The sequence below is a fragment of the Crinia signifera genome, chromosome 2 (assembly GCF_055691185.1).
Source record: "Crinia signifera chromosome 2, ASM5569118v1, whole genome shotgun sequence".
In the NCBI taxonomy this organism is placed as follows: Eukaryota; Metazoa; Chordata; class Amphibia; order Anura; family Myobatrachidae; genus Crinia; species Crinia signifera.
The window spans coordinates 236843626-236987804 of record NC_139218.1 but is presented as its reverse complement, the minus strand read 5'-3'; the positions used below and the strand labels follow the sequence as shown (position 1 = coordinate 236987804).

Sequence of the window (144179 nt, the reverse complement as noted above, 5' to 3'; positions counted from 1 at the left end):
TTTGAGCCACTTACAAAGAGGAGGGGAGTTTCAAGGCAACTAGACCCCCCTCCCCCTGCATTTGCCTATGGTGAGAATAAACTCAGCGCAGCAAATCCCGGAATCTCACGATTGGAAGGTCCAATCCGGGGATTCAAATCCCTGCGTTTCTAGGGTCAAATCCCAGGATCCCGCCAATCCCGATTCTGGGATTGGCCACCCTAGTGCCATCATAAGTAAATGCTAATTTTGCATGTTTTACCATTTATTCCCATTGCTGCTTTAAGTACATCAGTCAAAGCTGCTGATTGTTATCGGGGAAATTGACTAAGATGATTTCGTAGGTGTATTCGTATTTTTGGAATTTACTATGCCAAAATACGAATTTTCGTATTCATATAGACAGGACATTCATATTGTATTTACAAATATGAATGAATACATCATCAATAGAATACGACAGGAATTACCATTCACAAGAATGGTGATTCCTGATTTACTAAGCGGCCGTATTCAAAATACGGCTGCTAATTGGTGCAAAACGGCCGCGAATAGCCGGGCAAATACGGCAGGAAAAAACACTTCATTTTCCTGTCGTATTTGGCTTTAGCCTGCACGGATTAGTCAGATCCGTGCAGGCTTCATTGTAAAAAAAAAATAGAAAAAATAAATTTAAAAAAGAAATTCTGCTCCTGATTGGCCGCTAGGCGGCCAATAGAATCATTTGGAGGAGAGGCGCTAAAGATGAACCATCAGCGTCTCTTCTATTAGTGACAGGATACCAGGACACTCGTGTTTTGTTGTTTTCCGAAGACCTGGACTACTTCAGGAGAGAAGAGGACAGATCTTCGCCAGAGGAGATTCGTAAGTATAATTTGCTTGCACAGTTCCCCTATGGATTACTCCCTACCCCGGACCCTGACACGGACCCGGATGCCGACACTGACCCGGACCAGCAGGGCCCGCCCTAGCCTAAATTACGCCCTAGACAAGATTTTGTCTGGTGCCCCCTAGCACCACCACTAGTTTCGCCTCTGACCCTGCTCCCCTTTCCCAGCACCATCAACCCTCATCATAGCAGTTATCATTTTGGTGCTCCTTCCCGCAATATTTTAAATAGAAACAGTGCACACTTTCGGTGCGCAGCCCAAACAGGGGTGTGTTATTGCTGGGAAGGGGCATGGCCACACAATAGTACCCCCAATTCAAATTATGCCACACAGTAGTACAACTTTATTCACATTATATCATGCGACGGTGTCCCGTAATAATGTTACATCACACTGTAGTACCACTTTACCTTATATACATTACTCCTCACATTATTCACATTATGGGCGGGATGTACTAAAGGGAAAATGTGGTAAAACAGGGGTTTTACCGCATTTTCCTATGTACCAATACCCGTCCGCTCCGTCTTCTCCTGGCAGGGTATCGCCACCCTCTGGGGGTCCGCGCGCCCCCCTCCCGTCCTCCTTTGATCTCCTCCTCCCCCAGCAGATGTCACAGCCGGGAGGACATCCGGCTGCAGGGGGGAGGAGGAGACGCAGGGGGACACTGGCAGCCACCGGGATGTGACGGAGACCCCCGCAGACCCCATCACAGGTATCGTGGGGGTCTCTGTCACCGCAACCCGATGCTAGCCGCATATGTTAGTAAATATGCGGCAGCATCGCGGCGGCTGTCAGGCGAAGGGCGGCGATGTATATTAATACATCCCGCCCTATACCCTTAGAAAAAAATCCTGAGAAAATATTGTATTTTAAGCACCTCCATTGCCACCCTGCAACCCAGCACAAAGCAGTGTGTGCTGTGCAGAGGAGAACAGCTGTAGCTGCTGCTGTCACTGGGCCCTTCCATCAGACTTTGGCCTGGGTAATTTGTACCCCCTACCCTTTTTTCTCGGCACCCCTGATAATACCACACAGTAATGCCCCTTACACATGACACACATTATTAATGTCCTTATAAACATAATGCCCCTTACACATATGCCAACCTTTATTAATGTCCTTCATGCACATAATAACACACATAATGCCCCTTACACATATGTTGCACATTATTAATACCCTTATACACATGACACACATAATGCCTGTTACACATATGTCGCACATTATTAATGCATTTATACATGACACACATAATGCCCCTTACACATATGCCAAACACTATTGCACAACCAACCCACAAGCAGACAGCACTCACACAGCCGCTAACACTGTGACCTCTGCCTCTGCTTGGATACAGATGTTTCCTCATACATCTTGCCTCAATAGGCCATGCAGCTCCTGGCCAGTTCTGCTAACGTTGGGTGCCTGTTGTTGCTGAAAAGTTGTCTTTATTTCATTGTTATGTGACCAGGACACATAAGGAGCTTCCGATGATTCAAATGATATGCAGCATGCCTATATTCTGTTCTGTGTGCGACTGTGGCTGTACCTGCATACGGAATGCTATGTTACAGTGATTTCCATGAATACACTATTTCATATGCAGATACAGCCTCACTCACACACAGAATATAGGCATGCTGCATATCATTTTAATGCCCCTAGGCATTCCAAACACCCTAGGCATTTGCATAGTTTGCCTATGCCTAGGGCCGGCTCTGCGGACCAGAACACCGGACCAGGACAGAGGGCTACCTAAGGGCTTAAGATAGGTAAGTATCAGTATGTATGGGCTATGTATGTATTAAAGTTTTATTTTTCTTATGTCAGTGTGTTTTTATTTAACTATTGGTTTCGCTGTGGAACTTAAAGTCACAGCAAGCCCTTTAATGGGCCGCATGCTGGGACTTGTGGTTCTCCAAGTCCCAGTATGCGTTCCAGGCTTGCTGGGACTCATAGTTCCACGGCAAAACCCAATGTTTTTTTCTTTCTTTTTACACTTAGGGGGTTATTCTGATCGGTGCGGCCAAACGTGCGTACGTTCCATATTAGCATACGCTCTCCGTACGCGGCCGTTGAGCTTAAGTCCACCCACAAATCAGCCGCATACGTACGGCCAGAAACAACGTCGAAGGGGAGTGGCGTACAATTGAGCGTACGCCAACGTACACGGACGGATCAGCCCTTAGACTCCGACAACTGGCGTACAACAGAGCGTACGCCACCGTTTACGGACGTCTCTCGTCCGTCTTCCCACCGACTTCTTGCGGCTATCTGAGCGTACGCCAGCTTGCACGGATGGGTCTCTATTGTTTTCAATGGAAAACTCAGCGTATGTCACCGCTCATGAGAGTGAGCGTACGTCCGTGCACGCTGGCATACCCTTCACATATATGGACCTGCAAATCTTGCCTTTCAACTATAATTAAGACAATTAATTAATTATTCTAATTGTTATTCAATTATTGTTTTCTATTAACTCAATTGTCTACCTTAATAAAGACCCTAATAACACAACATTTTAACCCTCATTACATGTATATTTGTTATGTTCTAATGTGGCATTTTAATCACTATCTATGTGTTCCCACATTGCTTTTACTTTTAAATAAATTTATGTTGGTGTTTGTGTGTATGTACTAAATTATGTCCATAATTAGTTTGTCCAAAATGTGTAACATGTATACCTACCCTGATGTTATGTGTGATGTTTTAATCTAACAACATTAAACATTCATGCATTTTCACTATGTGTTATTTAACTCAAAAACACACACATTCACACATCAATCGTTACCCCTCACCTCAAATTACAAATATAAGTGACATTACACATCTGTATGTACCTGCCTTTACAAACCCTCAAATATATTTATGAATAACAACACAGGAAACTTCTAACTGTAAAAAAAACTTGTATTTTTTTAAACAACAATTTAAAACTAAAAAAATTATTAAATGAGGGCCTCCAGTTGTCCAAAAAGAATGGAGAGATATAGGAGGGTCAGGAAGATTTCCCTCATTATCCGGTCCACCTCCTCCTGGTGCTGTTCAGTGTCTGTAGTGAAGGGAAAAAAACATTATATTTAATATATAATATACACAAATGTTTGTTGTATTTGTACATAATAAGAAGTTGTGAGTTAAGTGTGAAGGCCACATACATTTTTAAACTACATTGAAGATGGGTATGCTGTAAACACGGTCCTAAATACTATTCTGTTGACACACACATACTGTACATATTACATAACATTAAATAAATTACTCCTTCTTGGATGAATGTATGCTGTATCCCAATTGGTAGTTTTGTTTTGGGGGACTCACCTCTAACCTCACAATTAGGCTGTGCTATTTAAGGGTTATGACATTGTTGCGGCTTAAGCACTCCTTACTATTTTACATTTAGGACATTGCTGTACAAATTATAGGCCTAAAGCTATGTTTGTAAAGCATGCATCCGCATGGCCTCACACACTATTAACAAAACAATCTATAAATTTATGTTGCACATCATGCTGTGAAGTGGAGTTACACAACACCTGGACCCACATAACTACAACACCACTAATGTCGGATATGTCATTGGATGTACTGTTATGTCAATTAATCAAAGGGTTAAGGCATGGCCACACTAAAAAAAAACACCAAGGGGACCCTTGTTCCTGGAGAAGGACAGGCCACACCTCATGGTCGCCAAGCAGTGATATGTTGCAACTAATGTTGATGTTGGATACACATATGTGGTTGTTGTGATTGTTTATGTGTAGAAATGTGTAGGTAAACATTAGACACATTATTTACTTACGGCTAGTTGAGCCATCCTGCTCGCCGCTGGTTGGGTGTCCAGTGGTTGGGGGGGTCAGGAGCAAGGGGGATGGGATTGGACTTGGGAAACAGGTAGTGGGTTGGAGTGGGGATTGGAGAGGTTTGGGGGTGGGTGGTGGGGAGGTGTAGGGGGGTTGGAAATGGGGTGGGGAGGGGGTGTTGGTGGGTGTAGGGGTGTGGGTGGGGGTAGGGGTGTGGGTGGGGGTAGGGGTGTGGGTGGGGGTAGGGGAGTGGCTGGTGGAAGGGGATGTCGAAATGGGGTGGTCACCAGCAGGTGCCAATGTCTCCTCCTCTTCCTCCTCCTCTTCCTCCTCCACTTCCTCCTCCTCTTCCTCCTCCCGGGCTTCCTCCTCCCGGGCTGCCTCCTCCCGGGCTTCCATGCGTGCCCTTGCGCGTGCTGAAATGTTCATGTTGATGGCATAGAAATCGAAGGTTGGGTTTCATAAAAATGGGGGAATGAAAAATTCTCATTAGTCATGCTCATAACCTTACAAATTATCATTTCTGTTATATTTCATACATTTATCATGCTAACTAATTGATATGCTACACCCAAAAACAGAGCGACTACATATACCCCCCATATACACCCCTTATACACCCCTTATACACCCCTATACACCCCTTATACACCCCTATACACCCCTTATACACCCCCTATACACCCCTATACACCCCTTATACACCCCCTATACACCCCTATACACCCCTTATACACCCCTTATACACCCCTTATACACCCCCTATACACCCCTTATACACCCCTATACACCCCTTATACACCCCTTATACACCCCCTATACACCCCTATACACCCACATACCCATGAACATATTTATAAAAAGTACAGAAATCATTGCTAAAAAACGCAGACATACTAGTAAAAAAAAAACTTACATCGGGCAATATGGCGGCGAATTGAGCATAGCATCACTGGCTGCTGCCGGCGCAGGTCAGACCAGCGCCGCTCCACTTGGGCCAGGCTTCTGCGGACGCCGGTCCGGGCGTATATTAGCCGGCGGGCAGCATTATATGCCCGTCGCTTGTCCATGTTGGACACATATGGGCCCCTGGACCCCAGGCGCCTGTCCATCACCTCAACCAGGGCCACCAGCTCCTGGTTCGAAAAGGCGTTAGCCCTGGTTGAAGACATATTGGCAATGGCGCAGTTATTAATTGCAGGTACATATATAACTTTTGGTGCTTGCTGATTGGTCTAAAAACTTGTTTGTTTAGTATTAACTTTATTAATCCTTCTTACATTAACAAACTGGATGCGAATAGAACCTTACGCGGACCGTTCTGATATACACACACCATAACCAACAGTATGCTTTCAATTTATAGAGAGCCGTACTGTATATACAGTGTGCTGAAAATAATACACGCAACCGTCTACTAATAAATACGCTGATAAAAGGGCACAATACAACGATTTTCATGGAGAGACGTACTGTATATACAGTGTGCTGAAAATAATACACGCAACCGTCTACTAATAAATACGCTGCTAAAAAAGGCACAATGCAACATGTTAGTGTATGACAATTTCATACTCATTACATATGTAAGGAAAGCATTATAACGCGATGTTTTGAAATGTGATTCAGAAAGCATACACAAACTCCAACAGATACCACCTGACAACACTCATCATTGGAATGACAGGTGCACCCATTTCACCATGTAGCACACAATGGTCCACAACCTGTGTATGTGCATGTACAGGTGAATGTTCAGGTGCGTTGAGACCTGCGTAATTTAAGTGGGAATTATCGCCGGGAAATATCGGCGTAAATTAGCTACTACATTGCGGGAAAAATATACGCCCCCTTGTTCATGGCGGGAGATTACCATATAAATATTCAGGCAGATGCAGGCCAGAATTGCTGCAAACATGTCTAGCTCAGATGATTCCGCAGCTGAGGACGCTCTACAGAGAGCAAGAGCAGAATCCTTGCTTGAAAGGTTGAGGCACAGGGAGCAGGAGAGGACAAGGAGGACCCAAGATCAAGGGGGCCCCTCACTAACAGCCACTACTGCAATGCCACCAGCTACACAAGGGCCAAGCAACCAGCCAGAACAAGAGGTTGCATCTCTCCAAACAGGTGTGACCTAGCAGGTGCATGGTGAGAGAACTGGGGCCACCAGAAAACGAGCTGCAACATCTAGGGTGAGGACTGAGCAGGATACCACCACCAAAAAGAGAAACCCTGCATTTGTAGAGGCAGAATTGAGAATTTTAGTGCCCAGGGCACGCGAATGGATCGAATTGCCAACCAGGAAGCCGGGTGCCAGTGCAAAGAGAAACCTTTGGGACAAGATCACAGAGGAAGTGAACCAGGTGTCACCAGTGGTCAGAGATTGGCTAGCAGTGAAGAAAAGGCAAGTGTGTTTCTCCCCCTGATAATGTCATATGTGTGTACATATGTTACATGTATGTTTTGAGAATAATAGAAAGGTGTGTTTGTAGATAGTGCTACACTTCAATGTCACATGTGAACACAACCATGTCTAATAACCCACATTTATATATGAAACATGCACCATTGGTGTGATGTGAGGTTATGGGCACAGTTCTGCTCATGTGAAGTATGTGATGGGACAACAGAAAGTGTGTTGTTGAAAAAGAGTTGTTGTAACATGTTCCATATGATGCTACTGAAACAAGAATGACCAAACTGTGCACATGTAGCTGGTGAGAAACTACACATCCCAGTATGCCTTCCCATAGTTAAATTACTCCATAATAACCACACTGTCAAGCTATGGTGGAATGTGTAGTTTCACAACAGGTGGAGGTGCATAATTTGGCCATGGATGATGTCATTTCTGCATAGTGATCTATGTATGTGCATTTAGTGGCCTAATGAATGAGATGAGACACTGAAATGCCTCATAATGGAGACATTAATGTGTGTGTGGGAAACATATGGCTAAAAAACATAAGATCACCCACACTAGGAAATGTAACGTAGTCATGATGTTCACTAGCACAGTGGTGCACATATCTCATGGTGATATTTGTATTTTTTAACATGTAGGTGGTCAGACTTCAAAAGTACACTGAAGAGGAAGATGACTGACCGGTACAACCACAGCATGTCCACCGGGAGGGGGCCTATGCCAGATCATTTGGAATATACCCCCCTGGAGCAGGACGCCTTGGATGTTATTGATGTGGCCGAGGTCAGGGGGATATCCAATGTGGATAGTGAGCTCCCGGTGGAGGTCTTTGCTGCTGATTTTGATGGTAAGTCACAGTAATGCATTGTATTTGGAAAGATATTTTTTAGTGCGTTTAGATGGTGACATTGTTTTCAATTATTATCCTAGAAGAAGCAGAAACACAGGATGAACCGGCAGCATCTTCCTCTGCAGAGCCACAGGTGGAGCAAGTGGTCCAGCCTCCACCAACACGACACCCCCAGCCACAGGACACATGGGATGCCAGGTGGAAGGTGATACTGGAGAGGATGGAGCAGCGAGGGGAGGAGTCTGCGGTCTGTCAGCAGAAGGTTATGGAATTTCTGGCAGATTGGAAGACCACAAAGACGCAGCAGTGTGAGGCCTTAAACCGCATCAATGACACTCTGGCGGCTGGCATGCAAAGCATTGTCCAGCATTTCAGCCGCCAGAATGACATTCTGGTGGAGCTGCTCACCACCGCCAGGTCCCTAAGGGACAATCCCCCATCTGCTGGCCCACCCCAAGCTGCTCCCCAACCTTCCACCTCTGCTGACCCTCCTGTGTCCAGTAGGGGAAGGCCGCGCAAGCCATCAGAGCCAAAGGCCCCTGTCCCCAAGGTCCCATCTAAAAAGGGGAAAAAAAGGCCCAAATAATGACACCTGGTTCACTTCCTCTGTGGTTGGACCCCAAATGTTTAAATTGCACTGGACATCCACTTCCTGAGTTGGCCATCGATCCATTTTCGTGCCATGGGCATTAAAGTTCTTATTTTGACCTCTAGAAATGCAGGATAAATTTTTGGTGGTGTGTATCATGCTTAGTATTCACCCTGGTTGTTGCAGTACGTATTCTAGTGTCCACATTTCTTTCACCATTGCATTTGCAGGGTAACACATGTTTGGAGATATGCAACCTCTTGTTCTGGCTGATTTTTATTTTTGTGTATATTTTATATTTTATTTTTATTTATGACATTAAAGTGGCAAATAAGCTGTGATGCTGAACAGCAAATAAATTTATTTTCCCAATTACAACACAATTGTTGTATGTGTAATTTCTTGTGTAAAACAAATAATACATTTATGTGTACTTACTGACCAGGGTATTTTTGAGCATTTCTTGAAGTGTGGTAGAAGTTTCCCATGTGTAACCCTCTCCATGGCCATTCACATGTTCATATCCAACTTTTCCCTGCTAATTAGTTTGTGTCAGCACATGTGCAGAGCAACTTAATAGGTGAGAAAGCAGTTTGTGTGCAGGTGAGGTAGCTCCTACATTAGTAGGTAAAAGCAGGTCCAGAACAATGATTTCCTCATGGAGTGGGTGAGGTAGACAAACAAGGGTCAAAAGGGACATTTGTGTAGGAATGCATATGTGTCCTCCCTAAAAAAAGATGTGTGAATCGGCCAAACATGATAAAATTGCTTGTGAACAAACATGTTTAACTATTTAAATATATATGAGTTTACAGTGTCATAAGCAGATGTAGGAATCCTTTGTTAGAGAGATGTGAGTGCAATAATGTGATTGGTGGCATCTTACATCCAGAGTGTAGTAAAATCCAATTCATAGCAGATCAGAAAGTGGTACAGTTCGGTATTTTGGGTACTATACAAAGATTGTGCGCAAAATAGTGGGCATGGGCTTAAAACATTGCTGAAACATCCTTTGTAGGTGTTAGATGTGGTTTATGTTATTGTATCATAAATACGAAACCTATGTTTGTATTAGAGTGAACACGTTGACACATGTCGACTTGTGTAGATTGAGTGTGCTACTGTGTAAAGTCTATGAAAGCACGTAGTGAATGTGTATAACTGTTTAACTGTTTTGTGTCCGAAATGAACGGTGCTTTCGCCGATCGAGCGGTAGTAGCACCGTTCATTTTTGGTGCACATGTTAACACCCATTTTCCCTCATTATTTCGGCCTCTCCCCTCAACACGCCCCTATGCCGCCCCCAATGACCGTACTCTCGCGTACAGGTTTTTTCGCACGGAGAGACCCGTCCGTAAGCGTTGTGGAGTGTTCGCGCCTGCGCATTGGAGATGGTACGCATGCGCAGATCGTTAAAAACCCCGGAACGTACGCGTACGGCCCGCCCGCACCAACCAGAATAAGGCCCTTAATCAGTCCAGTGACCACAGCCCAGGGTCACCGGGGACAGCACCAGGATCAGCCTGGTCAGGTAAGTCCTGGAGGGAGGGACCCCTTTATTGGGGGGTTCCCCACTCCCCCAGAACCCCTGGCCAGGCTGACTGGTTGGTAGGGATGAATGCTTTGCCCGGGGGGGACTTGTATAAAAAGTCTCCCCCCTGGCTGTGGCATTACCCTGCTGGCTGGTTGGTCCTGGTTCTTAAAATACGGGGGACCCCTAGTCACTTTGTCCCCCGTATTTTGGGAACCAGCCCCAGCCCCTATTATTTATTTATTTTTCTATATTTTTTACACAATGCAGCCTGGCTATACGAATTCGTATTAGCGGCCGTATATATGGCTGCTAATACGAATGTTTACGCCATCGGAGGGTTACAAAGCAGTCATATTTGACTGCTTTGTAAATGACCCTCCGCAACACGAATTTGCATACAGCTAAAACAGCCGTACAAAGTCGTATTCATTCGTATTAAGAATATGACTACGAAATTTCGCATTCGTATTCTTAGTAAATTTCCCCCATCAGCTTTGAAAATACATGCAATAGTATAGCTAGACCATAGTACGTAAAAACTGTAATTTAAATATTTTTTAAAATTCTTTTTATAATTATATTTAAAGAATTGCTGAGGAAGTAATGCCTAGATGCCTTGGTTGCCAATAAAATAAATTGCCCCCCTTATCTACAAAAGTTTAATTAAAGTTCAAAATTGTATAAGTTCATTTATGCTTACTGGGCATTTCATTTTTAAATGAATAAAGCTGGCCATACATCACAACGATTCTAGGCCCAAATGCACAATTTTGACGGCTTGTGCAATCCATTGTTTGCACATCGTGAGGTATTTTGGTAAAATGACGATGCGCAGTCCCGCGGGTGGAGGAGTCACTCCACTGACTGATATTTGCTGCACATATAATCAGTTGGGATGGCTTGTGGTTGTATGTAGATTGTATGCAAATCGTATCTGTTTTAAGCATCATATGCAGGTCGTTCTAATGTATGGCCAGCTTAACTCACTTATACCCCTTTCACACCAGCCTAAATTCCCGTGACTAGCACTCGTGTGAAAGGTTCCCGGGCCAAAATCCTGTGAAAATTTGCCAGGATTTAAATACTACAAGGGAGCAGGGTTCTTCCCGGTTTCCACCCTGGGTCCTGGCCGGTGTTAAAGGGGTAGGGGTACTCACCTGGGTTGCCGGTCCTCGGTGTGGGTGGTCGGGCCAGGGATCCACACAGGTGGTGGGCGTAGATGACAGGACAGGTGGCGGATGAAGATGACACAGCTCTTGGGTGCCCTCACAGCAGCCGGAGCACCTGTAGTCTGACCTTCTGTTATCTGCGCCCGCCGCCTGTGTGTATCCCCAACCTGCAGCGAGGACCAGCAACCCGGGATGAGTACTGTCCACCACCTCCACCGCCATCCCACCTCCTGCCCGCCTCCTGAGCCATGCCCACCTCCTTCCCAAACCAGAAAATGCAGGGACTTTTATGGTATGAAAGGGGCCAACCCGGGCATGCCTGGCATGATCCCTATGCCGTATTCCCGGGTGGGTGCCTGCATTTTCTGGTTTGAAAGTGGTATAAGTGACCAGGTGCTGATAATAATATAGAATAATTAAATAAACTTTCACAAAAGTCATGCACCTAAATTGAACAGTGAAATTACTATACTGTAGCTGCAAACTCCAAATATGAGTGTGTGTGCACTCACAAAACCATTACCAACAATTACCAACTGTCACGATCCGAGCTGTCAGACAGACTTTCTTACCGGCTAAGTGCCTCCGCAGGTTCAGCTTGCGGTCCAGACGTCATCTCTGCCGGCCTCCTGTCTCCCAGTGACAGTCCCCAGTGCACGGCAATCCACCTGTCCGCCGCCATTGCTCCCAGTATCCAGCATGGTGTGCACAAACACACTTTCCCGCCATAGCAGACATGGGGGCTGCCATGTTCTTCCCAGTCACATGTCTGTGCTGTCCAATCCTGTTGGTTCTGATCTCCCTGTCATACTTCCTCGGCCAATCCTGGCCACCCAGTGGGGATAAGTATGCTGGGAGCTCTCAGAACCATTGCTAGTGCTTCAGTTGTCTCCAGTGTATGGTCAGCTGTCCTTGTCTCCGTGCAAGTGTATTTCTCTGCTGGTGTTGTCTTCCATGCTGCAGTGTATTCCAGGTTATTCCATCTCCTGTGAAGTCCAGGTTATTCCATCACCTGTGAGCCTGCCCTTCAGCCCAGCGACCAAGCCTAGCTCCGGGACTCTGGTCCTCCGATGCTCCAGCATCATCCGCCACCGATGTTTCATCGATAGTCCGATATTCCGGATTTCCAAGTCAAGCTTCCGTCCGTCATTCCGGACCCACAGTCAAGCTCCAACCTTCTGTCCGTCATTCCGGACCCACAGTCTCCATATCCGATATCCGGATCCGATGTTCCACCATCGATACCATATTTATCACATCTGTAAAGTATTGCAATCTGCATGAACAGTCATTATTCCTGCATACTTTACTGCCTGTACCGTTACAACCTTCTGCATAATAAATCTGGTTGTACTTTTACCTCTGACTGCTTATTGGCTCTGGGTGCACTGTCGCGCAGTCCATGCGCAAGGGTCCTCTCCAACCTCCCCGGTTCAGGTACCGGTCCAGGTCCCCACCAGAGGTCTCAGTCTTGTCGACTAAGCCCCCTGGTGTGACAGTAAGCACTAGCCAAATGGATCCAGCCGCAAGCCAAGCATCACCATCCAGCCCTGTACAGCAACTGGCTGTTCACTTGGATCAGCAAGAGGCTGCGCAGAGCCAAGTGATTCATTGTCTGCAAGATCTGTCTTCTCGGCTGGATAAGCTACAGACCACTCTCAGTGGCCCTGAGCCTGTCAGAGAACTTCCAAGTCCAGTTCATCCTCCTGTAATGGCTGCTGCACCTCGCCTTCATCTGTCTGTCCCCACCAAGTATGATGGGAACCCCAAGACCTGTCGAGGTTTTCTCAATCAGTGTGAGATTCACTTCGAGCTGCAACCCAGCAACTTCCCCACTGAAAGGGTCAAGATCGCCTACATCATCTCCCTCCTGTGTGGAGCAGCGTTAGAATGGGCGTCTCCCTTATGGGAAAGATCTGATGCCATCCTGTCCAATTACAAGGACTTCGTGTCAACATTCCGGCGTATCTTCGATGAGCCTGGGCGATCAGCATCTGCCTCCACTGAACTCCTCCATCTCAGACAGGGATCCCGCTCCGTCGGGCAATATCTGGTCCAGTTCCAGATTCTGGCGTCTGAACTCTCCTGGTGTGATGGGGCCTTATACGCAGCTTTCTGGCATGGCCTATCCGATCGTATTAAGGATGAACTCGCTACCAGAAACTTACCCTCAGGTCTAAGTGACCTTATATCATTGTGTATCAAAGTAGACCTACGCTTTCGAGAAAGGGCTGTAGAACGTCACAAGAGCGCTCCAGTTAAAGTGCCAACTCCTCCGCCTTCTTTACCCACTGCTCCAGCGGTCCATTCCAAAGAAGAACCAATGGAGATAAACCGCTTCCGTTTGTCTCCTGGAGAACGACGACGTCGTCGGTTGGCACAGCTCTGCCTGTATTGTGCCGATCCTGCACATCAAATTTCTGCATGCCCAAAGCGTCAGGAAAACTCCTCCTCCTAGCCCGTCAAGGAGAGGGTAGGCTAGGAGTAATTAAGTCCTCTCCATCAGCAACTGATTGTGTCCTTCCAGTTTCCTTACAAGTTGGTCAGCATTTCAAGACTGTCTCCGCACTTCTTGATTCCGGTGCCGCTGGCAACTTCGTTACTGCAGAACTGGTCCACAAGTGGGGGTTGCCCACTGAAAGTCTTTCCAAGACTGTCTTCCTTACTGCTGTGGATGGCAGTAGGATTCCTGATGCGACAGTCTCCCGCAGAACTTTGCCACTTACAGTAAAAGTGGGAGTCCTGCACACTGAACTTTTGTCCTTCCTGGTTTTACCCTGAGCCACTCACGCTCTGGTTCTGGGTTTACCCTGGCTCCGTCTTCACAATCCTCGTCTTGATTGGAAGACATCTGAAATCCTTTCCTGGGATCCTTCCTGCTCCGGTACCTGTCTCCAAAAGGTACTCCCAGCTCGTCATTCTTCAGCCGATGCAGCAGACCTTCCGCCTCTTCCCTACCAAGAGTACTCAGATGTATTCAGCAAGTCTGGCGCTGATGTCCTACCTCCTCACAGACCGTGGGATTGCCCTATCGATCTTATCCCAGGCAAAGAACCACCCAGAGGTAGAACCTATCCTCTCTCTCTTCCAGAGACTCAAGCCATGACCAATTACATCAAAGAAAATCTGGCAAAGGGATTCATCCGTCCTTCGACTTCTCCTGCTGGCGCAGGATTCTTCTTCGTAAAGAAGAAGGATGGAGGCCTACGTCCCTGCATTGATTATCGCGGCCTCAATGACATTACAGTAAAGAACCGATATCCGTTGCCCCTCATCACCGAGCTGTTTGACCGTGTCAGCGGTGCAACCATCTTTACGAAACTCGACCTGAGGGGTGCATATAATCTCATCCGCATACGAGAGGGCGACGAGTGGAAGACGGCGTTTAATACCAGAGATGGCCACTATGAGTACCTCGTCATGCCCTTTGGGCTCAGCAATGCCCCAGCCGTGTTCCAGCACTATGTCAATGAGATTTTTCGGGACATTCTGTATCGTCATGTAGTTGTATATCTCGATGACATTTTAATCTACGCCAATAACATCACAGAACATCGTTATTGGGTCAAAGAGGTTCTGTCCCGGCTGCGAGCTAATCATCTCTACTGTAAACTGGAGAAGTGTGTCTTCGAGGTGAAGTCTATACCCTTCCTAGGGTACATTGTCTCCGGTTCCGGTCTTCAAATGGATCCAGGAAAACTGCAGGCCATCCAAGATTGACCAATTCCCTCTTCGCTGAAAGGTATTCAACGTTTCCTGGGTTTTGCCAATTATTACAGAAAATTCATTCGTAACTTCTCTTCTATTGTGGCTCCCATTACTGCCTTAACGAAAAAGGGGTCTAATCCAGCGAAGTGGCCGGCGGAAGCCATCGAAGCCTTCCATCTGTTGAAACAGAGGTTCACTTCAGCTCCTGTTTTAAGACAACCTGATACCACCTTGCCCTTTATTCTCGAGGTTGATGCCTCCTCCGTGGGTGTTGGGGCAGTCCTCTCGCAGAAAGCGCCCGATGGACGTCTTCATCCCTGTGGGTTCTACTCCCGTAAGTTCCTGCCTGCAGAGCGTAACTATGCCATCGGTGACCAAGAGCTTCTCGCCATCAAGTTGGCATTAGAAGAATGGAGATATCTTCTAGAGGGCGCTGTTCATGAGATCACAATTATCACAGACCACAAGAATCTTCTGTATCTCAAGTCTGCTCAATGTTTAAATCCCCGTCAAGCCAGATGGACACTTTTCTTTTCCAGGTTCCGTTTCAAGCTGACGTTCTGTCCAGGGACACAAAACCGAAAAGCTGATGCCCTTTCCCGCTCATGGGAGCAAGAAAGTGAGTCTAAGTCCACACATCAACATTTCATTATTGATCCAGTGGCCTTCTCCGCAACGGGAGTTTCAAATCTCACGCCCCCTACAGGGAAAAGATATGTAAAGCCAGCTCTAAGAAAGAAGTTGCTTTGTTGGGCGCATTCTTCAAAATTCGCTGGCCATGCAGGCATTCAGAAAACTTACGAGTTTATCACCAGGTCCTACTGGTGGCTGTCCCTCAAACAGGATGTACAGGACTTTGTCTCCTCTTGTGCTAAATGTGCTCAGCACAAGACCAGTCGTCAGTCTCCTCCTGGGCAATTGATGCCACTGTCAGTGCCACATCGTCCTTGGACGCATATCTCTATGGACTTTGTAACTGATCTTCCAGAGTCTGACAAGTTCACCACCATCTGGGTGATTGTTGACCGGTTCACCAAGATGGCTCACTTCGTTCCCCTCACCGGTCTTCCGTCAGCTTCCAAGCTGTCCCAGCTCTTCATCAAAGAGATATTCAAGCTTCATGGGCTGCCTCTTGAAATCATCTCCGATAGAGGCGTCCAAATCGTAGCCAAGTTCTGGCGAAGCCTGTGCTCCCTGCTTCAAATCAAGTTAAAGTTTTCCACAGCCTACCACCCTCAAACCAATGGCCAAACGGAGAGGGTGAATCAGGACCTTGAAGCATTTCTCTGCACACATGTCTCTTCTTCCCAAGATGACTGGGCTCAACTCCTTCCATGGGCAGAGTTCTGCCATAATAACCAATATCATTCTTCATCAAATGTCACTCCATTTCTTGCCAACTATGGGTTTCATCCTCGAGTTCCTGACTTCACTCTGCAACCTGTGTCCTCTGTTCCAGCGGTCGACACGACCATCCGGCAATTCGTCAAATCCTGGAAGCTCATTCGTTCTTCACTTCTGAAGGCTTCAAGCAGGTACAAAAAATTTGCCGACAGGAAACGCAGAGCTGTGCCAGCCCTCCGTCCAGGAGATCGTGTCTGGTTGTCAACCAAGAATCTTCGATTGAGAGTGCCATCGATGAAGTTCGCTCCCCGATATATTGGTCCTTTCCCAGTTGAGCGAGTCGTCAATCCAGTAGCTTACAAGCTCAAGTTGCCGCCCTATTTGAAAGTGCCAGCTACATTCCACATTTCGCTGCTCAAGCCGCTGGTTCTGAATCGCTTTCATTCCAAGCTCCCCAAGGCTCCTAAGGTTTGCACCCAGCGTGGAACAGAATATGAGGTCAGTAAAATCTTGGACTCTCGCATCCGATATGGTCGTCTGCAGTATTTGATCGATTGGAAGGGCTACGGCCCCGAAGAACGATCATGGACCAATGCCATCGATGTCCATGCTCCCAGACTCATCCGGGCGTTCCACTCCAAGTTTCCCCGCAAGCCGAAAAGGTGTCCTGGGGCCACCCTTAAAGGGGGGGGGGGGTGCTGTCACGATCCGAGCTGTCAGACAGACTTTCTTACCGGCTAAGTGCCTCCGCAGGTTCAGCTTGCGGTCCAGACGTCATCTCTGCCGGCCTCCTGTTTCCCAGTGACAGTCCCCAGTGCACGGCAATCCACCTGTCCGCCGCCATTGCTCCCAGTATCCAGCATGGTGTGCACAAACACACTTTCCCGCCATAGCAGACATGGGGGCTGCCATGTTCTTCCCAGTCACATGTCTGTGCTGTCCAATCCTGTTGGTTCTGATCTCCCTGTCATACTTCCTCGGCCAATCCTGGCCACCCAGTGGGGATAAGTATGCTGGGAGCTCTCAGAACCATTGCTAGTGCTTCAGTTGTCTCCAGTGTTTGGTCAGCTGTCCTTGTCTCCGTGCAAGTGTATTTCTCTGCTGGTGTTGTCTTCCATGCTGCAGTGTATTCCAGGTTATTCCATCTCCTGTGAAGTCCAGGTTATTCCATCACCTGTGAGCCTGCCCTTCAGCCCAGCGACCAAGCCTAGCTCCGGGACTCTGGTCCTCCGATGCTCCAGCATCATCCGCCACCGATGTTTCATCGATAGTCCGATATTCCGGATTTCCAAGTCAAGCTTCCGTCCGTCATTCCGGACCCACAGTCAAGCTCCAACCTTCTGTCCGTCATTCCGGACCCACAGTCTCCATATCCGATATCCGGATCCGATGTTCCACCATCGATACCATATTCATCACATCTGTAAAGTATTGCAATCTGCATGAACTGTCATTATTCCTGCATACTTTACTGCCTGTACCGTTACAACCTTCTGCATAATAAATCTGGTTGTACTTTTACCTCTGACTGCTTATTGGCTCTGGGTGCACTGTCGCGCAGTCCATGCGCAAGGGTCCTCTCCAACCTCCCCGGTTCAGGTACCGGTCCAGGTCCCCACCAGAGGTCTCAGTCTTGTCGACTAAGCCCCCTGGTGTGACACCAACTAGTTGAAATGTACTTCTGTAAAGTAAAATGTAATGATATGGCAGAACAAACCCAAGTAGATATGTATGTCTGTGCTAGTACATTAGACCGATTTGTCATATTCACAATTGAATTGCTATTCATATATGTGTTCAACTATTGTGTTTTTATATAAAGATATCTATTCTATATCTAATTATTTTGATGTGTTTTGAATTTGCTCTGCCATATGGTTATAGTATTATTTATATAATGCATTTCTTCTAATGGTTACAGTTTATAAATGGGCAATAAAGTTACAAACCTTATCTCCAGCCATTATCAGCACATTACAACGGAACAAACAACAATGATTTTTCTAATCTTAGGAGGCAGGACAGTAAATTCCAAAGCTATAATGGGTTTGGACTTTGCCTGGATTGTGCTAATTATGCTGTCTAGCTCAGATATATTGTTCTTACATACATTTGTCCTTCCTTATATTTCCCCTCCAAGCCAATCTCCCCTCCAAATCGTCACTAAGGGCCTGATTCAGGTTGGCTCACTAGGCAGCATACATTTGCTGCCTAACAAGCTCATAAACGCCTCCCGCCACCCATGCTGACATCATGTGACGTCAGTTGCCCACCCTAAGCAGTCATTGCGATGCCTGCTTCCAAATTGGAATGCCCAGTGTTTTTAAGGCGACGCCCATAAACACTGGGTGTTCCCCTGCTGTCGCCAGCCCTCCCCGTAGCGAATGGCCCAGCAAGTTGTTGTTGTGTAACTTGCTGAAGCCATTCGCCGGAGAGGTTAGGACTGAATTCAGATTGCAATGAGTGAACCTGAATGGCCCTTAAATTCACAACAAAATATTTAGATATGGTGTATTTCAAAATGACACTTGTAACAGGTTATTGAGCATGGAGCTCAAAAGCAAAATCTTTCTATAATGGGCAAAACCATGTTGCACTGTAGGTGGGGCAAATATAACATGTGCAGAAAGAGTTACATGGTACTTACATAGTAGGTGAGGCTGAATAAAGACTTGCGTCCATCTAGTTCAACCTATGTTTATAATAGTTTATCCCTTGTTGTATAGTATGTTTCGATATTTTAAAGACAGATTATGGGGGAGATTCTCTAAAAATCTCCGCCCCCCTTTGCCGCCCATCGCAATTATAATTATCGCATATGTTCTAACATATGCGATAATTATAGCAAAGGACAGCTCTTGCGTTAAGCGATGTCCTTTGCGGTGAGAGTCGCCGGGTCCCAGCCAGTCCTGGCAGCTCCCCCCTCCCTCACACACCCGGCGCTGCTGCGCCGGGCTCTCCTCCTCCCTGCACCCGGAAGAGGATCAGTGCAGGGAGGAGGTCACAGGTCCAGGCAGCACAGCTCTGTGCTGCGCGGACACAGGTGAGGGGGCGATGCGGGGAGGCGGGTGTCCGTGTGGGGTGGCGGAGGGTCATTGCGGGGCGGTGGTGGGATGCGGTAGAAGCCCATTGGCTTCTATGGGGCATCGCCAGATTTTTCTGGCGATGCCCCCCGCCGCGGAAACCCGGCGGGGATGCTTATAGCATCCCAAAATGCGGTAAAAACCCGGATAACGGGGTTTTTACCGCATTTTTAGCTTAGAGAATCTCCCCCTATGTTACTTATTTGTACCCGTGGATGTTTTTAACCAATAAATGTTTATCCAACCTTATTTTAAACGTATTTATAGTGTCTGCCGACACCACTTCTTCAGGAAGAGAGCTCCAAAGTTTGACTGTTCTTACTGTAAAGAAATTTTTTCTTCTAGAATCTAGATGAACAAAATCTTTTGTTTTCTAATCGAAACTCGTACCCTCACATCCTCGATTCCTGTCTAGCAGAAAAAAGGGTGTTTGACAGTTCCTTATATCGGCCCCTAATATATTTATACATATTGAGCATGTCTTCCCTTAAACGTATCTTCTCTAGTGTAAATAGTCCCAGATTGCTTTCCTTGTAGCTTAAATTCTCCATTCCCCTAATAAGCTTTGTTGCTCTTCTTTAGATTTTTTCTAATTCTATGATGTCCTTTTTATAGTGTAGGGCCCTGAATTGTACTCCGTATTTGAGGTGCGGTCTAACCAATGATTTGTACAGAGGGATAATTACTTTTGGGTCCCTAGTTTCCATGCCCCTTTTAATACATGCTAGAGTTTTGTTGGCCTTTTTTGTTGCTATATTACATTGAGCACTATACCCTAGTTTGTTGTCTATTTGGACTCCTAGATCCTTTTCGAGTACTGAATTACCCAATTCATCCCGCTTAGGTTATAACTAGCACACTGGTTATGTCTCCCAATGTGCATGACCTTGCATTTGTCCACATTGAACCTCATCTTCCACTTTTTGCCCACTCATCTAGATTTTCAAGATCATTTTGAAGCGTGGTGACATCTTCTGATGATTTAATAACTCTGCTCAGTTTTGTATTGTCCACAAAGAGGGGTACATTGCTGAGTAACCCCATCCCAATATCGTTAATAAAAATGTTAAATAAAATGGGCCCTAGAACCAATCCCTGTGGCACTCCACTTAGTACTGGTATCATATTTGAAATGGCACTGTTCACGACCACTCTTTGTTCTCTATTACTCAGCCAGTTCCCTACCCATCTACAGATATTTGCCCCTAATCCCAGGTCCTCCATTTTATTTTTTAACCTTTGTGTGGTACGGTGTCGAAGGCTTTAGTAAAATCTAGGAAAATGACATCTACAGTGTTTCCATTATCAAGGTTTTTGCTAACATCTTCATAGAAACCAAGTAGATTTGGCATGAACGATTTTTCACGAACCCATGCTGGTTATTACTGAGTAAAGTAGGAAGGTCTAAATATTCCTGGATACCATCTCTTAAAAATCCTTCAAATAGTTTACCCACTATTGATGTTAAACTAACAGGTCTGTAATTAGCGGGATCCTCCTTTTTTCCTTTTTTGAATAATAGCACTACCTCTGCTATTTTCCAGTCTTTTGGTACCTTTCCTGATGATAGTGAATCATCAAAGATAAAATGTAGAGGGGAAGCTAATTCCTCCCTCATTAGTACCCTAGGATGAATCCCATCTGGCCCAGGTGATTTATTTGGGTACATGTTTCCTAGCACGGCGCCCACGATATTAAGTTGTATGACATCTCATCCAGGGCTGTGGAGTCTGTAGATAAATGTTCCGACTCCGACCCCGACTCCTCGTACGTCTGACCACGACTCCTCGACTCCGACTCCTCTGTATTAATATGCGAATGTATTTGATACATTCCTTGCACCACACTTAAAAACCTAGGATAGACAGTTTCTTCCAGAAACATGTACACATGTCTACCCTCATACAGACAAGCAGGCATGCAGGTTTTAAAATAAATATAAACACTAACAGTTGAATCCAAGAAGCTGTTCCATCAAGTCCTTCTAAGCTCTTCTAACTATAGAGAAGAATCTTCACTCAATAGGAAAGGTTCAGAAGTGTGGAATATGAGTTCCGCATGCTTTGTGACAACAACAAAATTCAACGAGTCACAATCTCCGCTGGTTTGCTTGCTCGTCACTGTTCAATTCATGGACACAAGGAACGATTTCTTTACCGAATCTTTACTGGCGCCGAAAAATGGTGCCTGTACATCAATATGAACCAGCGTAAGGAATGGCTTAGCCAAGGTAAACAAACGACCCCGCGCATGAAACAAGATCTTCATCCGCGTAAAAAGATGTTGTGCGTATGGTGGGAGAGCTTGGTTGAATTAATTTTTCGAGTCTACACCAGGTGATTTCTACCAACGAGGTATTGAAAACCTTATTGAACGTTGGAAATAAGTTGTAAACTACAAGGGAGAATACATTTATAAGTATTGGTGCTCCGAATTGTGCGTTGCGTGCCATATAGTGAAGCACATGAAAAGCATGCTTTTTCACGGTCACTTAACGTGTTCGTTTTGCGGTTACGTGAGGCACTGCATGCATTGGTCTTTATTCTTACAGTAGAGAAGTCATTAATTATAATTGTCGGAGTCGGTGCATTGTTTGCCGACTCCGACCCCAGGTACTCGAAATTGCCTCCGACTCCGACTCCTGGACTCCGACCCCAACTCCACAGCCCTGATCTCATCGCACTGCATGCGGGCATATGGCATGCGATTTTAAATTGTATAAGCCCCTATACGATTTTTAATTGTATACGCACCCTAATGGGTGCTTACAATGTTAAATACACCCCCACGCCACCCCCACTCACAACGCCAACCCGAAGCGTGGCGAGCGCAGCGAGGCCGCGAGGGGTGGCGGTACGCGTCCTCCGACCTTTTCATACCCCCACTATCCACATCAGCGTGGAGTTGATTTTATATAGTGTGGCGAGCGCAGTGAGCAACCGAGCCCAAAGCGTGGCGAGCGCACCGAGCCCTGCGAGGTGACGCGGAATACATGTAAAGTACATGTACATGAATACATGTAAAGCGCTCGCCACGCTTTGGGGTCGGTGGCTCGCTGCGCTCGCCGCACTATATAAAGTCAACTCCACGCCGACGTGGATAGTGGGGGTATAATAAGGTCGGAGGACGCGTACCGCCGCCCCTCGCGGACTCGCTGCGCTCGCCACGCTTCGGGTTGACGTTGATAGTGGGGGTGGCGTTGGGGGTGCTTTTAACATAGTAAGCACCCATTACGGTGCTTATACAATTAATTATCTTATAGGGGGCACATTTAACATTGAAAACACCCATTAGGGTGCTTATACAATTTTAAATCGTAATCCCATGTATATGGCATACAATGTGATGGTATACAATTTAAAATTGTATAACATCGGCTGCCATCGCGTAACATGCCTTATGCTCTGCGATGCGATGGGCGCCGTGCTAGGAAACAAGAACCTTTATTTGTTTTGATTTTGCTGAGCCTCAATATTATTTCCTCGGTAGAGAAATCAATATTGAGGTCCGGCTTGTTCATCCCATTTGTGGTATGTGTGCGTTCCACAGTCTGCTCTCCCTTAGTAAACACTGATATGAAGAACTCATTTAACAGTTCTGCTTTTCCCTTATTCTCCGTAAAACTTTTTTCCAGTGATATCGGTTAGTGGGCCTATGTTGTCAAATATACGTTTACTATTTATGTATTTGAAAAACTTCTTGGGGTTAGTTTTGCTTTCAGTGGCTATGCGCTCTTCATAATCCCTTTTAGCTACTTTGATTGCCCCTTTGCAAATTTTTTTGGATTCTTTGGACAGTATTCAATGCTCCCAATTCACCGGGTTTTTTTCGGCAAATCGGGCTGTCTTCTCTCCTTGCGGTGAATTTTTTTCACTGAAAATATGATTCACCCTATTCAATGTTCACTGTTCGATTATGTATTTCAATGGGGTTTTCACTGGGATTCGCTGAGAGTGTATTCAATGCTAGGATGGCGAATTGCTTTTTTTCCTGATTTTTGTCATGATTCACCATTTTGCATACATCTTTTTAAGGTGAACTGGAAAGTGATCTTTTAAAATAAAGTTTTTTTTTTTATTTTGGTGTCAAAAAAATTGACTGATTTTTTTTCTGTGAAGGAGTATGCTATTTTTATTCATGTGCTTGAAGAACATTAATATATATTTCATTTTAATTTTTTTAACAATTTTTAATTTTTTTACACTTTCACCAGGAGCCGGGAGCCACGCATTAGATATTCATATATTCACTTCACTCTGGTCCCGGCTTGTTACGTGTGGGACCAGAGGAGCGGCTCCCTACCCCTGCCCCCGCCGGGGTGCAGCCTCTGCTGCCTGTGCACCGGGAGCCCTCCCACACAAATTCTGGGGTAGGCAGGGAGGCTTAGTAGTAGTACGTTTATTTATAAGGCGCCGCAAAGTGTCCGCAGCACCGTACATAGCAAACAAAAAACAAATGACAAGGTAAGGTACAGGGTGTGTTGAAAAATACAGTATAAATAGGGGTATAGCTGGTAGAAATAAAATCAGCATCAGTTCAGAAGTAGGTGTCAAAATTGTCGAGGAGACTGAAGATGAAGTAGAGGAAGGGAAGAACAGGACAGGAGGACAGGTGAGGTAAAGAGGTAGGGTGAGTACGTGAGGCAGGAGGACCCTACTCATAAGAGTTAACATACTAAAAATAGGTGGGTGGACGAACGAAAAACAACAGGATAAGTAGGCTTACAGATATTGCCCTATCTGTTCTCCTAATGATAGAATCCCCTACCACCACTATCTGACTTTGCACCTCCCTGTCTGTCATCCCATTTGAGCTATAAGGACCGCTCCTCTGGTTGCTAGTTTCCTCCAGCTCCATCATTTTGTCGCTATCCTCTAGATTTGTGTGATTTATTTTGTTTCTGTGCAGTGTAAATACTAGCTACTTTATTTTTTTATTTTTTTTCTGCAGTTTAGATTTCTGTTTAAACACACCCTAACAAAATCTAAAGGCCACCATACACTGAGAAGATTTGGTCTGATTTTGATGAGCCGGGCCATGAACTCAAACCAAATCGGCCGCGTGTGACATGCCTTTGGCTGTGTGTGTGACATGTGCAGTCTCGTGCGCATCAGACCCAGACCCTGTGGTCACACAGGTGGAACATCAACTGTCTCACAATCAGACCCATCAGTGGCACATCGCGGGTGCTTTTTAGCACCTACCGTGTGTTTCCTCCGATCTTAGGTGTGCCAGCCGTGGGGTCGATGCGGCTGGCAGAGTGGTCCGGGTGGTGGGACGCTCCTAGTGGCGGGGGGCAGGCAGCTCCTAGTGGTGGGGTCCAGCCCGCTGGTGGTAGCAGGGGGCGGCCAGCTCGTAGTGGCGGGCAGCGGGTCCATCCCAGCTGTGGCTGGGTACTACAGTAGTGACATTTTGCTGGGCACCTGGGGTGGTATGTGACTGCTGAAAATTTTGAAATGACTGGCCGAACGTTGATTGGCTGAGAGAATCCCGCCCCACTACCTGGCAAAATACCACTAATGTAGCTCCCAGCTCCTGCTTGGACGGACCCCACTGCCGGACACTTCGAACTGCCTGCCCCCTCGCCCGCCAACACCAACTGGCCAGTCCCCGCTGCCTGCCCCCTGCCACAGCTCCCAGTTATAACATGTAATAAATCGCACGGTTGTTTTTAGGCCAAAATGTTGCATCGAAGTAGGTGGATGACTATGTTAAGTGACACAAGTGGGAAGCACAAACACGTGGCCCATCTAGGAGTGGCACTGCAGCGGCAGACAGGATGTCAGTTTGAAAAACTAGGCCTCAAAGAGCACATAATACCAAAAAAAGAGGTGCAAGATGGAATTGTCCTTAGGCCATTCCACCCTTATGTTGCGTAAATAGAACATGCACACTGTCTTTAACAAACCAATCAATTCAGCGACAGGGTCTGCCACACGACTGGCTGAAATTATTGTTTTGTTTGGGCCACCACAAAAAGAAGCAAATCATCTCTCCCTGTACAAAACGACCCTACAAAGGCAATATGTCGTCCTCATCCTATTGCTCTCCCCCTTCAGTAAGCACATCCTCACAGATTATGAATCCTGCTGTAATTATAAATTATGCTGTAATCCACCATAACAGGTCTCTCTGTAGTCTCTGGAGGCAAAGCTGGTCTCCATTGAATAATTAATAATTCATTTTGATGAACATCATGTTCTCCACATTTTATGGAAGCTACCTCCTATACCATTCGCTGACCAGGTTCTCGGCTGCACTAAAAACTCTTTCGGAGTACACACTGGAGGGCTGACAACTCAGGTAAAATAGAGCCAGTTTGTATAGGGGCCTCCAAACTGACTTTTTTTCTCTGCCAGTACAGTACAGTATGGACTGTCTGACATGTCTACTTGGATGCTGTCTGCAAAGTTATCCTCCACCATTTTTTCAATGGTGACAGCATCATATGCAGTGACAGTAGACATGTCAGCAATCGTTGACAGGTCCTTCAGTCGAGACCAGATGTCTAAACTCCCTCCTGCCTGCCCTGAATCATCACCTGTGGGTTGGGTGGGAGAAAATGAAGGCGCTGTTGCCATGTCATGGTCTGCTTCAGATGACAATCTCCTGACCAGCAGTTCTTTGGACCGCTGTAGACTTGTGTCCGCCGGAAACCGACACAACATGCGCTTTAAACCCAGAATTGCGCATGGTGGCCAGAATGTATTCCTCTGACTTTAATATACTGACCACCCTCGTATCCTGGCAAAGCATATAAAGAGCTTCATCCACAAGAGCTATATGCTTTCACTTTCTCCAGCTTCTGCAACAGCCTTATCTGGGGAATGACCTGAGTCTAGCTGGCAGTGTCAGAACCTTGCACAACATGGAAATGATTGGATCCCCTGCCGTGACATCATGATTAGGGCAGAGGGATAGACTAAAAGACACCAACAAAATGGCTGCCCCCATGCAGGAGACACAATGTGGCCAGCAGAGGGAGATACAGCACGGTGACGTCAGCGCCGGGACTCCCCGCCTGAGCTTGGAGGAGATGTGGGCGCCATCATGGAGGACCCTGCCGCACGCCGCCCGGAGACAGGAGACTGCAAGCCGGGATCAGCGCCGGGAGCAGAGGTAAGCGCTACGGCGGCTGTGACAAGGGCTACCTGAGGCAGAGTCCCACCCCTACTGATAAATGGGCCCCATGACCAACTCCTACTTTAATTTAAGTTGTGACATATCCTCATTATGAAATGCACTAAGTAGTGTTGAGTAGATTATGGAAGGACAATAATTTCTTAAGAGGGGAGTCTTGTATGCGAGGGGGGCATTCCTAAACTGAGTTGTGCAGGCATGCCTGAGTTGGAGATATCTAAAAAAATAGACATTAGGTATAGGAAAGTCTACTTGTAACTGTTGGAGTGTCTTGAATATACCCTCTTGGTACAATTGTCCAATTGTAAATATACCCTATCTACCCCACACCTCACGCAATTGTAGCCCAGACAATTCTCCAAACTCTTTGTTGCCATCTAACAGCGAATCTGGATCCCAACCCGCCCCAGGAAGAATGGTGGTAGCACGCCTCCACACAAGTACAGCCTGTTTCACTATAGGTAGCTTTATCAAAGTTACATTGCCACTTAATAGTAAATACAGAGGGAAAGAGCCTCAGACACCAGCAGGGCTGGCAAAGTAGCGTCCGACCCATCAGTAACCCATTGAACTAAGTGAGCCAATTGAGCCGCTAGGTAGTACAGCCTAAACATGGAAAGAGCAAAGCCACCAGAAAAGCGCGTCTGTGTCAGTGTATTCAATTTAATCCGCACTCTCCGACTAGACCAAATGATGGAAGTCAGCAAACTATATATGCATTTAAAAATCATGTGCGGCACATAGGGCCTTATTTTGGTTCATTCTTTCTGACAAAATCCTTCTTAGATGGGCAAAACCATGTGCACTGCGGGTGGGGCAGATGTAACTTGTGCAGAGAGAATTAGATTTGGGTGGGGTTTTTCTTCAAAGTGAGATCTATATTGAAGTGTAAAATCATGCAGTCAGTATTTTCCCTGCACAGAAACAAAATTACTCACCCAAATCTAATTCTCTCTGCACATGTTACATCTGCCCCCCCCTGCAGTGCACATGGTTTTGTCCATCTAAGAAGGATTTTGTCAGAAAGAATGAACCAAAATAAGGCCCATAAAGTCGGAGAGTGAAGCAGAGCCTAGAGCATCTTAGGCTGAGCAGTCATTTTGATGAGATTGACCCTGCCAGTAATCGTGAGAGGGGGTTTCCCCCACACAGTTGTACGAGTGCAAGTATTCCAGCTGAGGCATGATATTGAGGTCCACATACTGAGATGGGATATTGGAAACCCAGACACCCAGGTATTTAAACCAATCAACCCACCGCAATGGCAGAGAAACAAGGGGGTTGGGCGGACATGAACCACTAAAAGGGAGGATACATGATTTGTCCTAATTGATTAAGAGGCCGGAGTATACTCCAAATTTAGTAATAGTATCCATTACATGAGGCATGGATTTGTCATACTGTGATATAAATAGCAATATATCATCGGCATATAAGGCGATTTTGTCAGTTTTGGAACCCAGTGTAAATCCCAGTATTTCAGGGTCAGCCCTTATAAGGAGCCCAGTGGCTCCATCGCCAGGGCAAACAGGGTGGGGGACAAGGGACAACCCTGCCTGGTGCCCCTGGCTAGTGGGAAGGAAGAAGAGACATATCAGTTCATCAACACCCTCGCAGAGGGGGACAAATATACTAATTGTACCCAACTGATAAAAGTAGGTCCAATTCCAAACATCTCATGGTTTCCAACAAGAACACCCACTCCACCGAGTAAAACGCTTTAGCAGCATCTAAGGAGACTATAATGGAAGAGTGGGCATCCCAGCGGGGAACCTAATATCACTGGTTTTTAAAGGCAGTATTACCGGACTTATGCAGCAGTACCAATGGACTTTTATGTCAGTGCCACTGAACTGGACTTATGCAGCAATATCACTGGACTGGACTTTAACAGCAGTATCACTGGACTTTAAGGGTGGTATTGCTGGACTTATGCAGCAGTACCAACTACCAATGGACTTTAACATCAGCGCCACTGGACTGGACTTTTGCAGCAATATCACTGGACTTTAACGGCAGACTTACTGGACTTATGCAACAGTATACAGAACTATCACTGGTATACAGAACTATCACTGTACTGGACTATGCAGCAATATCACTGGACTGGCCTATACAGCACAGCACTATCACTGGACTGGCCTATATACACTGCAGCAGGACGGCGATCAGGCAGCTAGGACACACGCTGCCTCTTCACTCTCGTAGACTGGAGTGAAGATGGTGCCCAGCCGCCCACCCCTTTGAAGGGTCCGGATCTCTTAAGATCCGATGGCGGGATCTTGTGAAGTCCGAAGACCCACGCTCTGAGTCTGGCCGGGAATTCCCAAACAAGCAAGTTCGAATTGGGGGTGGCTGGATTCCTGAACCCCCACATCCCTAGTCTAAACTTATGCCCACGTGTCCTAGATTCTTTCCTCAAAGTGAAAAGTTTCCCTGACAGTTCCTTATATTGGCTCCTGATATATTTGTACATGTTTAGCATGTCTTCCCCTAAATATCTCTTTTCTAGCGTAAATAATCACAATTTGTTCAATCGCTCTTCATAGCTTAAATTTTCCAACCCCTTTATTAGCTTTGTTGCTCTTCTTTGGACTTTTTCCAGTTCTATGATGTCTTTTTTATGGTGCGGGGCCCTGAATTGTACTCCATATTCTAGATGTAGTCTAACCAATGTTTTTTTAGAGTGGATTAATTCCATTTGAGTCCATAGTCTCCATACCCTTTCCTATACAGGCTAGTATCCTGTTTGCCTTATATAAGTATATATGGCTACAGCCAGGGATGCTATAAGAAATCAAGGGGCACAGCCTTAATTATAAGGGCAGAGCTCCACACCTACTTCTGTCCACCCCCTCCCCTTCCACCAACAAAGACACGGTGAACATAGAGGGGTTGCACTGACCTCTGGAATATAGAAAGCATGAATAAAGCTGTTTGATGTGCCCCATGTCCTTAGATTTTTCCAATCGCTTCTCAGTGGCTGCTGTTGGGTGACAAACATCGTCATTGAATGAAGATCTATGCAATTTTGGGAGGTGGCTATCCCAACGGGCGTGTTGGTGAAGTGTTGGTGTCAGGGACCACGTTACTCTGGCAGTCATTGGCTACGGTATTACTATACAAAGTAGCGGCTACAACAAAAGTTTATGATTCTTGGGATCAGAAGCAGATCATGAACATGTCTATGGTCTATGTGCACATGAAAATAAAATCAGGCTTTACTCATGTCACTTGGTGCCACCTTGCCACTGCCTTATTTTACTAATTGATACAAAGCCATTGCACCATCCCTAGCAGAAAGACTTATTACTTGATACTCTACACCAGGGGTGGCCAACCGGTCAGAGGTAAAGAGCCGAAAAATATCGGTAGTCAAGCTAAAGAGCCGACATCATGCACGCGCCGAAGGCGCATGCGCCAAAAAAAGGGGCGTAGTCTATTTTGACCCCTTGGGTGGGTGTGATACAAATATGCCTCCAATAGTGCAGTGCCATATATACATATGCCCCCAATAGTGCCAGATACACATATGCCCCCCACGGTGCCAGGTATGCACCACACGGTGCCGGGTATGCCCCCACAGTGCCAAAAAGCTGGTATGCCCCCACAGTGCCACTAATTGCTATGCCCCCACAGTGCCACAAACTGCTATGCCCCCACAGTGCCACAAACTGCTATGCCCCCACAGTGCAAATTTCCCAGCAGCAGCACTCACCGTTGTTGCTGCTGCTGCCAGGTGGGGAGAGGACAGTCTGGTGTCCCCTTGCAGTCCTCCTGTCATGTCACCGATGGGAGGAGAGCACAGCACACCGCGCGTCTCCTTCCCCCTCATTTCCCTGTGACTGGGCCGTCCACCAATCAAAGCTCACTGGCCGGCTCCTGATTGGCTGCTGGCCCACGAGCTCTGCTTGGCGGACGGCCCAGTCACAAGGATGCACAGTAAGGGGTAGGAGAGATGCGCGATGCGCGCTCTCCTCCCCTCAGAAGGAGAACGGATTCAGAGAACCGGCAGCAGGGGGGACTGGGACAGACGGTGGGCGGCGGGCAGCAGTGGGAGCAGGAGACGCACTTTACAAGGGGGAGAGCCGCATGAGGCTCAAGAGCCACAGGTTGGCCACCACTGCTCTACACCATGGGTCCTCAAACTGCGGCCCTCCAGATGTGGTGAAACTACAAATCCCAGCATGCCTTGCCACAGTTTTTCTATAAGGGAGTGTTAAAACTGTGGCAAGGCATGCTGGGAATTGTAGTTTCACCACATCTGGAGGGCCGCAGTTTGAGGACCCATGCGAGTCTACACCCTGAGGAAGAACTTGTTTAGTTCGAAACTTGGTGTTAAAGGACTCTTTTTTATTCTGGACCTAAGCCCTGTCTGTCTGGGAGTTGTCATCTGGTGACGGCCTGGATTCTACTTTTCTCATTCCGGGTGGGAGAGAAACATCCAGTGTGTTGGAAGGGTGGAGGTCCTGGTTTTAAAGAATAAATTGACTTTGTTGGATTAACTACACATGGTCGTTTTTTGGAAGATGGAACAATAAAAATAAACCTTTTGATGAAAATAGGGTCTTGTCCCCTGGTGAGTTTTTCGTGTATATGTTTTACAATTGGTAACCTGTAAAGAAACTGCTACGGGAACATCTCCTAGCTGACTAGGTGAGTCAATCTGGGATTTGCATTGTGATATCACAGCAGGATTTCCAGCTTGTGTTAATTCAGAATATTGTGTCATCTTATTTCTCTCTACACAGTTGGAAAATACCTCCCCCTCCCTTACTTGGAGATTTGAAATAAGGGAATTTGAGAAAATCCGGTGATAGCGCTGCGGAGATCCATATTTCTTTGGTTCATTATTACAATGCAAGTTATTGCCACTAGAGAGTAAGACATATACATGCTCTGAGCAGGTAGATACATGTCTCATTCACTTTACTTTGCCCTCGGCCAAACAATTCAGTATGGCCAAGAATGTATAGTATTTCTCTAATGTTTGCATGCACAGAGCACATACTGTTGGAAGATGCGTATGTATCAATCTGCTTTCTGTTTTCTCTGTTGAATATCGGTCTGCAGTAACGCAACACTGTAATCTTCTATTAGGGATAGAAATGCTGCATGAAGGGGCTACCATAATTAAAGCAAAACGATAACCAACACAAAGAAAATATTGTGCCAAATGTAATGGCCTGCAAATTGCAGTAACTGTGGAAATTTAGCCATGAGATTTTGGGGCCGATTCAGGATCTCTCATAACGATCCGAATTTGGCCCAAGCTCCGATGATCTGGGTTTGCGCATGCGCATTTCTGTGCATGTGCAACCCCTATAGCAAATGGTTTCAGTTAGTTACACACTCGCCACGCCGTTTGCTGTGGGGATGGAGGGTCCGGGTGTACGGGAGTGAAAATGGGGCATCCCCATGAAAATACTGGGTGTTCCAATGGGTAGGCGTGTGGGTCGATGCTGTCTTCATCAGTTGAGACTGACTTTTATTTGTGAAGGCAGGAGAAATCATTCGATGGTCGGCAACTACTGAATGATTTCTCCTACAGCGGAGGCATGCCAGGGGATGTGTTTCTGTTACACATCTCCTTGATACCATTTGGCAGCGGGGAGGGTATTCAGCCAGGCTGCATCTCAAGCGCTCAGTAAACTGCGATGTCCGCAGCAGCCAATCAGATAATACACCAGCCAATCAGCTGTGTTTGAAAAATTACAGTTAGGAGTTGGTTGGCTGGTGCGTTATCACCTTCCAATTTATCACCGCTTTATCACCATTTTATCACTCTGCCAGGCTTAATACATCTGCCCATCTGTCCCCTCCATTCCACCCTCTATCTCCTGCCTCTTTCCCTGACTCTCTGGATTGCCAAGAGATTGCCACTGTATTGATCACATCTGAATGAACTGGCACACTGACTGAGCGCTGACATCAGTGGGTGACCTCACTAATGCTACTGTAAATGCCTTCTTTTTTTTTTAAACTAGAGTAGGGGGACAAAACATCCTCCGCCCATCGCAACGCCGCTCATTGCATAGGTACTGTCACGACCACCATAGCAGCTACCCTTGCTCCCTGTGCTGTCTCCGACCTGCGTTGCCCTAAATGCTATGCTCTCTGCCCTGGCGCTCACCTCCGCTTCTGATGTCGGCGCCGAACATCCACGTGCTGTCGCTCTGTCGCTGTGTTCTGTGTTGGCGTTCTGGCTCCGGGTAGCGTGAGGTGCGATCCGCCATGATGGTGTCCGCATCTGTCTAGGCCTCAGGCTGGGAAGCACCGGCTGCAGCGCCTCTGCGTAGTATTCCTCGCCAGCTGGTTTGTGTCGCCACAACGGGCGGCGGCCATCTTGTTGGTTTCCAGAGCCTATACTTCACAGCTCCACCCGTGAGGTCATCCCTGCGGTCAATCACAGTACAGCTCAGTACTTAAATACTGACTAGCTGGGCCAGACCGGCAGTCAGTACAATGTTGTCTATCTGATAGCATCTCCCTGCATCTCTGGCAATTCCTGCAGTCTCCGCTGCAGCCTGACTCCCATCCTCTGGGTGAAGTCTTCTCGGTATCCACTCCTGCTGGTCGTCCACTGCTCATCCATATTCTTCCACGGAACCTTCACTGCCGCCTTTAAGGATACAAGGTTAAACACCCCAAAGGTGTCATCTTCCTCCCTCTGATCCTGACGGTCATTGTCCGTGGCCAGTTTCCCTGGTGTCCTAGCAGCCACGACCTCATTCAGCAAGACCCCTTCCATTTGACTTCATCTTTCTCCACTCCTATCATTATTATCTTCAAATCATCATTATCCTCAATTCTTCCAATAATATCTTCAGTCGTCATTATCTTCAAACTCCTTCAGCAAGTTCTTCATTATCATCTTCAACAAGTTATTATTATTATCTTTATTACTACTCATCCAATATCTACAGTTATACCATTGTGCCATTACCAATAACATTGTATCACAGTATCTTTCATTAAAAAAGGTTTAATTTTATCCAATTGCCTCATTCCGCTCTGTCGTCCATGCAACAGCCCTACATCAAAGCACCCAACCTCTGTTACACTCCGGCTGGTGCTTCACCAAGCTCACGAAACGTGACCGGTACTAACACATGTAATGAGCAACATTAAGAGCTGCCCTTTGCTACCTGTGATGCCAGCTACCATGGGGCATTATTGGAGGTATTCAAGTCGGATCCGTCACCCAGCTTTGTAGAGAGTAGACAATGACAGTAGACAATGGGGCCTCCCTGGAGAGGCTTATGTTCATTTGGAAATGCAGTAAAAACCCTGAAAACATTTCTATTTTCCTACATCCTGGCCAGGGAGATTACAGCAGAATGTGCAGAGCAAAATGTGGTTGAGGGGGAGTGTCATACTCTGCCCAAAGGACATGTCTAGCCCCTGATATGGGTGTGTCTATGCTTAATACTTGTTTTTGCAGTAAAACTGTAGTAACAATATATTTTGGGAAGTTTTGCAAATATTGATACTAACATTGCTGCCGGCAATATGGGGTTTGTTGCAACTATATATTTACTGTGATATTTATTTTCAACTAAGTCAGCACAGATGCATGATTTACTTGATGTCTTTGTTGTATGTTTTGGGTGTATTAATATAATGTTATTGTGAACACTGGACTCTCAGTATCCTGTGTCACTTATAATAAGATGTGATGATAAATACAAATATAAAATATAAAGTATTTTATAAACAATAATGTGAATAAAATCAATTGAAATACAGTAGTAATATGGGTTTTGGTAAAGTGTATTCACACATTTATTTCATTCCACGTAGGAATGCTCGAAACTGAAGAATGTGCAATTAGTTCCACACATAAGTGCTTGGAGCTGAAGATTGTGCAATGGAATCCATTTCTATGTGCCCAATGTCTGTCTTGAGCAGATGTATGGTGTTGGTAAGGGACCAGTCCAAGAGTCCGGGACTGGTTTCAGAAATACGGGGGACCCCTACTCTTTTTGTCCCCCATATGTTTGGAACCAGGTCCGGCTCAATGAGCCCAGGGCTGGTTATGCTCAGGAGGTGGGACCCCACACCGTATTTTAGCACGGCACCCATCATATGCCATCGCTTACCACTAATTAGGGTATGTGATGGGATGCGATGGGACCCGATTTTCGGGTCCTAACACCCGCACTGTACAATTTTAATATTGCGTCGCATCGCATGCCATTACAATAGCATGCGATGTGATCAGACCCGATTTTTTATTGTACAGGCACCCTGATGGGTGATTACTATGTTAAATGCACCCCCATTGTTAACGCCACCCCCACTATCAACGCCAACCCGAAGCGTGGCGAGCGCAGCGAGCCCGCAAGAGGCAGCGGTATGCGAGAGGCGGCGGTAGGCGTCCTCCGACCTTTTTATAACCCCACTATCCACGTCATCGTGGAGTTGATTTTATATAGTGTGGAGAGCGCAGCTCGCCACCGAGCCCAAAGCGTGGCGAGGGGACGCGGAATACATGTGAAGTAATCCGTGTCCCCTCGCGGGGCGCACTGCGCTCGCCACGCTTTGGGCTCGGTGGCGCGCTGCGCTCGCCACACTGTATAACACCCATCAGGGTGCCTGTACAATTAAAAATCGGGTCTGATCGCATCGCATGCGATCGGGTCGCATACGATGCGATGCGATCAATACGATGGCATAAGATGAATATCGCGGCTGCCGTGCTAGGAAACAAGTACAAAAAAAATTAATAAAACACACTTTACCTAGTCTGAAAAATCGCACGTCCTGAAATGTGCACATTTTTTGACTAAAATTCGCACATTTTCATGACTAAAAATCGCACCATATTGCTTTTTTTTGCTGCATCTCATTAAATCGAATTCTTCCCCTAAAAATGAAAATTTTGAAAAATGCGATAAGGTGCAACTTCGGAACCTTACTAAAAATCACATCCTATTAAATCTCGCCCTTTGTTTCTAGAAGGTGATTTTTGGTGACGATTCCATTTTCTCCCTTCATACATAACTAAAATCGATAAATGGGGTACCATTTTAAAGATGAAGTTCTCCGATTCTGAGGAATTGTTTATTTACAATTGCATATTGTATTGTTTGTTTAAAAATCAAAGTAAAACATTTACTTTGCCACAGTAAGCTCTGCCCCTCCACTTTTCAGTGTATGAAGGTCCTGATACGTCCTTCCCTGTCTCTGCAGACAGGCTACCCAGAGACCCAGATCCCTTTTCTATAATAATAGGGGAAGGTATCCTCCTGAGATATGTCTAAAATGTAAGGAAAAAGGGTACTTGTGTATTATAGCGGCGCCCCCGATTTCCATCGCGCGATGTTTTAATCGAATCGCATCGCATGCCATGTACCCGATGGCATGCGATACAACGCGATTTTTGGCCCCTATACGATGAAAGATTGTATAAGCACCCTAAAGGGTGCTTTTAAGCACCGTAATGGGTGCTTACAATGTTAAATGCACCCCCACGCCACCCCCCCACTATAAACGTGAACCCGAAGCGTGGCGAGCGCAGCGGTACGCGTCCTCCGACCTCTTCATACCCCCACTATCCACGTCGGCGTGGAGTTGAGAATAGAAAGTGTGGCGAGCGCAGCGAGCCACCGAGCCCGAAGTGTGGCGAGCGCAGCGAGCCCCGCGGATACCTTCACAGGTATCGGAGTCCCCTCACGGGCTTCACAGGTATCCGCGTCCCCTCGCGGGGCGTGCTGCGCTCGCCACGCTTTGGGCTCGGTGGCTCGCTGCGCTTGCCACACTTTATATTCTCAACTCCACGCCGACGTGGATAGTGGGGGTATGAAAAGGTTGGAGGACGCGTACCGACGCCCCGCGCGGGCTCGCTGCGCTCGCCACGCTTCGGGTTCGCGTTTATAGTGGGGGGGTGGCGTGGGGGTGCATTTAACATTGTAAGCACCCATTAGGGTGCTTATACAATGTTTAATCGCATCGCATCGTATGGCATTGTATGCCATATACAATGCCATACAATTTTAAAATTGTATGGCATTGTACAATATCGCGCGATATCGCGTCGCATCGCATACCATCGTATGCCTTATGGTATGCGATGCGATGGGCGCCGCCAAAATACACAAGTACCGGAAAAAGAAATAAAACCTACTAGGTGGCCTGTGTGAATATTACGATCCCTTTTTCTTCCTTCATCATTAACCAAAAGCCATAAATGAGGTGTATGTATTTGTGTGGGGTTGTCAGTCCCGGGCCCCACAATTTCTAATGGCAGCCCTGGTGAATCTATACCTCCCAATATTATCCTGTACAGTAGGGACAGAATGCTCTATTCCTTGACTTTACTCTAAATTTTTGATTGCCGTCCTCTGTTGTGAAACACATTTCTTATCCATTAACCCATGGTTCTCAAACTGTGTGCCTTGGCTCCCTGGGGTGCCTCGGGACACCTGCAGGGGTGCCATGGGTTGGTGGTACTGGACTAATTCAAATTATTTATGGTCAATTAATTATGGACAAAACAAATGCTGGTGGCTTCCAATCATAACATATGTACAAACAGAAGCAAATCCTTCTCTTTACCACATAACTGAACCTTTTTTTTTTTTTTTATAATATTAAATCTTTATTTGGTTTTCTTTACTTTCTCTTCACATTCAAAGTATCAAAAACATATACACATAAAAACAAGAAGCCTTTGCGGCCTGCATACCTTACATTACATACATTACATTCAATACCTCCCATCCGACATAATTTCCTTTGTTGGCACTACATTAAATTTCAGATTTAGACATATACAGTTTCTTTACTAACTTTCTAGCACACTTAGCCTTATTCTTAACCTTTTCCTTATCTATTAATTTCTACACAGACATACACCATAACCAACCCCTATCCCATATCCCTCCCCCACCCATTTGCATTTATTTACTACTATCTCATTTTTTTTTTTTTTTTTTGGCTCCAATTTCCTTACTTATACAGAGGCCGTTCTATTCTTAAACCTCCACTATATCCTACCTATTTCGGCTATTTATTTTTCTTATCCCACCCATTTAAATCTTATAATATTCTGAGTTTATCCACCGTGACCATATCTTTTCAAACTTGCCTCTATTATTCCTTTTTTTAATATATAAGTGCCTTTCGTGCTCTACTATGCCATTAACCAAATTCAGCCATTGATTCACATCTGGTCCTTCGGGTGCCAGCCATTTCCTTGCGATTATACCCTTAGCTGTGGCTACTAGTTTCTCCATTAGGTGGCTGTTAATGCCATCCGCAGTCGTATCTCCCTTAATACCCAGTAGGCAAGTCTTTGGATTCATATTACTTTCTGGAAGCCCCAGGTCTATTAATATTAATCCTATCTGTTCCCAGAATTTTCTCACCACCTCACATTGCCATATCATATGGAAGAATGTTCCCTGGTGTCTTATACATTTCGGGCAGGCATCACTTTTGTTTATATCAAATTTTTTCATTTTTACCGGGGTTACGTACACTCTATGGATGATATATAGTTGGATCTGCTGGACCCGGATGGATTCAGTCGCCCTTGTGGGTGAAGCTAATACACATTTCCACTCTATATCACTTAGCTTTCCCAGATCCACCTCCCACTCTTGCCTAATTTTATCAATTTGAGGGTGCTTGGTTTCCTTTACCAGGGTTTTGTATATATCAGCCACCTTTACCTTTCTTTCTCTATCTAAAATTTTTTTAATTGGGGAATCCCCTATGTTTACATTACTGCTTCCATATTCCCTATTTAGATGGCCCCTCAGTTGGAGATACCTAAAGAAAAATCCTCTCGGTAGATTGTATTCGGCCTGTAGCTGACTATACATTTTTAGATTTCCTGTTTGGTATAGTTGGCCTATATTTTCTATCCCTACTTTCACCCAACTGGACTTAATTTCTTCTTCCCATTCAGTATTAATTTTCCCTTTGTTTCTACCCCTTATCCATATTGGCGTCTCCGGGTCCACCCCTTCATATCCCATTATTTTATTTGCAAGCTCCCATATTGTTTTTGCTTGTTTGATTATAGGGTCTTTAGATTTTTTCTTATTTCCCATTATGATAGCCTGTCTGGGTGTCATATTGCCACTCTTCTGTATAACTAATTTATTTATTAGGTTGTTCTCTTCCCTCCTAATCCATGTTTGAATATGGCTTAATTGTGCTGCTATATAGTACAGCCGAAAGTGCGGTAGACCCAACCCTCCCTGTTTTTTGGATCTTGTCAAAGTATCTCTTTTTATTCTTACTCTTTTTCCTGCCCATACCAGTGATGTTGTAATACTATCTATTCTCTTAAACATACTAGCTGGGATATACACGGGTGCGTTTTGAAATACATACAGGAATTTTGGTAGTATGACCATTTTTATCAAATTTATTCTCCCGGATACGGTCAGGGGTAGTCTAGTCCACGTTCGGGCCTTACCCTGGTACATTCTGATGAGTGGTTCTATATTAAGTTTTATAAATTTTTCTATTTTATTAGATATTATAACCCCTAAATACTTTGTTTCATCCACCCAGGCCAACGACTCTCCGTTACTACATTGGTCTGAGCTATTTCCTTTCAGCGGGATAATACTAGACTTTCCCCAATTAATTCTCAGACCTGAGTATTGTCCGAAGGTCTCTATTATTTTTAATACTGCTGGTAGCTCTGTTCCATGACTGCATAGGTAGACCAGCATGTCATCTGCATACATAGATATAACTTCTTTCTTATTCTCTCCCAGTTTGAATCCCTCTAATTCTTGTGTTGCCCTTAGTACACAGGCCAGGGGTTCAATCGCTAGATTGAACAAGACAGGGGACAGAGGGCACCCCTGTCTCGTTCCCCTAGTCAACCCAATTGTTTCTGTAGTATACCCATTGATTTGAACCCTTGCCATTGGTTTTCTATACATCAGCTTGATCCAATTTATGTATCTTGGACCAAACCCGTATTTTCCCAAGACGGACCATAAATATGTCCACTCTATGCAGTCATAGGCTTTTGCCGCATCCAGCAGCATTATAGCTTTTTCATTTTCCTGTTCTTGTTTTATCTGCATATTTGTAAAGACCCTTCTAATATTATCCCTCGTGCTCATCCCTCGTCGGAATCCCGTTTGGTCTGGGTGAATGACACTATTCACAACTACCTCCATTCTCTGAGCCAATACTCTTGCTAATATTTTGGCATCAACATTTATTAGAGAGATTGGCCTATAGGACTCTGGTTTGAGGGGGTTTTTCCCTTCTTTTGGAATTATTGCTATTAACGCCTCCTCCATTGAGTCTGGTAACCCACCCTCACCCAGACTACTATTAACCAGGTCTGCTAACCATGGAGCTATTTTCTCTTTGTGTTTTAGATAGACTTCTGCAGGTATTCCATCACCTCCTGGCGCTTTGTTACGGGGTAGATGACCAATGGCCTCTTTAATTTCTTCCACTGAGATGGGTTTTTCCAGGGTCTCACACTGTTCTTTACTTATCTGGGGCATCTGGATCTGTTCTAAATATTCTTTAATTTCCTCCTCGCCACATTCTAGTGTGGATGTGTATAGTCCCTTATAATATTTTACAAATGTTTGTGCAATTTCAGAGTTGCCCTCCACAATCTGCCCCTGATCTGACTGTATTTGGACAATATGGTTCTTAGGTGTTGAATTTTTTATTAATTGTGCCATATAACTCCCTGGTCTATCCTCATTATAATATTTATTGTGGCTTATATACCCGAGCTGTCTCATTGATTGCTCCCTAAGTTCTACTCTCCACTTTAAGTTTGCTTGTGTCCAAGCATCCTTAGTAGCTTGATTTTTATTTTGTAAGTAAGCTTTTTCAAGTGTATTATTTTTATTTTCCAGCTCCTGTACCTTCACCCTAGCGTTCTTTTTAATTTGTGCAATTCTCTTGATTAATGATCCTCTAATAGTCGCCTTTCCCGCATCCCACACCACTGCTTGTGACGCAGATCCCTTATTATTGCTGAAATATTCTTCCCATTCCTGTTCTAATTCCGTTCCTGCACCCATTTGCTCTAGCCACATAGGGTGGCATTTCCACATATTACACCCTTTATCCTCCACCACCCTTATTTGTACTAGCATTGGGGAGTGGTCCGAGATTCCGTGGGGCAAATACTCCACTTTTTCTACCTTAGAGACCATTTTATCATTTACAAAGACAATGTCTATACGTGATAGGGCTTCCATTGTTCTTGAGTAGCATGAATACGACTGACTATCCGGGTATTTTTCCCTCCATATATCTCTCCATCCAATATCCACTATAAATCTATCCATTCCCTTGTTTCCTACCTTTCCACATCCTCCCTGCTTCCATCTATCTAACACAGGGTTCATCACATTGTTATAGTCCCCTAGACACATGACTGCAACCTCATTAGTTTTAGATACAAATTCCACCGCCCGTTCCAGTATATCATACTGGAACGGTGGGGGAATATATACCGCTAGTATACACACATTCACCCCATGAACTTGGCACTCCAGAAATATGTACCGACCATTTTTATCAATCTCTTTCCTATTACACCGAAATGGTACATTTTTGTGAATCAAGATTGAGACCCCTCTCGAACAATTTGTGAAAGTTGAGTGAAACATTTCCCCCACCCATGCCTTCTTTAACGTCATCACTTTATCTCCCATTAAATGTGTCTCACTTAAACAAACTATTTGTGCACCATATTTTTTTACTTGGTTCATTACTGTGGTTCTTTTAATTCTATCGTTGAGTCCGCGGACGTTCCAATATATTACCTTTACCATACTATAACATAAACATAAATATCAATTATATCTTCTCTATTCCCTGTGCTCATAATTTTAAAGTGCTCTGCCGTTAGGTGTCTTCTCCTTTCCATTTTTGTAAGCCCACTTATCTTTTACAGCCTCAGTTTGGATAATATAATGCAAACCTCCCTTCCCCATCCCCCCCACCCCCTCCCTGTATACCTTTCCCAAAAAAGGATACCTTTTTACCATTCCCCCCTATCTTACATTCGATTTCCTCATACAAACGTACACCCTGTCTTCCCAATTAATTCTATCACACCCTCCCGAAGCAAAATTGGGAAATACTTCCCTGTGATCACCTTGACAGTGGGCTCTCTGGCGTGTGTATCTCTATATTTCTACTGCATAACCTAATGATATACTTATACCTCCCCACCCCCCCGCCCAACACTTTCCCCCCCCCCCCCGACCTCCATTTTTCCCATCATTTCATCCCCCGGGTACAAAGGAGAAAAAAAAAAAAAAAAAAAAAAAAAAAAAAAAAAAAAAAAAAAAAAAAAAAAAGAAAACCTCCTCTTATTTATATCTCATAGTCTTTAGACTTGTGCTATATTGTCACTTCTCTTTTTTTTTTTTTTCTTTTTTTCTCTCCACTTCTTCCTCCCCTTCTCTCTCTCTAGTTAGCAACTGTAGTTATTTTTTCTTTGTCTTCTTCTGTAAGTCAATCCATGCCGACGCTTCTTCTGCGGATGTAAAAAACTTTGTTTCTCCGTCTATTATTATTCTCATTTTTGCTGGAAACATGATTGAATACTGGACCCCGAGTTCTCTCAACCTCTTCTTAATGTTAATATATTTCAGCCGCTCCCTTTGAACCTCTCTGGAGTAATCAGGGAATATCATAATTTTACCTCCATTGATTTCCAACTGGGTCTTGGTTCGAGCAGTTCTTAAAATAGCGTCACGGTCCCTAAAGTTCATAACTTTTGCAATAAGCATCCTTGCTGGTGCACCTGGTGGTAGGGGCCTTCCTGGGATCCTGTGTGCTCTCTCAATGCAGAACTGGGGGGACAGCACTTCCCTCCCCAGTTGTGTTATTAACCATTTTTCCAGCCAAATCTCAGGGGTGTCACCCTCTGTTTTTTCCGGTACCCCTACCAGTCTAATGTTATTACGGCGTAAGCGCCCCTCCATTTCGGACATTTGGGATTGGATCCCCACCATAGACCCTTTTAGCTGATTTATTTGGGCTGTTGATGAGGCTTGTATATCTTCTAAGTTAGAGATCCTTAATTCAGTCTCATCTACCCTTGATTTGACAGTGTGCAGCTCCTGTCTCAACAAAACAATCTCGGCTTGTGTCTTTTCAATTTTTTCCCCCAACCTGTGCTCACAACCGTTAATTGCCTCTAGTAACTGCTGCAGTGTTGTCTCTGCTGCAGGTTCTGACACTGTGGAGTTTGATAATGCAGCTTCCTGGGGGGATAGGGACTGCCGGGATTCACCAGTAGTTGATTTTTCTTTGGGATTACTTCTAGCAAACCGCTCTAGCTTTGCCGCAGCTGCTGTCTGTCCCGTTTTCCCCATTTTCCAAACACTCAGGGTACAAAAAGAAAAAAGGAAATGTCAGTACTTACAGTCCTGGCTGGATTTACTCAGGGGTCCAGTGCTCTGTCAGAATTCTCACACTGCATACACTTCAGTGCTAGGTTTGTATCCACCAACAGCTATTTCATTTCAGGTGTACACTGTTTAGACAGTAATCAGAATCTTCTCCCCTCTGGCACGCTGGGCTGCTCTCTCACTCACTGTCCCTCCAGCTCAGGTCCAGGAGAGCGACACCTGTGGCTGCAGCTTCTGTCTGCTACGTGCAGGAGGGGATGCCGGCTGAAGCGCTCCCCAGCTCCGTGGGATATAGTCAGGCTGGCTGGGTCTCAGTCCCTCCAGCTCAGGTCCAGGAGAGTGACACCTGTGGCTGCAGCTTCTTGCAGCTTCTATCTGCTACGTGCAGGAGGGGATGCCGGCTGAGGCGCTCCCCAACTCCGTGGGGTATAGTTAGGCTGGCTGGATCTCAGTACCTGGGCGCTCGCTTCCGCTCGTCCCGCTCTGGCATCTTAATTAGACCAGATGGATGCGGCTGTCAGGGGGTCCGCTTTGCGCCGTCACATACGGCGATCAGTATCCACAAGGTCGGGCAGGTTATGCGGGGCAAGGCGGGCGGTCGGGGCTCATCTCTGGGCGACCACGCAACCCTCCTCCTAACTTCTCAGCATGCTGCACGCCAGAGAGCCCGGACTTCCGCCCTACGTCTGCCGCGCCGTGATCCCGCCTCCTCACCACATAACTGAACCTTAATTTGATATTCCTTTCTACGTTTTTTTTTTGGGACTAGGTGTGCTGTTAAAAAAATGTGATACTCTTGGTTGCCATGATCCAAAAAAAGATTGGGAACCCCACAGAGGTGGGATTAAGCCGGTTCTCACCGGTTCTGCAGAACTGATACCTAATATACGATCGTTTCTGCAGTACCGTTTGCTAAGGAGTGCCGCGGACACTCACAAGGTACTGTAAGCAACTGTGACAGCCGGGCAGAGAACTGCCTGCTGCAGAGAACTTGGGATCCGGCAGCCAATAAGGAGTGGCAGTGGTTCTCCAGTGGGAGAATTCAAAATAGCCGTGGACCTGCTTTCAGTATACAGCTGGGCAGCACGCAGCTCTCTGCCTGGCTGTCACAGCTGCTTACAGTACCTTGTGAGCGTCTGCGGCAGTAAGATGCTGCAGCATTTCACTCCCCCTTGACAACAAGTAATTTACTCCCCCCCTTTGCAACCAGCATGAAGCCCCCTTGGCATCCAGCATGAAGCCCCTGGCATCCAGCAAAACCACCCTAGCAATGAGTATGTAGGTAAGTGGCACTTATGTTTCAAATATGTAATGTGCATCATGGTGTGCGGCATAATGTGTAACTGGTATCACGGTGTGTAGGACAATGTGTAATTGTCATTAGTGTGTGCCCTTATGTGTAATTGGCATTATGGTGTGCGGCTTTATGTGCTATGGGCATTAGGACATAAGGACATTTATTTGAATCCCACCACTGGCAGGGGCGTAGAGAGGGTGGAGACAGTGGAGCACATGCTCCGGGCGCCGAAGGGGTGCAGGGCGGCGGTCAGGGCCGGAGCTACCATTTAGGCATTTCAATGGCGGCAAAAAAATGACATGTGCGCTGCGCAGCGAGGGATGTCCCCGTCGCCCACCGCTGCTTTGCTCCCTCAGCCACCCTGAGCGCCAGGGGGAGAGAGGGCTCCTGCTGCTGGGCTGTGCCAAGGTGAGAGGGGAGGCTCACGCAGCCACACTGAACGCTGGAGGGGTGGGGAGAGACAGCTCACGCCGAGACACTGATCGCCAGTGGGAGCGCTCACGCAGCGACACTGTTCGCCGGCATTGGGGGGGGGGGGGCGGTCTCCGGCGGCTGAGCTGTGTTAAGGTGAGCCACGGTGGGTAGAGAGGGCTCCTGCTGCTGACACTGCTGAGTTGAGCGGGGCCTGAGCGACCAGGGGGAAGTGCTACTGCCGTTGGGATGTGCTCAGGTGAGCCGGGGCTGAGAGAGATCTCACCTAGCTGGGGGGGGGGGGGGGGGGGCTGGTCTCCAGCTGCCTCTGAGGAGAGCTGGGGGAGAGGACTCTCGTGGCTAAGTTGTAGGGAGGGAGGGGAGAGAGGGTTCCAGCAGCCTCTAAGGGGGGTGAGCAGAATTGCCTAGGGTGCTGTGAAACCTTGCACCGGCCCTGGCGGCGATGGATCGCCTACCCCACCCCCCTGCAAATTAATCAGTGGCCAGGAGTCGGGAGTCTGCACTCGCTTAATATTCCTCAGCCACCCTCAGCCTGCGTCTATATGCTGCGGCTGCCATGCCCGGCGCCTGTATGTCCGCCCACCCACCCGCTCGGCTGCTACTGCCGCCGGCAACCCAATGACGTCATGTTCCCGATATCTCCCTGAAGCCCCTGGCATCAGGCAAGTTCCTAACAATGAGCATGTAGGTAAGTGGCACTTATGTGTCAAATGTGTTATTTGGCATTACGGTTTGTTATATAATATGTAATGGGCATCATGTGTGGCCTTATGTGTAAGTGGCATTACGGCATGTGGCTTTACTGTATGTGTAATGGGTATTACAAGGTTCACAGTGCGCGGTTAGGCAGTGCCCCCTTTTTGGCGCGCAAGAGCCTTGCCTCCTACAAATGGGGGGGGGGGGGTGTGTGTGTGTAACATGCCCTTGTTCCGGGCACCGTGGCACCTAGCTACACCACTGACCACTGGAACCCCTGCATTAACCTGCTTAAAAAAGGTGATGGCAGTCTTTAATTAAGAGGTCCACAAACAGCATGGTGTCCCTTTTGGAACGGGTCATGTTGGGAGGTATGAGTAATCGGCCCATTCGTTCAGGTGGGGTGTTACGTTACAGATGGATAGTGCAGAGAGCACAACACGGCTGCGGAGCCCGGCGCGTTATTCAGCAGCGGCGCAAAGACATCGGGGACACACACACACACACACCTTGCTGTGACTCACTAGTGTCCACCACTCACTCACTCTCACTGTGCGCAGTCTGTCTGTGACTGAGTTAGTCTGCCAGCCTGTTATTGGCAGAGATGCCAGTAGGCGGCTCCACGTTATCTCCGCCTACTGGCAACTCTGCCAATCACAGGCTGGAACACACCGCAGCCCCCCCCGCTCACACAAGCCAATGAGCGCGCCTCTGACATCCCTCCACTGTGCCCGGCGGCCCCGGCTGTGTGCGCGCTGCGGGTACCCGCTGACAGAGAGAGAGAGGCAGCCGCAACAGTACTAGTAACACCGGAGAACTGGCAGCGGCGGCGGAGAAATATGATGTTGGGGGGAGGGGGGATCGGACCTGACGGGGGCCGCTGCCACCCCGAGACCGGGACACAGGTGAGCTGCGTGATACTTGGCCCCTTTCTGCATGCGTTACGTTGTGTGAGTGCTCGGCGCTGTGCAGCGAGCATAGGTCACTACTATGCGGCTGCTGTGTATCTGGCCGGAGCAGGTAAGTGCTCAGCACCGGTGGGCAGTAGCGGAGCTCGTTAGTGATGGGCACCGGGGGCTGCTGGCTATGCTGGGGCCAGATGTGTATGCGCTGCACGGAGACTCTTTGACCCTCACTCACTATTCGAGACCACGGGGTATGGGGCTGCTATGGGGCAGCGCACGGTGAGCGCAGCTGCAGGTTGGTATATATGTATGTATGTATGTATGTATGTATGTGTGTGTGGCAGCGCGAATTGTGCTTGTACATCGCACGATTATAAGTAGTGTGTCCAGCACTGTACAGTATGTGCAGCTGCCGCCGCTGATGTGTGCTATACTTGCACTAATGTCTTGTAGTTCTAGTGCTGCTGTATTTTTTTGTGTATGGGTTAACATATATGGGAAATTACCCAGTGTAGCAAATGGCAAGGGGGTATTCAATTATGTTGAGTGCTAAAAATGGAAATTCCTGATTTGTTTTGGCAATAAATACAAATTATATAAATATTTGTATGGGGAATCCAATTAGATCTCCTGTAAAAACAAATCTCTCACTTTCTGAATCTCATCCTATTAAATTTCACCCCATTTTTTTAAGTGAAACCCGTGGGGATGTGTTTGCAGGTCTGAATTTTTCTGGGATTTTGTCTTTCCTGCCTGAGACAAAATCCCTGATAAGCTGCAGTTTGAGCCAATGTTTCAGGTTCAATAGGGTAATAGGATGGCCCTACTATAGCCTTGGGGGAGTCAATTAATGGTCACTAATGGCTGCTACAAATCGGTTATAGTGACCTCTCGGGATGGCAGAAAACTGTTTAAAGAGTTTTTTCTTTCTTTTATAGAACAATTTACACGTTGCTTAATTATTTGCTATTATAAAATATAAACATGTAAACATTTGGTGAAATTTAAAAACTAAACCTGGCCTTCCTGTCTATAGCACAAAGCTGGTTTAACGCATGAATCATTGGCTGGCAAAGAAAGCCAAAAACTCCACTGACAGCTAGGATTGCTGGGAACTGCTATGTCTTCATAGGCCACACTGTGTGTTTGTTTGATATCCCTGCTATCTCCCATTACATAATTTTCATTACCTAAAGCCCTGTACACACGGGGCAATATATTGCTCGGTGTCCTGTTTGCATCAGCGACCAGAGATGGTCGCTGATGAAACAGAAACTGCCGGGCGAGCCCGGCAGTGGAAATCAGCTGGTCGCGACCAGTGATCACTACGGGCAAAAAACCAGAGCGGGCACCCGGCGATTTATCGCTGGTGCACACTCCCATAGCTGGCAATATGGTCACTCAGCGACCATATTTCCAGCGATATTTGCTTTAATCGCCCCCGTGTGTACGCACTTTTTATTGGGAAAGCCGTTGTATGTTAAACTTCCATTACTTTTATTTTTAGTGTTTGGAATCAAAACCACAGTATAGCCCTGTATAAAAGATAGATAGCACTTGTCTAGATAAAAAAATGTAAAGGTATATTTGAATGTTTTCCCCAATAAATAATTTTTCACTGTGTATATTGGATTTCTCAGAACTATGAAAAACTGCTTTTATACGCATAACACTGCACTTACTGCCCTTTAAAATATTACAGGTTAGAAAACTACATCAATATGAATGGGGATCTCTGTCTAGTTTTCACATTTCCTATTTTATTCATATTTTCTTTTTATAATCTGCATTGTGTACAGTATATACATATACCATACTGCAGTGCTTGGTAAAATAAAGTTGCTTCAGTACTTCTTGGCATATAGTTTACAAGTGTCTGGAACTCTTGTAGGGGTATGAAGCAATTTTTCCACGAGGAATTCCATCCTCTGATGTTTTGCTAAAATGGAAAATGAGGTGTTTAACTTAATTCACTCTTGTCCTGGCTGATTTGTTTCATTGAGACTTGTATGCCACCCTCAGTGGGTCATGTGCATTGTACCCTATGGTATTGTCCACATTTCTATAAATGTTTTTTCATTTGTGGAACCATTGCTGCAAAAAACGCCTTTTTTCAATTTAATTACTGTGTGTGTGTGTGTGTGTGTGTGTGTGTGTGTGTGTGTGTGTGTATATATATATATATATATATATATATATATGTATATATATGTATATATATATATATATATATATATATATATATATATATATATATATATATATATATATATATATATATATATATATATATATATATATATATATATAAAATTTGAACCTCTTGTTGGATTTCCCTCATTAGCACAATAAAATTGTTCAAGGCTAATTGAGCTGCTGTATATATTATATGATCTTGCAATTATGAGAACACATGAAGCAGCTTCAGTGATCTTAAAATGCTGGTGTGTGTTTGGATTGAGATTGTTTGGTCGACCATAAGATGGTCAACAGTCATTAGGTCGTCACCGTTGGGTCGACATATGCATTAGGTCGACAGCCAAAAGGTTGACATGGGTTTTTTAAATAGTTTTTTGACCCAAATGTCGAAACGGACACAATTTTAAGTGCACTCACTGCGTTTGCGATGCTTCGGGCGCACTATTTTATTCTCCCACCATGCCCTAGTGGATGGTAGGGTAGACCTTTCGGCCGTATCCCGTGTGTATCTATATCTGTTTATCTGCATTCAATTTTTTTTGGGGGGGTCCAATACTGTTGGTTCTCTTACCAATAATATTCAATTGTTCACTTCACTTATTGCAGGAAAATGATTTTTGGGCACCCTACCCACCCAAGAGGGATTATTTAGTAAGGATCTCAAAAGCAAAATCTTTCTCTATTAGGCTAAACCATGTGCACTGCAGGTGGGGCAAATGTAACCTGCAGAGAAAGTTACTGTGTATTTGGGTGAGGTGTGTGTGTGTGTGTGTGTGTGTGTGTTCCACCTGAAATCTAAATTGCAGTGTAAAAATAAAGCAGCCAGTATTTACCCTGCACAGAAACAAAATTACTTACCCAAATCTTTCTCTGCACATGTTACATCTGCCCCACCTTCTCTGCAACATGTTTTGCCCATTTAAAGATTTTTTCTTCTGAGATCTGTAATAAATAACCCCCAAATTTCAGCTTCCATGCACCTTAACTGAAGCTACTTTACCTTGTCATGACCAGAGAATGCAGACCGTGTTTTGCTTGTCTCTAAATATTAAAAGCGCCCATTACTTTAGATCAGAGCTGGGCAATTGCGGCCCTCCAGATGTTGATGAACTACACATCCCAGGATGCTTTGCATTAGTTTTGCTATGTGGCCATGCTGATGCAAGGCATGCTGGGATGTGTAGTTCATCAACATCTGGAGGGCCGCAATTGCCCAGCCCTGCTTTAGATGGTAGCTACAGGTTTCGAATACAATCAGTGTGTAGGTTGTCACATCTGGCAGATATATCTGCAAATGCACACCGGGCAGTTGATTCTGGCAGGCACACACATTTTACGAGTCAGTCTCTTGATGTGTCTGCATCACAACTGGGTGTTCATGTGATTTTGCTGTCCCAGTGGAGATTAGTAAAGGAAGTGGGAGCACTAGGGGGGTTATTCTAGTCCATTCTTTCTGACAAAATCCTTCTTAGATGGGCAAAACCATGTGCACTGCGGGTGGGGCAGATGTAACTTGTGCAGAGAGAATTAGATTTGGGTGGGGTTTTTCTTCAAAATGAGATTGAAACCAGGAGTGAAATGCTGGGTAGTATGTCTGAAAAGGGTATTAGTAATACCTGTGAGACAAACATGGGGCATTTACTAAGCCTTGGAGTTAAAGTGGATGGAGATAGATTTCCGGCTATTCAGCTCCCATGTTACAGGTTGTTTGAAAAATGAAAGGAGCTGGTTGGTTGGTGCTTTTATCTCTCGCTAAGGCTTCGTACATAGACCCCAGAATATTGAGCAATATTAGAGACCAGTTGGCTAAGTTGTTCATTTAAAAGGCAAGTCCGCTGTAAATGTACTTTAGCTGCCATCCTAAAGCTGGCCATACAATAGAATGATTTCTGGGCCAAAGGCACGATTTCATAGTGTGTGTATTTGTGCACAGCGTGAGGTGCTTTGGTAAGATTACAATCTGATGCGTGGGCCTGCGGGTCGTGAGCTGTACACATGGGGCCTTATTCTGATTGACTCGCAAGGCTGCGAGATTCGCAGCCTTGCAAGTCCATCAGATGCCGCCACCTGCGTGTCTGCGAATGGATGATTTACATAATCATCCATTCGCAGGCGGGGAGAATTTGATGGTCGCCGACCATCGAATGATTTCTCCTGTGCAAACAGTTCAGAATGACTAATATAGTCACTCTAAACTGCCCATGGAACGCTGGGCGTTCCCATATGGTAATGGGGCAGCCCAGCGTCCACCGGCTTTCACCGCACACCGTCTAGTGTGCTTGCACCCAGCGAACCAAAAGTTTGCCGTGGGTGCACGTACCCTGTGTCTGCACATGAGCAGAAACGCACATGCGCAGACACTAAGCATCAGTTTTCTGTGCGAACGCATGGAGGACCAAAGGAATCAGAATAGGCTCCCTGATATGAAGATGCTGCTTACAATCAGTATGCTGGGGGATTTAGGTCTTATTGAAAATGACACACAAGATTTATTGTGTGTCTCTGAATATTTCGGGTAGTTCAAGGGAAATTGTGTCTAAGGGCAGTATTCAATGAAAAAGTTCTCCGTGCATGGAGAGTGTTTTATTTCGCTCTCCATGCACTCTCCGTGTTCCGGAGGGCTCTCTGCCACTCCTGCTCCCTCTATTCAATGTGGTTAAGACTCGCCGCCACTCGCGGCGAGTCTTAACCCCTGCAGGGAGCAGGGAGCTTTCAGGGAGCCGGAAGCAGCCAGAGAGATTAAAGTCTCCCTGGCTGCTCCAGAGGACTGTGGAGGGGAGGGGGGCTCTCCAGGACCCAGGCTGCACCCCCCTATAGCCAGCGGGGGACCCAGTATTCACTGCCCCCGTTTGTGCATAGTTACGTTCGGGTGCAGTGAATATATGAATATCTAATGAGCGGCTCGAGCGCTCCGGCCCCCTGCTGGCTGCACTGTGTAAAAAAAAAAAAAAAAAAATTAAAAAAAATATTTTTTTTAAATTAAATATATATTCATGTGCTTCTATAAGCACATGAATAAAAATAACATGCCCCTTCACAGAAAAAAAAACTGATTTTTTGACACCAAAATTTCTTAAAAAAACCTTTTAGTTTAAAAGTTCACATTCCAGCTCTCCATCAAAAGATGGAGAATTGCTACACGGAGAGACACGGAGAAAGTCACTTAGAAAGACGGAGAACATTTCACATTGAATAGGGTTGCTCGCTTTTGGAGAGCAAAATGCTCCGTCCAAGGCGAACAAAGCACAAGTTCTCCACAAAACACGGAGAACTTTTCTCATTGAATACTGCCCTATGGGGCAGATTTATTAAGCTTGGTTGAATGGTAAAGTGGGTGGTACTTTATCACCGGCCAATCCGCACCTACCTGTCTTTTTTTTTTTTTTTTTTTTTTTTACCCAGCCTGTAACTTCAGTTAAAGATTCCAAAACGTCCTGATGTATCATTGGGCCTACACATGGAGAGATTTTGCTGAGCGATGCTCTCTGGTCCATTGCAATGTTTGAGGGCTCAGATCCACACATACAGTAAATGTGGTAGAAGAAGCTCTGCTCTGTCCCTTACATTGCATGATGTGATGGCAGCTCTATTGATTATTTATTTATTAATTAATAGTTTAACAGGGGGGGTGTTCCCGGCAACAAGAAACCCCCCCTGCATTTGCCAAGGGGTATAGAATGCATGGAGAAGCATTCATGGTGAAGTTTTACCGTATATGTCAGAGTGGAGCGCTACTCCGTATGCTGAGATTTCCAGCTACATAAAGGAAGTCTCTAATTGCTCCTGTGTGTCACCAGCTTTAATGTGCTCTCTGTCTGCATTGTAATAGATGGGTTAGTGGGGAGTGTGCTGTTCTGTTTGAATGCATACAGTGTATTTATGAATGTAAAGTGACAGCCAAATGACATAATAGAATCTGAGATTTTTGTCATCACTTTGTGTGATGATTTCTATTGGAAAAGTACCTGGTACTGCATGTCAGGACATGTGGTATGAATCAATTACACTGACTATAGGCAAGTATAGAGACCTAGCCATGACTGGTTTTGAGCAATGCCTCCTTCCTGTAATGTTAAATACTGTTAGCTCAGTCTGTTGAACAGTGACCTCTGGATTATGGAGAGAACTGCTGAGGTTTTCAGCTGGGCTGATCTGTTGCTAGATTACCTTTCTGTGAGACCTCTTACATATTCATTACTGTAATACTGCAGACACCTCTTTCTTTGTAAACCTGTCCCATTCAGATATTTATTTTTTGAATACCACAGATGTAAATTGTGGTTACACTTTGATCCTTTTGACATGTTGCCATTAAAGTGCAGTGTGATACAAATATGATTTCAATTATAGTATATTTAGTTCGGTTAAAAACATAATTTTACTTAAAAAAAAAACAAAAAAAAAAAACATAATTGCAATTCTTATTTTACAGCCCCACAATGTTTTTTTTTTTTTTTTAGCAGATTAGTCTCCCTCTATGTAGAATTTGCAGTTATGTCAATTAAAACATTTGCATTTGCTAGATGTCTCCATATACATGTTAACTTTTTTAATGACTCAGAGTATACAGTGTAGAATTTAATAAATGGGAGCGACTGCAAAATATTGCCAGTCTGTCTTTTTAAATCACAAACATTGCATTGTTTATGAAGATTAACCCATTGAGTGCCAACATCTGAGAGAGATGCGCAAAATACCCGCTAAAAATTCCAGTGTCTCTCATCTGTTGTATAAATTCAAATAAGTTTTGTGTAAAAAAAAAAAAAATGTATGTTCTATATAAGGTAAACATTACAGGTCATTACGATGAATAAAAATGATTGCTTGCCAATTTTCACACCAATTTTGACAGTCGCTTTGCACTCACAGGGTTAAGTTTCCCAATGAGAAAAAAAAATTCTAAATATGATCAGCAGATTTTTATTTTCTCTTTACAGTTATAATCTGTAGTTTCTCTTATCGGAGGATCCCTAGGTGGTGTGCTTGTGGAGCCTACAAAGACTAGTAAAGCCACAACAATCTGAGCGCCATATTCACTACACACTGTTTTGGCGAGAATATACTGTAGCAAGAGAGCTGTGAAATGAAATTTGCTGCTCCCACTGGGTTGTTAAAATGTGCCAGTGGTAACGGCAGCTTTGGCAAATGATCTGCAAAGTCTGGTTTTCTTACCCACTATATATTTTGGGATATGGCTGTAATTGCTTAGTTACACAGACATTAAAGTGACGCAGGATTAATTGTGCATTTCTGGCATGATGCTCCAGATGGTTGTTTTACAAATGTAAGGACGATAAGATATATATTTTTTTCCTTTTTCTTGGAACAGGTTTCACATATTACACAGTGGATTAGAAAATGAAATCTGATATGAAAGATAAGTCACTGTGAAATTTAAGCCAGCAGTATCCAGGACTGTAAAATTGCCAAAGGCTATATAAAAAAGAACATCCTTGCATCGAATAGCCAATTGCGTGTGTGTGGGACTGTCATGCTTCTTTGTGGTCTTATGAAACATTAATTTTTTTTATTGTTGCTGTGCCATGAATGGCACACACTTACAGCCTCCTATCTAGCATTAATATTCCTAGTAGTCGGAGAGAATACAGCTGTACTATTTCATGGTGATCTGTATTTTTTATATCCTTTTGCATTTGTATGCTCTCCACAAATAGTACAGTATGGCTGAAGGCATGTGTTTTTTGAAACAAATGAGATCTACAAGTTGAATTCCCTGTCTACTAGCTGATAGATGGAAATATGAGCGAAGGGAAGGGTGAGAGGAAGAGAGAAGTAGTATATATTTCCGCTTGCTGTGACTACTTAACAAACAGTGGCAGATTTTACATATGGACTCCAGCTCCCACAGAAAAGGCCTCCTCTGCCACATTTTATGTGCCAATAATTGAGTTTTCCTTTATGCAGTGACTCTTCTTACAACAGTGCAGAAAGGCCCTGCTGTATGTGTCCCAAATACAAATGGGGCAGTACAGACGGTGTAAGGGTTAGCATTACTGCCTCACAGCACTGAGGTCATGGGTTCAGTTCCCACCATGGCCCTGACTGTGCGGAGTTTGTATATTCTCTCCGTACTTGCGTGGGTTTCCTCCCTCAATCCAAAAATATACTGGTAGGCTAATTGGCTCCGAGCAAATTAACCCTTGAATGTTTGTATGTATGTATATGTATGTATGTATATGTATGTATATATATATATATATATATATAATGGGGTAGGGAATATAGATTGTAAGCTCCACTGGGGCAGGGACTGATGTGAATGTTCAAATTTTCTCTGTAAAGCGCTGCGGAATATGTGTGCACTATATAAGAAACTGTTAATAAATAAATAAATGTATTAAGCCTGATGAAGTGAAAAAGTGGAAGGTGGTAACACACCACCAATCAACTCTTAATGCTGGCCACATATCAGACCAACTTTCCTCCAACCATCCAACTAGTTGGTTGGACTGAAAATCTGGTACTGTATGGGGGCAACTGCCAATAAGCTATTTGCTCACAAACTCAGGAGAATGGACAAAAACCTTCAGTGAAATTGTTTAAATCAAACAGATACATTGTCTGAGAGACAGTTGTTGTCCATTGTCAGATTTGGGAAACAAATGACGGTACTTATGAGTTATCTGGGCGCCCGATTTTTTGATTGTATGCCTTAAGTTAAGGCATACAATCAGATGCGATATCGCATCGCATGCGACCATCGGATGCGATGACCCGATTTTTCCATAGGAATCAATGTTAAAATGGACGGAGTCCATTTTAACATGGAATTCAATGGGAAAAAGGGGTCCTCTTCATACCCCTACTATCCAAGTGGGCATGGAGTTGGATATAAACCTGTAGCGAGCCACCGAGCCCGAAGCGTGGCGAGCGAACGGTATTCTATGTCCCCTCGCGGGGCTCGCTACGCTCGCCACGCTTCGGGCTCGGTGGCTCCCTACGCTCGCCACAGGTTTATATCCAACTCCATGCCCACTTGGATAGTAGGGGTATGAAAAGGACCCCTTTTTCCCATTGAATTCCATGTTAAAATGGACTCAGTCCATTTTAACATTGATTCCTATGGAAAAATCGGGTCATCGCATCGCATCCGATGGTCGCATGCGATGCGATGTGCCCGATCCGACCCGATTTAGAAATCGGGCGCCCGGATAACTCATAAGTACCCAAATGACAGTTACAAATTCCATTTGCTCCTCTCCAGTACCAGGTTTTTATTCCATCCAACCAACTAGTTGGATGGTTGGAGGAAAGTTGGTCTGATGTGTGGCCAGCATAACAGTCGTTTTTCAAATATAGCTGATTGACTGGTGCATTATTAGGTACTTTATACATGTGCAGTACAGAGCGGCTGCAGAAGTGATTTCCATTCCGGAAGGAAGCAGTGATGGGCTTCGTTTCCCACAACAGAGATGTGGGCCTTCATTTTATAGGAGTGCCAAGGCCAAGAGCTTATTCTTCCGAAGGAGATTTCCTGATATCTCTGCGTCTGGCTTGCGTGACCCCATTGGGAGTTGGACGTGATCGTACGCAGCACTGGATCACAGATGCATGCAGGATGAGCCTACCTTACCATGTCATACCCTGCTATATAACATGGGAGTCCATTTCCTCAGTACATCATAAATACTAGATTGGTTTCTATTGGACCTATATTCTTTTCATTCTAAGCATTTTCTCTTGGGGAAAAAAAAAATCTAAATTTCTTTTAGGTTTTCATTGCCATGTACGTAATGATGGAAATCAGATAGATGGATAATCTCCCATCTTCTCTCTGGATTATGGTTTACAATTAAACAATGGTTATTCTTCGTGTCTTTCTTTGGTGTCATTTTTGTTCTGAAATCTAGGAATATTCTCCCCTTGTCATTTTTCATCTAAACAATCTTCCACTGCTTTTCTATTTTGTACTTGGCACACACTGCACTTCTCCCGGGTTGGGATCATTTGGTCTACTGCATGATGGTCGACATGGGTCTAGGTCGACATGGGTCTAGGTCGACATGGGTCTAGGTCGACATGTTGTTAGTTTGACAATGAATGTCAACATAGTCGACATGGACACAGGTCATAGCGTCGGGCACGGTGCCTTGCTGCGCTCGGCACACTATTTTATTCTCCCACCGCGCCCTAGTGGATGGTAGGGAATGAAATACCGCCTGTCTGCTCAAAAACAGTCAGTGAAAAACCTTTTGACTGTTGACCTAGACACTGTCGAACTAATGACCTGTCGACCTAATGACTGTCTACCATCATGCTGTAGACCAAATGACCAAATCCAGAGCTTTAAGAAAAAGTTTTATCGGCTTTTTTTCATAATCTTTTAAAAATGATGATTGTTAAAATGACTGCTTTTCTGTTATTAACAGATGGTCATCTTTCACTTTATTGACATCAATACCGATTTATCCCAATTTCCGTGTCTTACCGGGTATTTGGAACACTGGAGTAGATGTATTACGCCTGGCAAGTGAGGCAGGTGCCTAGGGGCGATGCATGTTTGGGGGCGGCACTTTGATGTCTGTGATAGTACTGTCAGCCCAAAATGTACCAATAACTGCAAAATATCCGATGTACTGTAATATATTCCATCTTAAATAGAGTGTAAATGGATAGGACATGCAGATACTGCCCCTGTAAACTGTCCTACTTGGTAAATATGTATTCATAATAAAAGAACATGTCAGTTAGTGGCTTTTTTTATAAATCCATTATATTGGCTATTATTGAATGAGGGTTTATAAGTGATCAATAAAAATAATACAATTAGGCGGGGGGGGGGGGGGGGTTGCGAACATTATTGTTGTGCCTAGGGACACCCTCATCTTTAAATCTGCCCCTGTTGTCAAGGTGATAAAGGGGAAGGCAATAACGCACCATCCAGTCAACTCCTAACTGTTGTTTTTCAAACACAGCTGATGCATTATCACCTTCCACTTTTGTCACTTTTTACCAGGCTTAATACATCTACCCTCCAGTGGCGTGTGGTGGGGTGAGTCACAGCCTTTCCTGTCATATTAGCGTATATTCCGGCATTTTGTATTGATAAAGTATGTCAAATACAAATTTATTAAAAAAAAATCGTATTTTTCTTATTCTAATCATTTTTATAGTCAAATCGATACCTTTTCTGCACATCTCTTATCAAAACTCAGCGAATATCCAGCAGTATATACTGCTGCACATGTGTATAATACTGGCATGTACCCCATGGCTCATATATTGTGTGCATATCTGGCACTGGTACTTGCCAGGGACTCTTGAGCCATTTACCTAACCGCATGACCCTGCTATCCACTGTTCCAAGCCCAGGACTTGACCCATTTTCCACTGTGGTGCCAAACCAGTTAGTGTCTTTTGGCTGGTTCTTGTAGATGATGTCATCTCCAAGTGCTGGGAACTAGGCAATGCCTCCTAATGGAAGCTGCCATGTCACACTGGGAGAAAGCCCAGCACTTTGGAAGCTGCTGGGCTGTCCCCAGCCTTTGGCACATATTTTTTACTTTGCTGACACTTTTTTTTTTAACAGGGCAGACCACAGCGCTGAAAGCATGTGCTGTGTCCCTCAACCTCCCGACTACCCGCATGACACTGCAGTTTAGAATATATTAGCAAGTTTTAAGTAGATTAGACTGCCTCCTAACCCAGGTCTTACCAGTGTCCAATCCTGGGGCCTTATTTTGGTTCATTCTTTCTGACAAAATCCTTTTTAGATGGACAAAACCATGTGCACTGCAGGTGGGGCAGATGTAAAATTTGCAGAGAGAATTAGATTTGGGTGAGTAATTTTGTTTCTGTGCAGGGAAAATACTGACTGCTTTATTTTTACACTGCAATATAGATCTCACTTTGAAGTAAAACCCCACCGAAATCTAATTCTCTCTGCACAAGTAACACCTGCCCCACCTGCAGTGCACATGGTTTTGCCCATCTAAGAAGGATTTTGTCAGAAAGAATGAACCAAAATAAGGCCCATGGTCATTACCCTTTTTTTTTTTTTTTTTTCCTCTTCTTTTTTTTTTTTTTTTTCCTCTTCTTTTTTTTTTTTTTTTTTGCAGTTTCCACTGAGCAGAAACCCAGGTTTGCAAAAACCTGTGTTTTTCAAGGCAGTGAAAAGAAGCAATGTGTTTTTTTACGTAATAAATAAATAAAAATATAGTAAAACATACGTTGAATGCAAGAGATTGTTTGACAGTGTCATAAATAAACTGATAAGGACATAGGGTTCACTTAAAATAAGGGGGGGGGGGGGGCGGCGGTGGCGGCAAGTGGATGGATATAGACAAACAAGCACAGACAGTGGGTTAATAAAGTATATTTTGTCATTGTCAAGCTAAAGTGCCATACTATGTGGCCTCTGAAGTTTTAATTAGGTTGCCTTTTATTTATTATGCTATAGACATTCTGTCCAAGTTTGAGCTACTCATTTGTTACACTGGTCAGTCTAGTGACTTCATTGAGGAATGAGGCCACATTTAAATCTGTTTTTTTTTTTTTTTTTTTTTTTTCTATTCTGTCTGAAACCTAATACTTAATAGGTGTCAACAATTCCCTAGTATGAGGGACAAACTATCAAGGTATTTGAGTTCTGCTTAGCTAAGTGGTAATTTAAGAATGTTTTGCTTGCTAGCCAAAGGCAGTACAATTTCCATTCTTTGCAGCATGTTAACTTACTGCTGTGGAAATGATCCATTTGCGATATTAATCATGAAACTGGATTCTCCAAGGGAGGTCATTTGATGTAGGTCATTTGATGTGTGTGCTATTACACTACAGCACAGGTCTTCAACCTGTGGCCCTCCAGATGTTGTGGAACTACATGTCCCAGCATGCCCTGACAGTTTTGACATGCTCTTATAGGAACAAATGTGGCAATGCATGTTGGAACATGTAGTTTCACAACATCTGGAAGGCCACAGGTTGAAGACCCATGCACTACAGTGTCTTGCTACTTGAACTGTCCCATAGTGGGTGTTACCCATGTTTATGGTGGTTGTCCCTTTTTTTTTTTTTTTTTTTTTTTTACTGCTATAATAAAACTTAATTGGGTTTTTACACTTCATTCTGGGAGCATGTCCAATGTCAACTAATGCCTTATTAACCCTTTTTTGCATGATTTATTTATTTTTTTAAATATTTTCATGCTTCTGGTGTCAAGGAAAAATAATGTGAAAAATCACAGGCAAAAAATGAAAAATTAAATTTTCGTTAAGTATTTTTGACTAAATAGTCTTATGTATGCACACTGTGCGGGCTAGGTGAATTTTTAATCACCTGGAGTCCTTTTCCCACTCAATTACCATGACATCACCGGCACTTCAGAGGTTCTGATTGGTGGAATTGAGGGATAAATCATTCTCGGGTAGTCACTGAACCACGCCCTCTGACGAAGTCTCTGACGAAACGCGTTAGGGCGTGGTCAGTGATACCCATACTGACTCTGTCCAGGCGCTGTCTTCTGCCTGCGTGTCCCCGGCTTCCAAGTCCGGCCAGCGCAACCCAGCGTCTGTCTGTTCCTGTGGATCGGATGCCAGTGGAGATGCAGTTGGAGCAGCTTTGCCGTGGTATTATGATTTCTATCATGTGGTAACCAGCCCACAGTGTCTTTTATATTGGTACGAGCACCTGCTTTTATCTGTCTTGAAGGAGTGTCTGTTTCTCCGAATAAATATATAGTTTACATGCACCATGGAGCGCCCCTCTATTCTTTGTATTTTTTAGATATCATACTTCCTAACCCTGGATGTTTGGCTATTGTCCTTCGAGGGAGCCGCAGTCTATATCGTGTGTGTGTGTGTGTGTGTGTGTGTGTAAATGTATCCAGATCAAGTGTTGAAAATAAAAGGGGGGCTCAATGATGAGCTTGTAAAAACATGCACTGTACCCAATAGCAGCAGTCCCAATTGGTGGAGTCCACATGGCAGAAGGTGTCCTGAGGGTCGCTGGAGGGATCGGCTCTGCAGCTGGACAATGAGCCAATCTGATACCTCAACAAGTTCTTGCGACCAGTTTTATTCAGGGTTTAATAAGCCAAAGACATCCATTGGAGAGACCAAGGTCAGATGAATGAGCAGGTAAGTCCAGTGAAAAGAAGTCCAACAATGAAGTCTGTGATCTGGATCACCACCAATGCGTTTCACTGGTCCAAACTCCAGCTTTATCAAGGTGTCCTGTTGTGAGCTTGGGCAATTTTCAGACAGCAGGTGGCTTTTTTAGAAACTAGAAAGTGTCTTCTTATAGTTGTGTGCTGCAGCATATCTCCCAACATGATGTCATCGGATGATGGTGAAGGCACACACATATGTAAAGGTGGTCCAGACCACTCATACATATGAGCAAAGAAATGCAGGGAATTGGCAGCAGCTGATATCCGGCTATGTCAGCTGTCCACTCCCTGCACGTGCGTCACGACTGCATTATTATATGTACGCCCAGCGTTTTAATAGGAACGCAAATGAATATATGCCCCGGCCCAGCACCCCACACCCCTCTCCACCCCTGATTGATGTTGTCAGAGTATCATGTACACTGTACTTCTTTAATAATCAGATTTAACAAAATAAAGTTTACAGTAATTCAGATGATAGAACGGAAAGCTTTAACTTTATTTACTTTTGCTTTTTAGGAAAAAAACTGGATTCTCCATGGGGAATTCAACTGCTTTGGGCATGTCTAGGATTAATTATATTGCATCTTCTCTTCTCCCTCATAATGAAAAAATGTAATGTCCAATCTTATTGATTGCTACTGTAGTGTGTATTTCTGTGGTAATAATATTCTGGTATAAGTTTGGGGGAATATGCTGTTGTTTTTGTACCCTATCACCTGTCACTTTAGATTGGGTGATTTTAGTTTATTGTACTAGCGGATGTCAGTTTAAACCTTTTAAACTATTGAACCTGAGGGGGGAAAAAAGCCATACTTTTCGGACACGTCTGCTTGCCCCAAAATTGTCCCCCACTGTATTTGAATGGAGTAATAATTGCTTTGCACAGTCATCCGGAGGTCACACAAGTCAGTTGCCTGTTAACGTAAACATATTTTTTACTGGATGTGGTAATAGTCCTCTACGACCAGTATATTACCCAGGGTTTCACAGTCATGGGACATATACATGCAGTTATTCAGCCATTTGTGCCTGGTGTTATCTGAATTTTGAAAGATTGGATTCTAAAGGCCCCCATACATTAGTCCGACTTGTCCTAGGGACAAGTCGGACCTGATTTCACCCTGCAGCTCCCCGAGAGGGGACCACACGATTAGGCACTTGATGTGCCAAGGTTTGCATATGATAAATCGCATGGATTTATCATATGTAGTCCCCGAGGAGCTGCAGGAGGAGGGAGCCGTGCGGGGGACTGCAGCGGCGGGGGATGCCGGCTAATTGAGAGCCGAGCAGGGAGAGGCTGCATAGGGACCTGGGCAGGAGGAAGCTGTTGCGGTGGGGTGACAGTGGGAGGCGAGCAGGGAGAACTTGATGACATGACACTGGCTGCCGGGCAGAGCCGCAGCGGCGGGAGCCGGGAGGAACAGATAACTTGGAAAAAAAAAATTGCCCATAGAGATGACTAGCAAGCCATTGATTGGCTGAGACCTCTCTCAGCCAATCGCTGATTGGCTGAGAGAGGTCTCAGCCAATCAATGGCTTGCTAGTCCTCTCTATGGGCATTTTTTTTTTTTTCAAGTTATCTGTTCCTCTCCCGGCTCCCGCCACTGCGGCGCTGCCAGCCCGGCAGCCAGGGTCATGTCATCAAGTTCTCTCTGCTCCCGCTGTCCCCCCACCGCAACAGCTTCCTCCAGCCCGGCGCCATATGCAGCCTCCCCCTGCTTGGCTCTCTATAGCCGGCATCCCACGCCCGCTGCTGTCTCCCGCACGGCTCCGGGGCTGGGCTGCACATAAGATTTGGCAAATCTTATGTGCAGCCCGTCCGACCTCCCGATCCGATGCGCACGGGACCGTGCATTGGATCGGAGGGGATGTCTACAAGTGCGATTTGGGCCGAAGTTTGATTATTTAAATACCTTTAATCGTTATAAGGGTGTGTAGTATTATGCTAGGTAGACACCAGAACAATCATGAACGTGAGCAGATCATGAGACAATAGTACGATCTGTTGGAGCACATGATCTGCATATGATCCGATCACGATCTGTACCCAGTTGAATGGATCTTTTACAGATCCTGACTGCAACAGGTAGACCTCCTAAAACGACCAGCGGGGACGCGCAACGTATAGGAATTGGCACTGCAACATGGCAAAACATCAATTTAAATACAAAGGGACGAGATTGCATTGAAATGGGGGGAATTGAGGCCAAGTCTTTCTGGTCTGTACCCTACATTAGATGTACTTGGGCTTTTGCTTGTGTAGCTGTAATATTCTTTTAGATTCAACACCTTTCTTCAGCAGAATAAGTGATACATTGCCTTGTATATTTCTTTTAGTAAGGGACAGCTGCACTTGATAAGCTATGGTTTGGCTTCAAAAGAATGTCTAAACAAAATATTATTTCTGTGAGGACAGTTCTAGAATAGCTGCCATAGTCTTCATCCATTGTCTGCTCTGCTTCCAGGAGTTTTCTGTGGTGTATGTGCTATGCCGCGTTTAATGACATTCCGGGAAAACATAATTGTGTCTCTGAGATGAGTGCTAATATTGCAGGCAGAGGAGAGGTCGCTGCTAGTTATGGTAACTTGGTCAAAGTTGCTCTACTGAATTGATTTACTGCGTGTAATTGTATCCCTGGGGCATAATTAGCCAGATAAGCTGGTGCAAGCCTCTGCTTATCTGAGATTTTGTTTTACCTGCCTCATGCTGTAGCGACCAGAAACACACAGATTTCACTGAACCTGTGTGTTTTCTGGAGAAAATGTGCTTTTTTTTTTTCTTCAGGTGACCAAATTGTGTAGCCTGAAACCCAACCCCCCCCCCCCCCCTAAAAACATAGTTCCCTTCCCAGTGTTCCAGAGATAATTTGATATGTCTTAAAAGGTTGCTAACCGTGACACATGAAAATAAATGTCGGTGATGTACTTCATTCAATTACATTCTGAAATCTAAACTTGCATACGTGGTAGAATACTTTTATTTTTGGATGCAAGTGCTAATTAACTATTTGCTGGAGAATATTAAAAACCCATAAATAGAGCATGGAGATAGTCATGCATTAACCTAGTGTTAATCTTTTTGACTACTTCTTGAAAGAAAAGAAGTTGCAGCATTCATGACTAATTTTTGTAAAAACCCGGGCAGGTTAACTGCATTTACCATTCTACTCTGTAGACTTTTTTTGGTACCAGCCCCCTAGCCAGATTTTCACCCCTCAAACAGCATGGTAGGAGGTAAACAGCCAGGCCTCCCAGGGTTTCACGATAACCAATGAAGCAGACGCCTATCCTATGCTGCTATATATATATATATACACACCACACTTAAGTGCATACACACTGTACAATTTTTTGACCAATTTGGTTGAAAGACATTTCCATTGAACCCAGTGTCCTGGACGAAAGATGTTGACGCAAGATATTGACAACAGATGAAAGATCTAGCTACAGTTCATGGGCTCTTTTTGAAAGATATCCAAATTGAGCTGCATGCACAGTTGACGAACAACCTTGATTAACAACTGGCGGGTATGCGCATCATCATTCATCGTTCGTCTGTCGTCAATATCTTTCGTCAACATCTTTCGTCCAGGACAATGGGTTCAATGGAAATGTCTTTCAAACAAATTGGTCAAAAAAAAATAATTGTACAGTGTGTATGCACCTTTCCTCAGCTACTAGAACTCCACACAGAATTTTGCCACTTCTCCACTTTATCTCTCCTCAAGATTGAACAGATCTCCACCTAACTGGCAGGTTTCATACATCAGAAGTGTTTTTTGGGTTTGGTGCCCATTACGCAAAAAAAATAAAAAGATTAAAGAAAAAACTATTTTACTTCTTAAACTTTTAATTTTAGTCAATATTTCTACATTTAACATGGAGATAGACCTCAGGTTTATGGTTGCCATGTGTAAGTAGGTAATGGGACAAGGAGCGATACATGCTTGTATAGCAACATAGTGTATTTACTAAGATAAACTCTGAGCTATACAACATCATTAATAAAGAATAGGATTAAGGATTTTTCCTTCAGCTGCCTGGTACTCCTAGACAAACTATACAGTGCATAATCAATGAGATCATTAAAGATATAGTTCAGGGGCCACATCCAGGAGCATGCTGTCGCTGAAGAGGTAGTCAAGATTTGATTGAATGCACAGATGACAGAGGGGGTCATTAATGACTCAAGGGAGCACGCATAATTAATGATATAGTGCGTACATATTAGCCACAGTTTTGTTAACAATAGCGGTCTTGTGCATATAGTTAAAAGATAAAATGGGATCATAACCGGGGTTATGTGTAGCTAAAGAAGAGAACGATAAAAGGGCTCTCTGTCAATAAGTGACTTATCTTAAACCAACTTAGAACTGTTCAATGTGGAAGTCAGCCAAACCAGAGCTGGCACAGCCAACCGTTGCTCTGTTAGCAATTAACAGTGAGGGATTTGAAAGCACTATAATGTGCCAATATATGTTGCCAATAAGTTCTCTGGGGAATACATGTATGGCCAAGTTGCAATCATTCGAGAAGACAGCTTTTTGCAATCATCCCGCAAGGACATGTGTATTTCAAACCCGCTTCAGCCCTAATCAAGTTATTTTTGTAGCAATAAGTACAGATTTCACTTGTGTGCTTTGATAAACCCAGGGAGAAGACAAATGTGAACTCCTGATATGTGGGAATGAAAGAAGTACATAATACAACTTGTTACCAATTCAATGTGATGACAACATGATATTTCTATTTATTAACATGAGAAAGTGCTGCCGTATGACTTTCTCATAGGATAAAGTGAAATAGTTCCACATTCCAATGATAAGAATACCCCTGTGGTTAAATCATGTATAAAAAAAATACAAAATATGCTGCAATACTTGGCTGAACCATGTAGCTCTCGGACATACCCACAGCCTTGTTTGTTTAATTCCGGAAAATGTAACTTACAACACACGTACAACAGATAATTACATGCTAATATAGTATCTATATAAACACAGTGCTAAATTGTGTTGTAGTAAGAAGGAAAAGACAATACTTTGATAAAATTTCACCTATCATTTGGTTTTAAGAGACAAACTCCATAAAGTTTTGGCTGAAAAATCAGGACAAGTTATACCATGTCTGCCAATCCTACATTTTACACAGCCATTTCCAGAGATTACGCCACTTTTCTGATTCCACTCCAATGAAAATTCTAGTCTAGTTGGCAGGTATGCTACAAGCCCCAGCATGACTGGTTGCCATCTGCCTGTTTCCTATCTTTCTATAGAGCAGGGTTCCCAGAATCAGTCCTCAAGGCATCCTAAAGGCTGTACACACTGGGCTATTTTGAGCTGAAAGCCACTCAAAACACCAAGTTTGAGCGGCTTTCAGCTCAAAGCCGCTCAGTGGAGTATGGCCCGACAATGAGCGGTGATGCGCGCTCCCGCATCATTGCTAGGAAAGCCGCTCATCTGCTGGTATTACCAGCAGATGAGCGGCTTTGTGGACGGCTTTGCATAGCCCTACCCTTTGCAAAGCTGTCCGCCCCCCACACTGCAGACCGCGCCGGGCAGGGGTAAAGCCGATCACTGTGTATGTACTGAGCGGCTTCCCCCCCAGCGATGACAGCGGCCATCACTGTCCATACAGGCTAGAGCTGTATGGACAGTGTGTATGGACCTTAAGGTATGTAGCTGTCCTGTCCAGATGTATCTGTCCAGTTTATCTGTGTGTGTATCCAGCGTAACAGTCCAGGTTTAAGGATATTGATGCTTGTGCACAGATGGCATAATCAAACTGATTGAGGTACTATTTATGTCACGTGCTTAAGTATTTAATTAAAACCATGATTGTTAGGGTGCCTTGGGGACTGTGTTTGGAAACAAATGATATAGAAATAACATACTGTATTACACTATATTATTGCAGAGTCTAACATCATACTTACCTACCCTCCCATAATGGTAACTCCCGGGGAGCTGTAGGCTGCAGGAGATTACATAGGATGTCTATCAATATGTAGGTATTTTTTAATTCGCCCATCCTCCGGCTCTAGGCATCCCCCCGGATCAAATGCGATTCCTACTTCTGACGTTCTGTATGATCTGCGGCTGTGAACCGATGTGCAGGGAACCATGCATCAGATGCGATTTGATTTAAATAAAAGTGATACTGCCTGGCATCTATGTAATACTAGCTTTTGTGTTAAAAAGTTTTCTATTTATTGTTGCCTAAGTAACTTTGTAACTATTAAGTGTACTAGGGCCCATCACGTGGCACAAAAAAGTACCTTTTACAGTTGGAAAATGTAATCTGGTATCTTGATAGGTACCTCTTGGTGTATATGTACCATAAATTCAGGACTGGAGTGTGTAGTGTCCAATGATGTTGAAATCCTAGGGAAAATACCAAAAGGGCTACAGAAGTAGTGTAGATCTTTATCCTGATTGAGGGAAGTATTTTTTTTTCAATAACTTGAATACCAAGACCAATACCAACGATACTATTAGATTTAGAGGTAATGTTAGGTAATAATCCTTTTCCTGAAAGTGTATTAGATATTTGGAAGGAACATCCATCAGATGTAGTTGAACAAGCCACTTTAGCATGCTTCCAGTGATCAAGCCACAATCCCGAGGATTAGCCAATAGTTTAAAAATGGTAAATGGTGAACAATATCGCCTAGTGTGTATGAGGCTTTAAATTGGCCATGCTCTACAACTGAAATAATAATCTATTCCAGCCAGGTTACTAATTAACAGCATCCGATTTCACACCATTTGCTGGCTGGTTTCAGCCTGAATTTGCACAAAATTGCCCGGTAATCTTTACCTAGATGGGCGCCCGCGATTGAAATCGCGGGCGTCGGGGGTAAAAATCGCGGGCATCGCGGCCATCGCGGGTACATAAAAATCTGCTACCCGCGATGACCGCGATTTTCCCATAGGGAACAATGTTAAAAACGGTGATTGACCGCGATTTTAATGTTAAATGCCTCAATGCCCGCGATTTGGCCATAGGAATCAATGTTAAATGGGCCACAGAGCCCTAATAGTCACCGTGAACTCTGAAATGGCCCCCACAATTGTTAACGCCACCCCACGATCAACGTGAACCCGAAGCGTGGCGAGCGCAGCGAGCCCGCGAGGGGCGGCGGTACGCGTCCTCCGACCTTTTCATGCCCTACTATCCACTAGGGCGTGGAGTGAGAATAGAATAGTGTGGCGAGCGGACGCGGATACCTTCACAGGCAGACGCGTCCCCTCGCGGGCTTCACAGGTGTCCGCGTCGCCACGGACACCTGTGAAGCCCGCGAGGGGACGCGTAGAACTGTGAAGGTATCCGCGTCCCCTCGCGGGGCTCGCTGCGCTCGCCATGCTTCGGGCTCGGTGGCTCGCTGCGCTCGCCACACTATTCTATTCTCACTCCACGCCCTAGTGGATAGTAGGGCATGAAAAGGTCGGAGGACGCGTACCGCCGCCCCTCGCGGGCTCGCTGCGCTCGCCACGCTTCGGGTTCACGTTGATCGTGGGGTGGCGTTAAAAATTTGGGGGGACATTTAAGGGTTAATTGTGGTTATTTGGGCTCTGTGGCCCATTTAACATTGATTCCTATGGCCAAATCGGGTCCATTGAGGCATTTAACAGTAAAATCGTGTCCATCGGGCCTTTTAACATTGATTCCTATGGCAAATCGGGAGCATCGCGTCGCGGGCATCGTGGGTACATTTATGGCCGGCCGCGACGCGACCGACAAGATTTCCATGTTTAACATGGGTTTCAATGGGAAATCGCGGGGGTCGCGTCGCGGCCACACATAAATGTACCCGCGATGCCCGCGACGGGCGCCCATCTAGGTAAAGAGTACCAATTGCCCTTTGGGCAGCCAGAACTTCAGCGTGAATTTCGACTGCAGTAAAATGCTGCTGCAATGATTCGGACACGCAAATTCATCACGATGAATAGGATCAACCCCATCATATTTTATTAAATGAGATATATTATAATCCTAGGGTATAGGAGCAAACCGAATGCTTCCTAATGCCAAAAAATGGTTGTTCCGCTAGTTGGTCAGCATGTTTCATTTCTGCTAACTAGATGGATGATTAATAATTTGTGTATGGCTACATAGTTGCCACTCCCCCTCCGCTCTGGAACTGAACAATTCAACTGCTACATGTATTTGTAATAATGAAACGAAACAAAATAATGCCAAAAATAAATCCCCATATAAAAGTGTTTGGTCTCCATTAATAACCAGCTCTGGCGCTTTCGTCTGATATAGGATCCCAACTGATAACTAGCACTGGACATTTCTAGGGTGGGCTGGGTAAACTATACAGAGGGTCCCCCACCATGAGTTCAGTAAATCACAGTTTAGTTGACCCAAAGTCAGGGTTTCCTTAAGAATTTTGACCAAAAAAAACAACCCAACCATATTGCTAAAAGATTGTCATTCCACCAACTAGTTGGGTATTAGCAACATTATTATTCAAGTGTATGCCCAGTTTAAGCCATTTAATTAAATGAGACCATTAAATATTGTTTAGCAAAATGTGTTTGAGGCATACTCTTTACATCAAGTATAATGTTGGTTGCAAGTGTGCATGGATGATGATGGCTAGCAGAAAACCCATAGGCATCTGGTTGCCTGAACCCCCCCCCCCTCCTTTTGGCAAGTGCCTTAATTTATGACAATAGCACTTGTATATACTATGATCAATAGAGCTGCCACCACATCAGGCAGTGTAAGGGACAGAATAGGTACGAAGAAAAAAGGACTGTTATTCTGGGGACGCACTAAGACAAATAAATTTCACATAAAATTTAACTTTTAATAGATCATATCTTAAAATTCCCATTTATATGACATAATGGGAAGCCGCAGTGAATTTTAAAGAGGTTAAAAAATCACACATACAAACATATGCACACACAGATGGTGTGCTTAGTGATAAAGAGTTTAAGGAAAGGGTGATCCTAAAAAGATCCTCTAACCGAAAAATGTTAATTTTATTGATTGAGCAGGTCTTTAATGCATGAAAAACAATATATATATGTATATTTCTTGTGTCAAAATCTCCAACAATAAAAATTCTCTGTACTTGATGTTATTCAGAGTGTGTCCAATCTTGCTAGTACTTTTATTTATCCTTGTTGGTACATTGGGTGATTATGGGCACTTTTATGTACAAGGACCCGGATAATAAATTGGTGAAGCACCCCTATGTTGTGCCTGATTCCCGGCAAATACAGTATGGTCACCTGGGTTCAAAGCCCGATGAACTCATAGGTTTATGGTACAGTTCACATAATTCTCCGGTAGGTATTATAATATAGAAGAGATAGTTCTAGCTGTATATCAGTTTGAATACTTGGTCAGCAGAAATACTATCTATTATTTATAAGGTCTAGCATTGGATCTGGTAACACTTTCCTGATCAATATATTGTATATAGGAACAAATATATAAATTAGTAGAATACTGAATGCTATGCTTGGATATTAATACTTGGATGTGGTCACCAATATTAGGGACCGGGTGGTCTTATTAATTCTGGCAATGTTGCCTCTATTGTTGCCACCTCTCAAATAACCAGTAGGTGTTTATAGTATAATAAAGATAATTCCAGCTGTATAGCCGTTTAAATGCTTGCTCAGCAAGGATGTCATTTATTGTTTATAAAGCATAACATTAAATCAGAGCATTTTCCTAGTCAATATATTGTGTACAGGAACAATTTTAAAGAATATTGGTGGAGTGCTGAATCTTAAGTTTAGATATTAACAATTGAGTAAAGTCACCAACATTGGGGACCAGGTGGTCTTATTAATTCTGGCAATGTTGCCTTTATTGTTGCCACCTCTCAATTATCAGTATAAGCAGATCTAGGGAAACCTTGCATAGTACTAATATAGATATTATGTAGGCAAGGCTGCCCTCTGCTGTTTGGATCTGGAACTTTATAGGATAATCCTATGTTCAGCATGACACATATCAGATAAATCTACATAGCTAAATGCATTAAAGATAATCCCTGCTAATTAACATTTCAGTTTGAGGTCTAAACCGACATATGTTTCACCGCACAAGCAGCTTTCTCAAGGCCTGGCCTTGAGAAAGCTGCTTGTGCGGTGAAACATATGTCGGTTTAGACCTCAAACTGAAATGTTAATTAGCAGGGATTATCTTTAATGCATTTAGCTATGTAGATTTATCTGATATGTGTCATGCTGAACATAGGATTATCCTATAAAGTTCCAGATCCAAACAGCAGAGGGCAGCCTTGCCTACATAATATCTATATTAGTACTATGCAAGGTTTCCCTAGATCTGCTTATACTGATAATTGAGAGGTGGCAACAATAAAGGCAACATTGCCAGAATTAATAAGACCACCTGGTCCCCAATGTTGGTGACTTTACTCAATTGTTAATATCTAAACTTAAGATTCAGCACTCCACCAATATTCTTTAAAATTGTTCCTGTACACAATATATTGACTAGGAAAATGCTCTGATTTAATGTTATGCTTTATAAACAATAAATGACATCCTTGCTGAGCAAGCATTTAAACGGCTATACAGCTGGAATTATCTTTATTATACTATAAACACCTACTGGTTATTTGAGAGGTGGCAACAATAGAGGCAACATTGCCAGAATTAATAAGACCACCCGGTCCCTAATATTGGTGACCACATCCAAGTATTAATATCCAAGCATAGCATTCAGTATTCTACTAATTTATATATTTGTTCCTATATACAATATATTGATCAGGAAAGTGTTACCAGATCCAATGCTAGACCTTATAAATAATAGATAGTATTTCTGCTGACCAAGTATTCAAACTGATATACAGCTAGAACTATCTCTTCTATATTATAATACCTACCGGAGAATTATGTGAACTGTACCATAAACCTATGAGTTCATCGGGCTTTGAACCCAGGTGACCATACTGTATTTGCCGGGAATCAGGCACAACATAGGGGTGCTTCACCAATTTATTATCCGGGTCCTTGTACATAAAAGTGCCCATAATCACCCAATGTACCAACAAGGATAAATAAAAGTACTAGCAAGATTGGACACACTCTGAATAACATCAAGTACAGAGAATTTTTATTGTTGGAGATTTTGACACAAGAAATATACATATATATATTGTTTTTCATGCATTAAAGACCTGCTCAATCAATAAAATTAACATTTTTCGGTTAGAGGATCTTTTTAGGATCACCCTTTCCTTAAACTCTTTATCACTAAGCACACCATCTGTGTGTGCATATGTTTGTATGTGTGATTTTTTAACCTCTTTAAAATTCACTGCGGCTTCCCATTATGTCATATAAATGGGAATTTTAAGATATGATCTATTAAAAGTTAAATTTTATGTGAAATTTATTTGTCTTAGTGCGTCCCCAGAATAACAGTCCTTTTTTCTTCGTACCTATTGTGTAAACCATTACTGTTTGGGAACTGCACCCCCACAGAATCGATTAAATTATATGTGGGGTTTTGATCTGTTGATCAGACCTATCTAAGAATTACATATAGAGTGCAGACATACCCCCAGCTCCGGCAAGGAGCAAACCTGTTTCTACAGTGTAAGGGACAGAACAGAGCTGCTGCACATGCCCAGTGTACCAGCTTCTACCACATTTACTGTATTTGTGGGTCTGAGCCTGGACCAGAGAGTAGCTGCCAGGAGGAAGAGACAGGACCCAATTTTCAGGGCTGTTACCACTCCACCAGACTCCCTTACTTACTCCAATGCGCTGCAGAGTGGAAGATTTTGGAATACAATTAGAAACCCCCCTCTAAACATCTTGTGTTTGCCACTGAAACCATATATGCAACAAGAGGTGGATACATTGGGGGTATATTCAGTGCCGTTGGCGAGGGGTATTTGGTCGGCGAGGATGTCTCTTTTTTTGCAAGGAAAAGCCATCCTCGCAGTCCAACTCCCTTGGCTGGCCTCTCGCCGTATACAATGTTCTGGGGAAATCCTTGCCATCACAGGACAGCAAGGATTCCCTTAAAAGTCTAGGTCCGAAGCAAATGCAGCGAGCCTGCTGTGTATAGCGACGAGTCTTGCCGTTTTAATGGCAACACTCGCCCTTTCCACCTTGCTCAAAAGAACCAGTGAGGTGGAAACGAGCGAGTGAATTGGGGGGCAGTTGAGTAATGATGGTGAGCTATCGGCATTGTACGCATCATAGATTGCCTTAAGGGCATTGAGTATACCCCATTGTAAGAGAGCATACAGTTCTGCATACTTGCAAATCTATGCGTTGCTTAACCCAGTTTATATGCAGAATAGATCTTTAGTGTCCAGAAGGAAAAGAGTGGTTGCTGTGGGACAGATGTAGACTTTTATGCTGACTCTTTATTTTATACCAAACACATATTTAGTTTATTTTCATTTCCTTTGCAATTGAAAACCTTCAAAGGAAAATGACAGTGATACCAAATTTAAAGTTCTTTTTATAACGTAACCTCTTCATCAAACACCAAAATTTAGACCCCCACCCTTAAATAAAGCCTGTCATTACAGAACGTGTTGTGACCAGCACTCTAATTACAGCATCCTGAGCCCTTTATTTGTGCATGGTATGGTTTGTTTTGTGCCGTCTATGGTACGGTGTGTTTTACACATAGCTGGTTACAATATACATACTTTACCTTAATCTGTCTTTCTACATTTTCTTATTTCTCCCTGTAATACACTAGAAAAGTTAACTTTGCTATTGGCTCACATTTTTCAGACCACCTTGTTTGTGTACAGGTGTAATGATTACTAACTACCACACTGTAACAGATGTGGTGAATTCATTCCTAAAGCTGGGCGTACAGTATACAGTTAAAATGGGCGATCCACCTGTTACCGGCCGATAACCCAGATCATTGTATGTGCCCGACTGATCTGACAATATTGGTCAGTCGGATATGCTGGATTTGCCAGCATATTAATCCCATGCAGTATTTCAAACATTGTTACTGCCATATTGGGCAGTGTATGCCCTACCGCGGGCGACTGGCCGATGTTCCCACTGTTATATCACAGTGATGGAATGGGGAAAATGTCTCCTCAGGCTGAGGAGAAAAGGTATTGTCCATATACTGTGTCAATGTCAGATAAAATGTCTGTCCGACTAACATTTTATCTGACTGCTCAGCTTAACTGGCACATAGCACAGATCCGAGACCATTAAGAGAGGAAAAAGGACATCTTTGTGGGGCATGTTTTTAGAATTGAAGTTTGTGTGTGTATCTAATATAATTAAGATGTTCGTAACAAATTCCAGCATCCCTGGTGTCAATTCAACTAGATATATGCTTATGAGTATGAAGATGGGATGTGGTCTCCAGAGATAGTAACAATAATAGCTATTAGTGATGAAAAATGGAGTCACTGGTGACATCAAAATGGATATCTGGAATATTTAGAAGGAGCTCTTGGTAGTTATTACAGCTCCAATGGTTTGTTATGAAAGTGTATATAATGGAAAATAATTGTTGTACAATATACAACACTATCTAATGCAGGGGTGTCGAACTCAAATTCATCGGGGGCCGCATCAGCAGTTTGGTCACCCTCAAAGGGCCGGTTGTATCTGTAGGACTATGTGTCCACTCTTTATTATCATAATAGTGTCTTTCATACAATTATGTCCCAAATAACACCACTGTAACTCAGCAGTAGCATTTCCCTCCTGCTATTGCTGTGAACTGCAGTGCATTAAGGTACACGCTGCCTGCACAGGGGGGCAGCACTCAGTCTTAGGGCATATGTCCTGCTTATTATCATGGGACACAGCAATTAATGATGGGCTGCAATGTGCCAGTGCACACACACACACACACACACACACATAGGCAGAGAGTTTGACACTTACCTGCTCTGATGCGTCCACTCCAGTCTGAGCTGCTCCACCACCAAGGACACAGCTGCGCTCTCACACAAGCGCATTTCCCCCTCCCTCCTGTGAGTAGCGCTCCTCGCACTATCTATCCAGGAGTGGGGGGCAGCGTGCTCCCGGTCACTGTGCAGTGCACACTCAGCAGTAAGTGACCTGGAGCGCACAGCAGCAGCAGCACCATTCACCACGACGGACCTGCTCTTTCCTCTCTCAGGCTCCTATACAGCAGGTGGGAGCGGAGGAGGGGTTGACGACCGGCGGCACTGCGCTAGAGGGCAGACGTTCTCTGGCTTGTAGGCTGCCGCGCCTGCGCTGAAGAGGCGGCTTTCTAAAAAAAATAAAATAAATCGAGAATAAAAGGTGAAGGCTGGCGGCGGCTGCTGCGCGGGCCACATGAAGAGGTCTGGCGGGCCGGATTTGGCCCGCGGGCCTTGTGTTTGACACCCCTGATCTAATGCATTAATTTTTCATAATCCATTAAATTCATTAATGTTTTCATAATCCATTAAGTGCAGTTGGACTCTTTAACAAAAATGCACATTAATGTGGTATTCAATTAGTTCCGTTTTGTAGGATGGCTGAGAATAACGGAACTAATTTGAGGTCCAACTATTCAAATGTCTGTTTTTCACTGTCATTTGCCGGTCCAAGTGTTTTTCGCCACTGCGAGATAAAAATCTGATCACAATTTGAATAGGACGAATGCCTAAGCAGTGATTTTTTTTTTTTTTTTTTTTTGACTAGGGGAAAAATAGTCACTAATTGGGTAACTAAGTGGGTAGCGGGTGTCTGCAACCTAATGGGTTAAAGAAAAGTATGCAGATTATCAAAGGTAGTAAATAGACCTATTCAGCCATTCAAATGCATCCTCTCAGTGAAATACATATATCAAAATTCCCCATTAAGGTCTGCATATAAAGTACAATAAAGTGGAAAGTGAGAGCAAATGTTTGCAATTTTAAGCCAGAAAAACAAGTACTGTCCATAATGTGTTGGTAGACATTTGTCATAAAGTATAGTTTGCAGACACTATACAGTAAGTCATGCTTTAAAATATATCATTGAGATAAAATAATTTGCTGTGAGTCCGCAAACAGCTGTCAGTACAATTCCACAAACGTATGAACAAAATTTCTGATAAACACAAATACCAACAGGTTTACACATGTAAAGCCATGCAAGCTATTGGAATATCAGTTTGGGTGCCCAAAAGCCTGAGTTTGGGCAGGTTTCTGCTAACCACCTCAAGAGGGTACAAACAGAAATAATGGGCACGTGTGGAACTTGCTCACATTGGCACAAAGTATTGTCTAGTTCCCATAACTTTAGATGAAAGCAGGAGGCACCCATAATACAATAACTTCCTTCCTTGGTGCAGTATAGCACATTGTTATAGTATTTATGTACTGATGTATGTTTAACCCTTTCCCGACCGGGCGTTTTTTGTTAATTTTTTTTTTTTTTTCCCTCCTCGCGTTCAAATAAGCGTAACTTTTTTAATTTTCCGGCTATATAGACACATGAGGGCTTTTTTTTGCGGGACAAGTTGTACTTTTTAATGGTACCATTTACTATACCGTATAATATTCTGGGGAATCAGGAAATAATTCAATGTGGGGTAAAAAGGAAAAAAAACGCAATTCCACAATTTTGCGCTGGTTACGGTTTTTTTGGAGTTCATAGTTCGTTTAAAATGATGGGTTATCTTTATTCTATGGGTCGTTACGATTCCGGTGATACCAAACTTATATAGTTTTCGTTACGTTTTACCACTAAAAAAAAAATAGAAAATTTTACGTTTTTTCTAATTTGCGTCGCCATGTTCTGCGGCTTATAACTTTTTTATTTTTCCACCTACGGACCTGGGTGAGGGCTCATTTTTTGCGGGCTGAAGTGTACTTTTTAATTAATACCATTATGGGATATGTGCGACTTTCTGATCTCTTTTAGTTACATTTTTTTGGGTAGGCGATGCGACCAAAAAACGTAGTTTTGGCGTTGGGAATGTTTTTTCCGTTTACGCCTTTAACCGTGTGGGATAACTAATGTTATATTTTAATAGATCGGACTTTTAGGAACGCGGCGATACCAAATATGTTTAATTTTTTTATTTTTTATTTATTTTTATTTGTGAAATGGGGAAAGGGGGGTGATTCGAACTTTTAATATTTTTTTATTTTTTTTTTTATTTTTTTTTTATTTTTAAACTTATTTTTTTTTTTTTTTTTTTACTTTTACTACAAGGCCCCCTAGTGTACTTGACCACTAGGGGGCGCGATCGCCTGAACTAGGTTCAGCCATAGAGCTCTATGGCTGAACATAGTGATTTTCAGCACTTCCTATTACATCCTGCCTCAGGCAGGATGTAATAGGTATGCTGACATGGCCAGCACAGGGGTCTACATTAGACCCCTGGCTGCCATGGCAACCGATCGGCACCCTCCGATCTCGCCGCGGGGGGCCCCGATCGGCGCCGGAGGGGGGCGCCCCCCCTCCGATCAGCTATTTAAGCACTGCGGGCGCTTTGCCCGCGGTGCTTAAAGGGTTAAACGGCCACGATCGGCGAACTCGCCGCTCGTGGCCGTGAGAGCAGGTACCTGGCTGTAATATACAGCCATTACCTGCTCTCTTTCAAGACAGCTCACTCCGTGAGCTGGCTTGATTCCCCCGCAACCGACTCATGACGTATATATACGTCATGTGTCGGGAAGGGGTTAAAGGCCCACAGCAGGTTTGAGCGGCTTTCAGCTCAGCCGCCCAGTGTGTATGCCCCGGCGATGAGCGGTGATCGCTGCTGCGCGCTCACGCATCATACCGGGAAAGCCGCTCATCTGCTGGTTATACCAGCAGATTAGAGGCTTTGAGGATGGTTTTGCATAGCACTGCAATATGCAAAGCCGTCCTCCCCCCTCCGTCGGCGCCGGGCAGAGGGAAAGCCGCTCAGTGTGTATGCATTGAGCGGCTTTCCCCCAGCAATTTTTATCATTATAACAGTTGGCTGATCTAAATGAACATTAAATAAAACAATGTAGCCACTTTCTAGTCCCCCATGACCATGGTAAATGGATACTTATGTTAGTTGGGCGCCCACTATAGTTAGTACGCTCATACCCCCACTATCCATGTCGGCATGAAGTTAAATTTATATAGTGTGGTGAGCCACCGAGCCCGAAGCATGCCGAGCGTACGCTTAAAACTAAGCAAATAGCTTAGTGGGCGCCCAACTAACATATAAGTACCGGTAAATGCCTTCAGATTTGCATTTATAGATATTATTTCTCTGCAAATGCCTTACTTTTTAGCATCTCATTATTATCGATTTTCTTTCAGTATTGTGGAGGTGCATATTCACTACTGTTTCATACTGCATATGTTTTCTTCTTCAATACAGCGCATTGCCATAAAGTGCAGACTACTGCATCAAACTGTTAGTATTCATTGCAAAAAACTATGCTCCATAATTTAAGCTTATTAGGAGCTAGCAGAAATGGTAGACAGTGAGGATGCTTTATTTAAAAGATGCCCGTTTCTCTAATCTCAGTCATTGCCTAGAAATGTTATTGGTCAATTTAAAAAGCCTTCTTTTTAAGCAATAATTTGTTTCTGTCATTTCATTCTGACCTTCTCCACGCCATGGAAGAATCTATAAATAAAATGTGCGTCACCACATGATAATAGAATTGTGTTCTGAAGCAATGTTTGCTGTTTTTTGCTTTGTGACATTAATACATCTTTAGTTGATGAGCCAATGCTCTGAGAGCGCTGACTCACTGTTCACTCTGCCTGTCAGATACTGTCAAATCCTCTGCCATGTTCCAATAATCTAGCTGCTTAAAGGAATGGTCAGTCTTCAATGGACTGGCTACAGATTAACAAACAAACTGTGTTTGTCCCAAAAAATAAAAAGTACCAGGAAAAGCCAGCATTTGGTGAGAAACCTTTTTCATAAGATTTTTGTTTCTACATTGCTTGCGTGCGTGCGTGCGTGCGTGCGTGCGTGCGTGTATACGTGTTATATGTATGTGTATATTTTTTTTCTATTTCCGATGCCAGTCTTGCTGTTTTATGGTTTTCTAGTCAAAGTTTGACTGCATCATGCTCTACCAAACTGCTGGTTTTAGTTATTGCGAGATTTATTAGTCTGTAATTCACTTTTTTTTGTATTTTTTTTATTATGCAGATGAGGCAGATGGCCATCAGCTATATGGAGTAAAATATTTTGGGGTATGACGCCATAAGGAAAGTGGCAAAGTTCCCATCAGTCTCATTCAGCGAGGCTTTATTGTCAAAATGATTGGGAAATTAAAGCAAAACTTGCTATTGGCCTGTCTTGTAATAAGCTCAGTGACTGTCTTCTACTTGGGACAACATGCAATGGAGTGCCATCATCGAATAGAAGAACACAGTCAGCCTGTCAAAACGGAAATTCCCAAAGCAACATTAAGAACTGCGCAGAGTGCCAATGCTAGCTACACCTATAACAAGGACATGCCCTTAATATTTATTGGAGGAGTGCCTCGCAGTGGAACTACACTCATGCGTGCTATGCTTGATGCCCACCCAGAAATTCGATGTGGAGAAGAAACCAGGGTTATTCCTCGGATTTTGGCCGTCAAACAAATGTGGGCACGATCGAGCAAGGAAAAAATTCGTTTGGACGAAGCTGGTGTGACTGATGAAGTGCTAGATTCAGCCATGCAGGCTTTTCTACTGGAAATAATAGTTAAGCATGGAGAACCTGCACCTTACCTGTGTAACAAAGATCCATTTGCGTTAAAATCCTTGTCCTACTTAGCCAAAATATTTCCAAATGCCAAATTTGTTCTGATGGTGAGAGATGGACGGGCTTCGGTTCACTCGATGATTTCTAGAAAAGTTACAATTGCTGGCTTTGATCTGAACAGCTACAGAGACTGCTTAACCAAGTGGAATCGTGCCATCGAAACCATGTACAACCAGTGCATAGAAGTGGGCTTTAATAGGTGTATGTTGGTACATTACGAACAGCTGGTTTTACATCCAGAACGTTGGATGAGAACATTGTTGAAATTCCTCCAAATTCCATGGAATGATGCTGTATTGCACCATGAAGAGATGATTGGCAAAGCCGGGGGTGTATCCTTATCAAAGTAAGTCTTACTTCTAGCAAATGTATACATTTTGATTCCTAATTGAGACTGGCTGTAAATTAACATTACTTGGGGGGAAGGGGGGGGGGGGTTGTATTTTTTAACTCCGGCAGAAGGAGTGTGTAATTCCAAAGTACACTCCCCCAGAATGTATTTATATAAAACCCTTACAGGTAAGGTAGGGATTAGAGATTAGATTTGACAAAAAAAACCACAGTGCCTCCCAAACTCCATCCTGAAGGCATATACAAAGAATTTAGTATCGGTATCACTGCGCCAAACCTGACTGCCGCAACTTATACCCCTTTGGGATACCAGCCCCAATATACAGATACAAGCAAACACAAAGCAGGAGTATATTGATGCGCTGTCAGAGAAATAAGGTGTGTTGATCACTCCTTCTTCCTTGGTCCTGTGTTATGTCCAAGGTTTAGATACTCATATGGAAAAAATAAACAGATACACACAATCGGTGAGTCTGGTATTCTAATATGGGAGAATATCCACGTATTGGTCCCAAAAACACTGACCTGTATAACAGGCCCTATGTGCCTGTAAAGGTATCTGTAATGCACCCACGTTTTCCAATTCCCATGTAATGAATGCTCACCTTCTGGCAGTGCCCTATATGCACATAAAGGTTTCTTTTTGTTCCCAGGTTGCCCGGATCTCATGAATAAGTTGTACTTATTCGTGAGATCCGGGCAACCTGGGAACAAAAAGAAACCTTTATGTGCATATAGGGCACTGCCAGAAGGTGAGCATTCATTACATGGGAATTGGAAAACGTGGGTGGATTACAGATACCTTTACAGGCACATAGGGCCTGTTATACAGGTCAGTGTTTTTGGGACCAATACGTGGATATTCTCCCATATTAGAATACCAGACTCACCGATTGTGTGTATCTGTTTATTTTTTCCATATGAGTATCTAAACCTTGGACATAACACAGGACCAAGGAAGAAGGAGTGATCAACACACCTTATTTCTCTGACACCATCCTGAAGGCAGTCAGGTGTTAAGGCTACCCATGCATAAGTGCAGATGGCTAAATTAGCACCTCAGACACTATATGAGTGGAACCATCTGTGCTAAAGTGTGGATATTCTTAAAAACCTGAGCTGCTGGAGTTTGCCGAGGACAGAGGTTGTAATAGACCAGTGGGTCTATTACCAAATCAATATTATGTTTCAAACGGACCATTTCAGATTTAATTAAGTTGGGTATGTTGATTGATGCTTTGGGTAGGAAAATAACTTCAAGATCTTGGGTTGATGTTTACATTTATTTTGCAGTTCTGCTTTTTACATTTTTTAATGAATAATTGGATTTGTCGCTTGCCTAAGTTTGAGAGCATTGGGAAAGGTCTCTTTTTACTGAGGGCATGGGGAACCTTTGGAGTTCAAGCTGTTGTTAAACTACACATCCCAGCATGCCCTGCTACAATAGTTTAGCTATTTGGCCATGCTAAAACTATTGCAGGGCATGCTGGGAAGCATAGCTCAACAACAGCTGGAGGACCAAAGGTTTCACATGCCTGTTAAACCTTTTTTTGGGAGGCTTTCATAGATGGATTTTATTTTTTTATTTATCAGCAGGGTTCAGTAAAAATAAAAAACTATTTGAAGTCCTCAGATAAGACATTCGCAATTTACAAAAAATGCAAAGATTTAATCAGTTGAAACATCTGAAGCAGGGCCGGTGCTAGGTTACTTGGCACCCTAGGCAAAGCCTTTGAAGCACACCCCCCCCCCATCCCCATCCCCATCCCCATAACTTACATACATTCTGGATTTTAAAAAATACTCTTTAAAAAGCATTTATTAGTATAAAATGCAATATATAAGTGTACAGTGCACAATAAAAAAACACAATACCTTGTCTCTGGGGCAGGTACAGCTGCCAGCCAGAGAGCACATGGAGGGTGTCAGAAGTAGGAGACGAGGAGCTGCAGGGCAGGCCTGCAGCTTGTTACTGGAAGCATACTGCATACGTACAGCGGGAGGTGGTGGGTGGTTGCTCCTCCTCCCAACGTCCTGACATGTAGGCGCCGGGCGGTTCGGGCAGCTGCAGCAGTGCTACTCAGCGCCGACTGGTAACTATGGTAACCAGCGGCCACGGCGGTGGGGGGGACGGAGGGCAGTGCGCCAGACGGGTTTTCGACTGCACAATGAATAGAAAAAATTGCACAGCGCCCGCACCTCTACCCCGTCCCCAGCCCCAAATATGCTCTGTACTTGTGGCGGGCATGAGGTCGGACAGGCGGCTGCTGTCGGAGGTGCCCGCTGCACAGAGAGCGCCCTGGGGGGTGGTGCGGACAATACTGCGGTGGAACTCCCCGTGTCCAGAGGGGGGGGGGTTTCAGCGTTGATTCACGGGCATGATGGGGCGGGGGGGGAGCTCACTGTCTCACCTGCTCCCCGCTCTATGGTACCTCTCCTCAGCGGCTCAGTACCGCCCTCCAGTGGCCGGCGCCCTAGGCAAATGCCTAGATCTGCCTAGTGGTGGCGCCGGCCCTGATCTGAAGTAAAAACAACCCTAGAGCTATGTTCCTTTTGAAAGTGAGCAAGTATTTAATTTTTTTTTTTTTTTAAGATTTATGTATGTATAGACATCAAGAGCCATTTATAAGCTTTAAAAAACCAGATCTGTAAAGCTTCTTGGGCTGCGGAATATGGTTATATGTCTGCAAAGCACATTTAAGGGCTCACACCCATTTCACCGGCTTTCAGAAGCCCCCCTGTAACTAGTTTGTGCATGGTTTTCTGGGATGGGGAATGGTTTGGAAAACACACGATGTGGAAGTGGTAAAAGATCTCTGACCATAACCTACAAGCACAATTATGCCAAGTATCCCCCCCCCCCCCCCCCCAAAAAAAAAAAAAATACTTATTTAATGTTTTAAAATAGTATTTACTACAGTGGAGAGATATTAGAAGTCATTTTTATGTGTATTTGAAGTTTTTTGCATTAATCAGTGTGCTTGGCAATGCTTAACCGCAGAAGTCTACCTGCCAAGAGTGCCATGTTACTATAAAACTGACCATACAATGCACGGGTTACAAGAAGATCTCACCAAATGGTAATGAAGGACAGAGCAAAATAGTGGATGAGCATAATGCAGAGTTACTGTATATAATTGGCAGATCGGAGGTCAGGACAATTGAATATATTTATGATCACATCAAATGAACCTGTATGTTTTACTGCTATTTTTAGCATGGTACAATAACGGCAGTGAATGCTAAAGCTACAAGTATCATTACAATTAAATACACTGAATAATCCTTTTTCTCGAAAAGCACCTCTCCCAGTTACAGTATAAATGATGAGCGAAAGCCTTGGGAAATGCACACTGTAGATGTTGTGCCCGGAGCACCTCTAATGCCGTGGGTAGGGTTGCAGTTTATTCATCTGGTTAAAAATGCTAAGCTACATGACTGTTGTGTTGCACCACAGGCCGGCCCGGCAGGGAGCATCAAGCTTGCTTGATTTTCACCTCTGATTGGTCTTTGTGGTCACATGAGTTGAATGTGTCGCACTGCGGGAACTCAGGGAATGCTTCGGGTTCCTGATGATAAACTTAGCATCTGAGACTAATCTGATTTTTTGCTTAATTACCTGCCTGAAAAACATTATTATCTGTATCTAGACGTTATGTTACTGAGCAGTTTGTGTAGCAAAGTCTTTACTGTGATTCATGATGGCTTGTCAAATTTGTATGCCGTTTCTCTTAGCTGTATCTAAATGCAAAGTAAAATATCTTTTGAAAGCTTCCAACATGATTCGTTGAACTATAAAACTCCAGCATGTTTACTGACAAAAGTGAACACTGTGCCAAGCCATGTAGAACTAAAATGAGATTTGTATAATAAGATTATCGCACAGATTAGTAGTAGGAGAAACATTTTACATAAACAACTTTAACACTGTTGGCCATGAAAGCTATGATTGTCATTGCAAGTTTTAAAATTTTGCATCTAATGTTGTATGTCAAAAGTATCCAAAGGTCTTTTGGTACTTGTGTGTTATCACGGCGCCCACTAAGCAAATAGCTTAGTGCCCTATTCAGCGTAGTGAGATCGCATTGCATTGCATGCAATTTGCATGTGATGCGATGGTACTAGTTAATTTTCACTGCACCCCTGGCCACGGATCGCAATTCAAGCAAATACGATGCGATTTAGCACCCCCACTATCCATGTCACCCCGAAGCGCAGTGAGCCCCGCGGAACGCATCCTACCGACCTTTTCATACCCTCACTATCCACGTCGGCATGGAGTTGATTTTATAAAGTGTGGTGAGCGCAGCGAGCCACCGAGTCCGAAGTGTGGCGAGCGGACGCAAAAAAGGAGCCCAAAGAATGGCATGAGATTTGGCTATTTCGACAGTGGAATTTTATTAATGGAAAGGAGAGAATCATGAATGAAAAGTATAGTTTACAGGGGAAAACAGCTGGTAGGATGGAATTCATGTGTTCTCAAACTGTTACTGTAGGTTGTGCACTTTGCCAGCATTTACCACATAGATGGCAAAGCCATATGCCTGTTTATCAAGGTCATGTTATTGGGGCTTTTCATTTGCTTGTGAACTTGCTCATTGCACCATTTAACATGCCAGGTAACTGTTACTACAACTGTAGAAGATGTATGTTTCTGTTGGCTTAGATCCCATGCTATATGTGGTTAAACATCTGTTTCCTTGTATACACATTGCTGTTTTTTTTTTATTATTATTATTATTATTATTATTCTAAACACAACATGAGATTTTGAGAGGGATGTTTGTGTACTATATTTTATTTATTGTTTAAATTAATCATGCAGTATATCTAGCAGTTGATACCAGTTAAGGCCAACAGCTTTATTTCAGATGTTTGGAAAGTGGCCACTAGTCGTCTTTTATATTGGTGTGACAAACTTTTTTCATTTTAAGTACTGTGTATTTTTTTTTTCTTCTTTTAGGATGACAAATGTACTTCTCAGGGTCTGGAGAGCTGTGTGGGACTGCTAATGCATGCCTATAAACCACCTCATTGTTTAAGCTGCTAAGACAATATGGAATACAATAGATTCCACAAGAACATTGGGTGGCAATGTGTAATATAAACATGAGAGCTGTTTTAGAATGTTTGGTGTGGGCATATTCAGCAGCAAAGCCATACGAAACACATTTATGATAAATCCCGGACTTGGAGACAGGACAGGTGCATTTTGTTCCATGAGAACCTCAACCTCAACATAGCCAAGTCCATAATGTATATTTAGGCAATCTGACCTAAAACAGAATCCTTTACATATCCTCCCCACAGCAGTGGCTGAACAAAACCTAACCCTTGAGGGGATATTCAATTCAGTATTTTATAAAAATGTAAAAACATTTTAATGCTAGTTGGAAAAAAAACAACCAGACTTGAATATTCAATTGCAGATGTTTTTGCTAATTTTTTTGTGTTTTTTTTCTATTTCGGTCGGTCAAATTGGCATAAGCGAGAAGCAGTGTTAATTCTAGCTCCCGCTATCTTTGAAAACCCATGCAGTTCCTCTTCCCTGCCTGGGTGTGTCTGTCTGCTGTAGTGCTTGTAGCACAGTGTGGTCTGTATATCAGCACTGATATGCAAACCAGACTGTGCTAGAAACACCACAGCAGCCAGCGACACCCCAGGCAGGGAACAGGAACTGCATGGATTCTTAAAGCTAGCGGGTACTAGAATGAACACTACGAAAAGTGACTGAAAAAGCCTGCAATTCCGAGCGTGCCTTTTTTTTGACTAGTTAAAAAGTTTGACACTTTTTAGGTCACTGACAAAAAAACAATGAAAAGTGCGTTTCTTTTTTTTAACCTTAATAGCTTACTACCCCTTAAGCCCCATACAGTCATACACGCTAGATCAGGCATGTCCAAACTCTGGCCCTCCAGTGTTGTGAAACTATACATCCCAGCATGCCTTGCCATATTTTTAGCATTCCCTAATCACAAAACTGTGGCAAGGCATGATGGGACTTGTAGTTTAACAACAGCTGGAGGGGCATAGTTAGGACATGCCTGCACTAGATGATAAAATTTAAATATATTGCCTAGAAGGAACCTTCTGAGTGATATCTTGTAAAACAACATCTAGTATGTACACTCAATATTGTTAACGACTCCTTCCATCTGCTGAACATGTAGGTAAATCTTGGTTTATATTGTGAATGAGCCACATGTTCAGTGGGTCCCAGTGATGTCCCTGAACGATAATGATTTCTGATATTGTTCACAGTATACACAGTGTCGCTTGCCCGGGGGCTCAGGGGGAAACACTGCCAATATTGCTCATAGAGCATGTCACTAGTGCAGTGGTCGCCAACCTATCACTTGCAAACTACTGGTAGCAATCAGGGTACCTTGAATCCTGACTACACCACCTCGTAGGAGACCAACTGTAGAGGTCCTATTTTGACCTTTAGCCTCTGACTGGAGGCACCATGCTACAGCGTTACCCGAAAGTCCCCGGACACCACAAGGAGCTTTCGGCAAAACTGTCATGGTGTCGGCCATATTGTGTCATTGGCATTGCGTTGTGCGGCCCAATGTGTCGGGTGCTTTGCGGTATGTGGCAAAATGTGTCATTTTTTTCAACATACATACAGTACAGCTGTGTGTGGTTTATGTAAGGCAATGCTTTTTTCTAACAGACAAATGTAAATAGCTTCTGCTTTAAAAAGGCTGTTGGCAAGTTTTGAATTTTTTTGTTCCAGTTCTTTTATCACTCACCCTAACCTAAATGTTTATTCTCTATGGGGAATATACTTTGTAACAACCTTTTGCCTGTCTGACATATCTGAGCATACCTTATGCGTACATACACAATCCTTTCTGGCAAATTAATTTCTAGCACAGACCTCAGACATGACGGCAGAAAGTGTTATTACTTGGTAATAGTCGGTGCCATCTGTTTGGTGATGCATACTTTGGATACTGCTGGTCGGTTGCACGTTTGTTTACTGAGCCACATCGTGCATCACAGGCCTGCAGATATCTCATTAACCTTCTAGCTATTGCTTTATACTTGGAAGCGGTTAGATCATCTGAAAGTAATGAGGCTATCTGAGGCGCATTAGAGCTGTCATTCTGTGCTAAGTGCTAGCATGTACTTCTTACATCATGACCTCTCAGTCACTTCTGGCATTGGTCATGATATTTTAAATGGCTTGTATAATTAAAACTGAGGGAATTCAATTGTTTTTTGTGCAGCTCTAACATCAGTGTGCAACGGAACAATACATTTTTTCATGGTGTCCATTATTGCACTTTATCATGCTCATATATAGACTGGGTGTAGCTGCGTTCTGTGGCTAAACCCATCTTGACTCCTGGTCAGGGAGCCCAAACCAAGGAGTTTTCACACATTTCTGCTCGCCACCTCAGGAGGCTGCCAGCAGAAATTAGTCCGCCAGCAGCATGTGCGAGTAATAATGAAATGCTCGGGCACTCGCTTGTGACAGCTGCTGGGGAAAACTATCTCCTATATCTAAACAGCAACCAGGATTTAGAAAAACTAACTGCAGGTAAACCACTATAACCAATCCAAATACAGGAACAAATTGTGGAGACACTACCCTTACATTTCCATTTTCCATACAGTATGTGTATACATTAGATCAGTGGTTCTCAAACTCTAGCTCTATTAATTCTGAAGGAAGGGTTGATACGGTGATTACCAGATATTAACCAGAAAGATGATCTTCTGAGGTTGATAGTCAGGAGCTGTCACATCGTGAACTTCATAATGACTTGTGCAATGGATGTTTTCTGCTGATCCTTATCATTAGAGAAGAACACCTCCAGAAGTCGCAAATTGCAACATTTATACAATGCTTATGTTGGAAGGGTGTTTCTTTAATGTCTGAGACCACCGTAAGGAGGAGACTTTTTTTTTTTTTTTTAGGGATGTCGTCTTCTCAATTGCAGTCCAGTAATGCATAGCATGAGTCCCACTTGTCATTTTCAGTGAAGGGGTTAATAGTAATGGAAAAAATGTATATATGAATGGAGCTGTACACACAGATTAGATGGGCCACTTGGTTCTTATCTGCCCTCACACTATATGGCTCTGTTTTTATTTAATGAGATGGCTGCTATGGTCACATCTTTTGTGCTGCAGGACCCCTACTATGAATGTGCAGTCATCAGACCACACATTCGTGCGTGGCCCTTATCTAGCGGTCTGTTTCCCGATAAAATCTGTGATATGAAGCCCTAGGCTGCAGTGTCTTAGCTGCCGGGAACTGCATTAGATATCAGGGGATGCTTACATTTTGTGGGTAGCAACATAAAGTTGTTTCAGGGGAGTTCCAAAAATAAATGTGTTTAATAGATAATGCCCCTTTAGTAGCTTTATGCTGTAGGAATGATGACAATAACAGAAGGTTTATAATGACATTCTTTTTGAATGCAAGTTTAACTTAACGCTTAAGTGGTACAGTATTAGTCTTGGGGAGTAGGACGTTACATCTATGGTATAGGCCTGGCCTGGGGTAGCCAACTCCAGTCCTCGAGAGCTACCAACAGTTAATGTTTTCCAGGTCTCCTCACAGAATCACAAGTGAAGTAATTAGCTCCACCTGTGGATCTTTTAAAATGTGTTGGTGAGTAATGAGTGCACCTGTGCAGCAGCTAGGTTGTCTGGAAAATGTGAACTGTTGGTAGCTCTCGAGGACTGGAGTTGGCTACTGCTGGTATAGGCCATGCTGCTTACTGTGCGAACATGCAGTAACTGTAGAACAGAGAGCAGACTAAAAAGTTAAACAATAAAATAATTGTTACTTTTATGTGGAGGGAATAAAGCACACATGCATAATATGTAGCTGGTAAGCTATTTTAGAAAGCTAGATACAAAGTTATGCTAGTGCAAAGTACCACTTTTTGAATCTGCCATTTAGCTCTACTGTGCTGTATTCATCTAGACTCCTTGATGTTTTTTTCCCCCTTGAAGCTGCAGATCTATAAAAAATTTATGTATAGAATATATATGTATGTGCGGTTTCAGCGGAATAATGCCCCTATGCACAGAGAGAAGCTCTTTAAAAAAATAGTTTGCACAGCTTGATGTGGAAGGATTTGAGTGGCCTGCACAGACCCATGGTGTTAGGGGCCACTAGAGCATGGAATAACGGCTAACATCATTGCCGACCCCACTAATGGTCTTCTGGCTAAACGGACCAATGTTCCAGACTGCAGACTATCATAGCAGCCAAAGGAGTACTAATTCCATATTAATGCTTATGGGTTAGGAATGACATGTTTAGTGTTATGTGACAACTGAGCATGGTTTGCAAAACTGAAATACTTTGTAACTTATACCACTTTCACATCGCAGACCCGTTTTAAAAACCGGTATTTTAAACCGGTAATTAAAACGGGTCAGAGCCTTAATAGTGGCCAGATTACAGTTTTAAATGCAGTGTATCCTCAGAGCGAGGACGCCGGGGAAGCAACGAGTGATTGACGGCGGGTGCGCTGCTAGCCCCCTCCGGCGGGGATCGCTCCTGGACGCGGCGTATCCTGTGAGAGAGGACGCCGGGGAGCAGTGAGCGAGCGACAGCCGGGCGGGAGTGCGGCTCCCCGTCACAGGCAAAAACCAGCACCAACTCCCTTGAGAGAGGACGCTGGGGGAGCAGAGAGCAAGAGACGGCCGGGTGGAAGTGCGGCTGCCTCCCCCCAGGCAACGATTAATACCGGCGCCTGTGAGAAAGGACGCAGGGGAGCAGAGAGCAAGTGACACAGTTTACTTCCTGGTTCTGGGCAGTGACACCACGCAGGGGACAGCCTATCAGTGCTCTGTAGCTCTGTTCTAAGCCTGAAATACCGTTTCATTGAAACTGTACACATTCACATAGCAGAAAAAACGGCAAGGAACCGTGTAGGACTCTGCTTTTTACACGGTTCGAAATGCCAGTTAAATTGAAACGGTAAATCGGCTGTGGTGCATTCACAGTGCAGCCTTAAACGTTTTAAAAAGGGAAAAAAACGGCAATATACCGTTTTAAAAGTGCGATGTGAAAGGGGTATTATAGCTTCTATCATTTCTGTGTGTGTCTGCATGTCAATGTATTCCAATGGGCTGTGCTTTGGTAAAATGTAATACAGCGTTTGCTTGTCCTCCACCGCTCTCCTCCTCTAACCTGAAGATTCCCTACTTAAAGTGGAGAAATGCCACATCTGTACATGCAATCCACTTTTAGTATAACGTTTTTTTTCTTTTTCCTTTTAACTTTAGTACACACACATGCCACTCTTACTATTAGATTGAATTAACCTTTTAAATACTGCATTTGTAAGCCCTTGGTCCTTTAATTTCTATGCACGCGGAGTGTGTGCGTGTGTAATTACAACAATATGAATCCCATAATGAAGGGCAGGCCTCAACAGAAAATGACGTTGTCAGTGAATCATGCTTGTGTTGCAATCTTTAGCCCTACCAGCTAAAGTCCAAATGAAAGGTCTCCTCTCTAAACATTTAATGCAATAACGGGGCTTTAACCCTTTGAGTGCCAACATCTCTGAGATGTGCAATATATCTGCAAAAAATGCCAGCATCGCTTACATTTGTTATATAAATTCAAATAAAAATGTTAGGTAAAATAAAATTTATATTTCCTCAATAAGGTAAACATTACAGGTCATTATAATGAATTAAAATGTTTGCTTGGCAATTTTCACATCTATTTTGACAAATTCACTTGGCACTGAAAGGGTAAGAAGATACGTATCGAGTGTCGGATTAGTGTCCTTTAAATTGGCAGTTAATACAAGACCATGTTTAATTGTATGCACACACTATCTCTGCAAGTATTAATATATATAGATATAGATGGTATTTTATTGCTGATATTTGGCAACCAGTTGTTTTGCGAAAACTTACTTTGGCATTAAAGGTCATTTTAAAATGTATAGCCTTACAAAACATTGGCAGATGTTTCAGTTTCCATTATCTTCAGCAAGAGTATTATCTGCTGCTCAGTCTGCTAATGAAAATTCCTGATCTTACACTAGTAAAGTGAAGGTCATACCATGGCAAAGCTTTATCTGCCATGCCAAATACAAAGCCCACCAACTATGCCCATCCACTGTCTCCCCACTAGGATCAACAGGTTTTGACTAATCTATTCAATCTAATCAAGTATCCAACCATATATACAGGTTGAGTATCCCTTATCCAAAATGCTCGGGACCAGAAGAATTTTGGATAATGGTTTATTCCGTATTTTGGAATATTTTTATATTTGAATGAGTTATGTTGCACCGAAAAAGAACAAGGAATGGTCCTAGTATAGTATAAACAGTCAAGGATGGAATCATCTCAGTATCCGTTTTCTCTGGACTGTTATTGTATACTAAAACTGAGATGATTCTATCATTAGATTCTGTTCATCTGGCAAAATCCTTGACTGTTTATACTATACTAGGACCATTCCTTTCCTTGTTCTTTTTCGGTATGTAAAACATCTCTATCTATGAAGTTTGTTTTCCATTAAGTGCATGGGTTAGATAGTGACATTTTGAAAAATATATATAGATTGTTGGAAACATACCGGATTGAATCTGAATCAAGCTCCAGATATCTTGTGTATAGGACACACATAGGTATGTGTACAATTATTAATCACCACATGGTGTTTATGGGTAACTATACCATGTGTATCATGGGTCATCCATCTTGGTTATTGCTTCTCCACCTCCATCTCCTCCTCTTGTTCTTTTTCTTGTTGTTTTTTTCTTTTTGTATAAATATGAATTTATTATTGATGTTATGTATCATTATAACCTACAGTCACTGCCGATTGCAATGTCCGCCCCTGATGTTGTCATGGCATGACGAAACGCGTTGGGCTATCTATTTGTGATCAAGATCTTCTGAATTGAGCAGCAATATTTATGTTTGTTCACCATTTGTATATTTGCGATTACCCTAATAAGGGCTTGTTTTATCTCCGTACATCATATATATATATATGTGTACGTTTTATATTAAATATCAAATTTTAAAATCTGTATTGATTGTATACTAGCGCACTCAGATACTTCCCCTTATATATATATATATATATTTTTTTTTTTCACATTAATATGTTCCTTATAAATGTCATGCCTACCAGTGTATTATTCCCCATATTAAAGTAATGCAAACTGTGAAAATAAATCTCTCTACAGCCTTAAGATCGCCTCCTGTAACCAACATGTTTGTTTCTTTTCAGGGTTGAAAGATCCACAGATCAAGTCATCAAGCCAGTGAATGTAGAAGCCTTGTCAAAATGGGTTGGGAAAATACCAGCAGATGTTTCCAGAGACATGGCTGCCATTGCACCAATGTTGGGCAAACTAGGTTATGATCCCTATGCCAACCCTCCCAATTATGGGAAGCCAGATCAGAAGGTCATTGACAATACAAGACGGGTGAGTATTCGTTCAGATCTACTTTCTGACCATCTGTTGTACTTTTTATTATTTGGTCACATAGGCTGTGATTTATAGTAACAATAAAACATTATGGTAATTTCATTCTTTATTACAATTTTTTTAAAGCATTTACTAGTTTTTATTTTTCGATTTTTGAAGATGCTCACCAAAATAAAGAGCACTCGATTCTATTGGCAGGCTTAGCATAGTTTACACATAAAGGCTGTTTTAGCAAGGTGCTGCACCCTTCCCATTTTTTTTTTTTTAAATTGGCAAAATCCACCCGGCACTGATTGTCGAGCTCCATTAAGGTAGCTTGCCTGGTGACACTGGCTAATGGGTGGGACTGTTGTGATCACCACATGCGAATAGCTGCCGTGCTCATGCACCTATTTATTTTGAGAGGAAAGCTTGGGGTAAGCCCAGCATTTCCGTAAATGCTGTTCACCCCCTAAGAGTGACCCTGTCCATCCGGCCATGCGCCCTTCCCGGCTTCCCAACATCACTTTTTGGAAAAATAAATGACTGAAGAAGGTGGGGATTGAAAGGATATTGCTGAGCTCACCCATCCTACAACATGGAAAATTGGAAGCACCTTCTTTTGAAAGAGGGGAGACCATTCTTTCAAGCTATGCATCATAGAAGTTGCATATGTGCCCTCATTTATTTGGGTGTATGCACACCATATGATGTAAGATGCCAGGTGAATGAGACATTCCAAGAGTTATATTGTAAATAAAAATGTGTTGCTTTTATTCGTCTTGATTCTATGAGTAAGATGCACATTTGAGCTAAACAGATGCTCATGGGTCCTGGCAAAAGAGTGGCTATTTTGGTGTGACTGAAGCAGCAGTAAGATCAGTGTACACTGCATATCTAATTTAGGCATGAGCGAAGAACTCCCTTGCCCTAGGTTCTGATTATTAAAGCACCCACAATATAAATATTTAAGTTTTTATGCAGCACTTTAGTTTTTTGAGGGGAAAACCCCTCTTTCAGGGGTGAATTTATGAAGCTTGGAGAAGTGTTATCTATCCCCATAAAGAACGTTATGAGCAAGGTGATAAGGGTTCAGCCAATCAGCTCTTACCTGTCAATTTACATATTGTAGCTGATTGGCTGAACCATTATCACCTTGCTCATAACGTTCTTTATGGGCATAGATAACACTTCTCCAAGCTTCATAAATTCACCCCTGAGTCTATAGTCCCACTATATATTTTAACCTCTACATATGCCAAACATAAGTTATGTTGCTCTTTATATATGGTGGTTCCCATATATAAGGAGTAACATAAAACAAAGTACTAAAAAAGACTGGAGGTAAGAGGGCATTGCTCGCAGGCATAAGCCTCAGACACACTATGACTTTTATTTTTTTGTGGTAGTAATGTATACTGTTTTGTTAAGCACCTAAATAAAGTTGGTATATGTAATGTTTTTATGGGGTGATTTGATGTGGAATGGCCTAGCAGTAAGGGGCCAGATAAGACATATGGGCCAGATGCACCAAGCTTCAAAAAAGTGATAGTGATAAACTACCAGCCAATCAGCTCCTGTCTATTTTTCAAGCACAGCCTCTAACATGGCAATTAGGAGCTCATTGGCTGGTAGTTTATCACTCCACTTTATCACTTTTTTGAAGCTTGGTACATCTGTGCTTTTACACAGTGGATGATGAATGTCATTTTTATGTGACTAGATGAATTTGATTTAATCTTCTTTCTGGACACAACAATTAAGAGATAATACATTTTAAAAAGCTTTCATTGTGAATGAAGGTTAATTTCGTGCCCCATAATTATGGCTATCACCCATTCCCGACTAGTGGGTTGCCTCTGTTACTGTGGTACATTATCTTTAATAACCTTGGAGCTAAAAATATATTCTGATTAGCTAAAAATGCTTTATATTGTTACAAGCCCTGCAGCTGATAGTCTCCATAGCAACAATATTTTAATCTTCAGCAGGAAGCCATATGACGTCATTCAGCCATTAGTTAAAGATTTGGTTCAGCCTCGTTAAACTGTTTTACACAAGAACTGAATAGCTTCTGCTGATTGTACCGCATTACCTGTGATTTATGTCTTCTTATGGCTCTATTTAGGGTGTAGAAATTACTATCCAATGCCCTTTTTTTAAGTGAAAAATCAGTATTTCGGTGAAATTAATTAAAAAGGACACTGACTTGTGTGTTTTCATAACATTACTTGTTAGTTCAGTTTCGGTTACCAGAGAATAGCAGTAACTTACTGAAATAGCTGTTTATTAGAGCAGGGGTTATATCCCCGATATAAACTAATTACATGGATACAACCCTACTGAACCACACTCACTCCTTTGGTTGCAGATGTGCTATTTCCCCACTAGATTGTAAGATCACTCATAAGTAGGGCTCTCCCTGACCTCTATTTTCTTACCTGCAATTTTCTTCATATTCTCGTACTCTTTGGGGGGTATTCAATGTCGGTCGAGGGCTGTTAAAACAGTGTTTGTTTGTTTATCTCGGTCTGCTCAGCTTTTTTTTTCCCCTCGACTTGGCGAGGTCGCGGCTATTCAATGTGTCAATCACGCCGTGTACCCTCCCGTCGAGGTTAGCCCATTGGTGCGATCTGTGGGTGTACTTTCCCCGTTGTTTCGCGCCTCGCCTGTCTCTATAAAGCCCCATGTGACTTGTGCGGGGACTATAATGACTATATACCACATAACATAGGTGCTGTGCAGTGGACACCAAAATAGAGAAATCACAGCCCGGAACTGAGGAAGGGAAAGAGAGCAGCAACGGGACTCAAGCTGTTGGCACAGGCAGGGGTGTGTTGCGTGGGGCGTGTACCCGGCGAGCCTGTGCTGCACGCAGGACCCGGAAGAAGAAACCCTGGGGATCTGCATCAGGACAAGCTGAAGAAGCCTGACTTCCAGCGCCGCACGGTTAGGAACGGACTGCCCCGATTTTATCAGGTACTCACGGTGGAAGGTGCACTGCGGGCGGGTCAGGATGTTAACCCCACGCAACCACCCCCCCGTGCCAACAACTTGAGTCCCGTTGCTGCTCTTTCCCTTCCTCAGTTCCGGGCTGTGATTTTCTCTATTTTGGTGTCCACTGCACAGCACCTATGTTAACGTGGTACCATTATAGTTCATTGCATTCAACTTATATGTAATAACAATTGTATTTGCATTTGTTTATAATAGAAGTGCCATTACCAAATAAAAGTGAGTATAAAAACATCATTACGTGCAATTCGGTATGTACATGACTTCTATATTATTCAGCACACTGAAAGCACAGCTTCCCCTATATACTCTACATTGTGGCTAAAGAACACAGGCCAGATTTAAATAAAAAACAGCCAAAGGACAACACAGCACGCCAACAGATGAAGTCAAGTATACACAGTGTATCATATGCCCGAGTCCCTGCGAAAAAAAGCATTGAATAGAGTTGCCCTAAAGTCGAGCAAACAAACAGTGCAGTCTGCTCGACTAGGGGAGAAAACTAAATCTCGACTGGCGAGCAAAATAAAAAAAAAAAAAAAAAAAATCACCAGTCGAGAAATACACAACATTGAATATGCGAGCAAATATATAACCAAATTCGGGCAAGCTAGCCATCAAGCTCCACAAACAGCAAACCTTGACTGACATTGAATACCCCCCTTTGTATTTCATCATCCTCGCACCTCATATGGTGTGTACACACGGTGAGATTCCTTTGCTATTCAACTTGCTATACAATCTTTGCTAACTCATGTGCTATTATATACAATTCATGCTATCTGCTATAGACTTGCACTATATAGTCATTGCTGCCCTGACTATCTGGGTTTCGATTTGTGCTGTCTCGGGAGTGCGCATCGGGATCGCAAGGTAAAAAACCTGTACATCTGCTTGCGGTTTTGACTAGTCAAAATCTCATGCTGGATTGTACCATGTGTACACACCATTATTCTTTTAATATCTCCGATGCCTATCTACATTTTTTTTTTTTAACAACTGGTCTTAATTTTACTGCAAAAAAAAATAAATGTTTAACCTTACCACTTTCTCTGGCATTATGCCACCCATACACGGTGCAATGCGTACCATGCGTTTTAAACTAGATTGATATTTAATTTAATTATTTATTATTAAATCACATTAATCACAATAAAGAAGAAAACTTAATAAAAGAGCCACTCTGCCTTAGGAAGCAGCGAAAGTGCGTGAAGAATATGCTGAAATGCATCAGCAGCACCCAGATTCTTCTGCCAGGGGAATTCCTGCAGGTATGACTCTAAATCAGTGGTTCCCAACCCACGTCCTCAAGTACCCCCAACAGTTCATGTTTTCCAGGTCACCTGGCATTATGTCACTTGTGATTGTGTGTGGAGACCTGGAAAACATGCACTGTTGGGGGTACTTGAGGACCAGGGTTGGGAACCACTGCTCTAAATGCTGGCATGCTGTGCCTCTTTGGTGCTTGTTGCACCATTTGCAGGAGCCCCAAATGCACTCAATGTTCTGGGTGTGAACACTTGTGTCTGGGTCCACAAAGTTAAAATGGTGATATCCGGCCTGTTGTTCCAGCTGTTCGGTATTATAGGCCTGCCAGCAATCCGAGTAAATTGTTGTGCCCGGCTCGATAAATTCATGGATGGCGGCCATCAGAGTGCTGGCATCCTGTTTCTGCACCTGAGTTACGAAGCACTCCCCAGTTTTCCTTGAAATGCCCCCAAATATCCACTGCTGAGGCAGCATCCGTCCAAAATAGCTTTTTCTTTAGACGAACAGACACTCGTCCACTTCCACGATCTTACTGGGACCACCAATACGCCGCTGGGGCTGTGCCATAAGGTCCACTGTGCAGGCCTCCCGCATCCAATGGTTGTAGAGGAACGCAGTTTTATTGGACAACTGCAGTTGTCGCTCACAGTAGGCAATAGATGTCAGCTCCTCTGCCCAGGAATAGATGAATCTGATAAGTGTCAGGAAGGATAAACAGCACCCCGCTGCCCAACCGCCGTGATACTAAGAAGCTCGTGCATGTCCCTATCGCTGGCGCTTGCCAGTGAAAGGGATCTGGCGGGCGCCAGGCAAAGTTAAAGCCGGCTCCATCTGTAGGTATATATTCAATTGATGCCAGATCCATTCCAAAATTCATCTGCCGGAATGGAACTGGCATCTATTATTCAATGCAGCAGCCAAATCCGATGTCTGATTTGGCTGCTGATGCTCACCTGGCGGCAGTGCGTACGGGTGGCTGCAGGCGGTGGTGGACGGGAGGAAGGCTCCATGTAAGCTGCTGCTGTTCACCCGGCGCTGTCCTCGCTGCCTCAATTCGGCATCTTTTTATGTCGGATTGAGTGACGAAAACACAGCCAAAACCTTTTGGTTTTCGCTGTTTTTCCATCAAAAGCAGGTGGATTAGCAGCTATTCCGTCAATCCACCTGCTTTTCGACCTGCTGGGGAAAAAAACAGATAGCATTGAATAGATCAGAACCCCTTCCGGTCTATTCATGTCAAAAACTGCTGTCTTTTTGGAAAGACTGCAGTTTCGACATTCCCCCTTATTCTCTGTCCTGATAATGTAGAAATTTGGCAATAAAGGTGCGAGGTGGGGATGAAGCTGAAAACTGATATATTGCAAGCTTCTAGTTGTCCTGGTTTTTAGTTAGGAGCAATTTCAATTAAGGGTTAATAATGTTACCGGACATTACATGCCAATGTAGGATAATACCCAATTTCCAACATAAAATCTAACACTCCATTTTTCTCCATTACTATAAGGTAGGAAACCAATATAAAGTGGCAAGATGCTAAGTAGACATTATATACTACAGTATATGGTTCTAGACCAGTGGTGTCAATCTCATGGCCCTCCAGATGTTGTGGAACTACATGTCCCAGCATGCCCTGCCACAGATTTTATATTATGGATTGCTAAAACTGTTAGGGCATGCTGGGATGTGTAGTTCCACAACAGCTGGAGGCCCGTGAGTTTGCCACCACTGTTCTAGACCATAAGCTCTTTTCTCATTCATAAATCTTGCTAGCTTGTACTGATTGTATGTCTTAAGGCCCATACACACTTGAAGATTTTCATTTCAAAAGACTTTGCCAAAATCTTTGATAGATATATCTGTCACCAAAGTAGTGCGTACACCCTGATCTATTTTCCCAAAAGAGCAAGAGATGTTCAGGAGGTGACTTTGCTGAAAATCTTTCATGTAAAAGGCTATTTACATAATGGGCTGGGTTTGATTTCCAAGGGTGGGAGAAGGGGCCATATTATTCTGTGCATTTCAGTTTTTGGGTCCTGATTCAGAATTGATCGCTGGGCGGAGTATATTCGGAGAAATGCGATTTTGCATGCGATATCAAACGCAATATAATACCTCTTTATTTCCCGACTATCCACTACGGCGTGGAGTCGAAATTATATAGTGTGGCGAGCGCAGCGAGCCACTGAACCCGAAGCGTGGCGAGCGGACACGGATTATGGTACTTGTGTCGGTTGACGGCGACACCTGATATCGCATTCCGTGTCCCCTTGCGGCGCTCGCTACGCTCGCCACACTATATAAAATCAACTCCACGCCACAGCGGATAGTGGGGATATGAACAGGTATTAAATCGCATGTGATTTAGTGGCGCCGTGAAACTACACAAGTACCCGCCGGTCTATTGGATTATGTGTGTACGCAGCACGGGCTGAAAGATTAGCCACTTTCAGCCCGCATGCCGCCCCGCCGCCTCCCCCTGCTCCCTCCCCCCTCCCCCAACATGCACCTGAATTCCGGCTACAGTACCCCTCCGAATGGCCACAATTTCGTCAGGCTGCTGGGCACCCCTCCGCCCGCAGGTCCTTCCGGCCACACGCCCACCTGACATGTCTGCCTGGATGCCCCCGCACCCCCGCAGCAGCTTCCAGGGTCCCCAGCTGCCTCCTCATATGTTAAAAAAAAGCAGTTGTTAAAACGTTTATAAAATGAGACCACTGCCACCAATGTGAGATTGCCCACAAGTGTATTTATATTATAGATATATTTATGTATGTGTATATGTATATGTATATGTATATATATAGATATAGATATAGATATAGATATATAATATAAATACACTTGTGGGCAATCTCACATTGGTGGCAGTGGTCTCATTTTATAAACGTTTTAACAACTGCTTTTTTTTTTAACATATGAGGAGGCAGCGGCTGGGGACCCTGGAAGCTGCTGCGGGGGGCAGCCAGGCAGACATGATCGTGGAAGAACGGGAGGGGTGCCCAGCAGCAAGACGAAATTGCGGGCATTAGGAGGAGTACTGCAGCCACCCGGAATACAGGTGCGTGCTGGGGGAGGGGGGAGGGAGCAGGGGGAGGCGGCGGGGCGGTACGCAGGCTCAAAGTGGCTAATCTTTAGCCCGGCAGCCCAGCGTACACACACAGAGATGATGGCTGAATAAATCAGCCATCATCTCTGGCATGCTGGTAAAACCAGCAGATTAGAGACTTTGACAGCGATGATGCGGGAGCGCGCATCATCGCTAGTCTGCAATCTGGGAGGCATACACACTAGGCGATTTTCAGCGGAAAATCGCTCAAAACTGCTGTTTTGACCGATTTTCAGGTGAAAATCGTCAAGTGTGTATGGGCCTTTATACTCCTTGTTCAACTTTGATACAATCCATCAACAGATGAGTATCCGTCAATCTTTCTTTTAGATTATAGCATCTGCTACAACTCAAGTAGCAATAGTATTATAAGAGCGTTTGGTACCAGAGGAGAGTAACCTCTGTTTTGAGTAGAGTTCATTCAGTTGCACTATTAGCTGAATGACAGCAATCTCATTGTCTGGTTTGGATATAATCTAGAGTCAGGAAATGAGTAATGCTAACATAACTCATTTCCTCCAGATGTATATTCTGTACACACTGCTGTATATGGTATGTGGTGTCCACTGCATCTTGCGCTATAAATATTCTTTCTGGCATAATTACAATTATACAGCACTATCCTCTAATACAGTATCTGAGCTCGGAATGATTAAGAAGACCATGCCAGATGTTGCCATTGTAATCTTCACAGGCTAAATGATCAGACTCCCAGGTAAATGGCTGTATATTTCTAGTGGCCATCTAACTTTCTAAAAAAATTGGGTACTTCCTCATCTTTGCAGCCACTGCTTACGGTACAGAACTTACGTTCTGTACGGCTGCACCACCACCACCACGCCATCCTTCTGTGTACACGCCACCATCTATTAACTTTAGTAAAGTTGTGGTGAGCGAAGCGAGCCACCGAGCCCGAAGCATGGCGAGTGAACAATGGTACTGTAGCAACTAACGTAACTGGCGTAGCGGAGGCTGAAAAGATGAGGAAGTACCAAAAATTTTGTGTAGTAACATGCAGCATTACATAATCACCCTAACTCAGTGGTTCCCAAACTTTTTTGAATCAAGGCACCCTATAGTATCTAAATTTTATTGACATCACCCCTAGGCCAAATGGTTCCTATTGAGAAATTAAGAACAAACTAAAATTTTGTCTATATTTAATCTTTCTGTTTAGTTATGCTGTGAAGGACAGAATTTGCTTTGTTCACATTTTGATATTGGCAGCCACAAGCACTGGATTTTCTAGTTACATTGACCATAATTAATTTGACTTGGTCCTGGACCACCATAATTAATTTGACTTGGTCCTGGACCACCATAATTAATTTGACTTGGACCTGGACCACCAACCCAGGGTCCCCCTGCAAGTGTCCCGAGGCACCCCAGGGTACTACGGTGTATAGTTTGGGAACCACTGCCCTAACTGACATTTTAACAGCATTCTACTGGTTTTATGTGTACCCGCATTACTGTTCTAAAGGTGCCCATCCACTGCTGCGACGTCTCGCAGCAGTGTTTGGACACCCGATACCCTGCAAGCTGCCGGGACCTTCCCGGCGGCAGGGATGCATGCGATCCGTTGTAATGGATCGCATGCGTCCCTGCTTCCCGCCCGCCCCGCCGTCTGGAGTGAGTTCCCAGAATAGGTGGTTGGACGACCAGCCGGTCCGACCACCTGGTCGGGTTCGATGTGCACGGGACCGTGCATCGGACCCGACTGCATGTCAGGGAGAGGCGATTTGGGCCGATTGGTCGATTTAAAATTGGACCAAATTGCCTCAGTGTATGGGCACCTTTATTATTTATTATTTCCATTGCTTATTTCAGCGGTTATCAAACTGTGGGTCCTGACCCCAGAGTGGTTCCCGTCCACCTCAGCTTGGGGTCACAACTCCATGTTGCTGACCATCAGACTAATTTGTTTGGTGGGGTGGGGGGGAGGGAGGGAGGGAGAGAGAGATGGAAGACAATTTATTTATACCCCTTTTACACCAAAATCCCTGGTCGGACCCTGGTCTTTGAACACGGAAGTTTCCAGGGTCGGACCCTGCTTCATACCCCATTTACACAGCACTTCAACCTGGGTCAGACCTGGGTCTGCACCATTTACACTGAACCTGGGTCAGCCCTGCTTTTCCCTATGGATGACATTAAAAATTTCAATTTTAGGACTGATAAACTGCCAGCCAACCTTCCCTCAATGATTTAAATGAAAATTAAAAGACATGAAAAGTTAGCATTGAAAAATGTTGGTTGGTTTATTTAGCAAAATATTTTTTCAAAAAGTTATATTCAGTGATGAAGCGCACATAGCGGTATAAAAGTGCAGCATCACCCATGTGCTCCCCCCAGTCCTCTGCTCCTGCAGCAGCAGTCAGTTGGTCGACCTAAAGATGGTCAACAGTCATTAGGTCGTCATACTGCAAGGTCCACATGGGACAAGGTCAACAGGTCATTAGGTTGACACAAGCATTAGCTCGGCATAGGATTTTTCACTGTTTAATGAGCCGACATATACTGACAGACGGTATTTCATGCCCTAATATCCACTAGGGCAGTGATGGCTAACCTTAACAGGTTGTGGCAGGTCCACCTGTGGAGTGCCAGGAAGCAGCCTGTGTGCACTGTCCGCACGGGTTGCTGTCTTCTGCTGCTGCAATGCACTGTGGAACGCATGGCACTGACTTACGGAAAGGCGTCCCGTGCTTTTGGTATCCTTTCAGCACTAGCCAGATGTCCCGACCTGGGTTGGGACCATTTACACCGCTCACGACCCAGGTCCGACCAGTGTTCAACCCTGGTCAGGACCTGGGTAGGAGACCAGTGTCAATGGACCTGGGTTGGTCCCATTTACACCAACACTGACCTGGGTCCGACCTGGGTTTTTCGTTGGTGTAAAAGGGGTATTAGTAAACACACTCTGCTTTTCTCTTCTATCCCCTTTTCCATCCCCTCATTACCCACTGCCTCAGTCACAAGAGCAGTCACTTCACTTCACTGACCACACATGTGGCGGCCATTCTGTGGTAACTTGCTGGGATTCTGTAATAATTTTTATTGTCTGGCGGGATCCCATACAAAATAGTTTGAGAACGCCTGTCTTAATTTATTCTGGCTTATTAGCATGCTGCAAAAAAACCATAAACCATGGTTGGCTATATCCTTTACAAGATCAGCTCTTCTTACATGTGGTAGATAAACTTTGTGCACCAAGCTGTTTAAGATATTCTGGCTCACTTCCAGTGAAGTGTGATTGCTGCATACCTGGCCGTTCTAATAGATTAAATAGTGTTGTAAGACAATGCAAAGATCTATACAGCCTTTGCTGAAAGAGTTTAATAAGCAGGACGTTGTATAATTGGCAGAAATGTTCATAAGAAATCAGAATTTAAAAAAAAATAGTTTTAAAAAGAAAAGTTAAGTGCATTTGATCACTTTTTTTATAGACATAAGTAAAGTTCGTTACTATTTGTATGCTGTTTAAAATGAATCCTAAATATCACATTGTAAAAGTGAGGTACTGCAACCAGACTGTTGCATGCCACCATGTGACAGTATATTAATGATCTCCCTGCAGTTATCAAACAGTGGTTCTCGTTAATCTAGAATGGCTTGAATCTAAAGCATATGGTACCCATTCCTAACTCTCCCCATAATGCCTGGCCCTAACCATGCCAGTACCGCCTAACCTTTGGCATTCTGAAAAGTGACATTTTACATGTTGACATTATACGGATATCAACATGTTGATCCTGAAGTATCAACACAATGAGGAGTATTCAATGTTTTTTGAGAGTCTGGCTCACCGCTCACTGTTCTGTGTCCCTGTGATCTCGCTGAGGCGCTCGGCACTTTTTCTCATCTCATTTCTGACTTCCTCAGTATTCAACGTGTGGCCAGCTCGCCGGCCCCTTTTGCGAACTTAGCATAATTATGCGAGTTCAAATGGGAGTGCTGTAACTGGAGAGATCTGTTTTCTCCTGCTCTCCACATGAGCTGGTCAGACTGGGATATTCCTGAGCAGGGTGTTCATCTCAGCAGCGTGTTCCTCGCATTTGTGGATTTTTTTACAAAGGTTTAGAAAGGTTAATGTTTTGTTCAGTATTTATTTTACAACAAATGGGTGTGACTATTTTAATTGGGTTTGTGCAGACGGGTGTATTTTGTTCTGTTTGGCCTTTATCCTTATGTTGTGCTTTTGCCATTGTTTCTTTGCCCTGTGTTTTTATTTAATTTATTTTATAATTGTTAGCGTGTTTAAAAGCCTGTTTGGGGGTTAGGTGAGGAAGAAGAGAGGAAGCATGGGAAATTACTAGGAGCATTCCAAAATGATTTCTTATTGGTTACCATTAAAATAACCTATTAAATTCCAAATCAATTAATAGAGTAGTACAGCATTATGGCACTTGCAATAAATACATTACAGTACATATTTTTAATTTTTTAAAACAAACAAAAAAAAAAAGGACAAATTTAACAAAGATAAGCATATAGTTCACCTAAAAAAGATGCCGAGGGAAAAACGGAGAACCTCTCCAAAAAAGAAAAACTTACAGGAATCGCTATTTGTGCATTGAATAGACTTTTTGAGAGACACACTGAAATCCCCATTGAACAAACACAGCGAACAACGGGGAGAAGCGCTGGGCGAACACAGTTTGCTTCGCAAGAGATTTTCTGTGAAGTAACAGAGTTGAATACAGTGAGGTACAAAATATGTGAGAGAAGTTCTCTACTCTCAAAAAAACCTGCATACTCGCCATTATAAATAACGAAATAGGAGCATTGAATACATGCCTATGAATCACAATGTAGTCCATGTTGACCATGTGACCAGATCTCCAATGTAAGCTACGTCACTAAAATACTGCTCTAAAGAGAAGAACATCTTGCATATTGGAAATTTATAGACAATTGGGTTTACACATTCTGCAGGGTGTCAGAACATATAGAGCATACTTCAATTTTGTGTGGCTAAACCCGGTACTAATGGGCACAAACTCTTGGCATGTATGCCCAAGTATGGGGGAATTGGATTTCTCCAATGCGCACCCACAAAACAGTATGAATTTTCCCATCTTTTAAAAATGTTTTATTGTGCAGGTTAGGGGCTTTCATGAATATTGGAGCCAATTGATGACTGGCTATAAGGACAGTTTGTAATATAAGATTGACTGCTGTTGGGACTTAGATGACGAAGTATTGATGTACCATTAATGAGCTAAACTGAAAAGAATAATTCTACAATAAAACATAAAATGTTTTATGTGGAATTTTATGTATTAAACATCACTTGTACTGAGCTAACTGAGAAGTCTTCTGCTGCCATTGGAGACTGTGCTCCTAACTTCAGCTGGCCACGAATCTATAGATTTATGGTGTGATCTGGGTGGTTGGAACAAAAACCTGGTAACGGATGACCATTTCCTTTGAAATGCTGATAAACTGACACAACCTGCCATTAAGATACTACCAGGTTTTTGTTCCTACCAGCCAGCTCTGACAATAATTCTTTATGGCTATGCTTACCCTTAGTGATCTGGCATAGTGATCTAACTGCCAGGGAAGGCTGTGCTACTAGCAGTAGCATATTGATGTTGGACCTGCATGAGAGAAAAAAGCATTAGTGTGTGTGTATGTATGTGTGTATGTATGTGTGTGTGTGTGTATGTATGTGTATATATATATACACACACACACTACATACACACACACACACACACACACGGGCTGCGGCACTCCACGGTCTATCAGAAAAAGGCACAGGTACACAGCGAGTGGCCGACGTTTCGGAACTTTAATCAGTCTTCTAGGCAAATGAACCCTCACCGGCCCGCTATATATATATATATATATATATATATATATATATATATATATATATATATATATATATATATATATATATATATATATATATATATATATATATATATATATATATATATATATATATATATATATATATATATATATATATATATATATATATATATAATATATAATCACCCCCAGATATTATGGGCATTCAGTAACTTAACCACTTATCCTTTTAGTAACATTTGCACATACAAGATGGTTTCAAATATTTAGTGACTATGTTAAAGATTTACTTCTGTAGCTTGGTCTTCACAAATATAATTGCTTTCACACATCACAATCATTGCAGGGGTTGTGATGTCTCTGCACCGCCTATTCTTGTTACTTGACAGATTCAGCTGAAGTGCTGCATTTCTACTTTGATCATAGCTTCTGGCAATGTAATGGTTAAAAAGCCCTGTGTTTTCATTATAACTGGGGCTTATTTAGATGATATATTAAGATACGAGCTGAGTCTTGGGAGTCAATCAAAGAAAGTTTCATTTTTAATAAAATATAAACACTTTTAAAGCCATCACGAGCAAATACAGATGGAGCATGCTAGCTAGGGTGCTCTTAGACATTATAATGGACATGGTGAAGTATTCTTTTTCATTTTCCCAGCAGGAGCGTGACTGGGGATGTGAGTCATTACTAGGAAATCATATAAATGTCCTTTCTTGCCTGGTCACATACATAAATGGTTGATATAAAAATACAGTTTTGCATATCTAAAAGTGATCATTATATAGTAGTACCATCCACATTCACTGCTTGTTGCTACAGGGTATGAAAGTGTTACTATTGGGAGCAAGGCCCGGTATTTTATATAGTGATTTGGATTGCGTATTTTGCCAATGGAAACTTAAACCATTAAGCTCTGACAGTACAACATTTGTTGCATTGTGTGTTCCATAGTGAAATAATCACAAAATAGGTTGTGACAATGGACACTGTTGTCAATTTAGTAGATACTTACAATTTGTTCAGTCATAAAACTGCTTTCCTGAAACACATCTAGTAATATCCCTCAAACCACAATTTATCTAATTATGTATACATCCCACTTCCTGAGGCTTAGCACTTCCAGGCTGAGGAAGCCTCGTAGCACATTCTATACGTGCAGCTGTATGTTAACTGCCGCAAGAACCATTACACTGTTTTCTGAGGGCTTTTCCTATGGTTTGTTCCAAACTGGAATCTGTCTGGAAAATTCTTTTAAAAGACCCCTTTATAAGAAGAACAGGCAAAATGATTCTGACTCCAACCTTTTCCCTTTTTTTAAATGAATGCCTACAAATTCCTAAAAACATCAAAGCATGTTGTTCTACTTCACCTCATTGACAGATGATCCATGGAATGACTTTTACAGCTGTGCAGAAGTGGGTGCAATAAACTGCATCTTGTGGTACTAGAAAGTCCAAAAGCAATATAGTCTTCTGAAGGGATCCTGCATCACAGACTATTTGATCTTCTAAAATGAGCTCTATTGCAAGAACCCTACAGATAAACAATTATTATAGATATAATTTCTATATGGCTCACATAGGCTAAAAGTTTCTTATTGAGAAATTTCAGAAAAAATTATATAAAGTTAAGTAAATTGTGTTTTGTGTCTTCCTTCGGTTTAGTTATGTGGTGAGGGATAGGATTTGCTTCTGTTTATCCACATATTTTATTATTGGCAGCCAGCAGCATTGGTTTTGCCTATTACACTGACCATACATAAACCAAGATACCCATGCAAGTGTTCCAAGGCCCCCTAGGGTGCCACGGAACACAGAATGGGAACCACTATACATTAATTTATTATTTATTTATTAACAGTTTCTTATATAGCGCACACAGATTCCGCAGCGCTTTACAGAGCATAGTTATCATCAAAAACACATAACAAATTACAGTACAAGACAGTTTAGGACAAGTACATGGTTAATATGGATAGTTGCACCAGGGGACAGGACACTGAAGCAATTATCAGGGTGGCAGAGGTTTATATATTCTAAGAAAGGCACATAAGGAGAGAGGGCCCTGCTCGTGAGAGCTTATTGCATTGAGGCTTATTTACAGCCACTGTCTGTGGCTGCTGGCTCCACGCTGAAAGGACTCCCGCATGCCCAATGGAGCCAGCTGGAGGATAGACATAATGCATCAGCACTAGGCTGATGCACTGTTGCAATGACTGGGATTGCCGGAAGAGGGAGATGAAAACTCCCCCACTACTCGTTGTTGCTGCTATAGCGGCATGACCAGTGACACTATAGTACTTTTAATATTGGGTTACGTAATTTAACCATTTTAGTAATATCGGGCTAAATGTACTTAAGTGGCATGGGTTGTGCCACTATTGGGGTGTAAATCAATGTTGGGCGATATTCCGACAGACATTTTCACCCTCATGCTGATTCGATTTATTTTATTTTTTGGTTTAAAGTCGAGTCTGCATTGTCAAAACCATCCACCGGATTGTGTAATCCACTGGCATTTTCAACTATTGGTGACTGTTTCAACCTGTCTGAATCTATTCCGACAGTCGGAAAAACGGACCTGCCAATAATTAAGACAAATGTCAATTTGGCCTAATCTAGTCAGGAATGGACAATACCCCCAGCTCTTCCTGTTTTTCCTCTTTATGTAACACACATCACTACAGTAATGAATCAGGGAGTAAAAGTATGAAAACTGGTGCGCTGATACCACTTCCCCCATAACCACTAATAATGCATCTACCCCATGGGCAACCTAAAATGTTGAAGTTCTGCCAAATAATTTCTGACAAGACAGCCACTAATAAAGATTCATAATGGAAAACTATATTTTTTGTATGTTCATGCCTGAAGACTGCAGTACAGATATTTTGGTACTTCTATGTTAGTTGGGCGCCCACTATAGTAAGTACGCTCATACCCCCACTATCCATGTCGGCATGGAGTTGATTCTATATAGTGTGGCGAGCGCAGCAAACCACCGAGCCCGAAGCGTGGTGAGCATTGCGAGCCCCGTGGAAAACTAAGCAATTAGCTTAGTGGGCGCCCAACTAACCTATAAGTACCAATATTTCTATATCTCTCACCCACCTTGAGAGATATCAGCTTCTATTGAGGGATTGTCAAAAATAAGTTCTGACCTTTGACAGTTCTGTCCCACCACATACAGAAAGCCTTGAAGTGGTGTATGTGCCGGGTTTCTTTTACATAATTTTAGCTATGCTCCTGTAAAAGTGCTTTGTTTTCTGCCTGCCAAGTTCTACAGAATGTCTCCAGGCCACATCAGCTTGGTTGCCGCCAATTCATCTATTCATCACACTGAAGGTAATCCAATTTATCTTCTGCTGTCTGGGAGGCAGGTGTTACCTAGATTATGTACTTTACTGTAGCGCTGTCATTTATCACTACCAGGGGGCCAATGTGGCTTATTGTCAGCTACAGTATTTTATATTTGTCTCCTAAAATCTGCAACTTATTTGTCTGTATCATAATGCAAATCCATTCCCATACAAAAAAATAAATGTTGACCTGAAAATGTTTTACGATTGTTTCTTCAGTGATCAAACTTTAAGTAATTACTGTACTTAAGGAATGTCCCGCTACTTAGCTTAGTAGCTGGTTCAGTGGTTCCCAAACTTTCTTGAATTAGAGCACCCTAGAATGACAGCAATTTTTTTCATCAGACACCTAGGATAAAAGTTTTTCACTTATAAATGTTAAATATAAGATTGCATTTAAGTAAATTGTACCTACATATCATCCCTAAGCGGCATACACACTTTGAGATGTGTGCTAAGCGATCTAGGGTAGGTGATTTCCCTTGAACTTCCTGGTGTCTAGAATGCCCTATACACACACAGCGATAAGTGGTCTGCGCACTTGCTAGGTGATCTAACTAGATTTTTCCAGCGTGCACACAAGACCATAGCTGGCTATAGTGACTCGCAGGACAGCGCATCACCATCGCTATTAGTTGTACACAGAGCAATTTGTGCTTAATTTCTAAGCGATCTAGACAGATACACAATGGTTGGCAGTGATATTTGTCCTTGGCATTCTGGTAATTGTGTGGCATCATTGAAGAGGTGGTTTAAGGTTAGCCTCTGGTACCTCTTCTAGCAGTACTCCAAGCATACAAAGTAGGACATTGCCAAGTTTTATCTTTGTCTGGCATGCCCTAGATGTTTGGAAAAGGCAATCTTCCAAGTTTCTCTGTTTTGCTATACTTTTCCTGCTTATTATTCTTATTCACATCCATTAGAGAGTAATGAGCTTTCATACATTATTATACAAAGTCTCCAAACAAGCAGTTCTTTATCTTGTGCAGTTTCCCAGTTCTGTTTTTCCTGCTGTGCCCTTTCCAGGTCCCTTGTACACTGTAGAGTCAACACAGCCAGGGAAGAATCATCGCCTGCATGTAGGCAGCATTTCTGGAGGCATCTAAGTTCTGATGTACTGCTTTAATGCTATAAATGCCATTCCACACATTATATGAGGGATGGTTAAGTAGTCCTCAAGAGCTACTAAAATTGCACGTTTTCTAGACCACCTAGCAGGTGAATTAATTACTTACTGACACCTTTCAAAAGATCCACAGGTGGAGCTTATTGCTTCACTTGTGATTCTGTGAGGAGACCTGGACAACATTAACTGTTGGTACAGTATCTCTCAGGACTGGAGTTGATTACACCTGCATTATGCCATAGCTTAAACCAGTGGTTCTCAAACTGTGGGTCCTGATCCCATAGTGGGTACCTACTATCTCAGTATGGGGTTGCAACTCCATGTCTCTGACTTTCAGGCTGATGACTTCTCTAATCTCAGTGATCCAAGAATTCTGAAATATCTGTTGAATTGTATTTTACTTTAGACTCCTCGCATCATTTTTGGCTTCACTGCCATGCATGTGCTGTCTACAGACTGGCGGCTTTTCTGTGTTAACTCTCTGGGTCCTATAATAATTTTTATTGTCTGACTGGGTCCGAGAGCACAATAGTTTGAGAGCGCTTGGCTTAAATCATATGTACCCAGGGCTAAATTCCACAAAAGACGACATCTCCTTTAATCGTAAGAATGTTTTCAGAAAATAGAATTTGACGAAAGCGCCCAACACTCTTGTGAGGCTAACCCCACCAAAACAACTTTTTTTGTTCTATTAATCAAGGTGAAGGAATTTCGCTGTCTTGCTATGATATGAAGCAAAGTTTCTAGGCATTTTCAAAGCAAAGGGAATCGTTCTGATTGTAAGTCAGAGAATACTGTTCGTAAAATGATCCAGAATGTTTAGGAAACAAGCTGTGTCTCTTAGCCGAGTAAAATGATACCTTAATGGCAGTTATCCAGTCCTTGAACTAAGATGTGTCTTTTGCTGATGAATTGCCACATTGTTTGCTGGCATTCCTAAAAACTTTTCAAAGGATGGGTATTTGATCACTTTACTGTAGTTCTTCATTGTGCTTTTTATTGGCTGAATAAAAATGACACATATATATGTGTTTGTGTGTGTACATACAGTATATCTCCACAATAAAGGAATGCATTCGTAGTGTTCATGATATTTAAAGACTATATATTTATTGTGTGTGTGTGTGTTTTCATAACTATTACATCGGCACCTTTTCTACTACTTGTATAAAAATGTCTAAACCCCGTTTTTTCCCAGTTGTATGACTATTAGGAGGCCATTATATATACATATTCATTATTAAGCTTCACATTTTAGAGAATCGTTTATTACATGTATACATGTTATGCAGAAGAAACTTTAAAGTGCAAGCCTATATTTTTGTGTAATGTGTGTTTTTTTTGTCAGGACACAGATAATACCCCTTTCACAATGCAGCTCTGCCGGGTTTTTTAGCCTTTTTAAATGGGTAGAGCTGCAGTGTGAAAGCTCGTTTAACCGTTTAACAAATACCGGTATTTGTTAAACATATAAAAAGCAGTTTTCTACCCGTTTTAGAGCCCTTTTTTTGGCATTGTGAACGGCTCTATTTCTATGGCTTGAAACGTGTCCCTTGGGGGTTAAACAGGTTAAACACCTGCAATGTGAAAGGTCTTAAGGCTCAGACCCATTGTAAAGTCCCGTTTAAGAATACCAGGTCTTTACCCGTTTTTGCAGTTTGAAAGCAGCATAATATAACTGATCCTTGTCTCAGCCACATGGCTGAAAATACATGTACTGCACTTGGCTCAGTAGTAGCTCATTAAAGCATTAGATGTAACTGAGTGTTGGTTTACCTCATACAGATTGTCCTCAGTAATTGTATATACAATCTTTTTGCCTTTTAGGTCTTTAAAGGGGAATTTCAACTTCCGGATTTTCTGAAGGATATGCCTCAGGTAGAATATATTATTCCATGTGTTGTATTATGAGCAAACACTGTGTTAGCAAAGGAATAATTTGGCATTATTATATTTACTCCCTAGATGTAATGTGCAAATTAGTCTTATTGAATTTTAATTCTGCCTCATGGTTAAAATAAAAACACACACGCATTTCAGGCACCTCTCTCAGGAGGATTCAGTCCTCTCCCTCCTCTCCAGCTCAGGCTATTTATCTCACTAAGCCGATTATAAACATATTGCTTCCATCACAGCACTCTTCATGTTTAATGTATCCTATAAGTTTAAGCACTTTTCATAAACTATCATCTAAAATATCACCGGGTCTATTGACAGATTATCTCATTTACATTTAGGAGATTGCATAAAAAGATGACCATTAAGATTGCACTTTTTAGTAAATATACTACATTTAGTTGAAGGTTTTTTTTCCTTTTGCTACCTGTATTGTAATGATGAAGAGACCTTCTCTTGCACATCCAGCCGCTACAGGTCCATAACTATAAATGCATGTGACATATTGTGCCCTGGCCACTGTGCTCCTGTGAAACCTCCTAGGGACATTACAAGTTATCAACTTCCAGCATAGAAGTGTTCTATGACAGGATGGTGCTCTTCCAGGTGTCACATAAGCTAGAGGCGGGTGTAACAGTTTGTTAAATCCCCTCCTCATCCTACTTAGTACTAAAAAGGTGTAACTAATAAAGTGACTAATGAGTATATAACGTTCTATATATGCAATATGAAATTCCTTTATACTATATAATTTGTAGTTTAAATATGGGCAATTCTTTCTTCTAATGGACTATTAAAGCGTATAGTAGTGCACACATTTTATAGTTGCTCTTTAAATGATCTGTTTGAGGGTTTACATATTCCATATCATGCACTACTCCTATAACTGGCTTAGGAGATGGACAGAACTACGCTGTATGAAAATAGCCCTTTTCAGGCAAGTGTAACACACAATGAAAACCCTAGCAGATCTAAGATGCTGCAGCAGCTGCCCTGTGCTCTATTGTGTGATTCGCCCTTGATACATTTCTATGCTATTTATCTGTAGGTGTTCTTGAAGAGCTCTTACTGGAATTTTTCCACATTATTAAAGTATTAAGAGCCAATATGATTTTTTGTGTTCTAGCCAAAGAAGACACTGGAAGAAAATTCATGAGGCAAGATGATGTCTGCATGGACTATTGCAGTTATTTGGTTTTGGGGCTGTAATATACTTAAATCTCAAAGTCGTGTTTTATTGTTCTAGTCAGCCTACCATAGTGACTTCTGATGGTCTTGCATGTTTTTTATATTTCCATTTTTGATTAGGGAAAATGTGCCATATTGGCTCTATAATGCTTTATTCAGGAGATACTGTCTATGCTATAGAGTATATGGTGTTAGCGTAACACCTGACCTTTTCCTTGCTTTCATATGACTAGTACAGATACTGTTTTAAAGTTTCTGTAATGTTTCTATCGATACACTGCTGACTGCAGGCAGTTAGCAACCTATGGATGAAGGGCCATGGTATATGGTCTGAGGAGAATTTTAGCATTGCATCTCCTCACTGCTGCTTGCCAATGCTTGGGGGCATTCTGTATTTAAGTGCTCAACTAAGTGTGGCAAAGAAAAATACACAGTAGATTACACCCAGAAGATTTTCAATTATGCTCTAGCATTTGCTCATGTTTCAGTTAACGTCTGATCTTACAAAAGCACTTCAGCCATATGGCAGAGAGCTATTTGTACAAATTTCTCTGTGAAGACTCTTGTGGTCTGTATAAAAGAGTTTCTATGGCAGCTGTCTGAATACAGGGAAGTGTAGGACCAGTTTCCTCTGTTCGCTTATGACTCAAACTCTGTATCTGCTAATATCCGCACAAAGAAAACTGACTTTAGTATTCAATTGCCGACGTTTATGGATGGTTTTTAGTATTTTTTTTCACCAATGCAGTTTCACTTTAAGTAGAGACTGTCTAGACGAAAATGAAAAAAAAAAAAAAGCAGCGCATGGCTGCAATAAAAAAAAAAAAAAACACATGGCTCGACGAATAATTTGACGATCCACATGTTTCAACCATGCCATGATTTTTGGACTAGTTGAAAAATCTGCACTTTAATGGCATGGATCAAATGTAAGTTCAACCTTTTGAAAACGATAAAGTGCCTTTTTTCCGACTAGTTTAGAAAACCGGCACTTATTGAAATACCCCCATCTGATAAGTTCCACAGTTGACACAATTCTAAAAATAGTATAAAATTGCACTTATTGTAGGCAATCATACATATAACACAACGAAAAAACTTTGCAGTATCTTGATGATTAAGAATTGTAAAGGACTGGTAGAGGCCAGCGATGTACAGTTCCAAAATATCCTCATACCTGGAAGGAAGCCTACCCTGAATATATCATGCTGTGCATGCAGTCATTGTAGGTCACTCACCCATTCTCTGAGGTTAATTATACGGTACTTGTTTCAAGGCAGTAGTTACGTAGTCCGCATAGAGTCCCTGTCCGAATCAGCGTAGTGTTCCCGCGGCCAGCGTAGTCAGCATTCCTGTAAGAATCAGTGTACCACAGCGCGGCTGGCCCGGACCTTAAGTAGTTAGCTTAGTCAATCTAGCGTCCCTTTCAGAATCAGCGTAGTGTTCCCGTGGCCAGCCTAGTCAGCATCCCTGTCAGAATCGGCGTACCGCAGCGTGGCTAGCCGGAGCTTATGTAGTTAGCATAGTCAGTCAGCATTCTGTACCCTCTAATTTCATTGTCAGTTATGGTTGCCAAAGCATTAACCATCTTTAACCTGCTGCAGACGGGGGAGAAGTCAGTGGAGTTTTTTCAACGCCGACACTTGCTGCCAGAGACACAGACCTGTGTCAACGGGCATCCCATGAGGCTTAATGTAAAGGAGCAGATGTGGCACTGCCATATAAAAAGCTGTGGCAAGAAGGTCAGTGTCTGGTCCGCAGAATGGTTTTGCAGATTTCACCTGACATTTATGACCCTTCTTCGCTTCATATTTTATTGAGCAAAGGAGCTGAGCAGCATTAAATTTTGTGAGCGCCACCTCATGATTTCCCCCAAAACACTGATTTATAACAACCTTATGCAAGAGGCGCATACCCTCGATTTGATGTCGCCGGATTGGTGGGCCTGGCAAAATTGTTGAGGTGGATGAAAGTTTTATTTGTACAGCGAAAAAATCATGTTGGGCGCGTCCTGCCTCAGCAGTGGCTCATTGGTGGCATATCCCGTGAGTGATATTAATGTTTCGTAACACCAGTGGCCAGCCATGACGCCAGCCCCCTGATGTCCGCCACCCAGACGCATATTGAACTGGATATGTTGGTGTGCGTACAACACACAACAACTTGAGCAGGGGGGGTACCATCATGCGCTTGTCAACTGAACCACCGCTACAATTTCGTGGACCCAGACACTGGGGTTCATACCCAAAACATTGAAAGTCTCTGGGTCTCATGCAAGTGGAGAAACAAGAGACAGAGGGGCACTGCGCATCCATACCTACCTTCCTTATTTGGCGCAAAACCCTTGGTGCAGAGAACGCTTTCCTGCGCATTTTACATGCACTAACTCTGGTCCCAACGGCCGACAAATCATCCGACACAAATGTTGACTCAGCTGCGTCAACATCAGCGTCATTTGAAGAGAATGCAGAAAGTGAAGAATGACTGTTTTTGGACTTGTTATTTGATATTGAACATTGTTCATTGTTTTTTTTTTTCTTTATTGTTCACTAAAATCCAGTTGCCAGTTGTCATTGATGTTTCAGATGTATGATATGCCAGGTGTGGATGTTTTCTTTAAACACTGCCACTATCCACTCAGCACGAAGCGTGGCAAGCTGACGCGTTAAGCGGCCTCCCGACCTGTTCATACCCCCACTATCCAGGCCGACGTGGAGTTGATTTTATAAAGCATGGCGAGTGGACGCAGAATACACCAAGTAATGTCGCCAACGTGGTGTTAACGTGTATTTTATGAAAAACCGGTGGATAATGCAGTTGTTACACTATATTCGTTACCTTATAAAGCATACACTTGGTTACCCCTAACAACGGCAAGTTGCCTCTAGTGATGTTAGCAAATGCCCAGCTCAGAGTTCTAAAGGCTTCTCCTTCACAGACAATGGGAACACCAAATTTGCATATGACTAGAAGCCTCTGATTCTGTTGTAAGGTGACCGTAGCAGATTTTAACCCTTATACTGCTGTATGGGAAATGAAGGTCCACACTTAATACACTGTGTAATTATTGCAGCCAATCACATTATAAACATACTATCAGTGGCATCAGCGACTGTATCTCTCAATGAGAGTTTATGCAATGTATGTCCCGTTATGACCTTAGGCCAGTTATTGATACACAAACCTTAACAATTTATAGGCGCTTGATTATGATCAACACTGACCCTGCACAAAAGACACTGATACTCCTAGTAATTTTGTAATGAATACACACCGATTTGGATTAAGATCACGGATCCAACCCCATGTGATTTATACGTTTTTATTGTCCAAAGTGGACACAAAAGATTAACAGAATATATATATAAACTATGAACCTATAACATACAGTTTATACATGAACAGAAACGTGGTGTTAACGTGTATTTTATGAAAAACCGGTGGATAATGCAGTTGTTACACTATATTCGTTACCTTATAAAGCATACACTTGGTTACCCCTAACAACGGCAAGTTGCCTCTAGTGATGTTAGCAAATGCCCAGCTCAGAGTTCTAAAGGCTTCTCCTTCACAGACAATGGGAACACCAAATTTGCATATGACTAGAAGCCTCTGATTCTGTTGTAAGGTGACCGTAGCAGATTTTAACCCTTATACTGCTGTATGGGAAATGAAGGTCCACACTTAATACACTGTGTAATTATTGCAGCCAATCACATTATAAACATACTATCAGTGGCATCAGCGACTGTATCTCTCAATGAGAGTTTATGCAATGTATGTCCCGTTATGACCTTAGGCCAGTTATTGATACACAAACCTTAACAATTTATAGGCGCTTGATTATGATCAACACTGACCCTGCACAAAAGACACTGATACTCCTAGTAATTTTGTAATGAATACACACCGATTTGGATTAAGATCACGGATCCAACCCCATGTGATTTATACGTTTTTATTGTCCAAAGTGGACACAAAAGATTAACAGAATATATATATAAACTATGAACCTATAACATACAGTTTATACATGAACAGAAACAGAGTTACATAGATTAGGAATGCAGATTTGGCTGACATATACAACTGGCACAAGTAAGGAAATATATCAATTACAGTCAAAAGGAGCTGACACCATAAGCGGACAGGGATTTTCCGAGGCCTCTGGAATTGTGCTCTGAAATAGGATCGGAGAGCCCACTTGTGATCTAGCACCAAACTATATACCAAAAAGGGGAGTGGGGACAGGCTGGGATATTATTGGATGCAGAAAGTTGACTGGGAATCTCTTCATTTGGTCCTCCACATCATGGTATAGTGAATTGTTTCACACCCCCCCCCCCTCCCTGTAGCTGTTGACGGCAATTGTAACAAGTTAAATAATACAACATTGGGGGTTTAATCAGTGAGCTTCACACAAACAGAGAAAACAAAAGGGAACATATCTTAAAGAATTTACCATTAATGTTTAATGTCCGACCTTGGTAGTTACGTTTAAGCTAATAAGACGCAAATGGCGTAATGGAATTGCGCAGAGGACGGTCGTAATACCTTAATGGCGTAGAGATGCAATTTCGTTTTCCACAGTGGATAGTGGGGGTATGAACAGGTCAGGAGGACGTGTAACGCGCCACCTTGCGGGGCTCGCTGTGCTCGCCACACTTCAGGCTGGCATGGATAGTGGGGGTTTGAAAAGGAGGCATTTGCCAGTATGTAACATGGAGCACTGGCAAATGCGTCCTTTATTGTGCATGAGATACACTTGCACCAGAACCCCCCTTTGTGCATGAGACGCACGTGCTACCGAACCTCTAACCCAGTCTACTTGAAGCGGACTAGGCAGGGTTGCCGTACCTTGCCGCAAGAATTACTGAGTCGCACAAGCATCTGAGACGCTTGTACGTCTCAGGCAGATGAAGCGTCTATCGGCTGACGCCCGCATGATTGCCGCTCCACCGGCTTCCGCCAGCGCAGGGGATCTGGCAGTTACCGGTGCTGTGTGAGAGGCACTTACTAGGCTTGCCAGGGACACCGGGGACATAGCTGCAGCTCGCGGGGACAGTACGGTAACTACGCTGCCTGACGGGGACACTATGCTAACTACGCAGGGCTGCCTCGGGGACACCACGCTGACTATGCTAGGCAGCCGTTGGGCTATGCTGACAACGTAGCTTAGGCGGCTGCCCTGAAACTACACAAGTACCAATTATACTATTATATATAAATGAAATAATCCATTATGCAGAATAGCCATAAAGATGTAAATTTTACTGCATGTTGCTGTAGTATCCTTTTCAGCTTATTTTTCTTTTAGAGAAAATGTTTAAGAACAAATATTAACTTAGTCACAATTTTCATTGTAATTTTGCTCTTCAAAAATTAGTATTGAAGTCTGGATTGGTTTTACATTTGGTAGTTGCAGTTTCAGAATATTGGTAGTTTATAGCATATGATATCTTCTACATACTGTACTAATGACATGGTAATGGAAAAGTTGGCTAAAGGCCCCCATACACTATGCGATTTTGGGACGATTTCATCCGATTTCGGCACTTTGTGCCGATAATCGGGTGAAATCGGCCCAAAATCGTAGGTGTGTGATATCTGATCCGATGCGCGGTCCCGTGCGCATCGGACCGGATCAGGGAGGTCGGACGGTCTGTACATACGATCACGTCCGACCTCCCTGTATGCATATGCCTGCCACCTGACAGGCATATGCATGCAGACACCGGGGGAGCAGTGGGGCGGGCAGCGGGTCCCTGAGCGCCGGCGAGTGCTGCTGACTGACCTGGCCGGGCATTGTACTTACACATAGCAGCAGCGGGGACGGGCAGCGCAGTGGCGGCTATTATATTTTTAAAATACTTGTCAAATGACCGGCCACTCTCTGATTGGCTGAGAGCTCTCCGGCCAATCAGAGAGCGGCCGGTCATTTGACAAGTATTTTAAAAATCTAATAGCCACCACTACGCGTCCCGTCCCCGCTGCTGCTATGTGTAAGTACACTGCCCGGCCAGGTCAGCAACGCTCACCGCACCCGCCGCCCGCCCCCACCGCCGCTGCCCGCCCCCACCACCGCCGCCGCTGCCCGCCCCCACCACCGCTTCCCGCCCCCACCACTGCCGCCGCTGCCCGCCCCCACTACTGCCGCTGCCCGCCCCCACTACTCCTCACCGCCCTGCAGCTCCCTGGTTTTTTTTTTACATGGGATAAATCGTATGCGATTTATCCCATGTAAAAAATGGCACATCAAGTGCCAAATTGTATGTGAGCCTCCCGGGGAGCTGCCGGGCGGCTCGCAGGTAAATTGGGTCCGACTTGTCCCTAGGACAAGTCGGCCTAATGTATGGGGGCCTTAACAATATAATCCTTAAATTCAATTAAATATATAAAAAAGTGAATCATTATCTACTGTTTACTCACCCTGGGGAATAATGGGTCTGCAAAAACTAGTGTAATCATGATTCACCTTTTGAGTGTCATTATTATCAGATCTTTAACAGGCATTGTAAAGCAAGACAAAAATATGTGATTTTGGTTCAAGATTTCCCCTTTTCTACCACCCTCCAGTTTCAAGTCTGCCACTGAAACTGGAGAGTGGTAGGATAAGGGGAAATCTGAGGTAAAATTACTTACACAGTAAAGGTAATGGTAAGTGGAATATCATCCCATCACAAGTGGTAGAGGCTTATACAGTAGAGCAGTTTAAACATGCATGGGATAGACATAAGGATAGCCTTACAAAGAAATAAGGATCAAATAGGGGCGACATAACAACATGGTTATAAATGGGACAGATTAGAGAGGCAAAATAGTTATTTTTTACCACCAAATTCTATGTTTTTATGAACTGGAGTGCAGCTGCTTTACAAGTCGTGGTAACAGAGAAGACTATTCTCTACTTAAACCATCTTCGATGGCACCAAATCTTGTAGTTTTCAGCCACCCTGATACTTATCTCAGTGTCGTCTGCTGCAGCTATGTTCTGTACCTTGTATTCCACTGCAAGTCACTTTTTTTTTTTCCGGTTTGGTTATTTGCTTATTTTACTTATTTTGTATTAAGATACAGACTAAAATGAGCTAGAAACAGCACAGCAGACAATTAACCCCAGGTAGGAAAGAGGAATTACATGGATTTTGAAATGTACAGGGTGCTAGAATGAACAGTATTGGCCTGATTTAGACCCGCTCACTAGGCTTTGTTGGGTTGGGAAGCGCCGGCCCGACTAACGTCCCACCGCCCAAATCTGCCAAAAAGGAGAGGGGTGCTCACATGTGCCATCAGCTGCCTGCCCCACGCAGGCATCGGCCCGCCTACATTCCCAGGGGGAATGCCCATCACTTTGATGGCCCATACAATGCTGGGTGTTCACCTCCAGCTGCCCCTCCATCCCCTACCCGTGCGACTGCCTCAGCAAGTGTGATACTTGCTGAAGGCGTTTGCACAGGGAGTCTGCATATACGTGTATGCGCAGACCAACACCCCATTATCGGAACAGGGCGGAATTAGGCCCTTTTTTCTCTTGAATGGAAAATCCATCATTCAGAGTGTACCAAGCTTTATTTACTGCAGCTGAAAATGCTATTTGGTGCACATTTTTCTCTGTTGAATCGGGCCGTGAAATCCGGCCAACTTGTAGACATCCCATCTCCGGGCAGGGAGAAGATGCTGGCTGCCAGGCAGTGGGGGGATCCGGGAGAAGCGGATAACTTGGGGAAAAAAAAGATGACTATATATAGATGACTAGAAAGCCATTGAGAGAGATCTCAGCCAATCAATGGCTTTCTAGTCATCTGTATGGGCGTTTTTTTTTCCAAGTTATCTGCTTCTCCCGGCTCCCACCGCTGCCCGGCAGCCAGAGTCTTCTCCCTGCCCTGCTCCCACGCTGTCACTGGAATAGCTTCAAGTTCCTCCTGCCCGGCTCCCTATGCAGTCTACCCCTGCCTGGCTCTCTATTTGCCGGCTCCCCCTTCCTGCAGTTCCCCGGAGACTGCATATGATAAATCCATGCGATTTATCATATGCAAACCTTGGCACATCAAGTGCCTAATCGTGTGTCCCCCTCCCGGGGAGCTGCAGGGTGAAATCCAGGTCCGACTTGTCCTTAGGACAAGTCGGACTAATGTATAGGGGCCTTTAAACCCTTTATATGTGGAACACTGCATCATTAATAATAGCTGCTAACTTCCATACATCAGAACTATACAAAAAGGTTTTTGACACCAGGTCATAAAGACATACTGTAGGAAAAATGTACCTCTAAATGAACTTGTTAAGGCCCATACACACACTACGATGTCTTCTTAATGATGATGATCGACCCCATTATATATCACCTCCTGAACATCCCAGGACTTCGTTCAGGGTTGTTTAGGAGGTGAATCTTTTAACATAGTCTAGTGTTTATGCTGTAAATGACGGACGACTACCAACGATGCGCGTACCCGAGGGACGTTAATAACCACAGCCATTGTCCATGCATGCAGATCAATTTGGCTATGGTCATTAACATTGGTTTTTTTTATATAGAAAAGGCCCTGCATCGTTTGTGGTACTTTGTCATCCGTTGTGCACCAGTGATCACCTGCAATTCTGAGGTTGTTTATTTTCACTTCAAGGGTGAAAATGAGCGATGGTAGTTAACGATGTGACGACACATTGTTGTGTGTGTATGGACCTTTACTATTTGCCAAAAGTTCCATCTGCTTGTTTTTTTTTTCTCTTAATGCCATATCTTTATGTTTGTATGTAACAAATCAGCATGTTATCTGCCCTTAAAAGTCAACATTCTTTATTTATTTCTTCACAGACTGAAGCAGTGGAATAGCAAAACTTTTTTACCAGTCAAGGTAATAAATCCATTATGGATAAACTATTGTGTAAGTCCTCAATTCACACTAAACGACAATCATCATTTTTATATAGAGATAGGAGCCAAATCCAAATATATGTTCTTGGAAGAACAACATTTAGTCCTTACCGTAGTACAGTGGGTTAAATAAATGCAGGGGGGCCTGAAAGTGAAATCTTGGTAAAACTCTTAGATGAACTCTGCAAAATACTAGTGATATGTTCCATGCAGTGGATATGCTAAATTTGGGCTATAATCTCTCCCAGGTTAGGAGCCTCGGCTGCAATTTTCGTAGCGGTGTATGCCGATTCAACATTCACCACAGCTTGTACTGAGACTCCCTCCAGAGCTGTTGCAGCTGTCAGCCACTGTGCACACATAAGCTGTATTGACTCCTTGAGTCATGGTCGCATTGACGCCGTAACAGAGACACGAGAAATCTATGCGCTGATGCTGCTTAAGGCATGCCTGACCCCAGCTGTGGTTTAGCCATCACCCCGTTTGCATCCTAAAAATCTGTTGCTTCATATCAATGACTTGCAGATGTGAACTATGTCCACAATAGCAATTCACATAGCATGCAATTATGATTCAGGCCCATGGTTAGGAACTTTGCTAATAAGGGAACAGAGGAAAGGAAAACATACAGGTGTAGTAGTTTTTATTACACCTACAGTGTGTCTAATAAGCTTCTCACGCAAAATGTCCTGCGCAGCAGAGACAGCGCTGGCCCTGCTATGGGGATAGGGCATCGCCACCTGAAGCTCTAGAAGTTGATTGTGGAATATACCTATAAGTCAAACATTTACCCTGCATTTTGACCTGCTGTCATTTAGATAGCAGCTCCCATATGGACATGGGCCCCCAATCCATACAGTGATTTTTCAAAACCGAAAACAGCCACATTCTCAATGCTGAAAAAAGCCCCATTTTGATGCTAAAACACAGAGGTTCAATGTGACCTATCCTATGTGTGGTCACCCGACCATAGCCCTGCTTTAGTGAAAAATTGGGCTGCTTTCGGGCAAATGCTCTGGCTTATCAGGGTGAACTTGATAACCCCAGACGAACCCATTACCTGCAATCAGCGATCGTGGGTAATAGAATATCTTGCTCTGTGTTTTAGCACAATGCACTGTTAATCTAAAATAATCCCTGTGTACACCTATTAAGCATTGCCAGATAAAATGTTATTGGACTACTTATGTATTGTGACAACCCTGTTTAACACAGATTTCTTCTTGTCTCTGCACAGGTGTTGTCCTTTCTGTCTATGGAATGGGCCTGTGATGATTATTATAATTATGCTGCTAACAGACTGTGATGTGTATCTGTTGGCTGCTTCCTGACCATCTCAATGTCCGTACTGGTTAGCACATATCTCCACGACGGCACATGCTCACCACTAGGAGTAATGTCACTTTTGTGTGGCAGGAGACAGCTACCGTCTAGCAGTGGTGTAGTACTGTCTTTACCAGCTGTTTTTGTTTTTAAGTCAAAGAGGAATGAAAAAAAGAAAGAACTATTGAAATTGCTCTTTATCCAGACTATCTAATCACTTTGTGGCCTCTCAACATTGCAATGCTGTGACATCAATGTGTTTTTTTATGTTTGTCACTCTTTTTTTGTTTGGGAGGGGGTGGTTAAGCGATATAGGTTGCGTTATATTTCATCAGCACAGTATATATTAAATGTATATACCCTGCTTACAAGTAGTCTTTCACCAGCAGTCTAATATTCATACACAGATTTTAAGCTGTGGCCAGTACTTTAAACAATAGGGGTTTGGCAACCTAGAATACTAATGTATACATGTGACACTATACATTAATGCCAATAGTTATTAGAGTAGGAAAAGTACTTACTCTGTAACATGTTACATCTGAATACAGTGTACTCAGAGGCACATCATCACACTATATGCAGTGTGCCATGTGTTCTTAAGTCTATAAGACACCACCTTTTACTGTGTGTCATTGACTGATTACTTACATTACTGTTTAGCTGTCCACTAAACACGGTGGTTATCCAAGCGGATAGACACGCCTCCAGATGTCACAGTTGGAAGAGTCCCAAAGCATTCCTGCAACTGCTGTGCGGTGTCCTCTAACAAAGTTATGGGCATCTTAATAACATTTGTCACTAAACTTGGACAAGTTTTTAAATAAAAATTTTTTTTTATTTCAATATAAAATCAGAAATTCCTGGTATAGTATGGGCAGATGACTGGCTGAGAAGGCCTCCTAAATTTGCCTTGCTCACCAATTATTTCTCTGTGTGTAGAAATAAATAAAAGCTCTTTTTAATTATTTATGGGGGGTTTGAAAAACATGTACATTTACAATTGACTTTTTTGTATTTTATTTTTCAAAATAAAAGCTTTAAATGTGTATGTTTCCGGAGGATATATTAAGTGTATTTATTTACTATACATAGACAGTAACTTTAATCATATATTCAGTTTTAAAGTGTACCATTCACCTTAATGTTAAACCGATATCTGGACAAAAATATAACTTACATTTATTGGGGTAGATGTAGGGAGCCGCGCAGAAGTGTGAAGTACTTTATCACCGTCCAATCAGCTCCTGACTTAAGTTACAGGCTGGGTTTAAAAAGGGACAGTTTGGAGCGGATTGGTCTGTGATAAAGTACCACTCACTTGATCACTTCTCCTCCCACATCACTGCTTCATACATCTACCCCATTGTGTGGTACAGTCAGGGCTATTTTTCAGTAGGCTCCAGCAGGAACTGAGGCCCTTATTCTAGTTCACTCTTTCTGACAAAATATTTCTTAGATGGACAAAACCATGTGCACTGCAGGTGAGGCAGGTGTAAAACCCCACCCAAATCTAATTATCTCTGCACAAGTAACACCTGCCTCGCCTGCAGTGCACATGGTTTTGTCCATCTAAGAAATATTTTGTCAGAAAGAGTGAACTAGAATAAGGGCCTCAGTTCCTGCTGGAGCCTGCTGAAAAATAGCCCTGGGTACAGTCATAATCAATGGCGGCTCCAGAGTTGCGGCTGCAGCACAGTTCAGAACTTAAATAGGGGAGCCGCACCCCAGTGATTTAGTTTGGAAAGGCAGTTGCTGTGTATCCCCTATTTGAATTTTGAACTGTGCTGCAGCCCCTCGTGGTCATCATTTTATGCTTCGTGTTGCATGTTTGGATGCTGTATTCCTTATTTCCATGCATAAATGTATCTGCATTGACACAGACTTAATAGATATCCCTATAGTTATCCACAGAACACTTCTGGCTGGCTCTATTGCTGCTTTTCTATCATAGGGTATCTGAGAGGAAGAAAAAAAATATAATTCACATAACAAGCTAGTTCCACATTCACTTGAGAAAGCCAGGCAGCAAGGGGTGGACAGGGTCTGGAAGATAGAGAACCATTCCTTATGGGAGGAAGGGGGGTATTTATAAGGGATAAGTCTTAGTACCTGATGTGTTCTAACAATGGTTTGTTTTCTTTTTAATCCTGTATATAACCTCTTGTATTGTAGAGGGGCATCATAGAAAAGACGTTAATGGGGTAGGAGGGAGGGAAAGAAAGGAATTAAGGGGAGGAAGGATATGAGATGGGTAGGTGCTTAGGGCCTAATTCAGACTTGATTGCAAAGCATGTTTTCTCTCAAATGGACAAAACCACGTGCACTGTAAAATGTAACCTGTGCAGAAAGATTTATATTTGAAGGGAGGTGTCAAAATAAAGCAGCCCGTAATTACCCTGCATAGAAACAAAACTACTCAGACAAATCTAGCACGTTAGTTTGCCCCACCCGCAGTTAAAAAAAGTTTGGTCCATTTGAAAAAAGGGGGCTTTGCAATCAGGTCTGAATTAGGCCTTTAACTCAGCCTTGGGGAGGGAGGACTTAAATAGGGGAGCCCTTGATGGGGGACCTGGCACTACTATCGACAGGTCCTCTGTCTGCCAGGAATGGGACACACAAGATGTGCGCGCTCCCCATTCTCTTTAACGCTCCCGGAAGACCTCACTTCCTGATGCCTGCACACCAAAGCCCCCGCTGCATAACCGAAGCCTGCCTGTGACTGCCCGCCCGCCCAGCTGATGTACTTTGTCTGCCGTCCGCCAAAAAATTGCAATATGGCAGGCTGGCTGAGAGGTGCTCCATCTGTGTGTGTTTATATGTGTATGTATATTAGTATTATGTCTGGTCAACAATAAATTCAAATAAAATAGTTTTTCTATAATTCTGATTCCAGCAGTAATAGTAAAGTAGCAAACCATGTGACAGAGGAAAAAAAAATAATACTGCGGAGAGAAAAACACCACCATACTAGTAAAGCCATACACCACACTGAAAGAAAGGCGTAACTCAATCATTTGTTCTCCGGGCATGCATATGATTAATGATTGATTCTGCATAAATAAATACTTCCAAGGGTATAGTTTATTGTCCCAAACCTGAGGTTTCTGTGATGTGGAATAAAAAAAAAATTCTTGCTTTTATTATTAAATGCCATAATAATAAATGGAGCCATGGATGTAGGTGGTGTATATGCAGGAAAAATCAGTTCTTCTAACGACTGACATCATTAAAAGCTAGAAAGTCGTGCAACCAATACTATGAAGAAATGGACAACTTCTAGGTACAGATGAAAAGTCCTTTAGGATCTTTCAATGTGCTCTCAGCAGCAGCCTCGTGGCTCAACTTGGAATCCATATAACTGGAAATATGACTTTACGGGTCTGCAGAAAACTACATCAACATGAGCGGCCAGCTGCAAGTGATTATGCTGCTGGCCGTTTGCATGATTTCAGAATTGCATGTCTGCTGTGAATGATAATTATAGATCCACAAACCCGCAGTGCAATATCATAATGGACTGACTTAATAGTTTTGTCCTAACAGAAGTGTCACTTTAAATAAACCGATCAAACATTGTCTGTGCGGCCACATGACTTGGAGTACTTAAATTTGGTCTAAGTGTTCCAAATATGCCTGTCTTGATGTGAAGGAGAATTTCTCCACATGGTCTGTGGAATTATTTCCATGAATTAATTCCAAGATGAAACAGATTTTCAGTATTTGGATATGAGCGATTAAAGAGGTACTGTATTAATACATTTGTATATTTTGATTAGGAAAAGGAAGACCTACATCACAAAGAACATACATCTAGGGATTTTTAGTAACTTGAAAATGTGCCCCACATTGGCTGGGGATGTTCATCCAAAAGCTTTGAATCTCAATACACTTTTACAAGTGCTTGTGCCTGCTGACCAGCACACCAATTTATAAGGGGAACATTTTGTGACTTTTTCTAAAGGCCTCATTCAGCATAGATCGCATATGATAAACTGTTGGTGTAGCAATGCGAATGCAGGAGGAAGTATGTAGCGCCTCCTTGCCTGCATTTGCGATTGCAAAAACTGCAAATGCGACTGCAGTTCTAGGAGAACATCGCAACCATCGGTCGCAATATTCCTCTGAAAATTCAGCTTGAGTTAATCTGATCTTATTAAGTCTTCCAGTTGCAGGGGGTCTTGTGATGCCAAGGAAACTGCATTCTCAATGCAGTCCTTAGCGTTGCCACCCCTGGTAAATGAAGGTGACACGTCCCTGTTCTCCCAAACGCTGGCCACCCTTCCACACAAACAAAGGTGTTTGCATTTTATTTTGTATTTATGTAGTGTCACAAGGGATCCGCAGTGCCATTACAGATTTCTTAAACAAGTAAGCAAAACAAAAAAACGGTGACTTAGAGATCGAGACAGTATAGGACAAATACAGGGGGTATATACATATCTGCATCAGCATTCGATAAAGACATAAGTATTAGGGTGGCATTAAACAGAGGTATTATATGCCATTGAATGAAGTATGGAGATGGCTTAGGACTCCCGCATGTACCAACTGTTGCCCCCCAGCTGTTGTGAAACTACACATCCCAGCAAGCTTTGACATAGTTTTAGCATACCCAAATAGCAAAACCGTGGCAAGGCATGATGGGCCTTGTAGTTTCACAACAGCTGGAGGGCCATAGTTTGAACAGGCTTGGTTTAGGTAAAAGAGGGAAGGGCACATGAGGGAAGAGAACACTGCTTGTGAGAGGTGATCACAGGTCCCGTCCTGCACATGCATAGAATGGGTCTTGCGGTTTCCCAACTATCTGGCCCTAAGTCCTTTGCCATTTCATATTTACATTCCTGAGATGTCCTACTGAATTCAGATGTAAATGTCAAAATGTATACTTTTGTATTGAATGTGTTCTAGAACTTTTGCTCCCATTACTTTGTATTGTGTATAGTGTATTTGGCGGAGATTAGGAGGTTGTGTAAGATGGAAAGCTATTAAAAGTCAGTTACATCCCTAAATGCAGCTCAAGGTCATGTAATTATGTATGTAGATTTTACTGATTTGTAATTAGTAACTGATTTACTGTAATATTATAAAACGCAAGTAGTTCCATGGTTTATGCAGAGCCGGCCCTAGGCATAGACAATTGCCTAGGCCTGACATTTGGAATGCCTAGGGGCGTCCCAAGACTAAACTAGGGCCAGTTTTGGACCAAATATGCCGTGATCGATTCGGAGCTACTTGCCATGATAGATGGAGGGGGGGGGTGCTGGATGAGACACGTGGCGGCAGTGGAGCAGGAGGAGACCCACGGCGGCCGGCGACCAGGACGAGACCTGCGGGGGACTGGGAGCAGCTTCAAGACCAGACTCGCAGGCAGCGGCCGGGGAACAGGAGGAGACGCGCAGCATGCAGGAGAGTAGTATCTCTCGCCCCCTTCCTCAGCAGGGCACTGCGGGGACAGCTCATGTTGCGAGCAGAGGGAGCAGTATAGGAACAAGGAGATTAGGAGTTCTGTCCAGCACCTGCACTCCCACACCTCCCGGGTGGAGGTAAGCTGACAGCCCACCAAACAGAGCCATTAGTTGTTTGAGGTGTGTGTGTACTTTGCTTGCTGCTGGAACAGGGATGGGGGGGTGGTGTTCTCAAAAATACTTATTCTGTGTGTGGAGAAGTGCTCTCCTGGATGCTGCGATTCTCTGCTGGATCTTTGCTGTGGATTCTGCTCTGGGTGCTGGGTATGAGGGGGCCTGGGACAGTGCCTCCCTGGGTGCTGGCAGTTCCATAACACAAATTATGCTACACCCCGCAATGCCCATGACACATTATGCCACACATCGTAATGGCAATTCTACATTATGCTACACAATGTACTGTCTTTTAAACATTATGCCACACACCCTAATGCTCCTCACATAATATGCCTTACACTGTAATAACCATATTACATTATGCAATACAAAATGACCTCAGTACTCGTACTTCTACACATAATGCCCTAGTAGTGCCCAATACACATAATGCTCCCAGTAGTGCCTATTACACATAATGCCACAATTAGTGCCCCTTACACAAAGCATGTTGTCCAGCAGCCAATTGTTAACTGCAGCTGCCCATCCACATGCTCTGAAAGGCTGGCGGCCGGCACCACATTTGAAATTGTTGTCATGAGAAGCAGCAGCTGCAGGGAGCTAGGAGTGGTGTGTGATCGGTGGTGGGCGGCAGTGCAGGTGGTGCTGCCAGATGTTGCGACTACAGTGCAAATGCGCTGTGGGAAAGGTACGTACCTACTATAGTTACGGTGCTGGGTCTTTGGTTACACACAAATAATAACCACTAGATCAGATTTAGGCCATGGGGGGGGGGGGGGGGGGTATATTTTTAGAATAGATTTTTATTGCCCCAACCCCTCTGCTTATGCCTGATCTAGAAGCAGGACTAGTGTTTTTATTGTCAAAACTACTGTGTGGCATACTATAAGGGGTACTACTGTGTGGCATATTATAAGGGGTACTACTGTGTGGCATACTGTGTAAAAGGCAGGGATTGTGTAGTGGTCGTGTTCCCCACAACGCTGTATGGGTAACAAGCAGTGGTGTGAGGGGGCACCAGCCCAAATCTTGCCTAGGGCATCAAATTGGCTAGGGTCGGCTCTGGGTTTATGTGTCTGAGGAAGTTCCATTACTGACATAATGAAGTTCCCAACCCTGGTCCTCAAGTACCCCCAACAGTGCACGTTTTCCAGGTCTCCACACAGAATCACAAGTGACATAATTAGCTCCACCTGTGGATCTTATAAAATGTGTATGAATAATGAGTGCACCTGCCGGGTGACCTGGAAAACGTGCACTGTTGGGGGTTGGGAACATTGGTCGAATTGAATATATGAAATAGTACAAAAAGTACTGCCTGCACATACTTTTTATACTTTGCGATATGCAATGTGGTCTGTGCATTGCACCACAAACCTACAGAAACACTGTGATGTGAACTGCATGCGATGCGTTTAATAATAAATAAATTCAAATGCATCTGACCATCTGTGGGCACCTTTAGAACATCTATAAAGTATTTGAATATTGTTGTGATGTGTTGTACTAAAAACAAACCCTGTACATCAAAATGTAATATCCTAGGCTAATATTTTTGCAGGTGTTATTGTCCGACTCTAAAAGGTCTGATCTACAGCACCTGCATGATTTCTTGTTCCAGGCTCTTCTCGTGAAGTTGTTTATCAAGATCCATGTATTATTAACAGCACTCCAGGGGTAAGGAAAGCAGCAGGCTTATAAAGCTCAGTGATTCTCATCATGATTTCTATGAACACTATGTCCCAGCAATGCCATCAGCATGATAACAAAAGCAAAACAAGCAGCTGTTGCCATACCAACAGCCTTGCTTTTCTTCAGAGCTTGTGCTGAAAAGTGTTAAAAGTAATCCAACGGGATGCGGTCATTTGGTCTACAGCATTATGGTCGACAGTCATTAGGTCGACACCATTAGATTGACATGGGAAAAGGTTGACGTGGTTCTAGGTCGAAAGGTCATTAGTTCGACAGTGTCTAGGTCGACATGGGGTTTTTCACAGTTTTTTGAGCCGTCATGTGCTAACAGGCGGTATTTCATGCCCTACCATCGACTGGGGCGTGGAGGGAGAATAAAATAGTGTGCCGAGCGTAGTGAGGCACCGCACCTGACGCATCGCGAGCGCAGCAAGGGGATACAGTGCACTCTAAACTGTGTCCATGTTGACTGTGTTGACATTCACGTAAAAAACTATGAAAAACCCCATGTCGACCATTTGAATGTCACCCTAGACCTTGTCAAACTAATGACCTGTTGAACTAAGGACCTGTCGAACTAATGACCTTTCGACCTATAACCCTGTTTACCTTTTCCCATGTCGACCTAGACCCATGTCGACCTTTTCCCACGTCGACCTAATGGTGTCGACATAATGACTGTAGACCATCATGCTGTAGACCAAATTATCCCAACCCAATCCAACACAGTATTCACACACAAAGGAGGAAAGTAATGTATGAACCCTTGGTTAATGCTAATGCAGGAGAAGCCATCATAAGAAACTCCTGTCAACTATCAAGCTGTGGCGGGTGATGATATACTGTAGGATTATTATTTGCAGCTGCAGAAACAAGGACATCACACATTCACTGAGACCATGAACCCTATTCCAAATTGCTGAAATTGGGTCACAGTGATCGTCAAATCTAAATAGCTAAAAAATGCTGTTGCAGGACACTAACAGATCTGGATATAGAGAAATGATATACAATTAAGTTACTACTAATAAATGTGTATATATATATATATATATATATATATATATATATTTAATAAGGCCAACTCCGGGATAATGTTGTATATACTTGTGGGATCCACCTTCAGTTAAAGTGTCTCGTGCTTAGTTATAGTGATATGACACTCTGGATAATTGACTGTTTGTAAATTAGTGGATTACTCTCCAGTGTCACAAATTTATTTGCAGAAATGGGTGCAGATGCAGAAATTGTCCAGTTTATATAAGCTGATATTTAAAATATAGGTATAGGTAACAAAAAACACCCCACGGGTGGAAAATCGTTATGGATTATATTGGATACTATATAATTTTTCCATATATATCAGTGGAGCGTCCACCATTGTAATTGCACCTGATTTTTTCTCTGTCACTAACAGATCTGATGTTTAAGAAATAATAATGAACTGAAGCCCTTTTGTAAGGAAAAGTTAATCATCTCTCACAAATATTAATTTTTTTTTAAACTTTCTTTATTGAGTCATCTTAGACATAGTATACAAAATTATATTCCAAAATGACAGATAATAAAGTCAATAGTGAACATATATGAATCATGTCATGTCCAACCACCAAAAACAATCAGAAATATTAATTTACGTTTTGTCATTAAAGATATTGTACATGTGACAGGATCACACACATAACTTCATATCGGCTTTTATTTTGGTTGAAAAATATTAGCAAAGTAAAGTGCGTTACATGATATTTGTCCATTATATGTCTTTGCTTTCACGCTGCTCTCTTCCTGGAGTTGTCACTTGGAAGATGAAGCCACTGAGGAGGATGGGACCACTTGTGGAAACTACATAAGTAAACCCTGGGTGCAGGGCACCACTAAACACACCCTGCACCCAAAATAAATCTGGCTATTAAGCACTGTGTGAAGTCCGTGCGTAGCAGCTGTGATAGAAACAGGCTGATCGTGGCCGGAGCTGACATCACACTCTCCCTCCAAACGCCTGTGCACGTCTATGCTTCCTGATACTCCCAGAAAACGTCAGTTATCACCCCCAAACACAGACTTTCTGCCAATCAACTTGCATGAGGCCAGTGATCAAAAAAGTAGCAGGATTTTATTGCAGGACAGTCTCGCACATGCGTGCTATGATCCATATGCATGTGCAGACTATCGATAATCGCCCGGCCTGGGAATTTGTAGTTGACTGATCAGGTCTGAGTAACAACCATTGTCCAGTGATCATACATTATCACCAGACAATAGATATTACCCCAATTGATAGCTGGAAGGGCTTGAGTAGCAAAGTCTTATGTCATATATTTCCCTCTTTAAGATATATTTAGTTCATAGCTGCCTACCCTCCCGCATTCTGCAGGAGACTTCCTGAAATAACAGCAATCTTCCTCTCTCCCTCATTAGTCTAGCAATCTCCCTCATTTCACCTAGCCCACATTACTGTTACATTTTGGGGGAAAAAAGGAATGAGAGATGGATACAGTTACATTGAATCAGCAGCACCATGTCTTAACACTTTACCAAGTATAGTAGTTCTTACTATCTGCTTTGGGACTCATCTACATTTGGATATGTCATTTTAAAGATTCCTCTCAGATGTAGCAGTACACACCCACACTTCTAGGTGCCACGTTCATAATCTCTTTTTACAATCTCTCCATATATTGAACTAGACACGTCCTTCAAGTGGAGCATGACACGCCCCCTCAATGGGGCCCTATGTAAAATTCTGCTACCAACTATAATCTTCCCGAAACTAGTTTTCAAAAGTAGGCAAGTATGATTTAGTTTAGCCTTGCTGATTAAAAATTTTAATATTTTAATGTTTCACTGAATACACCATTTACAGTTCACATGGATGTTACATTTGACTGTTGTGCCATCTGCTGGTAACAAAGATCAGTACACTCGGAAATCATACCACATGCAATTAATTAACTATTCCAATTACTGTAGTCAGATATTTGTTGCAAGATCAGCTTCACTAGAATAAAGCTAGATATACACCTACAGATTTATCTGTCCAATCTATCTGGTGGGAACAAAAACCTGGAAATATATGGGAGCAAAGGACATTCAAAAATTTCCTCCCAAACGCTTGAAAACAGACAATGGTCAGTCAGACAAACTGTTTAAATCAATCTGATATAACACATTTTTCCAAGCAATTGTTTTTGTCTGTTTTTCAGCATTTGGGAGCAAATGTTGATTGTAATTTGCTCAGATACATTTCCAGTTTTTTTTTCTCACCAGACAGATTGGACAGATAAATCGTTACCCAGCTTAACTAAAGGCAACTGTTAATTGATTGCTATATTATTATATACTGTAACTCTGATTGCCTCATATGCAATTTAATATGAAATGATAAGGTATAATTATTGTAACATACTTCAATTAATTAGCTCACCATTATGAGCTATATTTGGTAAATTCCTCTTTTGTTTATATAATCTGTCATCAAAACTAGTCTGGTCGGTGACTCTCAAAATAGTGACTTCACATAGGAGCAGTTTTGGATTTACTTCAATCTATATTCACTTTACCTTAATGGTAATACAATATTTACATTTGAATGAAAGAGTCCTCAAAGATAGTTGTGTTGAGAACACAACAGACACAGTTAGCATACCTCCCAACTGTCCAGATTTTCGCAGGACTGTTCTGTTTTTTTTTGGGAGGGTCCCGAATCCCACCAGGACCAGATTTAGGGGTCAAGCTGCTCCTAAGCACAATATTTTTGGCATGCCCCTGGACTGTAGGCTTGCAGCACAGTGTGCAGCCAGCCAGGACACCGGGTGCTGATTTCAGCATCTTGGAGGAGCAGCTAATGCGGAAGCACATGGGTCCGGCTTATATAATGCAATAATGTGGCACCGTGAGTGACCCTGGCATACTCAGCATCTACAGTCACTGTCAGTCTACTAATCCTTGGAACAGTGGCATAAGTTTGTCCCAGTTGCATTAACATATTAAAGAGAACACTCCTATAAATCTTGTTATATTGCATAACATTTATTTACATTATCATATATTTGAAACAAATATATTGCTTAGCAGTTACACCCAGGATTAGAACCTGTGACCTGTCTCACTGGAGGCAGACACCTTATGGGGTGTGAGAGCTGATGTAGGTAGTCTCGAACACCGGAGGTAATTCTGAGATAATGCGCCCAGATGGAAGTACCAGCAAGGATCAGTTGTGGCTTCCGTGCCCAGAGAGGAGCTACACTGGTGTAGATGTTATTTACCAGCGGTATCTGGAGCACAGTGTCCGCCAGCGAGTCGTGTCCAATCAAGGAATAATGAAAATGTCCACAATCGGTATATTGTAGCAGCAAGGTCCAGAGGTGCAGGACGCAGTGAAACGCGTTAGGTGAACCCTGGTGCATCCTCTCCCCACCTCTGGACCTTGCTGCTACAATATACCGATTGTGGACATTTTCATTATTCCTTGATTGGACACGACACGCTGGCGGACACCGTGCTCCAGATACCGCTGGTAAATAACATCTACACCAGTGTAGCTCCTCTCTGGGCACGGAAGCCACAACTGATCCTTGCTGGTACTTCCATCTGGGCGCATTATCTCAGAATTACCTCCGGTGTTCGAGACTACCTACATCAGCTCTCACACCCCAAAAAGAGGACTGGAATACATTGAGCGACCCTCTACACCTCCAGCGGCAATATACCAACTCACCGCATACATTGTGAGGATTTTCCAGCTCTACATTTCTTCCAAAAGGATCCAGAGTCTTCCATTGGTAATGTGCACTTACCCACCCTTCTAAACAAGGAAAATAATTTATCCTTCCAGTATTGTCCATTGAGGCGGGGACATTCACCTTTTAATCTCGTTAATTCCAATTTACTTTTATTACCCACCTTTCCCATTATTGTGATTTTTTATTGTTATATCATACATGTAATATTGTGTACACCACCATTTTTAGTAAAATTTGTTACTTTTATATATCATTGAGTCTCATTCATTGTCATAAGCGCTGCTTAACTCGCCTTGTGCGAGTCCCCTTTCTTGTATCGGAAAAAGTTTGACTCCATTCGCACAATAAAGAACAAAGGAGCATCCAACATATGTCTTACGGAATGTGCAATACAGGATCACGTGGCATGCATTAAAAGTAAGATCAGGATATGCATATGTGTATAACAGAATATTGCTAATAGGAAACTAATAGTGCTGCTAGAGAGGAATAAGTAGGAACAGTGGGAGAGATGTTTTACGAAAAGCAATATATCAGCATTTATCAATCCGGCCAGTCCTTGAGTCCGTATTGTATAGGAGGAATAGCAAAAGGGTTGACTCCATTTGCACAATGAAGAACAGAGGAGCATCCAATTCCGTTGCTCTCGGAAGCATCGCAGCAGACAGTCTCAGGTGTACCTAGACTCATGGAGAAGTGCATGACCAGAGGATAGTCCAATAGAGGAGTAGGCAGGGCTAGAGGTTCAGCATGCACCGGCAAATTATTCTCAGCATCTGCATCACATCGCACAACGGTGCAGGTTAAGGATGGGGTATCTCCAAGCACACCTTCCAACTGTTGAAGGAGTCTATTAGAGGAGGCATAGATTGCGCTCAGTATTAGCTGCACAGAAGATTCCATATTCATGAGGAGGCAGCACTCGCAGCAGAAGTTATAGGACTACCAGGAAAGTAAATCGTCAGTAGTAGAGTAAGGACGGAGAAGGATGGCGACGGCTAGCATGCCACCAAGCGCATGCAGTAAACCAGTAGTTGTATCGGTCACGATATCAGTATAGTGCTTCTGAGGATAGAGGTGGCCCAGGGAATCAAATCAGAGGAGTGTTAAGCAGGGTAAAAAATTTTGTCCACGTGCTGCAGATTACAGCCACCAGCGTAGTAGCCAGGTATACAAATGGGAGAAGCAGAGAGTCGCTGAGGACCTGTTTGGGATCCGGAGTGACAGGACCAGGAGAAGGGAAGTAGGCGACCACAAACGTCTAAGCCCAGGGAGCCAACGGGCAGGAGAGCACCGGCACCCTCCGTGCGGACAGCGGCAGCGTACCTCTATCGAGATCGCTTCCCGCATACACCGCTTACTATAACAGAGAGCAACCAGCACCTGGCCCGCCGTAGCACCCGGAGAGAGAGCAGAGAAAGGCAGCAGGGGTCCTAAAACGCCAAACAGGTTACTCAAGATGGTTCCTGATCTTGGTAGTTTTGGAGACAGGAGGGAGCAGGCCAGGTGACCTACCGCGTCCAAACCAGGCCTGACAGGGGGTCAGCAATTAGTTTAAATGCAACAGGGGAGCACCAGAGGTCACAGCAAAAAGGTCAGAGGAGTCTTAGTTCCCTCAGGCAGGATTAGGAACAGTATTTGTGCAGAGCTTTAGAGTCACAGTGTATTGTGGAGCAGGCATCCCCTGACTGCCAGGAGGAATGTGGTTTCACTTTATGAAAGGCAGTACAGGTGGCACAGTTTCCTCTCCCTCTGCAGTGCTGAAAGGGTGTCCCCGCAGGCTTGTGCAGGACGGATGTTGGTGTAGGAGTCACTCACCAACCAAAATGGCTGCGGCTCTTCACCCACCAGAGTTCTATCAGATGCGGGGCGTCTGGATGCCGGTATGTGGGCCGGGGAGCGCAGGAGACCACCACCGGGCAGACCAGTGCAGCAGCCGGGCGCCAGGCACTCGGGTAATCAAAGCCCCGTCAAACGGCAGCGGAGGCAAGATGGCGTCAGCACCGAACCTCCTCCCTGCAGCATGTAGCGAGCCGGGTATCTCTGCAGCGGGTGGCCCGATCCCACAGGTGGAGTGACCGGAGTACACTGGGAGATCTCCCCCACAATTAGAAGTGCCCAGTTACCGATGGGCAGAGACAGGATGGGTAGACAGGATGGTGGACACGGGGAGCAGTGGGATAAAGCTTCCTCTCACCTGCCCGTCAAAGCCACGCCCCCCTGCAATATACATCTCACTGTAAAGTAAAACCCCACCCCTGAAGAAGTCTTTGTAGTCGTTGGTCCGTTTGTACAGTTTTACCTATGACAACTTACTGAAGAATCGAATAAATAGATTTTGGATGAACTTTTCCTGTTTGCTTCACTGAACAACGAAACACCATATGTATGGACTTTATCGGGACTTTTAAGGCGCCACACCACAATTGAGTATTCTATTGTCATTTGTATTGGTTCCCTAACCCTCAGGGGACATTGTGGTAAGACAGCCTACCACTATAGGGAACAGGCCCTTGCATCGCGCCACAGGAAATTGTGTGGGGGCCGCCTAGCTCACAAGATGCCCTGTTGGATGGGGGAAATATAGAGCAAACGCAGGATTTTCAGAAGGGGGTTTCCGGAGATGGACACTTAGGTGACCCAGTATATGCCGGGTCAGTTAAAGTATTATAGATAGACCAAATGTATATAAATAATAATAATTATATATATATATATATATATATATATATGTATATACACATACAGGGGCAGCAACAGCAGTGTAGACCCCTGGGCATAGCAATGTATTGGGGCCCCTACCGATCCTCCAGCGGTAGGGGTGGGGGAAGCTTTGATGTCCCACGGGTGGTAGGGGGTATTATATCAATCGCTCAGCATGTAGGGCCTGGATGAGTAATTTCCACTAGTTACCCCTTTACTGCACAGATGGTGGGAGATTGGGTGGGAGAAGGAGGCATTGGACTGAATGAAGGGGCCCTGATACATAACTTCCAGGGTGGTAGAGGATGTTTAATACGCAGAGGAGGGGTGTATAGTGGAGTGGGCTTATTATTCATAATTTTCTGGTGGGAGGACAGCTTGCTTGACTGCAGATATCTCCAGTTCCCGGAAATAGATATCTTAGATTTTTAATTGGGATTAAAAACTAGTTAATGGTACCAAATGGTATTATGGACTAGGGGATCAGAGTTCAGGAGGCAGAGCAATCCGCCAATGAGAATATAAAACTACATACCAGGTGTGTGGAGCTGGAGCAGTAACCAACTGCTGGAAGGCTGATATCTCTGGTTCTGGGAACAGTAGAGACAAGCTACTAGTGTCCATCAAAGAGGGAGAGTCTCAGCTTTTGGAATATACCCTCTAAGTCAGACAGAACCTGAAATATCTGACTGGGAAGAGTAATTAACAGGCTTGGATGGGGACCACTGCTTTGAAGTCAGATATCTCCGGTTCCCAAGGGCCGATTTTTAAAATTCTTGTACCCATGGAAAGAGGGGACCCTCAGATTTCAGCCTAGGATCCTTAGACTCAGAAACCTCAGAAATCCCCCCCTGCGTGTGCTACTGGCTTTGTCCCTAAAGGAAGTGTCCGCCAGATCAATTCTATGAGCAGAGATCAGACAGCCGGTTCACTCTTCCTCTGACCTGCCATTCCATGAACTGCCCAGCACCATACTTTACTATTATGTAGCACTGTAGCTTTATGGTCAGATACAGGCCCAGATATATAGGCTGTTAATGGCGATTAAATATGACCAGAGAGACAATAAGTGAAAAGCGCAGGTTACGTAATAAGCCGCAACCTGCGTACCCTTTATACCTAACTACGTGCGAACAAAACGTAGCGCAGCATAACGTACCTTGTATTGTATATTGTACACCAAGAACCAATACCTTAATAAGAGATTCCTTCGCAGTAATTTGTCTCTAATCTGCGAATATACCTTTATGGACAGTGTCCGTAATATACCTTTATCGCAAAATGCGAATAACAGACACAAACCACAGTATAGAAGTAAGGAGATAAGAACTCCATAAAAAGGTTGTATTTAAGTCCCTAATGGACAACAGGGGGTTACAGGAATAGAGGATACAGGTTTAACAAGTGATACAATATGCTAACAATGAATACTAAACAGGCTCTGCTAAGGGGAAAGACTACAGATACAAGACACAACCAGCCAACTATACAATAAGTATAAATACCGTTAATGCAACCGTTACCCGTCTCATCAAATATGCGAAGTGCAGTCCGGTCAGAGCTCACTATCGTTCAGGGCTGAACTATAGTCCGGTAGAAAAGTCATGGGAAGGTAGATGTGCCGAAGAGACCCTGGCTGCTCTGGGTCGCCTATCTTATAGGGTCAGAAAGGGGAGGTCAAAGGCCGTTCTCATTGGTCGGAGGTCGTATGTCAGTTCAGCTGTGATTGGGGGGTTAGATGCTGCACCTGGTCTGAATAGGTGCAGGGGAGTGAACTTTAAGAGTCCTTTGTTTGATGGTTTCGGCGTCAGCAGGGATAAGAACTGGTTTCATCTAGTTTCCTTTGTTACCTACTTTCAACAGAAACTGTCTCTGGAATATGGATTATGTCCATAACTATCGGGCAGTGTATATTGCGAAATATTCGCAATGACCGGAATACTTCGCATAATGAACTGAACGGAACGGTACTAAACACGATACAGACAGATGGGTGCAGGGCTAACTAAGCTATGTGTGGCGTTCTAAACCTTTAACTATATTTAATTTCGTGTAAGTGTGTTATTATGAATTTATGTGTGATAGTATGTCTACTCTTCTGGTCCACTTTGTCACACATACTCGGGTATGGAAACTTTATTTGCGCAACTCTGCGAACCAAAATGGCAGCCATACTATCACAAAATGGCGTGCGTGCACCTAGACTTCCACAGTCCACCCTTTAACAGTAAATATAAAACTGTTACAATACAAAACATTTCACACGACAATACAGAAATTCATAATCCTAACAGAGAAATTGGGATACATGAATTAAACATATAAGGGGAGTAAACCATCTGCTCTCGGCCGATCCAGGATCATGGATAAACGATGGGCCGCATTTATCGAACAATCTACTCAGGGTCACGAAGGATAATGTACAGTTTTGGGATCAAAATAAAAACAGGGGTGGTTACAACATATACACGTTTTTCAGATATGGCATCCTTTGGTAGGTATTGTTTGTGACAACAGACCCTTGAACTCTTTGTTGTCTCTCTTTTTTGGTATGCTTTTAAGTATGATGGTATTATCACTATCAAACATCCGGTCCTGGGTAATGTATCAAGTTTATAGATTCTACCTTGACCTAAACTGGGATGGGTAACACACTCTCAGAACTCTGTATTGTCCGTCCAATGCCTGGCAGCAGTGCGGCGGCGGTATCCTTGATTTTGAAGATAACGGATAGTGGGGGGGAGACAAGAATAGGACCCACAACAATAGAGAAAACTGAGAAAGGAAAAATTTGGTTAGTGATCCTTCCAACCTGTTACCAGTGGGGTGTGTCACAGTCCCTTTTGTAGCTTGTACAGGTTGCTTGACCTTAGCTGCTCTCCAGTCCTCCCGAAATGGTGCCTCTTAGCGATTTCTTTCTTTCGCCCTCGAGTGTAAGGACCTTTTGGTTTTCTGTTCCTTTGGCAGTAGGACGAACGTACCCGAATCTCTCTCTCTGCGACTTTGTTATTGAGGTAGTGCTGGTCAACAAGATCTGGGGTGGTCCTTTCCAAAGGTCTATCAAGCAACCTGTATATGGCAAAGCAAGGGAAACAACAACAACATCTCCTGGTTCATGGTTATGACAGTTCACAACAGGTGTCAACAAAGTCCTTTTGCTGCAGTTTTCCAGGTGTGGATACATCACTTGCATTTGTGGTCTAGGATCTCCTTGTGGGATTACCATAACCTGTGGCTGCCCGCCAAGCAATGTTTCGATGGGGACCAATGAGGTGGAGTTCTGAGAGTGATTCTACTACTACAAAAGAGATTATGGGGTGTACCATCAGTCCCTGAAGGTTCATACATGACTTAAACCTTTCATATATATAAATATACTTGCATACTCAAGGGTGCTTCTGGGCTGCTATATCTATACACACAAACGTCAACACATATATATATATATATATATATAAAAAAAAATAAAAATAAATGCTTCTAGAGTGGACTGTACGAAGCCAATTTTGTATTACCTGCAGAGGATCCTGCTGGAGGAGGGATGTGGAGATGGCTCTGTGGGAACAACCGTTGCAGTTTCTTTCCCCCCAGACAAGTAAGGCATGATCCTGTCGTCTTACCTGTCTGTGGGCACGCCAGAAATTTCGGACTAATTTCTTTCCACATACCTTCCCTGTCAAGACAAGTCAGGCCATGGGCTATCTCTGTCCTGACAGTTTGGCATGTTCTCAGAGTCACTGGTTTTCCTTGTCCATCTTTCTATTCCTGTCCACATCCCTTCGGCTTCCAGACTGCTTCTCCTGCAGGGGACACAAATCTTGTATTTCTATGTGAATGTACTGACATTTACAGGGGGGACACAAACATTATCCGCAGAGCGCATGGCTCACCCAGCTGCCTTGCCAGCATGTTCATTATCAAGTGACACTGAATCCTCATCGAAGATGTGGCCTTTACACTTGATAACAGCCACTCTGTCCGGCAGCTGTGTGACTGTCAGAAATCTTTTAAACTTACAACGCTTGCGCCACTGGAGTGCCAGCTACTGAAACAAAACATCTGAGGCGCCATAGGGCCTAAGATCTTCTGTATTACCCCAACAAACATACTTGGAGTCGGCATGAATATTGGCTGTTTTTCTCTCAGTTCGCAGTACTATTAATGAGACTGCTGTTGCTGAGTGAGACGTCCAATGGGTTCAGCCTCTACTATGCCTTTTCCATCTATTACGGTATAGCCAGTGTACAATTTTCCCTCTCGGTGTTGTGGAAAGAACGAAAAAAAATGAATTACCTCTTCCAATGGGTTGTTACCACCCTTTGGGGGCCTGCTGCAAAAGGTCTGACTCAAACATGTCATGCAATCATATTCGTCTCGGCTCCCACTAAATTCCACCATTCCAGCAACCTCAGCACCAATCCACCCTTTGTGCCTTTGGCGGGCACACCTGGTAAGAGTGTTGCTGGGTTTACAATATTACCCATTTTACATGGTAACATCAATGCAAGTTCCCATTTAGTGAACTTGGCTGATGAATATTTTTCACATGTTTAGGCAGAATTTTAGGAGTGTCCAGACTATATGAGGAGCATAAACAGTTAAAACACACCCCAACACCACATTCTCAGTTTTGTTTACCAGTAGTGCTATGGCAACTACACTGTGTAGACAAGTAGGAAGTGCTCAAATAATAGGGTTTAATTGCACACTGCAGTACGACATTGGTCAGGCTGGCATCACCAGGTTTCTTACGTCACTATATCTGTCGCCCCCTCAGCAGGTCTAATATTCTAAATCACATGGTCTCTTGTGTCAGTTTTACCCATGGCAAAAGCTGTAATCAGGCCTGTTTCTCCTTCTTTATTATCCACATCTGTCTGTGAAGACATGGGTATTGTGATTGCACCTATTTATATGTAAATGCGTTTTACAACCCTTTTCATTCTTTGTAGAAGGGGAATGCTTTGTGCATTACTTGGACTGCTTTTCACAAGATGGTGGCTGTGGTTGCCCTGGGTAACATTAGGAGTAATGCTTAAAGTTACTGGGACTTTGTTCAAGATTTACTGAAAAATATATTGTGACTACTCGCTTTATGGGGTATCGCATATTCACAATGGGTATTTCTCTGCTGGGAGTGCGACAGATTTTTCGAACTATGTTTCTATGATTTGTGGGTTTATGGTTACTAATGTGTCCCAGATTTCCCTCCCCCTCCCCCCCTTGTTCAGGCGCAACCGCAATCCGTCCTGAGATACCTTATGTCCTGCCTCAGGAGGATACACCAGAAGTTGTCTATCGCCAACTGCTGGTGCTGTGGATGAGGAAAGGACATAACAATAGATCATTAACCCATTGTATTGGTATTTACCCATTTGTGGGCCGTAAGGACAGTGTGCGATCTTGCAAGACCCGGGGGAGGGGCTTGGTGGCTTTCTGAGGTTTCTGGAACAGAAAAGTAGGGAAAGGAAAAAAAATTGGAAAAAGAGAGAGAAAAACTCAAAAAGGGTAGAAAATATTAATGACAGTAATGTGTACATTTATTTTCAACCGAAAATTTTTCTTTTATTTTGATGACACCAGGATTTAGCACTATGGGGGAATTGGCTCTCAACTATTTGGTTCTTACCCTTTTCAACTCCTGTTCTGATTTGTAAGCCCTCCCTTTCTTTCTGTTTCCCAGTGTGGTTGTGACTATGGGCTGTGTCTAGGGGTATTTAGCTAAAAGTTCTCTTTTGGGAACCTTGTTATTTCTGGGTATTTTTTTTCCAGCTCAACCTCAGATTTCGAATGGTGAGGCTGTACTTTGGGGCGCTATACTTTCGGTTTTTAACAGGGTTTCTATTGAAGCTATGGTTGCCATTGATCCTGTGTCCTTCCCATCTTTAGTTCAAAGGGAACTCGGTATTTGTGCTGTAGTTTTTAGCTACCTTAGATGGATTTGACTCTATGACAGTGGAATACAACATTAGCCTCTGAGGACTGTCCAGCATATCTTGCACTTCTTGTGTAAGATTTCTAGGAGTGTCCAGAAATACCCCATCAGGGGTGCAATAGATGACACATCCCATTTTACATAGTAAATCTCTACTCAGGAGGTTAGTCGGGGCCGCTGCAGCCAACAGAAAAGAGTGTTTGGTATGCAGAGGCCCGATTGTAACCTTCGCTGGTTTCGTCAGTGGGTAATGTTGTATTTTTCCTGTTACCCCAATTGCTGCTACTGGTTTGTCAGTGAAACCGAAGTGAAGAGGAGTGTTGAGAACAGATCTGGCCGCCCCAGTATCAACCAAAAAGGTTTGCCTTACTCCAGCTATATCAACCTTCACCTGAGGTTCCTCTCTAAGGTGTTGAGTTAATCTAACTGGCTGTAGGATACAGGTATGACCTGTTTCCTATTGTCTGACCTGGGTTGCCCTTAGCACAGTGTCAGCCATCAGAT

General features: G+C 43.5%; 1 protein-coding gene across 7 annotated transcripts; it reads left to right on the top strand.

Moving 5' to 3' along the window:
* The first annotated feature begins 46049 nt into the window (after positions 1 to 46049).
* On the top strand, positions 46050 to 124067 carry TPST1 (tyrosylprotein sulfotransferase 1). Of its 7 annotated transcripts, none has more exons than XR_014470455.1 (7): positions 46051 to 46232; positions 78658 to 79606; positions 91850 to 92048; positions 111561 to 111611; positions 112756 to 112786; positions 121636 to 121705; positions 122933 to 124067. XR_014470455.1 is itself a non-coding variant. In XM_083174039.1 (7 exons), the coding sequence occupies exons 2-5, from the start codon at positions 78768 to 78770 to the stop codon at positions 112783 to 112785; spliced, it is 1119 nt and encodes a 372-aa protein (XP_083030165.1). In that variant the 5' UTR covers positions 46051 to 46232; positions 78658 to 78767; the 3' UTR covers position 112786; positions 121636 to 121675; positions 122933 to 124067. The 7 variants fall into 7 exon arrangements, 4 of the variants coding, with proteins under 4 accessions (XP_083030168.1, XP_083030165.1, XP_083030167.1 ...); XM_083174039.1 differs by having other exon boundaries at positions 121636 to 121675; XM_083174040.1 differs by lacking the exon at positions 46051 to 46232 and adding an exon at positions 78383 to 78406 and having other exon boundaries at positions 121636 to 121675.
* The last annotated feature ends 20112 nt before the right edge of the window (positions 124068 to 144179 follow it).

What these genes read in the sequence shown, in the direction of transcription:
- TPST1 (XM_083174039.1), top strand. Translation starts at nt 78,768, where the DNA reads ATGATTGGGAAATTAAAGCAAAACTTGCTATTGGCCTGTCTTGTAATA. An exon ending in TCATTGACAATACAAGACGG is followed by an intron (nt 92,049 to 111,560) that starts GTGAGTATTCGT and finishes TTTGCCTTTTAG; the next exon opens with GTCTTTAAAGGGGAATTTCA. An exon ending in TTCTGAAGGATATGCCTCAG is followed by an intron (nt 111,612 to 112,755) that starts GTAGAATATATT and finishes TTTGTGTTCTAG; the next exon opens with CCAAAGAAGACACTGGAAGA.